Source organism: Scyliorhinus torazame, chromosome 19, assembly GCF_047496885.1.
Source record: "Scyliorhinus torazame isolate Kashiwa2021f chromosome 19, sScyTor2.1, whole genome shotgun sequence".
NCBI lineage: Eukaryota > Metazoa > Chordata > Chondrichthyes > Carcharhiniformes > Scyliorhinidae > Scyliorhinus > Scyliorhinus torazame.
This window is the reverse complement of record NC_092725.1, coordinates 15303841-15417026: the sequence shown is the minus strand read 5'-3', so window position 1 is coordinate 15417026 and position 113186 is coordinate 15303841. Positions and strand designations below refer to the sequence as shown.

Genomic DNA, 113186 nt, shown 5'->3' with positions numbered 1-113186 from the left:
TCGGAAATTTGATACTCTGGCATTTGCCCGGAGTTGAAGGTGAAAAACTACAAGAGGTCTTTTTTCCTCCCTGCTTCCGCAAAGTTCACGTCCTGCACTGTCGGGTAACTCTCGAGTCAACAGCACGCTGTCGTTGGGCCAATCAGTCATAACTAGCTGGTTACCGAGCACTTCAAGTCAGAGGGCACACCCAAACCTCAGGACACCCCAACCTAACCAACCTGCCCAGATTCTGGGCGACGCGCGCCGGGGCAAACCGCTCTCAATCGCTAGTTAGTCGACTGTAATTATTCAGTTATAACTAGCTACTCAACTCAGAAATATTCCAGCCATAAATTTAATCATTCAGTTAAAATCTGCCACTTACTAGTTTTTTTAAAAATAAATATTTTATTGAAAATTTTTGGTCAACCAACACAGTACATTGTGCATCCTTTACACAATATTATAACAACACAAATAACAATGACCTATTTTATAAACAGAAAATAAATAAATAATAAATAACAAAAATGAAAACTAACCCTAATTGGCAACTGCCTTGTCACAAGTAACACTCTCCAAAAATATAATTTAACAGTCGAATATATAATTATCTGTCACAACGACCTATACATACTATACAGTATATATTAACAACCCTGAGAGTCCTTCTGGTTCCTCCTCCCCCCCCCCCCCCCCCCCCCCCGCCGATCCTGGGCTGCTGCTGCTGCCTTCTTTTTTCCATTCCATCTATCTTTCTGCGAGGTATTCGACGAGCGGTTGCCACCGCCTGGTGAACCCTTGAGCCGACCCCCTTAGGACGAACTTAATCCGCTCTAGCTTTCTAAACCCTGCCATGTCATTTATCCAGGTCTCCACCCCCGGGGGCTTGGCTTCTTTCCACATTAGCAATATCCTGCGCCGGGCTACTAGGGACGCAAAGGCCAAAACATCGGCCTCGCTCGCCTCCTGCACTCCCGGCTCTTGTGCAACCCCAAATATAGCCAACCCCCAGCTTGGTTCGACCCGGACCCCCACTACTTTTGAAAGCACCTTTGTCAACCCCATCCAAAACCCCTGTAGTGCCGGGCATGACCAAAACATATGGGTATGATTTGCTGGGCTTCTCGAGCACCTCGCACACCTATCCTCTATCCCAAAAAATTTACTGAGCCGTGCTCCAGTCATATGCGCCCTGTGTAATACCTTAAACTGAATCAGGCTTAGCCTGGCACACGAGGACGACGAGTTTACCCTGCTTAGGGCATCTGCCCACAGCCCCTCCTCGATCTCCTCCCCCAGCTCTTCTTCCCATTTCCCTTTTAGTTCATCTACCATAGTCTCCCCTTCGTCCCTCATTTCCCGATATATGTCTGACACCTTACCATCCCCCACCCATGTCTTTGAGATCACTCTGTCCTGCACCTCTTGTGTCGGGAGCTGCGGGAATTCCCTCACCTGTTGCCTCGCAAAAGCCCTCAGTTGCATATACCTGAATGCATTCCCTTGGGGCAACCCATATTTCTCGGTCAGCGCTCCCAGACTCGCGAACTTCCCATCCACAAACAGATCTTTCAGTTGCGTTATTCCTGCTCTTTGCCACATTCCAAATCCCCCATCCATTCCCCCCGGGGCAAACCTATGGTTGTTTCTTATCGGGGACCCCCCCAAGGCTCCAGTCTTTCCCCTATGCCGTCTCCACTGTCCCCAAATCTTCAGTGTAGCCACCACCACCGGGCTTGTGGTGTAGTTCCTCGGTGAGAACGGCAATGGGGCTGTCACCATAGCCTGTAGGCTAGTCCCCCTACAGGACGCCCTCTCTAATCTCTTCCACGCCGCTCCCTCCTCCTCTCCCATCCACTTAGTCACCATTGAAATATTAGCGGCCCAATAATACTCACTTAGGCTCGGTAGTGCCAGCCCCCCCCTATCCCTGCTACGCTGTAAGAATCCCTTCCTCACTCTCGGGGTCTTCCCGGCCCACACAAAACCCATGATGCTCTTTTCAATCCTTTTAAAAAAAAAGGCCTTCGTGATCACCACCGGGAGGCACTGAAACACAAAAAGGAATCTCGGGAGGACCACCATCTTAACCGCCTGCACCCTCCCTGCCAGTGACAGGGATACCATATCCCATCTCTTGAAATCCTCCTCAATTTGTTCCACCAACCGCGTTAAATTTAACCTATGCAATGTGTCCCAATTCTTGGCTATCTGGATCCCCAGGTAACGAAAGTCCCTTGTTACCTTCCTCAACGGTAGGTCCTCTATTTCTCTACTCTGCTCTGCTCCCCTGGATGCACCACAAACAACTCACTTTTCCCCATGTTCAATTTATACCCTGAAAAATCCCCAAACTCCCCAAGTATCCGCATTATTTCTGGCATCCCCTCCGCCGGGTCCGCCACGTATAGTAGCAAATCGTCCGCATACAAAGATACCCGGTGTTCTTCTCCTCCTCTAAGTACTCCCCTCCACTTCTTGGAACCCCTCAACGCTATCGCCAGGGGCTCAATCGCCAGCGCAAACAATAATGGGGACAGAGGGCATCCCTGCCTTGTCCCTCTAGGGAGCCGAAAATATGCAGATCCCCGTCCATTCGTGACCACGCTCGCCATCGGGGCCCTATACAACAGCTGCACCCATCTAACATACCCCTCTCCAAAACCAAATCTCCTCAACACCTCCCACAAATAATCCCACTCCACTCTATCAAATGCTTTCTCGGCATCCATCGCCACTACTATCTCCGTTTCTCCCTCTGGTGGGGCCATCATCATTACCCCTAACAACCTCCGTATATTCGTGTTCAGCTGTCTCCCCTTCACAAACCCAGTTTGGTCCTCGTGGACCACCCCGGGACACATTCCTCTATTCTCATTGCCATTACCTTGGCCAGGATCTTGGCATCTACATTTAGGAGGGAAATAGGTCTATAGGACCCGCATTGTAGCGCGTCCTTTTCCTTCTTTAAGAGAAGCGATATCGTTGCTTTAGACATAGTCGGGGGCAGTTGTCCCCTTTCCTTTGCCTCATTAAAGGTCCTCGTCAATACCGGGGCGAGCAAGTCCACATATTTTCTATAGAATTCGACTGGGAATCCATCCGGTCCCGGGGCCTTTCCCGCCTGCATGCTCCTAATTCCTTTCACCGCTTCTTCTACCTCGATCTGTGCTCCCAGTCCCACCCTTTCCTGCTCTTCCACCTTGGGAAATTCCAGCCGATCCAAGAAGCCCATCATTCTCTCCCTCCCATCCGGGGGTTGAGCTTCATATAATTTTTTATAAAATGTCTTGAACACTCCATTCACTCTCTCCGCTCCCCGCTCCATCTCTCCTTCCTCATCCCTCACTCCCCCTATTTCCCTCGCTGCTCCCCTTTTCCTCAATTGGTGTGCCAGCAACCTGCTCGCCTTCTCCCCATATTCGTACTGTACACCCTGTGCCTTCCTCCATTGTGCCTCTGCAGTGCCCGTAGTCAGCAAGTCAAATTCTACATGCAGCCTTTGCCTTTCCCTGTACAGTCCCTCCTCCGGTGCTTCCGCATATTGTCTGTCCACCCTCAAAAGTTCTTGCAGCAACTGTTCCCGTTCCTTACTCTCCTGCTTCCCTTTATGTGCCCTTATTGATATCAGCTCCCCTCTAACCACCGCCTTCAACGCCTCCCAGACCACTCCCACCTGGACCTCCCCATTATCATTGAGTTCCAAGTACTTTTCAATGCACATCCCCTCCCATACCAGCTCCCCCCTCTCCCCAGCAGCAGCAACCCAGTAATTCCTCCCTCCCACCCCCCCCCGCTAGATCCCCCGCTAGCGTAATTACTCCCCCCATGTTGCTCCCAGAAGTCAGCAAACTCTGGCCGACCTCGGCTTCCCCCGTGACCTCGGCTCGCACCGTGCGACGCCCCCTCCTTCCTGCTTCTCTATTCCCGCCATGATTATCATAGCGCGGGAACCAAGCCCGCGCTTCTCCCTTGGCCCCACCCCCAATGGCCAACGCCCCATCTCCTCCACCTCCCCTCCTCCCCCCATCACCACCTGTGGAAGAGAGAAAAGTTACCACATCGCAGGATTAGTACATAAAACTCCTCTTTCCCCCCTTTTTAACCCCCCTCTTCGCCCCACCACTTTGTTCAAACGTTCTTTTTAATAACCCGCTCATTCCAGTTTTTCTTCCACAATAAAAGTCCACGCTTTATCCGCCGTCTCAAAGTAGTGGTGCCTCCCTCGATATGTGACCCACAGTCTTGCCGGTTGCAGCATTCCAAATTTTATCTTCTTTTTATGAAGCACCGCCTTGGCCCGATTAAAGCTCGCCCTCCTTCTCGCCACCTCCGCACTCCAGTCTTGATAAACGCGGATCACCGCGTTCTCCCATTTACTGCTCCGAGTTTTCTTTGCCCATCTAAGGACCATTTCTCTATCCTTAAAACGGAGGAATCTCACCACTATGGCTCTGGGAATTTCACCTGCTCTCGGTCCTCGCGCCATCACTCGGTATGCTCCCTCCACCTCCAACGGACCCGCCGGGGCCTCCGCTCCCATTAACGAGTGCAGCATCGTGCTCACATATGCCCAGACGTCCGCTCCCTCCGCACCTTCAGGAAGACCAAGAATCCTCAGGTTGTTCCTCCTTGCGTTGTTCTCCAGTGCCTCCAACCTTTCCATACATCGTTTCTGATGTGCCTCCTGCGTCTCCGTCTTCACCACCAGGCCCTGTATGTCGTCCTCATTCTCGGCTGCCTTTGCCTTCACGACCCGAAGCTCCCGCTCCTGGGTCTTTTGTTCCTCCTTTAGCCCTTCGATCGCCTGTAGTATCGGGGCCAACAGCTCTTTCTTCATTTCCTTTTTGAGCTCTTCCACACAGCATTTCAAGAACTCCTGTTGTTCAGGGCCCCATGTTAAACTGCCACCTTCCGACGCCATCTTGGTTTTTGCTTGCCTTCCTTGCCGCTGTTCTAAAGGATCCACTGCAATCCGGCCACTTTCTCCTCCTTTTTTCATCCGTATCCAGGGGGGATTCCCTTCTGGTTTACCGCACAGTGTTTTTAGCCGTCAAAATTGCCGTTGGGGCTCCTATCAAGAGCCCAAAGGTCCGTTTCACCGGGAGCTGCCGAAACGTGCGACTCAGCTGGTCATCGTCGCACCCGGAACCTGCCAGTTACTAGTTAATAATCGGTCAGTTTTATCCATCTTATTCAGCTATAACTCGCTAGTCAATGGAATATTTCAGTTATAACTAGTTAGTGATATTTCAGTTACAGTCACAATTATGCAGTTATAACTAGTTAGTGATATTTCAGTTACAGTCACAATTATGCAGTTATAACTAGTTAGCGATATTTCAGTTAGTCACAATTATTCAGTTATAACGAGTTCATAATATTTCAGTTGCAGCCACAATTATTGAGTTATAACTAGTTAGTGATATTTCAGTTACAGCCAATTATTCAATTATAACTAATTAGTCATATTTCAGTTAGAGCCACAATTGAGCTATAACTAGTTGATATTTCAGTTACACCCACAATTATTCAGTTATAACTAGTTAATAATTTTTCAGTTACCGCCACAATTATTCAGTACTAACTAGTTAATGATATTTCAGTTAGTCACAATTATTCAGTTATACTAGTTAGTAATATTTCAGTTACAGCCACAATTACTGAGTCAAAGCTAGTTAGTGATATTTCAGTTACAGACACAATTATTCTGTTGTAACTAGTTAATAACATTTCAGTTACAGCCATAATTATTGCGTTATAACTAGTTAGTGATATTTCAGTTACAGTCACAATTATTGAGTTACAACTAGTTAGTGATATATCAGTTGCAGTCACAATTATTCAGTTATAACTAGTTAGTAATATTTCAGTTATATTTAGTTAACGATATTTCAGTTACAGTCACAATTATTCAGTTATAACTAGTTAGTAATAATTCCGTTAAAATTACTTAGTAATATTTCAGTTACAGTCACAATTATTGAGTTATAACTAGTTAGTGATATTTCAGTTACAGCCACAATTATTGAGTCACAACTAGTTAGTGATATTTCAGTTAGTCACAATTATTCAGTTATAACTAGTTAGGAATATTTCAGTTATACGTAGTTAGCGATATTTCAGTTACAGCCACAATTATTCCATTAGAAATAGTTAGTGATATATCAGTTGCAGTCACAATTATTCAGTTATAACTAGTTAGTAATATTTCAGTTATATTTAGTTAATGATATTTCAGTTACAGTCACAATTATTCAGTTATAACTAGTTAGTAATAATTCCGTTAAAATTACTTAGTAATATTTCAGTTACAGTCACAATTATTGAGTTATAACTAGTTAGTGATATTTCAGTTACAGTCACAATTATTGAGTTACAACTAGTTAGTGATATTTCAGTTAGTCACAATTATTCAGTTATAACTAGTTAGGAATATTTCAGTTATACGTAGTTAGCGATATTTCAGTTACAGCCACAATTATTCCATTAGAAATAGTTAGTGATATATCAGTTGCAGTCACAATTATTCAGTTATAACTAGTTAGTAATATTTCAGTTATATTTAGTTAATGATATTTCAGTTACAGTCACAATTATTCAGTTATAACTAGTTAGTAATAATTCCGTTAAAATTACTTAGTAATATTTCAGTTACAGTCACAATTATTGAGTTATAACTAGTTAGTGATATTTCAGTTACAGCCACAATTATAGAGTTATAATTACTTCGTAATATTGCAGTTAGTCACAATTATTGAGTTATAACTAGTGATATTTCAGTTACAGCCACAATTATTCAGTTATAATTACTTAGTAATATTGCAGTTACAGTCACAATTATTGAGTTATAACTATGATGTGGAGATGCCGGCGTTGGACTGGGGTGAGCACAGTACGAAGTCTTACAACACCAGGTTAAAGTCCAACAGGTTTGTTTCTATGTCACTAGCTTTTGGAGCGCTGCTCCTTCCTCAGGTGAATGAAGAGGTCTGTTCCAGAAACACACATGCGCGATCTTCCTGGAGATCCTCTCCACTTTGAACCGGCAGTTTGCGGTGTCGTTGGTAGCCATGATGTGGAGATCATGGCTACCAACTATCTATATATGTCGGTATACATCTATCTATGTGTTTCTGGAACAGACCTCTTCATTCACCTGAGGAAGGAGCAGCGCTCCGAAAGATAGTGACATCGAAACAAACCTGTTGGACTTTAACCTGGTGTTGTAAGACTTCGTACTGAGTTATAACTAGTTAGTGATATTTTAGTTACAGCCACAATTATTGAGTTATAATTACTTAGTAATATTGCAGTTAGTCACAATTATTGAGTTATAACTAGTTAGTGATATTTCAGTGGCAGTCACAATTATTCAGTTATAACTAGCTAGTAATATTTAAGTTACAGTCACAATTATTCAGTTATAATTAGTGATATTTCAGTTACAGCCACAATTAATTATAACTAGTTTGTGATAGTTCATTAACAGCCACAATTATTCAGTTATAACTAGTTAATGATATTTCAGTTACAGTCACAATTATTCAGTTAGAAATAGTTAATTTCAGTTACATCCACAATTAGTTATAACTGGTTAGTTATATTTCAGTTATAGCCTCAATTATTGAGTTATAACTAGTTAGTGATATTTCAGTTATAAGTAGTTAGTGATATTTCAGTTATAACTAGTTAGTGTTTTTTCAGTTACAGCCACAATTATTCAGTTATAACTAATTAGTAATACTTCAGTTGACGCCATAATTAGTTATAACTAGTTAGTAATATTTCAGTTACAGCCACAATTAGTTATAACTAGTTTGTAATAGTTAAGTTACGTCCACAATTAGTTATGACTAGTTAGTGATATTTCAGTTACATCCACAGTTATGACTAGTTGGAGATATTTCAGTTACAGATATTACACATTGAGTGCTCACGTGATGATACTGCTACTAAAAAGTAGTGGGAGCGTGAGAGATCCTCGGCGGACATAGTTCAAGCGAGGGTTAACTTCCCCGCTAGCAAGTCAGGTGTTGTTTGATACTAGTCCCTGGTGGCCAGCCTTGGGGAAGCCAGCTAAATAAAGAGCAACATTATTGGCCAACTCTAACGGGACTCGATTAGTCACTCTGAGAGAACCCACAAACTTTGAATCCAATTGCGAGAAAGAGAAAGATCACAAGTGCATGTCCCATATTGACCAAATAACCCAATTTCGGAAGTGTGTACTAACCCGCATGCATACCTAACAGGTAGAGTAAGGTAAACTCGTTAGAATTGTGTACAACTATCGAGGGATTGGGAGCTGAAAATAGCTTAAGCCATACCCGCTGTTCAAATCGCCGCCTTATTCCCCTGTCCCAAATTAAAAGTAGAGAAAGAGACAAGAGAAGCAATGGCCACTAAAGCAATGGAAAGACTGATGAATCCACAGGAACCCGAGGTCACAGCGACCAACAGAGCAGAGCAATGCCCCATATGGGAGGAAGGGTTAAGGAAATACTTAAAGGGGAAAAGATGGCCCCTTTGTTTTTAAAAAAAAAACGCATTATATTCAAACTTGTACCAAAGTCGGTTACAGCAAATAAACACCCCGGGAAACATACTTCCCAACAATGAACGATACAGTTCGTACAGAATTTTCTCCTTTTTCACCCCCCCTCCCCATCACCCAAGCCCCCCACGGCGTCCAGCTCCTCAAACTCGGTCACAAATATCCCCCAGCTTTTCTCAAACTCCCCCCGCTGAGCCCCTTAACTCACACTTTATCTTCTCTAACTGCAGGAAGTCATACAGGTCACCCAACCATGCTGCTACCCCCGGTGGCAATGCCGACCGCCACTCCAGCAAAATTCACCGCCGTGCAATCAGAGAGGCGAAGGCCACGACATCGGCCTCCCTCCTCTCCATGAGCTCTGGCTTCTCGGAAACCCCAAATATCGCCACCGAAGGGTCCAGGTCCACTCCCTCCTCCACTACCCTGGCTAAGACCTCGAACACTCCCGCCCAGAACCTTCCCAATTTTTCACAACCCCAAAACATGTGCGCGTGATTCGCTGGCCCCCCGCCCACACCTCTCCCACTCGTCTGCTACCCCCTGAAAGAACCCACTCATTCTCGCCCGAGTCATATGCACCCTGTGCACCATCTCAAACTGTATCAGTCTCATCCTTGCACAGGAGGAGGTCCCGTTTACCCTTCGCAGGTATACTCACTCCATACTCCCCAATTGATCTCCATTCCCAACTCCGCTTCCCATTTCTCCTTGATCTTCACCACCCGCTCGCCTCCCTGCTCCCCCAGCCACTTATATATATCCCCAATTCTTCCCTCCTCTTCCACATCCGGAAGCAGCGGTCGCTCCAGCAGGGTGTATCCCGGTAACCGAGGGAACCCCTTCCAGACCTTTCGTGCAAAGTCCCTAACCTGTAGATACCTGAACTCACTCCCCCTCGGCAGCTCTACCCTCTCCCTTAGCTCCTCCAGACTGGCGAACCCTTCCTCCAAATACAAATCCCTCACCTTGACCAGCCCCACTTCCCTCCACCTCCTGTACACACTATCCATCCCCCCCGGCTCAAACCCATGATTATCGCACAGCGGAGTTAGCACCGACATCCCTTCCACCCTAAAATGCCTCCTCAGCTGATTCCATATCTTCACCGTGGCCTGCACCACTGGGCTCCCTGAATACCTACTCGGAGCCATTGGCAATGCTGCCGTCACCACAACCCTCAAACTAGACCCCTTACAAGATTCCTCCTCCATCCTAACCCACTCTACCCCTTCTCCTTCCCACCACCGCCGCACCTTGTCCACATTCGCCACCCAATAATAATGAAGCAGGTTCGGCAACAGCCCCCCCCCCCCCCCGTGCTGCCTCTGTAGCAGGGTCCTCCCCACCCTCGGCACCTACCCCGCCCATACAAAGTCAGAGGTGATCGTGTCCACTTTCCCAAAAAAAGGCCTTTGGTATAAAAATCAGGAGAGCCTGAAAGATAAACAAGAACCTCGGCAGAATATTCATTTTCACCACTTGGACCCTCCCCGCCAACGTTAAGTGCAGTGTATCCCACCTCTTAAGATCCTCCCTGGTCTCCTCCACCAGCTTCGTTAAGTTCCACTTATGGAGCCCCGTCCATTCTCTCGCTACCCGAATCCCCAAGTACCTAAACCTATCCCTCGCTACCGTAAATGGCATCCCCCCAAATTAGCCCGCTGTGCCAGCTCATTCACCGGGAAAACCTAGCTTTTCCCTACATTCAGCTTGTATCCCGAGAACCCTCCAAACCTCCCCAGCAGACCCATAATCCTTCCCATACTCTCCAATGGATCTGAAACATACACCAAGAGGTCATTGGCATAGAGCGACACTCGATGCTCCCTCTGTCCCCTCATTAGCCCCTGCCACTCTGCCGACCCCGAGAGCCATCGCCAATGGCTCTATGGCCAGCGCAAACAGCAGCGGCGACAGCGGGCACCCCTGCCTCGTACCCTGTGTAAGTCAAAGCTTCGTGAGCTCATATCATTCGTCCTCACCCTCGCCCTTGGCGCCACATACAGCAACAGCACCCATGCCACAAATCTCGGCCCAAACCCAAACCGTCCCAAAACTTCGAACAAGTACCGCCACTCCACCTGATCAAATGCTTTCTCCGCGTCCATGGACACCACCACCTCTGGTACCAGAGCTCTCGATGGATTCATCACCACATTCAACAGCCGTCGTATATTACCTGCGAGCTGCCTGCCCCTCACGAAGCCTGGTTGATCTTCTGCAACCACCCCCGGGACACAATCCTCCATCCTCCCCGCCAACAACACATCCGTGTTCAATAGTGATTTGGGTCTATACGACCCACATTCCACCGCGTCCTTCCCTTTTTGGGGGATTCGTGTGATTACTGCCTGCTTCATCGTCCCCGGCAACTCCCCCTTCTCCAGTGCTTCATTAAACACCCCCAACAGGTGCGCCAGGTCCGTCGTAAATTCCTCATTGAGTTCCGCCGGGTACCCATCTGGTCCAGGGGCCTTCCCCGACATTATTCAGCACCTCCCTCAGCCTCCTCCAACGCCTGCCTCTTTGCTTCCTCCACCTGGGGAAATTCCAGCTCGTCCAGAAACCACCCCATGTCCCCCTCCTCTCTTCCTGGGTCTGCCTCATAAAGCCCCTGGTAATACTCTCCAAATGACTCATATATCTTTCCTGGCTCTGACACCACATCCCCAGCCCCAGTCCGGATCGTCAATATCTCCCTGGACGCGGCCTGCCTCCGCAGCTGGTGCGCCAGCATGCAGCTCGCCTTCTCCCCATCCTCGTATTGCACCCCTCTTACCCTACGCAGTTGCCCTACCGCCCTCCCCGTTGTCAGCATGTCAAATTACCCCAGCAACTTTTTCCTCCTCGCCAAACCCTCCACGGTGAGCACCCTCGAATATTCCCTGTCCACCTCCACTATCTCGCTCACTAGACATAGAACATTACAGCGCAGTACAGGGCCTTCGGCCCTCGATGTTGCGCCGACCTGTGAAACCACTCCAAAGCCCATCTACACTATTCCCTTATCGTCCATATGTCTATCCAATGACCATTTGAATGCCCTTAGTGTTGGCGAGTCCACTACTGTTGCAGGCAGGGCATTCCACGCCCTTACTACTCGGAGTAAAGAACCTACCTCTGACATCTGTCTTATATCTATCTCCCCTCAATTTAAAGCTATGTCCCCTCGTGCTAGACATCACCATCTGAGGAAAAAGGTTCTCACTGTCCACCCTATCCAATCCTCTGATCATCTTGTATGCCTCAATTAAGACACCTCTTAACCTTCTTCTCTCTAACGAAAACAGCCTCAAGTCCCTCAGCCTTTCCTCATAAGATCTTCCCTCCATACCAGGCAACATTCTGGTAAATCTCCTCTGCACCCTTTCCAATGCTTCCACATCCTTCCTATAATGCGGCGACCAGAATTGCACGCAATACTTCAAATGCGGCCGCACCAGAGTTTTGTACAGCTGCAACATGACCTCACGGCTCCGAAACTCAATCCCTCTACCAATAAAAGCCAACACACCCTATGCCTTCTTAACAACCCTCTCAACCTGGGTGGCAACGTTCAGGGATCTATGTACAAGGACACCGAGATCTCTCTAAAACTGCCCAGCCACCTAGGTTCACAAGCAGCAGAACTCGCAGCCACAGCCAATGTAATTCAGCACCCCAACTCTTTTCCGACCCCCGCAGACATATACTCGTAACAGTTTAACACGTAACAGTTGAACAGAATTCCTGCCCCTGTGGGAATCTCCGGGTTTTGTTTCAGCCGATGGAAAACCCCTACCCTCTGCCCTGTTGTTGAAGCACATTCTCAAGACAGCCTCAGATCGCAGATACGGTATCGTTAAAGTAAGAAGCCATCATCACTCCTCCTCACCCGGTAATGTAAAGGCAGGCGCCTTAGCCAAGGCAGGATCACACCACGGTCACTTCTAGCAGACCCCCGAAAGCGAACCGATACACTCAGTCCAGGTTTCCCAGACCAATATTGAGGATCGATCTCAAGCCCAAAAAGCAGACGACACCCTCAAACAGGTTTTAGACGGCACCTTCCCAGCCCCCTATGATAAATGCAAGGACACACTGACTGCACAGGACGGCGTAGTTTTAAAAAACCGAATTGTGGTCCCCACCCAGGACAGAAACCAGCTCATGTACCAATTTCATGACGGACACGGGCATCAGGGGATAGACAATACCATTGCCCATTTAACACTTGTGTGTTGGTGGCCCGGTTTAAAAAGCGACGTAACCCATTATGTCGAGAATTGCCTTATCTGTGCGCAGAACAATCCCGAACGTCAAAGAAAGGACAATTACGTCACACCCGACCTGCGACTGGCCCTTGGAGAAATTTGCAAATAGATTACATTGGCCCCCTCCCCCCTTGCAGAAACGGTTTCAAGTACGTGCTGGTTGTAATCGACACCATTACCAAATGGGTAGAAGCATTTCCCTCACGGACAAACACAGCAAAGGCCCCCCGCTACGATTTTGACCCAACAGATATTCACACGCCGTGGTCTCCCCCGCAGCATTGAGTCAGGCCAATGAAATGAAATGAAAATCGCTTATTGTCACGAGTAGGCTTCAATGAAGTTACTGTGAAAAGCCCCTAGTCGCCACATTCCGGCACCCGTTCAGGGAGGCTGGTACGGGAATTGAACCGTGCTGCTGGCCTGCCTTGGTCTGCTTTAAAAGCCAGCGATTTAGCCCAGTGAGCTAAACCAGCCCCTAAACCAAGGTTCCCACTTCACCGGCAGATTCGTGCAAAATGTTTCAACAAATTTTGGGATCAGGCAGAAATTCCAGATAGCATCTCACCCCCAATCCAGTGGCATTGTCGAGTGAATGAATCGAACATTAAAAGCGACCATCAGGAAGATGGTGAAACAGAACACCACGTGGGACACAGTCCTCCCATTTGCTCTCATGTTTATTCTGAACATAGTTTCCAGTTCAACAGGTTTCACCCCCCCCCCCCCCCCCCCCGCACTCTCATGACCGGACGGCCCATGAAGGGTGTTGATTATTTATTAGGCCTCGATCTGGCAGCCCCACAGTAACCGTCCTCACCCACGAAAAAGCAGTCCAACAGGTTACAGGTAACATTAAAGCAGCACAACGCGCTGCAGCTGTCCGATTAGGCGCTAGACGGAAGCAGAGTAAGGCCGGCTTTGACAAAACCGTCCACCACGTAGAGTACACAGTCGGTCAGCAAGTAATGGTTTCACTTTACAACCCCAGTTCTTTCCTCTCCCCCAAATTTGCAGGACCCTACTCCATTTCCGACAAAGTGAGCCCCTCCGTGTACAAGATAACGTACCCCAACGGTAAAACTGGTTGGTTCCACATCAACCAACTCAAAGTCTATGGATCATAATGTAGCCACTGCCACCACATCTCTCTGGCAATAAGAGACAATTGCGCCCCGCCCATCAACAACCTAGTCCGACCCCTATGCCAACCCTCCCCCAGCCATGCCGGCATTTATCCCTTGCCCACGCCCACAGACCCGAACTGGTCTCCGCCCACAGGTACACACTTTCACCTTGAACTTCACTCCGCGACAGCGAGAGCCTCCCGGATTTGATTACTATCCCTGAACACTGGCGCGATCTCTCTGCCACCAGTCACCCCAGCTCCCAGAACCACTATTTAGATATCTCTGACCCCCCCTATGCGCCCTCCCCCAGCCACCGCCACAGCCCGACCATAGTAACTTGCCCTCCACTCCCACCGCCCCTACGCCTCACAACAAACAAGCCCCTCTTTGGCACCGCGACAACTTTTACAGACTGGTAAGGCACGACGATTCGGATTATCCGACGGCCCACGCGGCCAAGACACAGAAACGACAGACATGTGTGGGGCAACCGGGAGATGGCGATGATTCAGATACGGCACTGATCCCCGCCCTACCCGAGGACCCCAAATTAAGCTTGGGTAGTGGAGTAACGGCACTGACCCCCGCCCTACTCAGGGGAGTCCACCCATTCTTTTCCCGCAGCGGCCCACACAACTCATGTTCCCATCACTTCATACGCTCTGGAATGGTTCTCTACACTCTGCATGGCCTTTGGGAGGCCTTAGTTTCACCTTCTCTACTCTCCCTTTGGTTCCGTACGCTCACCCCTTCTTTCCTTTACCTCCCGCGACCCCCTGGTCGTTCCCCACCTGCTATTTACACGTACGACACAATTGGTTGCTGATCACTGCTGCTATACCCGAACTACCTCTGAGCCCTGGGGCGAAACTCTATAAAACTGGTCGCCCTGAAATTCAGCTGGTTAAGATTAGCCCCAACCGCCACTGGTTGCAAGTGAAGAAAAGACTGGCCGAAGAAATTGCCCGACCACTCCCCGCATCGACCACAAGCCGCGAGAGTCTCTGTACTTTAAACATTTGCATTTCTTGTCTCTCCAAAATGGTATCTCAAAAAAAAAAAAATGAGGGAGTCACACATGGTGACAATCGTAACGGGTAATTGGAGTAAGGAGAGAAAGACTAATAAAACGAGATATTAACCAAAGATAACAGATACAATGTGTAGCACCGTCAATATGACGCGAGGCAGGTTGAGGTAATGTCAATTGAAGGCTTTATTAAGCAGAACTTTATCCCCAGCAGCGCGGTTACAGAACGCAGCTGCTGAGGGAGATGGGGGGAAAAACTGGGTTCTTATACCAGCATTTCTGGGTGGAGTCCAGTAGGTGGCAGATCCTATCAGGACCTGGCATCCCTCCACCAATAGCCTGTCCTCACGTGGTGTACCGTATTACCCCTAATACAGACCACCACACAATGCATTCCCAGGATTACCCGGAAAACAGACAGCACATGATGAAGCAAGGATTGCTGGCATGCGTTTGGATCATCGCTGGACTTCTGCAACTTTTGTCACAAACCCCACACCGGCCCCGAACACTACCACACAACAGGCCACCGCCACCAGCCCGGACACTACACCACACATAAAGGTCAGACATCGAAACCCCCAACTGGTGCGAAAACATTGCCAAATGGAACCCCCTTTCATACAATGGCCCTTCTAGTAATTGCAATAATCTGCAGTGTCATTCAGACACTTCGAATCCGTAAATCCAAAAGCCTCCCACTACCCGATATATAGTCCAAGCCCCCTTCTTTGGAATTCAACAAAATTGAACTCATGTAACAATCGCTGCTAAAAATAAACCAGGTACCTCCTCAACGTTATTAGGATTAAGTATAAATGTGATGCTGCTGTTTTAAATTTTGTACTGTATATAAGTTCTTTGATATTCACCAGCAGCATGGGAGTAGCTTAGATAGTGTTCACTAGAGATCAACTGTGCGGATAAATTAAATGTTATAGTGACCTAAATTATAGTAACCGTTAGAGATGAATTAATTTAAGAATGCATTAATGGAATATTAGGTAAATGTCCCAAACCATAAGATATAGTAGAACCTTGCCTTGACCAAGGGTGACCCGTCCCCCAAGGATGAACAGGGATCAATCGTGTGATCCACCACGCTTCGCGTTCAGGATCAAGAGGACGGAATGTAGCCATCCAAGATGGCCACCTGCAAAGGACCATGGGAATTATGGCCATCCCAGGACCCAGACAGATACACAAGCCTGTGTGTATCTGAAACACAGATAACCAGACCTGATCGAAACCCCCGCCCGTTTGCATTTCTTTGCCCCATTTTCCCAGGACAATAGGACTCCAATCAAGCAACCGGTGCAGTCACAGACTGATCGGCGCCACTCCCCTTACTCAAAGCACAACTGCCAACGTCAATGACCGCTAAGGAACCGCCCAGCCACCAAGGCACCTGCCCCTTTATTGGCCGAAATCGAAGAGAGTGATCAGAGCCCTGTCGAACTATTGGGTCCAAGGTTAAGGAACGCCCCAAAGAGCGCCAAATCCCAGAGGGATAAAAGAGAGCGCAGTGATGTGTTCTGTCTCTTTTGGATCCGGCCTGTGCCAATCCAATCGTAGCAGGAACAGCCAGCTAAGTCCAAGACCAACGATCGCTACCTGAAGCAGAGACAGAGCCACTTCCTTCGAACCAGCCAAGTGAAATCCAGATAAAGGCCTTATCCATTTGCACAGTGCCGGTCGCCCTGAAGTTAAGTATAGGTTATTGCAGCTGATAGGTGTAGTTTAACTCGTAGTCGATATTGTGTTTGCATGTCGAGATAACTCTTGTGTGTGTAAATAAACCATCTTTTGAACTAACTAACTGGTTGTGTGGTCATTCGATTGATACAAGGGAAAGACTTGTGGTTCACTGAGATAATTAAATAGAGCAGCAAGGTCACTCAACCATTTCAGGGAGATAAGATCGAATAGCCACCCGTTACCAGATGGAGCACAGCCTTAACCTCCTCTACCCGGGCGCCCTTCTACTCCATTAGCTCTTTGTAAATATCCGAGACCCTCCTCCGACAGAAGCTTACCCTGCAGCACCGGAGGTAGCAATCCCGGGAAATCCCGAGCCTGCAGGTACCTAAACATTTAGGCAACTCAAATAATTCCTCCAGCCCCGCAGATTCTGTCTCCTGAAGCGATTCTCCCGCTTCTCTCTCTTGTCCTCTTTCGGGCCCTCCACCAGCATTCCCAACTCCGCTGTTAACAAGGCCACGAGAACCGCCGTGTTGCAACTGCCCTCCGTCCTCTGATCGATGCAGCAGATTCACCAGAGGAGTGTTACCTTCCCTGGGCACTGGCACACCGCCCCCACCCCGCAAAAAGACCCCCATACGGGTGGAGGACCAAGAAAATCCACCTCAAATCCTCCTAAAGGGCAAACGCCACTCAGGCAGTGACCCGGGGCCAGGATTCAAACCCGGGTCCTCGGCGCTGTAGGCAGCAGTGCTAACCACTGTGCCGCAGTTATAACAAGCTAAGCCGTAGACAATAATATTAGTTAGAGTCATAAATATCCCATTTTGCAACAACTAACTAGTTGGTAGACAGCAGTAGTTCGATTCCAGCTGTTATTCAGTTAGAACTAGCTAATCACCAGTCTGCAATACTTTGGTGATAGTGATAATTACTGTTCTAACTAGCATACAGTAATATTTAATTTATAGCCACCATTAATTAGGCAGAACTAGCCAGTAATGTTTCCACCATCAGTATTAACTAGCCGGTAAAATTTCAGTGACAGCCTTAATTTTTTTTAAACTAGCTCGTTATGGACACTAATATTTCAGTCACAGCTGTGATTGGCTGGTTATAACTAGTTAGCAGACAGTAGTACTAGTTACAGTCATAGATATTGAGTTTTTACTGGTCAGTTAGTCAGTAATGTTCCCGATGTTGCCTTAATTATTAATTTCTAACTAGCTAGTTGGCAGACAGTAATACTTTAGTTATAGCTATAGAGTGGCACAGTGGTTAGCACTGCTGCCTCACAGCTCCAGGGTCCCAGGTTCGATTCCCGGCTTGGGTCACTGTCTGTGCAGAGTCTGCACGTCCTCCCCGTGTCTGCGTGGGTTTCCTCCGGGTGCTCCAGTTTCCTCCCACAGTCCAAAGCTGGGCAGGTTAGGTGGATTGGCCAGGCTAAATCCCATAACAGCCTCCCCGAACAGGCGCCGGAATGTGGCGACTAGGGGCTTTTCACAGTAACTTCATTGAAGCATACTTGTGACAATAAGCGATTTTCATTTCATTCAAGATTAGCTACAGATAAAACCATTATAACCAACAAGTTACTATGGAGTAAGATTATAGTTAGTTATAACCTGCTAGTTAGCGTAAGATTGCAGTTCTAACTCGCTAGTAAGTGGGGAGTAAGGTGTCAGTTATAATCAGCTAGTTAGAGGGGAGTAAGATTACAGTTATAACCAGCTAGTTAGTGGAGACTAAGATTACAGTTCTAACCAGCTCGTAAGTGGGGAGTAAGGTGACAGTTATAACCAGCTGGTTAGTGGGGAGTAAGGTGAGATATAACCAGTTAGTTAGAGGGGAGTAAGATTACAGTTATAACCAGCTAGTTAGTGGGGAGTAAGATTACAGTTATAACCAGCCAGTTAGAGAGTACGTTTGCAGTTATAACCAGCTAGTTAGAGGGGAGTAAGATTACAGTTATAACCAGCTAGTTAGTGGGGAGTAAGACTACAGTTAAAACCAGCTAGTTAGAGAGTAAGATTACAGTTATAACCAGCTAGTTAGTGGGGAGTAAGACTACAGTTATAACCAGCTAGTTAGTGGGGAGTAAGGTTACAGCTAGTTAGAAGGGAGTAAGGTTCCAGCTAGTCAGTGGGGAGTAAGGTTACAGCTAGTTAGAGGGGAGTAAGGTTACAGCTAGTTAGAGGAGAGTAAGGTTACAGCTAGTTAGAGGAGAGTAAGGTTACAGCTAGTTAGTGGGGAGTAAGGTTACAGCTAGTTAGTGGGGAGTAAGGTTACAGCTAGTTAGAGGGGAGTAAGGTTCCAGCTAGTCAGTGGGGAGTAAGGTTACAGCTAGTTAGAGGGGAGTAAGGTTACAGCTAGTTAGAAGGGAGTAAGGTTACAGCTAGTTAGTGGGGAGTAAGGTTACAGCTAGTCAGTGGGTTAGCAGTGTTTCAGTTACTATTAGTGAGCAGTAACCAGTTAGCAGGTTGAGGTAGTTGCTGGTTAGCGACCCCCCCTCCCCACACTCACTCAGTGGGCAGCTCTCCCCGTGCGGCCAGTGCCGGCTCTGCAGCCTCTCTCCCTCCGGCCGCTCTCTCCCCGGTGACCGCTCCGTCCGGCCGCTCCCACCGACTGAGCGCCGGCGGATGTGGGAGTCCCCCCCCGGGCCCCACCCCCATCCCGCCGGCCCCGCCCCATTGGCTGGCCGCCGCTCCGGCCCCGCCCCCGCCGCACCCCATTGGTCCGGGCGGCGCTGACCTCAGCGGCCTTGGCTCCGCCCGTCGCTCCCGGCCCCGCCCCTCGCCACTTGATTGGAGGGCGGTCAGGAGCTCGCGGGGCTGTGTTCGCCTCTCCCATTCCCCCATTGGACCGGGTGAGTGGACGGCGGGGGAAGGGGGGAGAGGCGGCTGCGCGCTGGCGGCCGTTGGGGGATGGGGAGAAGCGCCTGCGCACTGCCGGCCGTTTGGGAGGGGGGGACGCGCCTGCGCGCTGCTGGACGGCCGTTAGCGGGACGGGGCCTAGTGACGGATTCAAAAAACAACGGATGCTGCGCACGCAGCCAGAAGGTGAACGACCAATAGGAATCATCCACAGGGAACCAATAGGAATCCGCCTTATCCCCAGGAATTCGCCTCTTATCCATAGGGAACCAATAGGAATCCGCCTCACATTCCGGGGAACCAATAGGAATCCGCCTCCCATTCCAGGGGAGCCAATAGGAATCCGCCTGTTATCGGTAGGGAACCAATAGGAATTCGCTTCTCATCCCAGGGAACGAATAGAAATCCGCCTCTCATCCACGGGGAACCAATAGGAGTCTGCCTCATCCACAGGGAACCAATAGGAATCCGCCCCTTATCCTCGGGGAACCAATAGGAATCCTCCTCTTATCCCCGGTGAACCAATAGGAATCCAACTCTTATCCCTGGAGAACCAATAGGAATCCGACTCTCATCCCCGGGGAACCAATGGGAATCCGACTCATCCCTGGGGAACCAATAGGACTCCGACTCTGATCCCTGGGGAACCAATAGGAATCCAACTCTCATCCCTGGAGAACCAATAGGAATCCGACTCTCATCCCTGGGGAACCAATAGGAATCCGACTCTCATCCCTGGGGAACCAATAGGAATCCGACTCTCATCCCTGGGGAACCAATAGGAATCCAACTCTCATCCCCGGGGATCCAATAGGAATCCGACTCTCATCCCTGGGGAACCAATGGAAATCCGACTCTCATCCCCGGGGAACCAATAGGAATCCGACTCTCATCCCCGGGGAACCAATGGGAATCCGACTCTCATCCCTGGGGAACCAATGGGAATCCGACTCTCATCCCCGGGGATCCAATAGGAATCCGACTCTCATCCCTGGGGAACCAATGGAAATCCGACTCTCATCCCCGGGGAACCAATAGGAATCCGACTCTCATCCCCGGGGAACCAATGGGAATCCGACTCTCATCCCTGGGGAACCAATGGGAATGCAAGTCTCGAGTGGCTAGGCAGAGAGTCTGAGTAAATCTGTATGGAGGAGGGTATAGATTATATACGTTACACAGGGTAGAGATGGGCATATAGATTATATACATTATACCTCGGAGGGAGTGTATAAATTATATACAGCGCACCGGGGAATGATATAGATTATATACATTCCCCCAGTGAGGGGGGAGCGTATAGATTATATACGTGAAGTCCCAGTGACAAGCAGCGGGAGTGTAGAATCCTGCTGCCAGTGAACGGCGCACCCCCAAGAAACACGTGGCTGGGCGGGGAGGGGGATAAACCAGCCCTATATACACAGGAAAGAGGGAGCATATAGATTATACACATTACATGGAAAGAGGGAGCATATACATTACATAGGTTACACAGGGGAGGGAAGCATATGGATTATACACCTTACGCCGGAGATATGGGCAGCACGGTAGCACAGTGGTTAGCACAGTGGTTAGTCTTGTAGCTTCACAGCTCCAGGGTCCCAGGTTCGATTCCCGGCTTGGGTCACTGTCTGTGCGGAGTCTGCACGTTCTCCCCGTGTCTGCGTGGGTTTCCTCCGGGTGCTCCGGTTTCCTCCCACAAGTCCCGCAAGACGTGCTGTCAGGTGAATTGGACATTCTGAATTCTCCCTCCGTGGCGCAAAACCGAGGGCCGAAGGGCCTGTACTGCGCTGCAATGTTCTATGAACCCGAAGAGGCGCCGGAGTGTGGCGACGAGGGGATTCTCACAGCAACTTTATTGCCACGTTAGTGTAAGCCGAGTTGCTTTGGTCTCCACACTCACGGACGGACGGACAGGCTCGCTTTGGAGGCAGTTCAGAGTCGGGTCCCCGGGGATGCTTCGCGGGAAGAAAGTGGGAGGTCTGTCTGACGAGGAGAGTTTAGGCAGGTTGGCCCCCCCCCCCCGCAGTTTAGAAGAGCGAGAGTTGATCTGATTGAAACGTCTCAGATTCCGGGGGGGGGGACCTCGACAGGGCGGACGTGAGAGGATGATGTCACGCCGCAGGGGGAATTTCGAACGAGGTCGCGGGGGGGGGGGGGGGGGGGGGAGCACAGTGTCAGAATAAGGGGGTCTCCCATTGGAGGCGACGATGAGGAGGGATTTCTCCTCTCAGAGAGGGGTTTGTGGAATTCTCTTTTCCCGCACCCCCCCTCTCGGAGAGCAGAGGGGTCGGCCACTCATTGTATATATTCGCGGCCGGGTTAGGCAGATGTCTGATTTTCGAGGGGAGGTGAGGCCGATGGGGGGGGAGAAAGAGAGGAGAATGGAGTGGCGGTTACAATCAGATCAGACAGGATCTTAGCGAATGGTGGGGTAGCAGGGTACAAGGGGTCGAATGGCCCACTCTTGCTCTTAATTCCGATGCTCTTACAGCGGTAATGCAGAGAGAGTGACTGAGTGAGGAAGAGTATCCCAAGATCCTCATCTGTCCCCTCACTCCACCCCTCCTCCCGACCCTCTCACAGTCACCCAGGGCAGGTCGTCATGGCCGAGGAGGAGGCAGGCCTTCTCTGCACCGAACGCTACAGCGCCCACCGCAGCAGACGCTACTTCCAGCTGCACGATGGGCAGCTCCTCCGAAGGTCGGAGCGAGGGACGGAGGCGACCCAGTCCGTGGCCGACGTCTTCACGGTGAGCCCCCGGGTTTGGGCGTGCGGCAGGGAGGTTTGCGGGGGTGGGGGGGGGTGGGGGGTGGGCATGGATGGCAAAGAGGGGCGGGCGGCAGGGACGGTGGAGGGGCAGAGAGTGGGTGTGCGGAACGCTAGAATGTGGGATCGGAGAGGCGGGACAGAGAGAGTGAGGGAGAGAGAGAGACATCGAGAGAGAGAGAGGAGATTGAGCTGGATGGAGAGAGTGAGACAGATGGAACGAGAGTGAGACAGACAGACAAAGATGGAGAAAGAGTGAGACAGAGAGAAACAGACAGAAAGAGAGAGGGAGAGACATAGATGAAGGGGAGAGAGAGAGCGAGAGGCAGAGAGAAAGGGGGAGACACAGAGAAAGAGAGCTGAGTGAGACAGAGACAGAGAGTGACTGAAAGAGCAACAGAAAGTGCGGGACAGAGGGAGAGAGAGAGACAGGGAGAAGACAGAGGGAGAGAGACAGAGGGAGTGACAGAGAGGGAGACAAGCGAAACAGAAGGAGAGAGACAGAGGGAGAGAGGGAGACAGATGGAGAGAGACAAAGAGTGTGAGAGCGTGAGAGAGTGGGACAGAGAAAAAGAGATAGAGACAGAGAGACAGCGATGTAGAGAGAGAGAGAGTGACGGATGGTGAGAGACAGAGGGAGAATGACAGAGAGTGAGAGACAGACACAGAGAGAGAGAGAGTGGGATGAAGAAAAAGAGAGATGGAGAGAGAGAGACAGCGACGGAGCGAGGGGTAGCACCGTGAGTGATGGGCTGAGTGGCTTTCTGCTGAAACTCTGATTGTGGGTGAGTTATGCTGTGTGAATGGTATCGTTGGAGATCATTCCTCTTCATCACCTTCGAATCGTCCAATCTGCAAACCCTACGCTGCAGAAGGAGGGCTTTCGAACTCCTCCGCCCCTGCCCCCACCCCTCTTCACCTTCGCATGCCAGGACCAGCATCCTCCAGGCGGCGGCCCTCTGGTTAACCCCCGCCACTGTGCCGCCGGACACACTCCCTCCTCAGAGCCTCGATTCCCAACCCCCCTTCCCGATTGCGAGGAAGCCGCGAATAAATCTTCCCCCTGACCCTTCTCCGCTGGCAGGATGACAGTCCCAGCTCCTCGGGTCCCTCCCACGTGAAGCCTTCCCCCATCACTCTCCTCAAGGATGTCCGCCCAGCCCATATCGTTCCTCGGCTCCCCGCTGCCACCACGTTGCGTCGGCAGCGAGTGCCGGATCATTGAAACTCGCCAGGGGAAAAAAAAGTTATTCCTCACGCTCCCGCCGCTCCCCCAACGTTCCCGAGGCACCGTTAACCCTGTGTCGCCCCGGGTCATCGTACCGTCGACCACTGGGAAGAGGTTTCCTATGCCCACCTTGCCAATCCTGTCACCATCTTGTCACAACTATGGCAGCTCTGCCCCCTCGATCTCCTTCAGTCCGAGGTGAACGACCGCGCCCCCCCCCCCCCCCGCCCAGCTTTTCCAACGCTAACCTACTGTGTCTGTCTTTCAGTCGGTGTTCCTGCCTCAAGGTTACCCAGACAGCGTGAGCGATGACTATGTGTCCTACCAAATCTGGGACACTGTGCAGGTCAGTGAGCACACCACAGCTCTAGTTAGAAAGTGTATCTAACACACTGTGACACTGTCCTAGAGGGGAAAAGGACAGTGCATCTAACACACTGTGGCACTGTCCCAGAGGGGGAAAGGACAGTGTATCTAACACACTGTGACACTGTCCTAGAGGGGAAAAGGACAGTGCATCTAACACACTGTGGCACTGTCCCAGAGGGGGAAAGGACAGTGTATCTAACACACTGTGACTCCCGGTCCCAGAGGGGGAAAGGACAGTGTATCTAACACACTGTGAGACCCGGTCCCAGAGGGGGAAAGGACAGTGTATCTAACACACTGTGGCACTGTCCCAGAGGCGGAAAGGACAGTGTATCTAACACACTGTGACACCTTCCCAGAGGGGGAAAGGACAGTGTATCTAACACACTGTGACACCTTCCCAGAGGGGGAAAGGACAGAGTATCTAACACACTGTGACACCCGGTCCCAGAGGGGGAAAGGACAGTGTATCTAACACACTGTGACACCCGGTCCCAGAGGGGGAAAGGACAGTGTATCTAACACACTGTGACACCCGGTCCCAGAGGGGGAAAGGACAGTGTATCTAACACACTGTGACACTGTCCCAGAGGGGGAAAGGACAGTGTATCTAACACACTGTGACACTGTCCCAGAGGGGGAAAGGACAGTGTATCTAACACACTGTGACACTGTCCCAGAGGGGGAAAGGACAGTGTATCTAACACACTGTGACACCCGGTCCCAGAGGGGGAAAGGACAGTGTATCTAACACACTGTGACACCCGGTCCCAGAGGGGGAAAGGACAGTGTATCTAACACACTGTGACACTGTCCCAGAGGGTGAAAGGACAGTGTATCTAACACACTGTGACACTGTCCCAGAGGGGGAAAGGACAGTGTATCTAACACACTGTGACACCCGGTCCCAGAGGGGGAAAGGACAGTGTATCTAACACACTGTGACACTGTCCCAGAGGGGGAAAGGACAGTGTATCTAACACACTATGATACTGTCTCAGAGGGGGAAAGGACAGTGTATCTAACACACTGTGACACCCGGTCCCAGAGGGGGAAGGACAGTGTATCTAACACACTGTGACACCCGGTCCCAGAGGGGGAAAGGACAGTGTATCTAACACACTGTGACACCCAGTCCCAGAGGGGGAAAGGACAGTGTATCTAACACACTGTGACACTGTCCCAGACGGGGAAAGGACAGTGTATCTAACACACTGTGACACCCGGTCCCAGAGGGGGAAAGGACAGTGTATCTAACACACTGTGACACCCAGTCCCAGAGGGGGAAAGGACAGTGTATCTAACACACTGTGACACTGTCCCAGACGGGGAAAGGACAGTGTATCTAACACACTATGATACTGTCCCAGAGGGGGAAAGGACAGTGTATCTAACACACTGTGACACCCGGTCCCAGAGGGGGAAGGACAGTGTATTTAACACACTGTGACACCGGGTCCCAGAGGGGGAAAGGACAGTGTATCTAACACACTGTGACAACCGGTCCCAGAGGGGGAAAGGACAGTGTATCTAACACACTGTGACACTGGCCCAGAGGGGGAAAGGACAGTGTATCTAACACACTGTGACATTGTCCCAGAGGGGGAAAGGACAGTGTATCTAACACACTGTGACACTGTCCCAGAGGGGGTAAGGACAGTGTATCTAACACACTGTGACACCCGGTCCCAGAGGGGGAAAGGACAGTGTATCTAACACACTGTGACACTGTCCCAGACGGGGAAAGGACAGTGTATCTAACACACTGTGACACCCGGTCCCAGAGGGGGAAAGGACAGTGTATCTAACACACTGTGACACTGTCCCAGAGGGGGAAAGGACAGTGTATCTAACACACTGTGAGACTGTCCCAGAGGGGGAAAGGACAGTGTATCTAACACACTGTGACACCCGGTCCCAGAGGGGGAAAGGAAAGTGTATCTAACACACTGTGACACCTGGTCCCAGAGGGGGAAAGGACAGTGTATCTAACACACTGTGACACTGTCCCAGAGGGGGAAAGGACAGTGTATCTAACACACTGTGACACCCGGTCCCAGAGGGGGAAAGGACAGTGTTTCTAACACACTGTGACACTGTCCCAGAGGGGGAAAGGACAGTGTATCTAACACACTGTGACACCGGGTCCCAGAGGGGGAAAGGACAGTGTATCTAACACACTGTGACACTGTCCCAGAGGGGGAAAGGACATTGTATCTAACACACTGTGACACTGTCCCAGAGGGGGAAAGGACAGTGTATCTAACACACTGTGACACTGTCCCAGAGGGGGAAAGGACAGTGTATCTAACACACTGTGACACTGTCCCAGAGGGGGAAAGGACAGTGTATCTAACACACTGTGACACTGTCCCAGAGGGGGGAAAGGACATTGTATCTAACACACTGTGACACCCGGTCCCAGAGGGGGAAAGGACAGTGTATCTAACACACTGTGACACTGTCCCAGAGGGGGAAAGGACAGTGTATCTAACACACTGTGACACTGTCCCAGAGGGGGAAAGGACATTGTATCTAACACACTGTGACACCCGGTCCCAGAGGGGGAAAGGACAGTGTATCTAACACACTGTGACACTGTCCCAGAGGGGGAAAGGACAGTGTATCTAACACACTGTGACACCCAGTCCCAGAGGGGGAAAGGACAGTGTATCTAACACACTGTGACACTGTCCCAGAGGGGGAAAGGACATTGTATCTAACACACTGTGACACCCGGTCCCAGAGGGGGAAAGGACAGTGTATCTAACACACTGTGACACTGTCCCAGAGGGGGAAAGGACAGTGTATCTAACACACTGTGACAATGTCCCAGAGGGGGAAAGGACAGTGTATCTAACACACTGTGACACTGTCCCAGAGGGGGAAAGGACAGTGTATCTAACACACTGTGACACTGTCCCAGAGGGGGAAAGGACAGTGTATCTAACACACTGTGACACCCGGTCCCAGAGGGGGAAAGGACAGTGTATCTACACACTGTGACACCCGGTCCCAGAGGGGGAAAGGACAGAGTATCTAACACACTGTGACACCCGGTCCCAAAGGGGGAAAGGACAGTGTATCTAACACACTGTGACACTGTCCCAGAGGGGGAAAGGACAGTGTATCTAACACACTGTGACACTGTCCCAGAGGGGGAAAGGACAGTGTATCTAACACACTGCGACACCCGGTCCCAGAGGGGGAAAGGACAGTGTATCTAACACACTGTGACACTGTCCCAGAGGGGGAAAGGACAGTGTATCTAACACACTGTGACACTGTCCCAGAGGGGGAAAGCACAGTGTATCTAACACACTGTGACACTGTCCCAGAGGGGGAAAGGACAGTGTATCTAACACACTGTGACACTGTCCCAGAGGGGGAAAGGACAGTGTATCCAACACACTGTGACACTGTCCCAGAGGGGGAAAGGACAGTGTATCTAACACACTGTGACACTGTCCCAGAGGGGGAAAGGACAGTGTATCTAACACACTGTGACACTGTCCCAGAGGGGGAAAGGACAGTGTATCTAACACACTGTGACACCCGGTCCCAGAGGGGGAAAGGACAGTGTATCTAACACACTGTGACACCTGGTCCCAGAGGGGGAAAGGACAGTGTATCTAACACACTGTGACACTGTCCCAGAGGGAAAAGGACAGTGTATCTAACACACTGTGACACCCGGTCCCAGAGGGGGAAAGGACAGTGTTTCTAACACACTGTGACACTGTCCCAGAGGGGGAAAGGACAGTGTATCTAACACACTGTGACACCGGGTCCCAGAGGGGGAAAGGACAGTGTATCTAACACACTGTGACACTGTCCCAGAGGGGGAAAGGACATTGTATCTAACACACTGTGACACTGTCCCAGAGGGGGAAAGGACAGTGTATCTAACACACTGTGACACTGTCCCAGAGGGGGAAAGGACAGTATATCTAACACACTGTGACACTGTCCCAGAGGGGGAAAGGACAGTGTATCTAACACACTGTGACACTGTCCCAGAGGGGGAAAGGACATTGTATCTAACACACTGTGACACCCGGTCCCAGAGGGGGAAAGGACAGTGTATCTAACACACTGTGACACTGTCCCAGAGGGGGAAAGGACAGTGTATCTAACACACTGTGACACTGTCCCAGAGGGGGAAAGGACATTGTATCTAACACACTGTGACACCCGGTCCCAGAGGGGGAAAGGACAGTGTATCTAACACACTGTGACACTGTCCTAGAGGGGGAAAGGACAGTGTATCTAACACACTGTGACACTGTCCCAGAGGGGGAAAGGACAGTGTATCTAACACACTGTGACACTGTCCCAGAGGGGGAAAGGACAGTGTATCTAACACACTGTGACAATGTCCCAGAGGGGGAAAGGACAGTGTATCTAACACACTGTGACACTGTCCCAGAGGGGGAAAGGACAGTGTATCTAACACACTGTGACACTGTCCCAGAGGGGGAAAGGACAGTGTATCTAACACACTGTGACAATCGGTCCCAGAGGGGGAAAGAACAGTGTATCTACACACTGTGAATCCCGGTCCCAGAGGGGGAAAGGACAGAGTATCTAACACACTGTGACACTGTCCCAGAGGGGGAAAGGACAGTGTATCTAACACACTGTGACACTGTCCCAGAGGGGGTAAGGACAGTGTATCTAACACACTGTGACACCCGGTCCCAGAGGGGGAAAGGACAGTGTATCTAACACACTGTGACACTGTCCCAGAGGGGGAAAGGACAGTGTATCTAACACACTGTGACACTGTCCCAGAGGGGGAAAGGACAGTGTATCTAACACACTGTGACACTGTCCCAGAGGGGGAAAGGACAGTGTATCTAACACACTGTGACACTGTCCCAGAGGGGGAAAGGACAGTGTATCTAACACACTGTGACACTGTCCCAGAGGGGGAAAGGACAGTGTATCTAACACACTGTGACACTGTCCCAGAGGGGGAAAGGACAGTGTATCTAACACACTGTGACACTGTCCCAGAGGGGGAAAGGACAGTGTATCTAACACACTGTGACACTGTCCCAGAGGGGGAAAGGACAGTGTATCTAACACACTGTGACACCCGGTCCCAGAGGGGGAAAGGACAGTGTATCTAACACACTGTGACACCTGGTCCCAGAGGGGGAAAGGACAGTGTATCTAACACACTGTGACACTGTCCCAGAGGGGGAAAGGACAGTGTATCTAACACACTGTGACACCCGGTTCCAGAGGGGGAAAGGACAGTGTTTCTAACACACTGTGACACTGTCCCAGAGGGGGAAAGGACAGTGTATCTAACACACTGTGACACCGGGTCCCAGAGGGGGAAAGGACAGTGTATCTAACACACTGTGACACTGTCCCAGAGGGGGAAAGGACATTGTATCTAACACACTGTGACACTGTCCCAGAGGGGGAAAGGACAGTGTATCTAACACACTGTGACACTGTCCCAGAGGGGGAAAGGACAGTGTATCTAACACACTGTGACACTGTCCCAGAGGGGGAAAGGACAGTGTATCTAACACACTGTGACACTGTCCCAGAGGGGGAAAGGACATTGTATCTAACACACTGTGACACCCGGTCCCAGAGGGGGAAAGGACAGTGTATCTAACACACTGTGACCCTGTCCCAGAGGGGGAAAGGACAGTGTATCTAACACACTGTGACACTGTCCCAGAGGGGGAAAGGACATTGTATCTAACACACTGTGACACCCGGTCCCAGAGGGGGAAAGGACAGTGTATCTAACACACTGTGACACTGTCCCAGAGGGGGAAAGGACAGTGTATCTAACACACTGTGACACCCAGTCCCAGAGGGGGAAAGGACAGTGTATCTAACACACTGTGACACTGTCCCAGAGGGGGAAAGGACAGTGTATCTAACACACTGTGACACTGTCCCAGAGGGGGAAAGGACAGTGTATCTAACACACTGTGACACTGTCCCAGAGGGGAAAAGGACAGTGTATCTAACACACTGTGACAATGTCCCAGAGGGGGAAAGGACAGTGTATCTAACACACTGTGACACTGTCCCAGAGGGGGAAAGGACAGTGTATCTAACACACTGTGACACTGTCCCAGAGGGGGAAAGGACAGTGTATCTAACACACTGTGACACTCGGTCCCAGAGGGGGAAAGAACAGTGTATCTACACACTGTGACACCCGGTCCCAGAGGGGGAAAGGACAGAGTATCTAACACACTGTGACACCCGGTCCCAAAGGGGGAAAGGACAGTGTATCTAACACACTGTGACACTGTCCCAGAGGGGGAAAGGACAGTGTATCTAACACACTGTGACACTGTCCCAGAGGGGGAAAGGACAGTGTATCTAACACACTGTGACACTGTCCCAGAGGGGGAAAGGACAGTGTATCTAACACACTGTGACACTGTCCCAGAGGGGGAAAGGACAGTGTATCTAACACACTGTGACACCCGGTCCCAGAGGGGGAAAGGACAGTGTATCTAACACACTGTGACACCTGGTCCCAGAGGGGGAAAGGACAGTGTATCTAACACACTGTGACACTGTCCCAGAGGGAAAAGGACAGTGTATCTAACACACTGTGACACCCGGTCCCAGAGGGGGAAAGGACAGTGTTTCTAACACACTGTGACACTGTCCCAGAGGGGGAAAGGACAGTGTATCTAACACACTGTGACACCGGGTCCCAGAGGGGGAAAGGACAGTGTATCTAACACACTGTGACACTGTCCCAGAGGGGGAAAGGACATTGTATCTAACACACTGTGACACTGTCCCAGAGGGGGAAAGGACAGTGTATCTAACACACTGTGACACTGTCCCAGAGGGGGAAAGGACAGTATATCTAACACACTGTGACACTGTCCCAGAGGGGGAAAGGACAGTGTATCTAACACACTGTGACACTGTCCCAGAGGGGGAAAGGACATTGTATCTAACACACTGTGACACCCGGTCCCAGAGGGGGAAAGGACAGTGTATCTAACACACTGTGACACTGTCCCAGAGGGGGAAAGGACAGTGTATCTAACACACTGTGACACTGTCCCAGAGGGGGAAAGGACATTGTATCTAACACACTGTGACACCCGGTCCCAGAGGGGGAAAGGACAGTGTATCTAACACACTGTGACACTGTCCTAGAGGGGGAAAGGACAGTGTATCTAACACACTGTGACACTGTCCCAGAGGGGGAAAGGACAGTGTATCTAACACACTGTGACACTGTCCCAGAGGGGGAAAGGACAGTGTATCTAACACACTGTGACAATGTCCCAGAGGGGGAAAGGACAGTGTATCTAACACACTGTGACACTGTCCCAGAGGGGGAAAGGACAGTGTATCTAACACACTGTGACACTGTCCCAGAGGGGGAAAGGACAGTGTATCTAACACACTGTGACAATCGGTCCCAGAGGGGGAAAGAACAGTGTATCTACACACTGTGAATCCCGGTCCCAGAGGGGGAAAGGACAGAGTATCTAACACACTGTGACACTGTCCCAGAGGGGGAAAGGACAGTGTATCTAACACACTGTGACACTGTCCCAGAGGGGGTAAGGACAGTGTATCTAACACACTGTGACACCCGGTCCCAGAGGGGGAAAGGACAGTGTATCTAACACACTGTGACACTGTCCCAGAGGGGGAAAGGACAGTGTATCTAACACACTGTGACACTGTCCCAGAGGGGGAAAGGACAGTGTATCTAACACACTGTGACACTGTCCCAGAGGGGGAAAGGACAGTGTATCTAACACACTGTGACACTGTCCCAGAGGGGGAAAGGACAGTGTATCTAACACACTGTGACACTGTCCCAGAGGGGGAAAGGACAGTGTATCTAACACACTGTGACACTGTCCCAGAGGGGGAAAGGACAGTGTATCTAACACACTGTGACACTGTCCCAGAGGGGGAAAGGACAGTGTATCTAACACACTGTGACACTGTCCCAGAGGGGGAAAGGACAGTGTATCTAACACACTGTGACACCCGGTCCCAGAGGGGGAAAGGACAGTGTATCTAACACACTGTGACACCTGGTCCCAGAGGGGGAAAGGACAGTGTATCTAACACACTGTGACACTGTCCCAGAGGGGGAAAGGACAGTGTATCTAACACACTGTGACACCCGGTTCCAGAGGGGGAAAGGACAGTGTTTCTAACACACTGTGACACTGTCCCAGAGGGGGAAAGGACAGTGTATCTAACACACTGTGACACCGGGTCCCAGAGGGGGAAAGGACAGTGTATCTAACACACTGTGACACTGTCCCAGAGGGGGAAAGGACATTGTATCTAACACACTGTGACACTGTCCCAGAGGGGGAAAGGACAGTGTATCTAACACACTGTGACACTGTCCCAGAGGGGGAAAGGACAGTGTATCTAACACACTGTGACACTGTCCCAGAGGGGGAAAGGACAGTGTATCTAACACACTGTGACACTGTCCCAGAGGGGGAAAGGACATTGTATCTAACACACTGTGACACCCGGTCCCAGAGGGGGAAAGGACAGTGTATCTAACACACTGTGACCCTGTCCCAGAGGGGGAAAGGACAGTGTATCTAACACACTGTGACACTGTCCCAGAGGGGGAAAGGACATTGTATCTAACACACTGTGACACCCGGTCCCAGAGGGGGAAAGGACAGTGTATCTAACACACTGTGACACTGTCCCAGAGGGGGAAAGGACAGTGTATCTAACACACTGTGACACCCAGTCCCAGAGGGGGAAAGGACAGTGTATCTAACACACTGTGACACTGTCCCAGAGGGGGAAAGGACAGTGTATCTAACACACTGTGACACTGTCCCAGAGGGGGAAAGGACAGTGTATCTAACACACTGTGACACTGTCCCAGAGGGGAAAAGGACAGTGTATCTAACACACTGTGACAATGTCCCAGAGGGGGAAAGGACAGTGTATCTAACACACTGTGACACTGTCCCAGAGGGGGAAAGGACAGTGTATCTAACACACTGTGACACTGTCCCAGAGGGGGAAAGGACAGTGTATCTAACACACTGTGACACTCGGTCCCAGAGGGGGAAAGAACAGTGTATCTACACACTGTGACACCCGGTCCCAGAGGGGGAAAGGACAGAGTATCTAACACACTGTGACACCCGGTCCCAAAGGGGGAAAGGACAGTGTATCTAACACACTGTGACACTGTCCCAGAGGGGGAAAGGACAGTGTATCTAACACACTGTGACACTGTCCCAGAGGGGGAAAGGACAGTGTATCTAACACACTGTGACACCCGGTCCCAGAGGGGGAAAGGACAGTGTATCTAACACACTGTGACACTGTCCCAGAGGGGGAAAGGACAGTGTATCTAACACACTGTGACACTGTCCCAGAGGGGGAAAGCACAGTGTATCTAACACACTGTGACACTGTCCCAGAGGGGGAAAGGACAGTGTATCTAACACACTGTGACACTGTCCCAGAGGGGGAAAGGACAGTGTATCTAACACACTGTGACACTGTCCCAGAGGGGGAAAGGACAGTGTATCTAACACACTGTGACACCCGGTCCCAGAGGGGGAAAGGACAGTGTATCTAACACACTGCGACACCCGGTCCCAGAGGGGGAAAGGACAGTGTATCTAACACACTGTGACACTGTCCCAGAGGGGGAAAGGACAGTGTATCTAACACACTGTGACACTGTTCCAGAGGGGGAAAGGACAGTGTATCTAACACACTGTGACACCCGGTCCCAGAGGGGGAAAGGACAGTGTATCTAACACACTGTGACACTGTCCCAGAGGGGGAAAGGACAGTGTATCTAACACACTGTGACACTGTCCCAGAGGGGGAAAGCACAGTGTATCTAACACACTGTGACACTGTCCCAGAGGGGGAAAGGACAGTGTATCTAACACACTGTGACACTGTCCCAGAGGGGGAAAGGACAGTGTATCTAACACACTGTGACACCCGGTCCCAGAGGGGGAAAGGACAGTGTATCTAACACACTGTGACACCCGGTCCCAGAGGGGGAAAGGACAGTGTATCTAACACACTGTGACACTGTCCCAGAGGGGAAAGGACAGTGTATCTAACACACTGTGACACCCGGTCCCAGAGGGGGAAAGGACAGTGTATCTAACACACTGTGACACTGTCCCAGAGGGGGAAAGGACAGTGTATCTAACACACTGTGACACCGGGACCCAGAGGGGGAAAGGACAGTGTATCTAACACACTGTGACACCCGGTCCCAGAGGGGGAAAGGACAGTGTATCTAACACACTGTGACACTGGCCCAGAGGGGGAAAGGACAGTGTATCTAACACACTGTGACACTGTCCCAGAGGGGGAAAGGACAGAGTATCTAACACACTGTGACACCCAGTCCCAGCGGGGGAAAGGACAGTGTATCTAACACACTGTGACACTGTCCCAGAGGGGGAAAGGACAGTGTATCTAACACACTGTGACACCCGGTCCCAGAGGGGGAAAGGACAGTGTATCTAACGCACTGTGACACTGTCCCAGAGGGGGAAAGGACAGTGTATCTAACACACTATGATACTGTCCCAGAGGGGGAAAGGACAGTGTATCTAACACACTGTGACACCCGGTCCCAGAGGGGGAAAGGACAGTGTATCTAACACACTGTGACACCCGGTCCCAGAGGGGGAAAGGACAGTGTATCTAACACACTGTGACACTGTCCCAGAGGGGGAAAGGACAGTGTATCTAACACACTGTGACACCCGGTCCCAGAGGGGGAAAGGACAGTGTATCTAACACACTGTGACACTGTCCCAGAGGGGGAAAGGACAGTGTATCTAACACACTGTGACACCGGGTCCCAGAGGGGGAAAGGACAGTGTATCTAACACACTGTGACACCCGGTCCCAGAGGGGGAAAGGACAGTGTATCTAACACACTGTGACACTGTCCCAGAGGGGAAAGGACAGTGTATCTAACACACTGTGACACCCGGTCCCAGAGGGGGAAAGGACAGTGTATCTAACACACTGTGACACTGTCCCAGAGGGGGAAAGGACAGTGTATCTAACACACTGTGACACCGGGACCCAGAGGGGGAAAGGACAGTGTATCTAACACACTGTGACACCCGGTCCCAGAGGGGGAAAGGACAGTGTATCTAACACACTGTGACACTGGCCCAGAGGGGGAAAGGACAGTGTATCTAACACACTGTGACACTGTCCCAGGGGGGGAAAGAACAGTGTATCTAACACACTGTGACACCGGGTCCCAGAGGGGGAAAGGACAGTGTATCTAACACACTGTGACACCCGGTCCCAGAGGGGGAAAGGACAGTGTATCTAACACTGTTACACTGGCCCAGAGGGGGAAAGGACAGTGTATCTAACACACTGTGACACTGTCCCAGAGGGGGAAAGGACAGAGTATCTAACACACTGTGACACCCGGTCCCAGAGGGGGAAAGGACAGTGTATCTAACACACTGTGACACTGTCCCAGAGGGGGAAAGGACAGTGTATCTAACACACTGTAACACTGTCCCAGAGGGGGAAGGAAAGTGTATCTAACACACTGTGACACTGTCCCAGAGGGGGAAAGGACAGTGTATCTAACACACTGTGACACCCGGTCCCAGAGGGGGAAAGGACAGTGTATCTAACACACTGTGACACCCGGTCCCAGAGGGGGAAAGGACAGTGTATCTAACACACTGTGACACTGTCCCAGAGGGGGAAAGGACAGTGTATCTAACACACTGTGACACCCGGTCCCAGAGGGGGAAAGGACAGTGTTTCTAACACACTGTGACACTGTCCCAGAGGGGGAAAGGACAGTGTATCTAACACACTGTGACACCGGGTCCCAGAGGGGGAAAGGACAGTGTATCTAACACACTGTGACACTGTCCCAGAGGGGGAAAGGACATTGTATCTAACACACTGTGACACTGTCCCAGAGGGGGAAAGGACAGTGTACCTAACACACTGTGACACTGTCCCAGAGGGGGAAAGGACAGTGTATCTAACACACTGTGACACTGTCCCAGAGGGGGAAAGGACAGTGTATCTAACACACTGTGACACTGTCCCAGAGGGGGAAAGGGCATTGTATCTAACACACTGTGACACCCGGTCCCAGAGGGGGAAAGGACAGTGTATCTAACACACTGTGACACTGTCCCAGAGGGGGAAAGGACAGTGTATCTAACACACTGTGACACTGTCCCAGAGGGGGAAAGGACAGTGTATCTAACACACTGTGACACTGTCCCAGAGGGGGAAAGGACAGTGTATCTAACACACTGTGACACTGTCCCAGAGGGGGAAAGGACAGTGTATCTAACACACTGTGACACTGTCCCAGAGGGGGAAAGGACAGTGTATCTAACACACTGTGACACTGTCCCAGAGAGGGAAAGGACAGTGTATCTAACACACTGCGACACCCGGTCCCAGAGGGGGAAAGGACAGTGTATCTAACACACTGTGACACCCGGTCCCAGAGAGGGAAAGGACAGTGTATCTAACTCACTGTGACACTGTCCCAGAGGGGAAAAGGACAGTGTATCTAACACACTGTGACACCCGGTCCCAGAGGGGGAAAGGACAGTGTATCTAACACACTGTGACACTGTCCCAGAGGGGGAAAGGACAGTGTATCTAACTCACTGTGACACTGTCCCAGAGGGGAAAAGGGCAGTGTATCTAACACACTGTGACACTGTCCCAGAGGGGAAAAGGACAGTGTATCTAACACACTGTGACACCCGGTCCCAGAGGGGGAAAGGACAGTGTATCTAACACACTGTGACACCCGGTCCCAGAGGGGGAAAGGACAGTGTATCTAACACACTGTGACACTGTCCCAGAGGGGGAAAGGACAGTGTATCTAACTCACTGTGACACTGTCCCAGAGGGGAAAAGGACAGTGTATCTAACACACTGTGACACCCGGTCCCAGAGGGGGAAAGGACAGTGTATCTAACACACTGTGACACTGTCCCAGAGGGAGAAAGAACAGTGTATCTAACACACTGTGACACTGTCCCAGAGGGAGAAAGGACAGTGTATCTAACTCACTGTGACACTGTCCCAGAGGGGAAAAGGACAGTGTATCTAACACACTGTGACACCCACATCCTGGTCTTACTTGACTCTGTTTTTGATGACAGGCGTTTGCCAGCAGTATAACTGGGACCCTCGCCACACAAGCCATTCTGAAGGGTGTCGGGGTCGGTGACACCACAGCCACTGTTACTGCCGCCTCCATAACCTGGATACTGAAAGGTATGTGCCACTTGTCAAACTCCCTCTCTGAGGGAGATGTCTGTACACTGACTGGTGTCTCTCAGTCCCCTCTCTCTCTCTCTCAGGGAGATATCTGTACACTGACTGGTGTCTCTCAGTCCCCTCTCTCTCAGGGAGATATCTGTACACTGACTGGTGTCTCTCAGTCCCCTCTCTCTCAGGGAGATATCTGTACACTGACTGGTGTCTCTCAGTCCTCTCTCTCTCAGGGAGATATCTGTACACTGACTGGTGTCTCTCAGTCCTCTCTCTCTCAGGGAGATATCTGTACACTGACTGGTGTCTCTCAGTCCCCTCTCTCTCAGGGAGATATCTGTACAGTGACTGGTGTCTCTCAGTCCCCTCTCTCTCTCAGGGAGATATCTGTACACTGACTGGTGTCTCTCAGTCCCCTCTCTCTCAGGGAGATATCTGTACACTGACTGGTGTCTCTCAGTCACCTCTCTCTCGGAGATATCTGTACACTGACTGGTGTCTCTCAGTCCCCTCTCTCTCAGGGAGATATCTGTACACTGACTGGTGTCTCTCAGTCCCCTCTCTCTCAGGGTGATATCTGTACACTGACTGGTGTCTCTCAGTCCCCTCTCTCTCAGGGAGATATCTGTACACTGACTGGTGTCTCTCAGTCCCCTCTCTCTCAGGGAGATATCTGTACACTGACTGGTGTCTCTCAGTCCCCTCTCTCTCAGGGAGATATCTGTACACTGACTGGTGTCTCTCAGTCCTCTCTCCCTCAGGGAGATATCTGTACACTGACTGGTGTCTCTCAGTCCCCTCTCTCTCTCAGGGAGATCTCTGTACACTGACTGGTGTCTCTCAGTCACCTCTCTCTCTCAGAGAGATATCTGTACACAGACTGGTGTCTCTCAGTCCCCTCTCTCTCTCTCAGGGACATATCTGTACACTGACTGGTGTCTCTCAGTCACCTCTCTCTCAGGGAGCTATCTGTACACTGACTGGTGTGTCTCAGTCCCCTCTCTCCCAGGGAGATATCTGTACACTGACTGGTGTCTCTCAGTCCCCTCTCTCTCAGGGAGATATCTGTACACTGACTGGTGTCTCTCAGTCCCCTCTCTCTCAGGGAGATATCTGTACACTGACTGGTGTCTCTCAGTCCCCTCTCTCTCTCAGGGAGATATCTGTACACTGACTGGTGTCTCTCAGTCCCCTCTCTCTCAGGGAGATATCTGTACACTGACTGGTGTCTCTCAGTCCCCTCTCTCTCAGGGAGATATCTGTACACTGACTGGTGTCTCTCAGTCCCCTCGATCTCAGGGAGATATCTGTACACTGACTGGTGTCTCTCAGTCCCCTCTCTCTCAGGGAGATATCTGTACACTGACTGGTGTCTCTCAGTCCCCTCTCTCTCAGGGAGATATCTGTACACTGACTGGTGTCTCTCAGTCCCCTCTCTCTCAGGGAGATATCTGTACACAGACTGGAGTCTCTCAGTCCCCCTCTCTCTCAGGGAGATATCTGTACACTGACTGGTGTCTCTCAGTCCCCTCTCTCTCAGGGAGATATCTGTACACTGACTGGTGTCTCTCAGTCCCCTCTCTCTCAGGGAGATATCTGTACACTGACTGGTGTCTCTCAGTCCCCCCTCTCTCTCTCAGGGAGATATCTGTACAGTGACTGGTGTCTCTCAGTCCCCTCTCTCTCAGGGAGATATCTGTACAGTGACTGGTGTCTCTCAGTCCGCTCTCTCTCAGGGAGATATCTGTACACTGACTGGTGTCTCTCAGTCCGCTCTCTCTCAGGGAGATATCTGTACACTGACTGGTGTCTTTCAGTCCTCTCTCTCTCTCAGGGAGATAACTGTACACTGACTGGTGTCTTTCAGTCCCCTCTCTCTCTCAGGGAGATATCTGTACACTGACTGGTGTCTCTCAGTCCCCTCTCTCTCTCAGGGAGATATCTGTACACTGACTGGTGTCTCTCAGTCCCCTCTCTCTCAGGGAGATATCTGTACACTGACTGGTGTCTCTCAGTCCTCTCTCTCTCAGGGAGATATCTGTGCACTGACTGGTGTCTCTCAGTCCCCTCTCTCTCTCTCAGGGAGATATCTGTGCACTGACTGGTGTCTCTCAGTCCCCTCTCTCTCTCTCAGGGAGATATCTGTACACTGACTGGTGTCTCTCAGTCCCCTCTCTCTCGGGGAGATATCTGTACACTGACTGGTGTCTCTCAGTCCCCTCTCTCTCAGGGAGATATCTGTACACTGACTGGTGTCTCTCAGTCCCCTCTCTCTCAGGGAGATATCTGTACACTGACTGGTGTCTCTCAGACCCCTCTCTCTCGGGGAGATATCTATACACTGTCTGGTGTCTCTCAGTCCCCCCTCTCTCTCTCAGGGAGATATCTGTACACTGACTGGTGTCTCTCAGTCCGCTCTCTCTCAGGGAGATATCTGTACACTGACTGGTGTCTCTCGGTCCCCTCTCTCTCTCAGGGAGATATCTGTAAACTGACTGGTGATTCTCAGTCCTCTCTCTCAGGGAGATATCTGTACACTGACTGGTGTCTCTCAGTTCCCTCTCTCTCAGGGAGGTATCTGTACACTGACTGTGTCTCTCAGTCCCCTCTCTCTCAGGGAGATATCTGTACACTGACTGGTGTCTCTCAGTCCCCTCTCTCTCAGGGAGATATCTGTACACTGACTGGTGTCTCTCAGTCCCCTCTCTCTCAGGGAGATATCTGTACACTGACTGGTGTCTCTCAGTCCCCTCTCTCTCAGGGAGATATCTGTACACTGACTGGTGTCTCTCAGTCCCCTCTCTCTCAGGGAGATATCTGTACACTGACTGTGTCTCTCAGTCCCCTCTCTCTCAGGGAGATATCTGTACACTGACTGGTGTCTCTTCGTCCCCTCTCTCTCAGGGAGATATCTGTACACTGATTGGTGTCTCTCAGTCCCCTCTCTCTCTCAGGGAGATATCTGTACACTGACTGGTGTCTCTCAGTCCCCTCTCTCTCAGGGAGCTATCTGTACACTGACTGGTGTCTCTCAGTCCTCTCTCTCTCTCAGGGAGATATCTGTACACTGACTGGTGTCTCTCAGTCCCCCCTCTCTCTCAGGTAGGTATCTGTACACTGACTGTGTCTCTCAGTCCCCTCTCGGAGATATCTGTACACTGACTGGTGTCTCTTAGTCCCCTCTCTCTCAGGGAGATATCTGTACACTGAATGGTGTCTCTCAGCCCCCTCTCTCTCAGGGAGGTATCTGTACACTGACTGGTGTCTCTCAGCCCCCTCTCTCTCAGGGAGATATCTGTACACTGACTGGTGTATCTCAGTCCCCTCTCTCTCTCAGGGAGATATCTGTACACTGACTGGTGTCTCTCAGTCTCTCTCTCTCTCAGGGAGATATCTGTACACTGACTGGTGTCTCTCAGTCCCCCCTCTCTCTCAGGGAGATATCTGTACACTGACTGGTGTCTCTCAGTCCCCTCTCTCTCTCAGGGAGATATCAGTACACTGACTGGTGTCTCTCAGTCCCCTCTCTCTCTCTCACAGGGAGATATCTGTACACTGACTGGTGTCTCTCAGTCCTCTCTCTCTCTCAGGGAGATATCTGTACACTGACTGGTGTCTCTCAGTCCCCTCTCTCTCAGGGATATATCTGTACACTGGCTGGTGTCTGTCAGTCCCCTCTCTCTCTCAGGGAGATATCTGTACACTGACTGGTGTCTCAGTCCCCTCTCTCTCAGGGAGATATCTGTACACTGACTGGTGTCTCTCAGTCCCCCTCTCTCTCAGGGAGATATCTGTACACTGACTGGTGTCTCTCAGTCCCCTCTCTCTCAGGGAGATATCTGTACACTGACTGGTGTCTCTCAGTCCCCTCTCTCTCGGGGAGATATCTGTACACTGACTGGTGTCTCTCAGTCCCCTCTCTCTCTCTCAGGGAGATATCTGTACAGTGACTGGTGTCTCTCAGTCCCCTCTCTCTCAGGGAGATATCTGTACAGTGACTGGTGTCTCTCAGTCCGCTCTCTCTCAGGGAGATATCTGTACACTGACTGGTGTCTCTCAGTCCGCTCTCTCTCAGGGAGATATCTGTACACTGACTGGTGTCTTTCAGTCCCCTCTCTCTCAGGGAGATATCTGTACACTGACTGGTGTCTCTCAGTCCCCTCTCTCTCAGGGAGATATCTGTACACAGACTGGAGTCTCTCAGTCCCCCTCTCTCTCAGGGAGATATCTGTACACTGACTGGTGTCTCTCAGTCCCCTCTCTCTCAGGGAGATATCTGTACACTGACTGGTGTCTCTCAGTCCCCTCTCTCTCGGGGAGATATCTGTACACTGACTGGTGTCTCTCAGTCCCCTCTCTCTCTCTCAGGGAGATATCTGTACAGTGACTGGTGTCTCTCAGTCCCCTCTCTCTCAGGGAGATATCTGTACAGTGACTGGTGTCTCTCAGTCCGCTCTCTCTCAGGGAGATATCTGTACACTGACTGGTGTCTCTCAGTCCGCTCTCTCTCAGGGAGATATCTGTACACTGACTGGTGTCTTTCAGTCCTCTCTCTCTCTCAGGGAGATAACTGTACACTGACTGGTGTCTTTCAGTCCCCTCTCTCTCTCAGGGAGATATCTGTACACTGACTGGTGTCTCTCAGTCCCCTCTCTCTCTCAGGGAGATATCTGTACACTGACTGGTGTCTCTCAGTCCCCTCTCTCTCAGGGAGATATCTGTACACTGACTGGTGTCTCTCAGTCCTCTCTCTCTCAGGGAGATATCTGTGCACTGACTGGTGTCTCTCAGTCCCCTCTCTCTCTCTCAGGGAGATATCTGTGCACTGACTGGTGTCTCTCAGTCCCCTCTCTCTCTCTCAGGGAGATATCTGTACACTGACTGGTGTCTCTCAGTCCCCTCTCTCTCGGGGAGATATCTGTACACTGACTGGTGTCTCTCAGTCCCCTCTCTCTCAGGGAGATATCTGTACACTGACTGGTGTCTCTCAGTCCCCTCTCTCTCAGGGAGATATCTGTACACTGACTGGTGTCTCTCAGACCCCTCTCTCTCTCAGGGAGATATCTGTACACTGACTGGTGTCTCTCAGTCCCCTCTCTCTCTCAGGGAGATATCTGTACACTGACTGGTGTCTCTCAGTCCCCTCTCTCTCAGGGAGATATCTGTACACTGACTGGTGTCTCTCAGTCCTCTCTCTCTCAGGGAGATATCTGTGCACTGACTGGTGTCTCTCAGTCCCCACTCTCTCTCTCAGGGAGATATCTGTGCACTGACTGGTGTCTCTCAGTCCCCTCTCTCTCTCTCAGGGAGATATCTGTACACTGACTGATGTCTCTCAGTCCCCTCTCTCTCGGGGAGATATCTGTACACTGACTGGTGTCTCTCAGTCCCCTCTCTCTCAGGGAGATATCTGTACACTGACTGGTGTCTCTCAGTCCCCTCTCTCTCGGGGAGATATCTATACACTGACTGGTGTCTCTCAGTCCCCCCTCTCTCTCTCAGGGAGATATCTGTACACTGACTGGTGTCTCTCAGTCCGCTCTCTCTCAGGGAGATATCTGTACACTGACTGGTGTCTCTCGGTCCCCTCTCTCTCTCAGGGAGATATCTGTAAACTGACTGGTGATTCTCAGTCCTCTCTCTCAGGGAGATATCTGTACACTGACTGGTGTCTCTCAGTTCCCTCTCTCTCAGGGAGGTATCTGTACACTGACTGTGTCTCTCAGTCCCCTCTCTCTCAGGGAGATATCTGTACACTGACTGGTGTCTCTCAGTCCCCTCTCTCTCAGGGAGATATCTGTACACTGACTGGTGTCTCTCAGTCCCCTCTCTCTCAGGGAGATATCTGTACACTGACTGGTGTCTCTCAGTCCCCTCTCTCTCAGGGAGATATCTGTACACTGACTGGTGTCTCTCAGTCCCCTCTCTCTCAGGGAGATATCTGTACACTGACTGTGTCTCTCAGTCCCCTCTCTCTCAGGGAGATATCTGTACACTGACTGGTGTCTCTTCGTCCCCTCTCTCTCAGGGAGATATCTGTACACTGATTGGTGTCTCTCAGTCCCCTCTCTCTCTCAGGGAGATATCTGTACACTGACTGGTGTCTCTCAGTCCCCTCTCTCTCAGGGAGCTATCTGTACACTGACTGGTGTCTCTCAGTCCTCTCTCTCTCTCAGGGAGATATCTGTACACTGACTGGTGTCTCTCAGTCCCCCCTCTCTCTCAGGTAGGTATCTGTACACTGACTGTGTCTCTCAGTCCCCTCTCGGAGATATCTGTACACTGACTGGTGTCTCTTAGTCCCCTCTCTCTCAGGGAGATATCTGTACACTGAATGGTGTCTCTCAGCCCCCTCTCTCTCAGGGAGGTATCTGTACACTGACTGGTGTCTCTCAGCCCCCTCTCTCTCAGGGAGATATCTGTACACTGACTGGTGTATCTCAGTCCCCTCTCTCTCTCAGGGAGATATCTGTACACTGACTGGTGTCTCTCAGTCTCTCTCTCTCTCAGGGAGATATCTGTACACTGACTGGTGTCTCTCAGTCCCCCCTCTCTCTCAGGGAGATATCTGTACACTGACTGGTGTCTCTCAGTCCCCTCTCTCTCTCAGGGAGATATCAGTACACTGACTGGTGTCTCTCAGTCCCCTCTCTCTCTCTCAGGGAGATATCTGTACACTGACTGGTGTCTCTCAGTCCTCTCTCTCTCTCAGGGAGATATCTGTACACTGACTGGTGTCTCTCAGTCCCCTCTCTCTCAGGGATATATCTGTACACTGACTGGTGTCTGTCAGTCCCCTCTCTCTCTCAGGGAGATATCTGTACACTGACTGGTGTCTCAGTCCCCTCTCTCTCAGGGAGATATCTGTACACTGACTGGTGTCTCTCAGTCCCCTCTCTCTCTCAGGGAGGTATCTGCACACTGACTGGTGTCTCTCAGTCCCCTCTCTCTCTCTCAGGGAGATATCTGTACACTGACTGGTGTCTCACAGTCCCCTCTCTCTCAGGGACATATCTGCACACTGACTGGTGTCTCTCAGTCCCCTCTCTCTCTCAGGGAGATATCTCTGCACAGACTGGTGTCTCCCAGTCCCCTCTCTCTCTCAGGGAGATATCTGTACACTGACTGGTGTCTCTCAGTCCCCTCTCTCTCAGGGAGGTATCTGTACACTGACTGTGTCTCTCAGTCCCCTCTCTCTCAGGGAGATATCTGTACACTGACTGGTGTCTCTCAGTCCCCTCTCTCTCAGGGAGATATCTGTACACTGACTGGTGTCTCTCAGTCCCCTCTCTCTCAGGGAGATATCTGTACACTGACTGGTGTCTCTCAGTCCCCTCTCTCTCAGGGAGATATCTGTACACTGACTGGTGTCTCTCAGTCCCCTCTCTCTCAGGGAGATATCTGTACACTGACTGTGTCTCTCAGTCCCCTCTCTCTCAGGGAGATATCTGTACACTGACTGGTGTCTCTTCGTCCCCTCTCTCTCAGGGAGATATCTGTACACTGATTGGTGTCTCTCAGTCCCCTCTCTCTCTCAGGGAGATATCTGTACACTGACTGGTGTCTCTCAGTCCCCTCTCTCTCAGGGAGCTATCTGTACACTGACTGGTGTCTCTCAGTCCTCTCTCTCTCTCAGGGAGATATCTGTACACTGACTGGTGTCTCTCAGTCCCCCCTCTCTCTCAGGTAGGTATCTGTACACTGACTGTGTCTCTCAGTCCCCTCTCGGAGATATCTGTACACTGACTGGTGTCTCTTAGTCCCCTCTCTCTCAGGGAGATATCTGTACACTGAATGGTGTCTCTCAGCCCCCTCTCTCTCAGGGAGGTATCTGTACACTGACTGGTGTCTCTCAGCCCCCTCTCTCTCAGGGAGATATCTGTACACTGACTGGTGTATCTCAGTCCCCTCTCTCTCTCAGGGAGATATCTGTACACTGACTGGTGTCTCTCAGTCTCTCTCTCTCTCAGGGAGATATCTGTACACTGACTGGTGTCTCTCAGTCCCCCCTCTCTCTCAGGGAGATATCTGTACACTGACTGGTGTCTCTCAGTCCCCTCTCTCTCTCAGGGAGATATCAGTACACTGACTGGTGTCTCTCAGTCCCCTCTCTCTCTCTCAGGGAGATATCTGTACACTGACTGGTGTCTCTCAGTCCTCTCTCTCTCTCAGGGAGATATCTGTACACTGACTGGTGTCTCTCAGTCCCCTCTCTCTCAGGGATATATCTGTACACTGACTGGTGTCTGTCAGTCCCCTCTCTCTCTCAGGGAGATATCTGTACACTGACTGGTGTCTCAGTCCCCTCTCTCTCAGGGAGATATCTGTACACTGACTGGTGTCTCTCAGTCCCCTCTCTCTCTCAGGGAGGTATCTGCACACTGACTGGTGTCTCTCAGTCCCCTCTCTCTCTCTCAGGGAGATATCTGTACACTGACTGGTGTCTCACAGTCCCCTCTCTCTCAGGGACATATCTGCACACTGACTGGTGTCTCTCAGTCCCCTCTCTCTCTCAGGTAGATATCTCTGCACAGACTGGTGTCTCCCAGTCCCCTCTCTCTCTCAGGGAGATATCTGTACACTGACTGGTGTCTCTCAGTCCCCTCTCTCTCTCAGGGAGATATCTGTACACTGACTGGTGTCTCTCAGTCCCCCCTCTCTCTCAGGGAGATATCTGTACACTGACTGGTGTCTCTCAGTCCCCTCTCTCTCTCTCAGGGAGATATCTGTACACTGACTGGTGTCTCTCAGTCCCCCCACTCTCTCAGGGAGATATCTGTACACTGACTGGTGTCTCTCAGTCCCCTCTCTCTCTCAGGGAGATATCTGTACACTGACTGGTGTCTCTCAGTCCCCTCTCTCTCAGGGAGATATCTGTACACTGACTGGTGTCTCTCAGTCCTCTCTCTCAGGGAGATATCTGTACACTGACTGGTGTCTCTCAGTCCTCTCTCTCTCAGGGAGATATCTGTACACTGACTGGTGTCTCTCAGTCCCCTCTCTCTCTCAGGGAGATATCTGTACACTGACTGGTGTCTCTCAGTCCCCTCTCTCTCAGGGAGATATCTGTACACTGACTGGTGTCTCTCAGTCACCTCTCTCTCAGGGAGATATTTGTACACTGACTGGTGTCTCTCAGTCCTCTCTCTCTCTCTCAGGGAGATATCTGTACAATGACTGGTGTCTCTCAGTCCCCTCTCTCTCTCAGGGAGATATCTGTACACTGACTGGTGTCTCTCAGTCCTCTCTCTCTCAGGGAGATATCTGTACACTGACTGGTGTCTCTCAGTCCCCTCTCTCTCAGGGAGATATCTGTACAGTGACTGGTGTCTCTCAGTCCCCTCTCTCTCTCAGGGAGATATCTGTACACTGACTGGTGTCTCTCAGTCCCCTCTCTCTCAGGGAGATATCTGTACACTGACTGGTGTCTCTCAGTCCCCTCTCTCTCAGGGAGATATCTGTACACTGACTGGTGTCTCTCAGTCCCCTCTCTCTCAGGGTGATATCTGTACACTGACTGGTGTCTCTCAGTCCCCTCTCTCTCAGGGAGATATCTGTACACTGACTGGTGTCTCTCAGTCCCCTCTCTCTCAGGGAGATATCTGTACACTGACTGGTGTCTCTCAGTCCCCTCTCTCTCAGGGAGATATCTGTACACTGACTGGTGTCTCTCAGTCCTCTCTCCCTCAGGGAGATATCTGTACACTGACTGGTGTCTCTCAGTCCCCTCTCTCTCTCAGGGAGATCTCTGTACACTGACTGGTGTCTCTCAGTCACCTCTCTCTCTCAGAGAGATATCTGTACACAGACTGGTGTCTCTCAGTCCCCTCTCTCTCTCAGGGAGATATCTGTACACTGACTGGTGTCTCTCAGTCACCTCTCTCTCAGGGAGCTATCTGTACACTGACTGGTGTGTCTCAGTCCCCTCTCTCCCAGGGAGATATCTGTACACTGACTGGTGTCTCTCAGTCCCCTCTCTCTCAGGGAGATATCTGTACACTGACTGGTGTCTCTCAGTCCCCTCTCTCTCAGGGAGATATCTGTACACTGACTGGTGTCTCTCAGTCCCCTCTCTCTCTCAGGGAGATATCTGCACACTGACTGGTGTCTCTCAGTCCCCTCTCTCTCAGGGAGATATCTGTACACTGACTGGTGTCTCTCAGTCCCCTCTCTCTCAGGGAGATATCTGTACACTGACTGGTGTCTCTCAGTCCCCTCGATCTCAGGGAGATATCTGTACACTGACTGGTGTCTCTCAGTCCCCTCTCTCTCAGGGAGATATCTGTACACTGACTGGTGTCTCTCAGTCCCCTCTCTCTCAGGGAGATATCTGTACACTGACTGGTGTCTCTCAGTCCCCTCTCTCTCAGGGAGATATCTGTACACAGACTGGAGTCTCTCAGTCCCCCTCTCTCTCAGGGAGATATCTGTACACTGACTGGTGTCTCTCAGTCCCCTCTCTCTCAGGGAGATATCTGTACACTGACTGGTGTCTCTCAGTCCCCTCTCTCTCGGGGAGATATCTGTACACTGACTGGTGTCTCTCAGTCCCCCCTCTCTCTCTCAGGGAGATATCTGTACAGTGACTGGTGTCTCTCAGTCCCCTCTCTCTCAGGGAGATATCTGTACAGTGACTGGTGTCTCTCAGTCCGCTCTCTCTCAGGGAGATATCTGTACACTGACTGGTGTCTCTCAGTCCGCTCTCTCTCAGGGAGATATCTGTACACTGACTGGTGTCTTTCAGTCCTCTCTCTCTCTCAGGGAGATATCTGTACACTGACTGGTGTCGCTCAGTCCCCTCTCTCTCTCAGGGAGATATCTGTACACTGACTGGTGTCTCTCAGTCCGCTCTCTCTCAGGGAGATATCTGTACACTGACTGGTGTCTTTCAGTCCTCTCTCTCTCTCAGGGAGATATCTGTACACTGACTGGTGTCTTTCAGTCCCCTCTCTCTCTCAGGGAGATATCTGTACACTGACTGGTGTCTCTCAGTCCCCTCTCTCTCTCAGGGCGATATCTGTACACTGACTGGTGTCTCTCAGTCCCCTCTCTCTCAGGGAGATATCTGTACACTGACTGGTGTCTCTCAGTCCTCTCTCTCTCAGGGAGATATCTGTGCACTGACTGGTGTCTCTCAGTCCCCTCTCTCTCTCTCTCAGGGAGATATCTGTGCACTGACTGGTGTCTCTCAGTCCCCTCTCTCTCTCTCAGGGAGATATCTGTACACTGACTGGTGTCTCTCAGTCCCCTCTCTCTCGGGGAGATATCTGTACACTGACTGGTGTCTCTCAGTCCCCTCTCTCTCAGGGAGATATCTGTACACTGACTGGTGTCTCTCAGTCCCCTCTCTCTCAGGGAGATATCTGTACACTGACTGGTGTCTCTCAGACCCCTCTCTCTCGGGGAGATATCTATACACTGACTGGTGTCTCTCAGTCCCCCCTCTCTCTCTCAGGGAGATATCTGTACACTGACTGGTGTCTCTCAGTCCCCTGTCTCTCAGGGAGATATCTGTACAGTGACTGGTGTCTCTCAGTCCGCTCTCTCTCAGGGAGATATCTGTGCACTGACTGGTGTCTCTCAGTCCCCTCTCTCTCTCTCAGGGAGATATCTGTACACTGACTGGTGTCTCTCAGTCCCCTCTCTCTCGGGGAGATATCTGTACACTGACTGGTGTCTCTCAGTCCCCTCTCTCTCAGGGAGATATCTGTACACTGACTGGTGTCTCTCAGTCCCCTCTCTCTCGGGGAGATATCTATACACTGACTGGTGTCTCTCAGTCCCCCCTCTCTCTCTCAGGGAGATATCTGTACACTGACTGGTGTCTCTCAGTCCGCTCTCTCTCAGGGAGATATCTGTACACTGACTGGTGTCTCTCGGTCCCCTCTCTCTCTCAGGGAGATATCTGTAAACTGACTGGTGATTCTCAGTCCTCTCTCTCAGGGAGATATCTGTACACTGACTGGTGTCTCTCAGTTCCCTCTCTCTCAGGGAGGTATCTGTACACTGACTGTGTCTCTCAGTCCCCTCTCTCTCAGGGAGATATCTGTACACTGACTGGTGTCTCTCAGTCCCCTCTCTCTCAGGGAGATATCTGTACACTGACTGGTGTCTCTCAGTCCCCTCTCTCTCAGGGAGATATCTGTACACTGACTGGTGTCTCTCAGTCCCCTCTCTCTCAGGGAGATATCTGTACACTGACTGGTGTCTCTCAGTCCCCTCTCTCTCAGGGAGATATCTGTACACTGACTGTGTCTCTCAGTCCCCTCTCTCTCAGGGAGATATCTGTACACTGACTGGTGTCTCTTCGTCCCCTCTCTCTCAGGGAGATATCTGTACACTGATTGGTGTCTCTCAGTCCCCTCTCTCTCTCAGGGAGATATCTGTACACTGACTGGTGTCTCTCAGTCCCCTCTCTCTCAGGGAGCTATCTGTACACTGACTGGTGTCTCTCAGTCCTCTCTCTCTCTCAGGGAGATATCTGTACACTGACTGGTGTCTCTCAGTCCCCCCTCTCTCTCAGGTAGGTATCTGTACACTGACTGTGTCTCTCAGTCCCCTCTCGGAGATATCTGTACACTGACTGGTGTCTCTTAGTCCCCTCTCTCTCAGGGAGATATCTGTACACTGAATGGTGTCTCTCAGCCCCCTCTCTCTCAGGGAGGTATCTGTACACTGACTGGTGTCTCTCAGCCCCCTCTCTCTCAGGGAGATATCTGTACACTGACTGGTGTATCTCAGTCCCCTCTCTCTCTCAGGGAGATATCTGTACACTGACTGGTGTCTCTCAGTCTCTCTCTCTCTCAGGGAGATATCTGTACACTGACTGGTGTCTCTCAGTCCCCCCTCTCTCTCAGGGAGATATCTGTACACTGACTGGTGTCTCTCAGTCCCCTCTCTCTCTCAGGGAGATATCAGTACACTGACTGGTGTCTCTCAGTCCCCTCTCTCTCTCTCAGGGAGATATCTGTACACTGACTGGTGTCTCTCAGTCCTCTCTCTCTCTCAGGGAGATATCTGTACACTGACTGGTGTCTCTCAGTCCCCTCTCTCTCAGGGATATATCTGTACACTGACTGGTGTCTGTCAGTCCCCTCTCTCTCTCAGGGAGATATCTGTACACTGACTGGTGTCTCAGTCCCCTCTCTCTCAGGGAGATATCTGTACACTGACTGGTGTCTCTCAGTCCCCTCTCTCTCTCAGGGAGGTATCTGCACACTGACTGGTGTCTCTCAGTCCCCTCTCTCTCTCTCAGGGAGATATCTGTACACTGACTGGTGTCTCACAGTCCCCTCTCTCTCAGGGACATATCTGCACACTGACTGGTGTCTCTCAGTCCCCTCTCTCTCTCAGGGAGATATCTCTGCACAGACTGGTGTCTCCCAGTCCCCTCTCTCTCTCAGGGAGATATCTGTACACTGACTGGTGTCTCTCAGTCCCCTCTCTCTCAGGGAGGTATCTGTACACTGACTGTGTCTCTCAGTCCCCTCTCTCTCAGGGAGATATCTGTACACTGACTGGTGTCTCTCAGTCCCCTCTCTCTCAGGGAGATATCTGTACACTGACTGGTGTCTCTCAGTCCCCTCTCTCTCAGGGAGATATCTGTACACTGACTGGTGTCTCTCAGTCCCCTCTCTCTCAGGGAGATATCTGTACACTGACTGGTGTCTCTCAGTCCCCTCTCTCTCAGGGAGATATCTGTACACTGACTGTGTCTCTCAGTCCCCTCTCTCTCAGGGAGATATCTGTACACTGACTGGTGTCTCTTCGTCCCCTCTCTCTCAGGGAGATATCTGTACACTGATTGGTGTCTCTCAGTCCCCTCTCTCTCTCAGGGAGATATCTGTACACTGACTGGTGTCTCTCAGTCCCCTCTCTCTCAGGGAGCTATCTGTACACTGACTGGTGTCTCTCAGTCCTCTCTCTCTCTCAGGGAGATATCTGTACACTGACTGGTGTCTCTCAGTCCCCCCTCTCTCTCAGGTAGGTATCTGTACACTGACTGTGTCTCTCAGTCCCCTCTCGGAGATATCTGTACACTGACTGGTGTCTCTTAGTCCCCTCTCTCTCAGGGAGATATCTGTACACTGAATGGTGTCTCTCAGCCCCCTCTCTCTCAGGGAGGTATCTGTACACTGACTGGTGTCTCTCAGCCCCCTCTCTCTCAGGGAGATATCTGTACACTGACTGGTGTATCTCAGTCCCCTCTCTCTCTCAGGGAGATATCTGTACACTGACTGGTGTCTCTCAGTCTCTCTCTCTCTCAGGGAGATATCTGTACACTGACTGGTGTCTCTCAGTCCCCCCTCTCTCTCAGGGAGATATCTGTACACTGACTGGTGTCTCTCAGTCCCCTCTCTCTCTCAGGGAGATATCAGTACACTGACTGGTGTCTCTCAGTCCCCTCTCTCTCTCTCAGGGAGATATCTGTACACTGACTGGTGTCTCTCAGTCCTCTCTCTCTCTCAGGGAGATATCTGTACACTGACTGGTGTCTCTCAGTCCCCTCTCTCTCAGGGATATATCTGTACACTGACTGGTGTCTGTCAGTCCCCTCTCTCTCTCAGGGAGATATCTGTACACTGACTGGTGTCTCAGTCCCCTCTCTCTCAGGGAGATATCTGTACACTGACTGGTGTCTCTCAGTCCCCTCTCTCTCTCAGGGAGGTATCTGCACACTGACTGGTGTCTCTCAGTCCCCTCTCTCTCTCTCAGGGAGATATCTGTACACTGACTGGTGTCTCACAGTCCCCTCTCTCTCAGGGACATATCTGCACACTGACTGGTGTCTCTCAGTCCCCTCTCTCTCTCAGGGAGATATCTCTGCACAGACTGGTGTCTCCCAGTCCCCTCTCTCTCTCAGGGAGATATCTGTACACTGACTGGTGTCTCTCAGTCCCCTCTCTCTCTCAGGGAGATATCTGTACACTGACTGGTGTCTCTCAGTCCCCCCTCTCTCTCAGGGAGATATCTGTACACTGACTGGTGTCTCTCAGTCCCCTCTCTCTCTCTCAGGGAGATATCTGTACACTGACTGGTGTCTCTTAGTCCCCCCACTCTCTCAGGGAGATATCTGTACACTGACTGGTGTCTCTCAGTCCCCTCTCTCTCTCAGGGAGATATCTGTACACTGACTGGTGTCTCTCAGTCCCCTCTCTCTCAGGGAGATATCTGTACACTGACTGGTGTCTCTCAGTCCTCTCTCTCAGGGAGATATCTGTACACTGACTGGTGTCTCTCAGTCCTCTCTCTCTCAGGGAGATATCTGTACACTGACTGGTGTCTCTCAGTCCCCTCTCTCTCTCAGGGAGATATCTGTACACTGACTGGTGTCTCTCAGTCCCCTCTCTCTCAGGGAGATATCTGTACACTGACTGGTGTCTCTCAGTCACCTCTCTCTCAGGGAGATATTTGTACACTGACTGGTGTCTCTCAGTCCTCTCTCTCTCTCTCAGGGAGATATCTGTACAATGACTGGTGTCTCTCAGTCCCCTCTCTCTCTCAGGGAGATATCTGTACACTGACTGGTGTCTCTCAGTCCTCTCTCTCTCAGGGAGATATCTGTACACTGACTGGTGTCTCTCAGTCCCCTCTCTCTCAGGGAGATATCTGTACAGTGACTGGTGTCTCTCAGTCCCCTCTCTCTCTCAGGGAGATATCTGTACACTGACTGGTGTCTCTCAGTCCCCTCTCTCTCAGGGAGATATCTGTACACTGACTGGTGTCTCTCAGTCCCCTCTCTCTCAGGGAGATATCTGTACACTGACTGGTGTCTCTCAGTCCCCTCTCTCTCAGGGTGATATCTGTACACTGACTGGTGTCTCTCAGTCCCCTCTCTCTCAGGGAGATATCTGTACACTGACTGGTGTCTCTCAGTCCCCTCTCTCTCAGGGAGATATCTGTACACTGACTGGTGTCTCTCAGTCCCCTCTCTCTCAGGGAGATATCTGTACACTGACTGGTGTCTCTCAGTCCTCTCTCCCTCAGGGAGATATCTGTACACTGACTGGTGTCTCTCAGTCCCCTCTCTCTCTCAGGGAGATCTCTGTACACTGACTGGTGTCTCTCAGTCACCTCTCTCTCTCAGAGAGATATCTGTACACAGACTGGTGTCTCTCAGTCCCCTCTCTCTCTCAGGGAGATATCTGTACACTGACTGGTGTCTCTCAGTCACCTCTCTCTCAGGGAGCTATCTGTACACTGACTGGTGTGTCTCAGTCCCCTCTCTCCCAGGGAGATATCTGTACACTGACTGGTGTCTCTCAGTCCCCTCTCTCTCAGGGAGATATCTGTACACTGACTGGTGTCTCTCAGTCCCCTCTCTCTCAGGGAGATATCTGTACACTGACTGGTGTCTCTCAGTCCCCTCTCTCTCTCAGGGAGATATCTGCACACTGACTGGTGTCTCTCAGTCCCCTCTCTCTCAGGGAGATATCTGTACACTGACTGGTGTCTCTCAGTCCCCTCTCTCTCAGGGAGATATCTGTACACTGACTGGTGTCTCTCAGTCCCCTCGATCTCAGGGAGATATCTGTACACTGACTGGTGTCTCTCAGTCCCCTCTCTCTCAGGGAGATATCTGTACACTGACTGGTGTCTCTCAGTCCCCTCTCTCTCAGGGAGATATCTGTACACTGACTGGTGTCTCTCAGTCCCCTCTCTCTCAGGGAGATATCTGTACACAGACTGGAGTCTCTCAGTCCCCCTCTCTCTCAGGGAGATATCTGTACACTGACTGGTGTCTCTCAGTCCCCTCTCTCTCAGGGAGATATCTGTACACTGACTGGTGTCTCTCAGTCCCCTCTCTCTCGGGGAGATATCTGTACACTGACTGGTGTCTCTCAGTCCCCCCTCTCTCTCTCAGGGAGATATCTGTACAGTGACTGGTGTCTCTCAGTCCCCTCTCTCTCAGGGAGATATCTGTACAGTGACTGGTGTCTCTCAGTCCGCTCTCTCTCAGGGAGATATCTGTACACTGACTGGTGTCTCTCAGTCCGCTCTCTCTCAGGGAGATATCTGTACACTGACTGGTGTCTTTCAGTCCTCTCTCTCTCTCAGGGAGATATCTGTACACTGACTGGTGTCTCTCAGTCCCCCCTCTCTCTCAGGGAGATATCTGTACACTGACTGGTGTCTCTCAGTCCCCTCTCTCTCTCTCAGGGAGATATCTGTACACTGACTGGTGTCTCTCAGTCCCCCCACTCTCTCAGGGAGATATCTGTACACTGACTGGTGTCTCTCAGTCCCCTCTCTCTCTCAGGGAGATATCTGTACACTGACTGGTGTCTCTCAGTCCCCTCTCTCTCAGGGAGATATCTGTACACTGACTGGTGTCTCTCAGTCCTCTCTCTCAGGGAGATATCTGTACACTGACTGGTGTCTCTCAGTCCTCTCTCTCTCAGGGAGATATCTGTACACTGACTGGTGTCTCTCAGTCCCCTCTCTCTCTCAGGGAGATATCTGTACACTGACTGGTGTCTCTCAGTCCCCTCTCTCTCAGGGAGATATCTGTACACTGACTGGTGTCTCTCAGTCACCTCTCTCTCAGGGAGATATTTGTACACTGACTGGTGTCTCTCAGTCCTCTCTCTCTCTCTCAGGGAGATATCTGTACAATGACTGGTGTCTCTCAGTCCCCTCTCTCTCTCAGGGAGATATCTGTACACTGACTGGTGTCTCTCAGTCCTCTCTCTCTCAGGGAGATATCTGTACACTGACTGGTGTCTCTCAGTCCCCTCTCTCTCAGGGAGATATCTGTACAGTGACTGGTGTCTCTCAGTCCCCTCTCTCTCTCAGGGAGATATCTGTACACTGACTGGTGTCTCTCAGTCCCCTCTCTCTCAGGGAGATATCTGTACACTGACTGGTGTCTCTCAGTCCCCTCTCTCTCAGGGAGATATCTGTACACTGACTGGTGTCTCTCAGTCCCCTCTCTCTCAGGGTGATATCTGTACACTGACTGGTGTCTCTCAGTCCCCTCTCTCTCAGGGAGATATCTGTACACTGACTGGTGTCTCTCAGTCCCCTCTCTCTCAGGGAGATATCTGTACACTGACTGGTGTCTCTCAGTCCCCTCTCTCTCAGGGAGATATCTGTACACTGACTGGTGTCTCTCAGTCCTCTCTCCCTCAGGGAGATATCTGTACACTGACTGGTGTCTCTCAGTCCCCTCTCTCTCTCAGGGAGATCTCTGTACACTGACTGGTGTCTCTCAGTCACCTCTCTCTCTCAGAGAGATATCTGTACACAGACTGGTGTCTCTCAGTCCCCTCTCTCTCTCAGGGAGATATCTGTACACTGACTGGTGTCTCTCAGTCACCTCTCTCTCAGGGAGCTATCTGTACACTGACTGGTGTGTCTCAGTCCCCTCTCTCCCAGGGAGATATCTGTACACTGACTGGTGTCTCTCAGTCCCCTCTCTCTCAGGGAGATATCTGTACACTGACTGGTGTCTCTCAGTCCCCTCTCTCTCAGGGAGATATCTGTACACTGACTGGTGTCTCTCAGTCCCCTCTCTCTCTCAGGGAGATATCTGCACACTGACTGGTGTCTCTCAGTCCCCTCTCTCTCAGGGAGATATCTGTACACTGACTGGTGTCTCTCAGTCCCCTCTCTCTCAGGGAGATATCTGTACACTGACTGGTGTCTCTCAGTCCCCTCGATCTCAGGGAGATATCTGTACACTGACTGGTGTCTCTCAGTCCCCTCTCTCTCAGGGAGATATCTGTACACTGACTGGTGTCTCTCAGTCCCCTCTCTCTCAGGGAGATATCTGTACACTGACTGGTGTCTCTCAGTCCCCTCTCTCTCAGGGAGATATCTGTACACAGACTGGAGTCTCTCAGTCCCCCTCTCTCTCAGGGAGATATCTGTACACTGACTGGTGTCTCTCAGTCCCCTCTCTCTCAGGGAGATATCTGTACACTGACTGGTGTCTCTCAGTCCCCTCTCTCTCGGGGAGATATCTGTACACTGACTGGTGTCTCTCAGTCCCCCCTCTCTCTCTCAGGGAGATATCTGTACAGTGACTGGTGTCTCTCAGTCCCCTCTCTCTCAGGGAGATATCTGTACAGTGACTGGTGTCTCTCAGTCCGCTCTCTCTCAGGGAGATATCTGTACACTGACTGGTGTCTCTCAGTCCGCTCTCTCTCAGGGAGATATCTGTACACTGACTGGTGTCTTTCAGTCCTCTCTCTCTCTCAGGGAGATATCTGTACACTGACTGGTGTCGCTCAGTCCCCTCTCTCTCTCAGGGAGATATCTGTACACTGACTGGTGTCTCTCAGTCCGCTCTCTCTCAGGGAGATATCTGTACACTGACTGGTGTCTTTCAGTCCTCTCTCTCTCTCAGGGAGATATCTGTACACTGACTGGTGTCTTTCAGTCCCCTCTCTCTCTCAGGGAGATATCTGTACACTGACTGGTGTCTCTCAGTCCCCTCTCTCTCTCAGGGCGATATCTGTACACTGACTGGTGTCTCTCAGTCCCCTCTCTCTCAGGGAGATATCTGTACACTGACTGGTGTCTCTCAGTCCTCTCTCTCTCAGGGAGATATCTGTGCACTGACTGGTGTCTCTCAGTCCCCTCTCTCTCTCTCTCAGGGAGATATCTGTGCACTGACTGGTGTCTCTCAGTCCCCTCTCTCTCTCTCAGGGAGATATCTGTACACTGACTGGTGTCTCTCAGTCCCCTCTCTCTCGGGGAGATATCTGTACACTGACTGGTGTCTCTCAGTCCCCTCTCTCTCAGGGAGATATCTGTACACTGACTGGTGTCTCTCAGTCCCCTCTCTCTCAGGGAGATATCTGTACACTGACTGGTGTCTCTCAGACCCCTCTCTCTCGGGGAGATATCTATACACTGACTGGTGTCTCTCAGTCCCCCCTCTCTCTCTCAGGGAGATATCTGTACACTGACTGGTGTCTCTCAGTCCCCTGTCTCTCAGGGAGATATCTGTACAGTGACTGGTGTCTCTCAGTCCGCTCTCTCTCAGGGAGATATCTGTGCACTGACTGGTGTCTCTCAGTCCCCTCTCTCTCTCTCAGGGAGATATCTGTACACTGACTGGTGTCTCTCAGTCCCCTCTCTCTCGGGGAGATATCTGTACACTGACTGGTGTCTCTCAGTCCCCTCTCTCTCAGGGAGATATCTGTACACTGACTGGTGTCTCTCAGTCCCCTCTCTCTCGGGGAGATATCTATACACTGACTGGTGTCTCTCAGTCCCCCCTCTCTCTCTCAGGGAGATATCTGTACACTGACTGGTGTCTCTCAGTCCGCTCTCTCTCAGGGAGATATCTGTACACTGACTGGTGTCTCTCGGTCCCCTCTCTCTCTCAGGGAGATATCTGTAAACTGACTGGTGATTCTCAGTCCTCTCTCTCAGGGAGATATCTGTACACTGACTGGTGTCTCTCAGTTCCCTCTCTCTCAGGGAGGTATCTGTACACTGACTGTGTCTCTCAGTCCCCTCTCTCTCAGGGAGATATCTGTACACTGACTGGTGTCTCTCAGTCCCCTCTCTCTCAGGGAGATATCTGTACACTGACTGGTGTCTCTCAGTCCCCTCTCTCTCAGGGAGATATCTGTACACTGACTGGTGTCTCTCAGTCCCCTCTCTCTCAGGGAGATATCTGTACACTGACTGGTGTCTCTCAGTCCCCTCTCTCTCAGGGAGATATCTGTACACTGACTGTGTCTCTCAGTCCCCTCTCTCTCAGGGAGATATCTGTACACTGACTGGTGTCTCTTCGTCCCCTCTCTCTCAGGGAGATATCTGTACACTGATTGGTGTCTCTCAGTCCCCTCTCTCTCTCAGGGAGATATCTGTACACTGACTGGTGTCTCTCAGTCCCCTCTCTCTCAGGGAGCTATCTGTACACTGACTGGTGTCTCTCAGTCCTCTCTCTCTCTCAGGGAGATATCTGTACACTGACTGGTGTCTCTCAGTCCCCCCTCTCTCTCAGGTAGGTATCTGTACACTGACTGTGTCTCTCAGTCCCCTCTCGGAGATATCTGTACACTGACTGGTGTCTCTTAGTCCCCTCTCTCTCAGGGAGATATCTGTACACTGAATGGTGTCTCTCAGCCCCCTCTCTCTCAGGGAGGTATCTGTACACTGACTGGTGTCTCTCAGCCCCCTCTCTCTCAGGGAGATATCTGTACACTGACTGGTGTATCTCAGTCCCCTCTCTCTCTCAGGGAGATATCTGTACACTGACTGGTGTCTCTCAGTCTCTCTCTCTCTCAGGGAGATATCTGTACACTGACTGGTGTCTCTCAGTCCCCCCTCTCTCTCAGGGAGATATCTGTACACTGACTGGTGTCTCTCAGTCCCCTCTCTCTCTCAGGGAGATATCAGTACACTGACTGGTGTCTCTCAGTCCCCTCTCTCTCTCTCAGGGAGATATCTGTACACTGACTGGTGTCTCTCAGTCCTCTCTCTCTCTCAGGGAGATATCTGTACACTGACTGGTGTCTCTCAGTCCCCTCTCTCTCAGGGATATATCTGTACACTGACTGGTGTCTGTCAGTCCCCTCTCTCTCTCAGGGAGATATCTGTACACTGACTGGTGTCTCAGTCCCCTCTCTCTCAGGGAGATATCTGTACACTGACTGGTGTCTCTCAGTCCCCTCTCTCTCTCAGGGAGGTATCTGCACACTGACTGGTGTCTCTCAGTCCCCTCTCTCTCTCTCAGGGAGATATCTGTACACTGACTGGTGTCTCACAGTCCCCTCTCTCTCAGGGACATATCTGCACACTGACTGGTGTCTCTCAGTCCCCTCTCTCTCTCAGGGAGATATCTCTGCACAGACTGGTGTCTCCCAGTCCCCTCTCTCTCTCAGGGAGATATCTGTACACTGACTGGTGTCTCTCAGTCCCCTCTCTCTCAGGGAGGTATCTGTACACTGACTGTGTCTCTCAGTCCCCTCTCTCTCAGGGAGATATCTGTACACTGACTGGTGTCTCTCAGTCCCCTCTCTCTCAGGGAGATATCTGTACACTGACTGGTGTCTCTCAGTCCCCTCTCTCTCAGGGAGATATCTGTACACTGACTGGTGTCTCTCAGTCCCCTCTCTCTCAGGGAGATATCTGTACACTGACTGGTGTCTCTCAGTCCCCTCTCTCTCAGGGAGATATCTGTACACTGACTGTGTCTCTCAGTCCCCTCTCTCTCAGGGAGATATCTGTACACTGACTGGTGTCTCTTCGTCCCCTCTCTCTCAGGGAGATATCTGTACACTGATTGGTGTCTCTCAGTCCCCTCTCTCTCTCAGGGAGATATCTGTACACTGACTGGTGTCTCTCAGTCCCCTCTCTCTCAGGGAGCTATCTGTACACTGACTGGTGTCTCTCAGTCCTCTCTCTCTCTCAGGGAGATATCTGTACACTGACTGGTGTCTCTCAGTCCCCCCTCTCTCTCAGGTAGGTATCTGTACACTGACTGTGTCTCTCAGTCCCCTCTCGGAGATATCTGTACACTGACTGGTGTCTCTTAGTCCCCTCTCTCTCAGGGAGATATCTGTACACTGAATGGTGTCTCTCAGCCCCCTCTCTCTCAGGGAGGTATCTGTACACTGACTGGTGTCTCTCAGCCCCCTCTCTCTCAGGGAGATATCTGTACACTGACTGGTGTATCTCAGTCCCCTCTCTCTCTCAGGGAGATATCTGTACACTGACTGGTGTCTCTCAGTCTCTCTCTCTCTCAGGGAGATATCTGTACACTGACTGGTGTCTCTCAGTCCCCCCTCTCTCTCAGGGAGATATCTGTACACTGACTGGTGTCTCTCAGTCCCCTCTCTCTCTCAGGGAGATATCAGTACACTGACTGGTGTCTCTCAGTCCCCTCTCTCTCTCTCAGGGAGATATCTGTACACTGACTGGTGTCTCTCAGTCCTCTCTCTCTCTCAGGGAGATATCTGTACACTGACTGGTGTCTCTCAGTCCCCTCTCTCTCAGGGATATATCTGTACACTGACTGGTGTCTGTCAGTCCCCTCTCTCTCTCAGGGAGATATCTGTACACTGACTGGTGTCTCAGTCCCCTCTCTCTCAGGGAGATATCTGTACACTGACTGGTGTCTCTCAGTCCCCTCTCTCTCTCAGGGAGGTATCTGCACACTGACTGGTGTCTCTCAGTCCCCTCTCTCTCTCTCAGGGAGATATCTGTACACTGACTGGTGTCTCACAGTCCCCTCTCTCTCAGGGACATATCTGCACACTGACTGGTGTCTCTCAGTCCCCTCTCTCTCTCAGGGAGATATCTCTGCACAGACTGGTGTCTCCCAGTCCCCTCTCTCTCTCAGGGAGATATCTGTACACTGACTGGTGTCTCTCAGTCCCCTCTCTCTCTCAGGGAGATATCTGTACACTGACTGGTGTCTCTCAGTCCCCCCTCTCTCTCAGGGAGATATCTGTACACTGACTGGTGTCTCTCAGTCCCCTCTCTCTCTCTCAGGGAGATATCTGTACACTGACTGGTGTCTCTTAGTCCCCCCACTCTCTCAGGGAGATATCTGTACACTGACTGGTGTCTCTCAGTCCCCTCTCTCTCTCAGGGAGATATCTGTACACTGACTGGTGTCTCTCAGTCCCCTCTCTCTCAGGGAGATATCTGTACACTGACTGGTGTCTCTCAGTCCTCTCTCTCAGGGAGATATCTGTACACTGACTGGTGTCTCTCAGTCCTCTCTCTCTCAGGGAGATATCTGTACACTGACTGGTGTCTCTCAGTCCCCTCTCTCTCTCAGGGAGATATCTGTACACTGACTGGTGTCTCTCAGTCCCCTCTCTCTCAGGGAGATATCTGTACACTGACTGGTGTCTCTCAGTCACCTCTCTCTCAGGGAGATATTTGTACACTGACTGGTGTCTCTCAGTCCTCTCTCTCTCTCTCAGGGAGATATCTGTACAATGACTGGTGTCTCTCAGTCCCCTCTCTCTCTCAGGGAGATATCTGTACACTGACTGGTGTCTCTCAGTCCTCTCTCTCTCAGGGAGATATCTGTACACTGACTGGTGTCTCTCAGTCCCCTCTCTCTCAGGGAGATATCTGTACAGTGACTGGTGTCTCTCAGTCCCCTCTCTCTCTCAGGGAGATATCTGTACACTGACTGGTGTCTCTCAGTCCCCTCTCTCTCAGGGAGATATCTGTACACTGACTGGTGTCTCTCAGTCCCCTCTCTCTCAGGGAGATATCTGTACACTGACTGGTGTCTCTCAGTCCCCTCTCTCTCAGGGTGATATCTGTACACTGACTGGTGTCTCTCAGTCCCCTCTCTCTCAGGGAGATATCTGTACACTGACTGGTGTCTCTCAGTCCCCTCTCTCTCAGGGAGATATCTGTACACTGACTGGTGTCTCTCAGTCCCCTCTCTCTCAGGGAGATATCTGTACACTGACTGGTGTCTCTCAGTCCTCTCTCCCTCAGGGAGATATCTGTACACTGACTGGTGTCTCTCAGTCCCCTCTCTCTCTCAGGGAGATCTCTGTACACTGACTGGTGTCTCTCAGTCACCTCTCTCTCTCAGAGAGATATCTGTACACAGACTGGTGTCTCTCAGTCCCCTCTCTCTCTCAGGGAGATATCTGTACACTGACTGGTGTCTCTCAGTCACCTCTCTCTCAGGGAGCTATCTGTACACTGACTGGTGTGTCTCAGTCCCCTCTCTCCCAGGGAGATATCTGTACACTGACTGGTGTCTCTCAGTCCCCTCTCTCTCAGGGAGATATCTGTACACTGACTGGTGTCTCTCAGTCCCCTCTCTCTCAGGGAGATATCTGTACACTGACTGGTGTCTCTCAGTCCCCTCTCTCTCTCAGGGAGATATCTGCACACTGACTGGTGTCTCTCAGTCCCCTCTCTCTCAGGGAGATATCTGTACACTGACTGGTGTCTCTCAGTCCCCTCTCTCTCAGGGAGATATCTGTACACTGACTGGTGTCTCTCAGTCCCCTCGATCTCAGGGAGATATCTGTACACTGACTGGTGTCTCTCAGTCCCCTCTCTCTCAGGGAGATATCTGTACACTGACTGGTGTCTCTCAGTCCCCTCTCTCTCAGGGAGATATCTGTACACTGACTGGTGTCTCTCAGTCCCCTCTCTCTCAGGGAGATATCTGTACACAGACTGGAGTCTCTCAGTCCCCCTCTCTCTCAGGGAGATATCTGTACACTGACTGGTGTCTCTCAGTCCCCTCTCTCTCAGGGAGATATCTGTACACTGACTGGTGTCTCTCAGTCCCCTCTCTCTCGGGGAGATATCTGTACACTGACTGGTGTCTCTCAGTCCCCCCTCTCTCTCTCAGGGAGATATCTGTACAGTGACTGGTGTCTCTCAGTCCCCTCTCTCTCAGGGAGATATCTGTACAGTGACTGGTGTCTCTCAGTCCGCTCTCTCTCAGGGAGATATCTGTACACTGACTGGTGTCTCTCAGTCCGCTCTCTCTCAGGGAGATATCTGTACACTGACTGGTGTCTTTCAGTCCTCTCTCTCTCTCAGGGAGATATCTGTACACTGACTGGTGTCGCTCAGTCCCCTCTCTCTCTCAGGGAGATATCTGTACACTGACTGGTGTCTCTCAGTCCGCTCTCTCTCAGGGAGATATCTGTACACTGACTGGTGTCTTTCAGTCCTCTCTCTCTCTCAGGGAGATATCTGTACACTGACTGGTGTCTTTCAGTCCCCTCTCTCTCTCAGGGAGATATCTGTACACTGACTGGTGTCTCTCAGTCCCCTCTCTCTCTCAGGGCGATATCTGTACACTGACTGGTGTCTCTCAGTCCCCTCTCTCTCAGGGAGATATCTGTACACTGACTGGTGTCTCTCAGTCCTCTCTCTCTCAGGGAGATATCTGTGCACTGACTGGTGTCTCTCAGTCCCCTCTCTCTCTCTCTCAGGGAGATATCTGTGCACTGACTGGTGTCTCTCAGTCCCCTCTCTCTCTCTCAGGGAGATATCTGTACACTGACTGGTGTCTCTCAGTCCCCTCTCTCTCGGGGAGATATCTGTACACTGACTGGTGTCTCTCAGTCCCCTCTCTCTCAGGGAGATATCTGTACACTGACTGGTGTCTCTCAGTCCCCTCTCTCTCAGGGAGATATCTGTACACTGACTGGTGTCTCTCAGACCCCTCTCTCTCGGGGAGATATCTATACACTGACTGGTGTCTCTCAGTCCCCCCTCTCTCTCTCAGGGAGATATCTGTACACTGACTGGTGTCTCTCAGTCCCCTGTCTCTCAGGGAGATATCTGTACAGTGACTGGTGTCTCTCAGTCCGCTCTCTCTCAGGGAGATATCTGTACACTGACTGGTGTCTCTCAGTCACCTCTCTCTCAGGGAGATATTTGTACACTGACTGGTGTCTCTCAGTCCTCTCTCTCTCTCTCAGGGAGATATCTGTACAATGACTGGTGTCTCTCAGTCCCCTCTCTCTCTCAGGGAGATATCTGTACACTGACTGGTGTCTCTCAGTCCTCTCTCTCTCAGGGAGATATCTGTACACTGACTGGTGTCTCTCAGTCCCCTCTCTCTCAGGGAGATATCTGTACAGTGACTGGTGTCTCTCAGTCCCCTCTCTCTCTCAGGGAGATATCTGTACACTGACTGGTGTCTCTCAGTCCCCTCTCTCTCAGGGAGATATCTGTACACTGACTGGTGTCTCTCAGTCCCCTCTCTCTCAGGGAGATATCTGTACACTGACTGGTGTCTCTCAGTCCCCTCTCTCTCAGGGTGATATCTGTACACTGACTGGTGTCTCTCAGTCCCCTCTCTCTCAGGGAGATATCTGTACACTGACTGGTGTCTCTCAGTCCCCTCTCTCTCAGGGAGATATCTGTACACTGACTGGTGTCTCTCAGTCCCCTCTCTCTCAGGGAGATATCTGTACACTGACTGGTGTCTCTCAGTCCTCTCTCCCTCAGGGAGATATCTGTACACTGACTGGTGTCTCTCAGTCCCCTCTCTCTCTCAGGGAGATCTCTGTACACTGACTGGTGTCTCTCAGTCACCTCTCTCTCTCAGAGAGATATCTGTACACAGACTGGTGTCTCTCAGTCCCCTCTCTCTCTCAGGGAGATATCTGTACACTGACTGGTGTCTCTCAGTCACCTCTCTCTCAGGGAGCTATCTGTACACTGACTGGTGTGTCTCAGTCCCCTCTCTCCCAGGGAGATATCTGTACACTGACTGGTGTCTCTCAGTCCCCTCTCTCTCAGGGAGATATCTGTACACTGACTGGTGTCTCTCAGTCCCCTCTCTCTCAGGGAGATATCTGTACACTGACTGGTGTCTCTCAGTCCCCTCTCTCTCTCAGGGAGATATCTGCACACTGACTGGTGTCTCTCAGTCCCCTCTCTCTCAGGGAGATATCTGTACACTGACTGGTGTCTCTCAGTCCCCTCTCTCTCAGGGAGATATCTGTACACTGACTGGTGTCTCTCAGTCCCCTCGATCTCAGGGAGATATCTGTACACTGACTGGTGTCTCTCAGTCCCCTCTCTCTCAGGGAGATATCTGTACACTGACTGGTGTCTCTCAGTCCCCTCTCTCTCAGGGAGATATCTGTACACTGACTGGTGTCTCTCAGTCCCCTCTCTCTCAGGGAGATATCTGTACACAGACTGGAGTCTCTCAGTCCCCCTCTCTCTCAGGGAGATATCTGTACACTGACTGGTGTCTCTCAGTCCCCTCTCTCTCAGGGAGATATCTGTACACTGACTGGTGTCTCTCAGTCCCCTCTCTCTCGGGGAGATATCTGTACACTGACTGGTGTCTCTCAGTCCCCCCTCTCTCTCTCAGGGAGATATCTGTACAGTGACTGGTGTCTCTCAGTCCCCTCTCTCTCAGGGAGATATCTGTACAGTGACTGGTGTCTCTCAGTCCGCTCTCTCTCAGGGAGATATCTGTACACTGACTGGTGTCTCTCAGTCCGCTCTCTCTCAGGGAGATATCTGTACACTGACTGGTGTCTTTCAGTCCTCTCTCTCTCTCAGGGAGATATCTGTACACTGACTGGTGTCGCTCAGTCCCCTCTCTCTCTCAGGGAGATATCTGTACACTGACTGGTGTCTCTCAGTCCGCTCTCTCTCAGGGAGATATCTGTACACTGACTGGTGTCTTTCAGTCCTCTCTCTCTCTCAGGGAGATATCTGTACACTGACTGGTGTCTTTCAGTCCCCTCTCTCTCTCAGGGAGATATCTGTACACTGACTGGTGTCTCTCAGTCCCCTCTCTCTCTCAGGGCGATATCTGTACACTGACTGGTGTCTCTCAGTCCCCTCTCTCTCAGGGAGATATCTGTACACTGACTGGTGTCTCTCAGTCCTCTCTCTCTCAGGGAGATATCTGTGCACTGACTGGTGTCTCTCAGTCCCCTCTCTCTCTCTCTCAGGGAGATATCTGTGCACTGACTGGTGTCTCTCAGTCCCCTCTCTCTCTCTCAGGGAGATATCTGTACACTGACTGGTGTCTCTCAGTCCCCTCTCTCTCGGGGAGATATCTGTACACTGACTGGTGTCTCTCAGTCCCCTCTCTCTCAGGGAGATATCTGTACACTGACTGGTGTCTCTCAGTCCCCTCTCTCTCAGGGAGATATCTGTACACTGACTGGTGTCTCTCAGACCCCTCTCTCTCGGGGAGATATCTATACACTGACTGGTGTCTCTCAGTCCCCCCTCTCTCTCTCAGGGAGATATCTGTACACTGACTGGTGTCTCTCAGTCCCCTGTCTCTCAGGGAGATATCTGTACAGTGACTGGTGTCTCTCAGTCCGCTCTCTCTCAGGGAGATATCTGTACACTGACTGGTGTCTCTCAGTCCCCTCTCTCTCTCAGGGAGATATCTGTAAACTGACTGGTGATTCTCAGTCCTCTCTCTCAGGGAGATATCTGTACACTGACTGGTGTCTCTCAGTTCCCTCTCTCTCAGGGAGGTATCTGTACACTGACTGTGTCTCTCAGTCCCCTCTCTCTCAGGGAGATATCTGTACACTGACTGGTGTCTCTCAGTCCCCTCTCTCTCAGGGAGATATCTGTACACTGACTGGTGTCTCTCAGTCCCCTCTCTCTCAGGGAGATATCTGTACACTGACTGGTGTCTCTCAGTCCCCTCTCTCTCAGGGAGATATCTGTACACTGACTGTGTCTCTCAGTCCCCTCTCTCTCAGGGAGATATCTGTACACTGACTGGTGTCTCTTAGTCCCCTCTCTCTCAGGGAGATATCTGTACACTGATTGGTGTCTCTCAGTCCCCTCTCTCTCTCAGGGAGATATCTGTACACTGACTGGTGTCTCTCAGTCCCCTCTCTCTCAGGGAGCTATCTGTACACTGACTGGTGTCTCTCAGTCCTCTCTCTCTCTCAGGGAGATATCTGTACACTGACTGGTGTCTCTCAGTCCCCCCTCTCTCTCAGGTAGGTATCTGTACACTGACTGTGTCTCTCAGTCCCCTCTCGGAGATATCTGTACACTGACTGGTGTCTCTTAGTCCCCTCTCTCTCAGGGAGATATCTGTACACTGAATGGTGTCTCTCAGCCCCCTCTCTCTCAGGGAGGTATCTGTACACTGACTGGTGTCTCTCAGCCCCCTCTCTCTCAGGGAGATATCTGTACACTGACTGGTGTATCTCAGTCCCCTCTCTCTCTCAGGGAGATATCTGTACACTGACTGGTGTCTCTCAGTCTCTCTCTCTCTCAGGGAGATATCTGTACACTGACTGGTGTCTCTCAGTCCCCCCTCTCTCTCAGGGAGATATCTGTACACTGACTGGTGTCTCTCAGTCCCCTCTCTCTCTCAGGGAGATATCTGCACACTGACTGGTGTCTCTCAGTCCCCTCTCTCTCTCTCAGGGAGATATCTGTACACTGACTGGTGTCTCACAGTCCCCTCTCTCTCAGGGACATATCTGCACACTGACTGGTGTCTCTCAGTCCCCTCTCTCTCTCAGGGAGATATCTCTGCACAGACTGGTGTCTCCCAGTCCCCTCTCTCTCTCAGGGAGATATCTGTACACTGACTGGTGTCTCTCAGTCCCCTCTCTCTCTCAGGGAGATCTCTGTACACTGACTGGTGTCTCTCAGTCCCCCCTCTCTCTCAGGGAGATATCTGTACACTGATTGGTGTCTCTCAGCCCCCTCTCTCTCTCTGGGAGATATCTGTACACTGACTGGTGTCTCTCAGTCACCTCTCTCTCTCAGAGAGATATCTGTACACCGACTGCTGTCTCTCAGTCCCCGCTCTCTCTCAGGGAGATATCTGTACACTGACTGGTGTCTCTCAGTCCCCTCTCTCTCAGGGAGATATCTGTACACTGACTGGTGTCTCTCAGTCCCCTCTCTCTCAGGGAGATATCTGTACACTGACTGGTGTGCCTCAGTCCCCTCTCTCTCTCAGGGAGATATCTGTACACTGACTGATGTCTCTCAGTCCCCTCTCTTGTCAAAGCTGGCGAGAACTTTGAATGGTGGGTAGATGGGGAATTGAGGGATACGGGGAGAAGGTGGGTAGGTGGGGGATTGAGGGATACGGGGAGAAGGTGGGTAGGTGGGGGATTGAGGGATACGGGGAGAAGGTGGGTAGGCGGGGGATTGAGGGAGATGGGGAGAAGGTGGGTAGGTGGGGGATTGAGGGATACGGGGAGAAGGTGGGGAGGTGGGGATTCAGGGATACGGGGAGAAGGTGGGTAGGTGGACTGAGGGATACGGAGAGAAGGTGGGTCGGTGGGGGTTTGAGGGATACGGGGAGAAGGTGGGTAGCTGGGGGATTGAGGGATACGGGGAGAAGATGGGTAGGTGGGGGATCGAGGGAGACGGGGAGAAGGTGGGTAGGCTGGGATTGTGGGATATGGGGAGGAGGTGGGTAGGTGGGGGATTGAGGGAGATGGGGAGAAGGTGGGTAGGCTGGGATTGTGGGATATGGGGAGGAGGTGGGTAGGTGGGGGATTGAGGGATACGGGGAAGAGGTGGGTAGGTGGGGGATTGAGGGATACGGGGAGAAGGTGGGTAGGTTGGGATTGAGGGATATGGGGAGGAGGTGGGTAGGTGGGGGATTGAGGGAGACGGGGAGAAGGTGGGTAGGCTGGGATTGAGGGATATGGGGAGGAGGTGGGTAGGCGGGGGATTGAGGGAGATGTGGAGAAGATGGGTAGGTGGGGGATTGAGGGATACGGGGAGGAGGTGGGTAGGTGGGGGATTGAGGGATACGGGGAGAAGGTGGGTAGGTGGGAGATTGAGGGCTACGGGGAGAAGGTGGGTTGGTGGGGGATTGAGGGATACGGGGAGAAGGTGGGTAGGTGGGGGATTGAGGGATACGGGGAGAAGGTGGGTAGGTGGGAGATTGAGGGCTACGGGGAGAAGGTGTGGAGGTGGGGGATTGAGGGATACGGGGAGAAGGTGGGTAGGTGGGGGATTGAGGGATACGGGGAGAAGGTGGGTAGGTGGGGAATTGAGGGATACGGGGAGAAGGTGTGGAGGTGGGGGATTGAGGGATACGGGGAGAAGGTGGGTAGGTGGGGATTGAGGGATACGGGGAGAAGGTGGGTAGGTGGGGAATTGAGGGATACGGGGAGAAGGTGGGTAGGTGGGGAATTGAGGGATACGGGGAGAAGGTGTGGAGGTGGGGGATTGAGGGATACGGGGAGATGGTGGGGGATTGAGGGATATGGGGAGGAGGTGGGTGGGTGGGGGATTGAGGGATATGGGGAGAAGGTGGGTGGGTGGGGGATTGGGGGATACGGAGAGAAGGTGGGTAGGTGGGGGATTGAGGGATACGGGGAGAAGGTGGGTAGGTGGGGAATTGAGGGATACGGGGAGAAGGTGGGTAGGTGGGGAATTGAGGGATACGGGGAGAAGGTGGGTAGGTGGGAGATTGTGGGCTACGGGGAGAAGGTGTGGAGGTGGGGGATTGAGGGATACGGGGAGAAGGTGGGTAGGTGGGGGATTGAGGGATACGGGGAGAAGGTGGGTAGGTGGGGAATTGAGGGATACGGGGAGAAGGTGTGGAGGTGGGGGATTGAGGGATACGGGGAGAAGGTGGGTAGGTGGGGATTGAGGGATACGGGGAGAAGGTGGGTAGGTGGGGAATTGAGGGATACGGGGGGTAGGTGGGGAATTGAGGGATACGGGGAGAAGGTGTGGAGGTGGGGGATTGAGGGATACGGGGAGAAGGTGGGGGATTGAGGGATATGGGGAGGAGGTGGGTGGGTGGGGGATTGAGGGATATGGGGAGAAGGTGGGTGGGTGGGGGATTGAGGGATACGGGGAGAAGGTGGGTAGGTGGGGGATTGAGGGATACGGGGAGAAGGTGGGTAGGTGGGGAATTGAGGGATACGGGGAGAACGTGTGGAGGTGGGGGATTGAGGGATACGGGGAGAAGGTGGGGGATTGAGGGATATGGGGAGGAGGGGGGGAGGTGGGGGATATAGGAATGAGAGAGTTTTTACAATATAACGTCCTGGCAATGACAACCTCAATTTGAGGGGCGAGGGCGGGGGTGGCGGGGTGGGTGGGTGGGGGGGGGGGGGGGGGGGGAGGTGCCCGGAGACTCCAGCCCAATGGGTATTAAGCCTGCGTTTGGTTTGAAATCGGTTGTGTGGTAAATTACGCTGACTGCCTGTAAACCTCTCCCCAGATGGAACAGGAATGGTGGGCCGCATTCTCTTTGCCTGGTCGAAGGGGTATGTATGTCTCCTTTACCACTGACAATCAACACTGTGTCCAGGGCAAGCAGTCCATGTCCAAATGCAGAGTTAGTGTCCTCCGCCCCAACCACCTTCAGCTGCTTCAACAATGACCTTCCCTCCATCATACGGTCAGACGTGGGGAGGTTTGCGGGTGACTGCACCATGTTCACCATTCGCCACTCCTCAGATAATGAACCGTCCGTGTCCAAATGCAGCAAGACCCGGACAATATCCAGGCTCGGGGCTGACAAGGGGCAAGTTAGATTCGCGCCACACAAGTGCCCGGCAATGACCATCTCCTCCAAGAGAGGATCTAAACACCGCCCCTTATTCAATGACATTCCCATCGCTGAATCTCCCACAATCAACATCCTGGGGGTTCCCATTGACCAGAAACTGGACCCAGCCACATAAACACTGCGGCTCCCAGAGCAGGTCAGAGGCTGGGAATCCTGCGGAGAGTAACTCACCTCCTGACCCCCCCCCCCCCCAAAGCCTGTCCACCATCTGATGTGTTGGGTGTTCTGGATCACATACAGGTCACCAACACTTGAAATAGTGCAACACTATTTTATTGAATCATTAACTGTTTAACATACTCAGACTGTGGGTTACTACGATACTAGCTTCAACTAAAGACCTCTGCCTTGTCCTAACCAGTCGATGCACTCAGCACATGGTGCATGTCTGTGTTGCAGGCTGTGAGCTCTGTCCTCCTAGCTAGCTGCTACTCGAATGAGCGGGAACTCTGATGCCCCCTGTCTTGAAGTGCGTGTGCTCTCTCTGGTGATTGGCTGCGGTGTTGTGTGTGTTGATTGGTCCCGCTGTGTGTCCATCAGTGTGTGTGTCTGCACCATGATGTACTGGTGTATATTATGACACCATCTACGAGGACACAAGTCAGGAGTGTGATGGGACACTCTCCACTTGCCTGGATGAGTGGCGGCTCCCAACACCGTCCCCCCCCGCCCCTCCCCCCAACCCCCCCACACACACACCATGCTGACTGGGAAATATATCGGCCGTTCCTTCACTGTCGCTGGGTCAGAATCCCGGAACTCCCTCCCTAACAGCACGGTAGGTGTACCTACACCACACGGGACTGCAGCGGCTCAAGATGGCGGCTCACCCACCACCTTCCTGAGGGGCAGTTCGGGATGGGGGATAAATGCTGGGCCTGGGCAGCGAAAACCACATCCCGTGAAATAACTTTTAAAGAGCAGAGCCTTCGTTATTTTGTGACCTCCTGTTCTCGCAGCGTGAGTTAGGCCGTGGGCCTCAAGTTAAACGTGACTCGCTCTCCCCATTATCCCTCTTCCCTGCTTTTGTTCCCACACAGGAGCACATTGGACTGCGACGCAAAGAAATGGAGGTGAGTTCAACGAACGTCACTCGGTGTTCCCGAGGAGGTCTGGTGACCACAAACTGGGAAAGCCACTTTTACACTGTATCCAGCCCCGTGCTGTAACTGTCCTGGGAGTGTTTGATGGGGACAGTGTAGAGGGAGCTTTACTCTGTATCTAACCCTGTGCTGTACCTGTCCTGGGAGTGTTTGATGGGGATGGTGTAGAGGGAGATTTACTCTGTATCGAACCCCGTGCTGTACCTGTCCTGGGAGTGTTTGATGGGGACAGTGTAGAGGGAGCTTTACTCTGTATCTAACCCCGTGCTGTACCTGTCCTGGGAGTGTTTGATGGGGACAGTGTAGAGGGAGCTTTACTCTGTATCTAACCCCGTGCTGTACCTGTCCTGGGAGTGTTTGATGGGGACAGTGTAGAGGGGGCTTTACTCTGTATCTAACCCCGTGCTGTACCTGTCCTGGGAGTGTTTGATGGGGACAGTGTAGAGGGAGCTTTACTCTGTATCTAACCCCGTGCTGTACTTGTCCTGGGAGTGTTTGATGCGGACAGTGAAGCGGGAGCTTTAGTCTGTATCTAACCCGTGCTGTACCTGTCCTGGGAGTGTTTGATGGGGACAGTGTAGAGGGAGCTTTACTCTGTATCTAACCCCGTGCTGTAGAGGGAGCTTTACTCTGTATCTAACCCCGTGCTGTACCTGTCCTGGGAGTGTTTGATGGGGACAGTGTAGAGGGAGCTTTACTCTGTATCTAACTCGGTGCTGTACCTGTCCTGGGAGTGTTTGATGGGGACAGTGTAGAGGGAGCTTTACTCTGTATCTAACCCCGTGCTGTAGAGGGAGCTTTACTCTGTATCTAACCCCGTGCTGTACCTGTCCTGGGAGTGTTGGAGACAGTGTAGAGGGAGCTTTACTCTGTATCTAACCCCGTGCTGTACCTGTCCTGGGAGTGTTTGATAGGGACAGTGTAGAGGGAGCTTTACTCTGTATCTAACCCCGTGCTGTACCTGTCCTGGGAGTGTTTGATGGGGACAGTGTACAGGGAGCTTTACTCTGTATTTAACCCTGTGCTGTACCTGTCCTGGGAGTGTTTGATGGGAACAGTGTAGAGGGAGTTTTACTCTGTATCTAACCCCGTGCTGTACCTGTCCTGTGAGTGTTTGATGGCAACAGTGTAGAGGGAGTTTTACTCTGTATCTAACCCCGTGCTGTACCTGTCCTGTGAGTGTTTGATGGGGACAGTGTCGAGGGAGCTTTACTCTGTATCTAACCCAGTGCTGTACCTGTCCTGGGAGTGTTTGATGGGGACATTGTAGAGGGAGCTTTACTCTGTATCTAACGCCATGCTGTACCTGTCCTGGGAGTGTTTGATGGGGACAGTGAAGCGGGAGCTTTACTCTGTATCTAACCCCGTGCTGTACCTGTCCTGGGAGTGTTTGATGGGGACAGTGTAGAGGGAGCTTTACTCTGTATCTAACCCCGTGCTGTACTTGTCCTGGGAGTGTTTGATGGGGACAGTGTAGAGGGAGCATTACTCTGTATCTAACCCCGTGCTGTACTTGTCCTGGGAGTGTTTGATGGGGACAGTGTAGAGGCAGCTTTACTCTGTATCTAACCCCGTGCTGTACCTGTCCTGGGAGTGTTTGATAGGGACAGTGTAGAGGGAGCTTTACTCTGTATCTAACCCCGTGCTGTACCTGTCCTGGGAGTGTTTGATGGGGACAGTGTAGAGGAAGCTTTACTCTGTATTTAACCCTGTGCTGTACCTGTCCTGGGAGTGTTTGATGGGGACAGTGTAGAGGGAGCTTTACTATGTACCTAACCCCGTGCTGTACCTGTCCTGGGAGTGTTTGATGGGGACAGTGTAGAGGGAGCTTTACTCTGTATCTATCCCCGTGCTGTACCTGTCCTGGGAGTGTTTTATGGGGACAGTGTAGAGGGAGCTTTACTCTGTATCTAACCCCGTGCTGTACCTGTCCTGGGAGTGTTTGATGGGGACAGTGTAGAGGGAGCTTTACTCTGTATCTAACCCCGTGCTGTACCTGTCCTGGGAGTGTTTGATGGGGACAGTGTACAGGGAGCTTTACTCTGTATTTAACCCTGTGCTGTACCTGTCCTGGGAGTGTTTGATGGGAACAGTGTAGAGGGAGTTTTACTCTGTATCTAACCCCGTGCTATACCTGTCCTGTGAGTGTTTGATGGGAACAGTGTAGAGGGAGTTTTACTCTGTATCTAACCCCGTGCTGTACCGGTCCTGTGAGTGTTTGATGGGGACAGTGTAGAGGGAGCTTTCCTCTGTATCTAACCCCGTGCTGTACCTGTCCTGGGAGTGTTTGATGGGGACAGTGTAGAGGGAGCTTTACTCTGTATCTAACGCCATGCTGTACCTGTCCTGGGAGTGTTTGATGGGGACAGTGTAGCGGGAGCTTTACTCTGTATCTAACCCCGTGCTGTACCTGTCCTGGGAGTGTTTGATGGGGACAGTGTAGAGGGAGCTTTACTCTGTATCTAACCCCGTGCTGTACTTGCCCTGGGAGTGTTTGATGGGGACAGTGTAGAGGGAGCTTTACTCTGTATCTAACCCCGTGCTGTACCTGTCCTGGGAGTGTTGGAGACAGTGTAGAGGCAGCTTTACTCTGTATCTAACCCCGTGCTGTACCTGTCCTGGGAGTGTTTGATAGGGACAGTGTAGAGGGAGCTTTACTCTGTATCTAACCCCGTGCTGTACCTGTCCTGGGAGTGTTTGATGGAGACAGTGTAGAGGGAGCTTTACCCTGTATCTAACCCCGTGCTGTACCTGTCCTGGGAGTGTTTGATGGGGACAGTGTAGAGGGAGCTTTACTCTGTATCTAACGCCATGCTGTACCTGTCCTGGGAGTGTTTGATGGGGACAGTGTAGCGGGAGCTTTACTCTGTATCTAACCCCGTGCTGTACCTGTCCTGTGAGTGTTTGATGGGGACAGTGTCGAGGGAGCTTTACTCTGTATCTAACCCAGTGGTGTACCTGTCCTGGGAGTGTTTGATGGGGACAGTGTAGAGGGAGCTTTACTCTGTATCTAACGCCATGCTGTACCTGTCCTGGGAGTGTTTGATGGGGACAGTGTAGCGGGAGCTTTACTCTGTATCTAACCACGTGCTGTACCTGTCCTGGGAGTGTTTGATGGGGACAGTGTAGAGGGAGCTTTACTCTGTATCTAACCCCGTGCTGTACTTGTCCTGGGAGTGTTTGATGGGGACAGTGTAGAGGGAGCATTACTCTGTATCTAACCCCGTGCTGTACCTGTCCTGGGAGTGTTTGATGGGGACAGTGTAGAGGGAGCTTTACTCTGTATCTAACCCCGTGCTGTACCTGTCCTGGGAGTGTTTGATAGGGACAGTGTAGAGGGAGCTTTACTCTGTATCTAACCCCGTGCTGTACCTGTCCTGGGAGTGTTTGATGGGGACAGTGTACAGGGAGCTTTACTCTGTATTTAACCCTGTGCTGTACCTGTCCTGGGAGTGTTTGATGGGAACAGTGTAGAGGGAGTTTTAATCTGTATCTAACCCCGTGCTGTACCTGTCCTGTGAGTGTTTGATGGGAACAGTGTAGAGGGAGTTTTACTCTGTATCTAACCCCGTGCTGTACCCGTCCTGTGAGTGTTTGATGGGGACAGTGTCGAGGGAGCTTTACTCTGTATCTAACCCAGTGCTGTACCTGTCCTGGGAGTGTTTGATGGGGACAGTGTAGAGGGAGCTTTACTCTGTATCTAACGCCATGCTGTACCTGTCCTGGGAGTGTTTGATGGGGACAGTGTAGCGGGAGCTTTACTCTGCATCTAACCCCGTGCTGTACCTGTCCTGGGAGTGTTTGATAGGGACAGTGTAGAGGGAGCTTTACTCTGTATCTAACCCCGTGCTGTACCTGCCCTGGGAGTGTTTGATGGGGACAGTGTAGAGGAAGCTTTACTCTGTATTTAACCCTGTGCTGTACCTGTCCTGGGAGTGTTTGATGGGGACAGTGTAGAGGGAGCTTTACTATGTACCTAACCCCGTGCTGTACCTGTCCTGGGAGTGTTTGATGGGGACAGTGTAGAGGGAGCTTTACTCTGTATCTAACCCCGTGCTGTACCTGTCCTGGGAGTGTTTTATGGGGACAGTGTAGAGGGAGCTTTACCCTGTATCTAACCCCGTGCTGTACCTGTCCTGGGAGTGTTTGATGGGGACAGTGTAGAGGGAGCTTTACTCTATATCTAACCCCGTGCTGTACCTGTCCTGGGAGTGTTTGATGGGGACAGTGTAGAGGGAGCTTTTCTCTGTATCTAACCCCGGGCTGTACCTGTCCTGGGAGTGTTTGATGGGGACAGTGTAGCGGGAGCTTTACTCTGTATCTAACCCCATGCTGTACCTGTCCTGGGAGTGTTTGATAGGGACAGTGTAGAGGGAGCTTTACTCTGTATTTAACCCTGTGCTGTACCTGTCCTGGGAGTGTTTGATGGGAACAGTGTAGAGGGAGTTTTACTCTGTATCTAACCCCGTGCTGTACCTGTCCTGTGAGTGTTTGATGGGAACAGTGTGGAGGGAGTTTTACTCTGTATCTAACCCCGTGCTGTACCGGTCCTGTGAGTGTTTGATGGGGACAGTGTAGAGGGAGTTTTACTCTGTATCTAACCCCGTGCTGTACCTGTCCTGTGAGTGTTTGATGGGAACAGTGTGGAGGGAGTTTTACTCTGTATCTAACCCCGTGCTGTACCGGTCCTGTGAGTGTTTGATGGGGACAGTGTAGAGGGAGCTTTCCTCTGTATCTAACCCCGTGCTGTACCTGTCCTGGGAGTGTTTGATGGGGACAGTGTAGAGGGAGCTTTACTCTGTATCTAACGCCATGCTGTACCTGTCCTGGGAGTGTTTGATGGGGACAGTGTAGCGGGAGCTTTCCTCTGTATCTAACCCCGTGCTGTACCTGTCCTGGGAGTGTTTGATGGGGACAGTGTAGAGGGAGCTTTACTCTGTATCTAACGCCATGCTGTACCTGTCCTGGGAGTGTTTGATGGGGACAGTGTAGTGGGAGCTTTACTCTGTATCTAACCCCGTGCTGTACCTGTCCTGTGAGTGTTTGATGGGGACAGTGTCGAGGGAGCTTTACTCTGTATCTAACCCAGTGGTGTACCTGTCCTGGGAGTGTTTGATGGGGACAGTGTAGAGGGAGCTTTACTCTGTATTTAACCCTGTGCTGTACCTGTCCTGGGAGTGTTTGATGGGAACAGTGTAGAGGGAGTTTTACTCTGTATCTAACCCCGTGCTGTACCTGTCCTGTGAGTGTTTGATGGGAACAGTGTGGAGGGAGTTTTACTCTGTATCTAACCCCGTGCTGTACCGGTCCTGTGAGTGTTTGATGGGGACAGTGTAGAGGGAGTTTTACTCTGTATCTAACCCCGTGCTGTACCTGTCCTGTGAGTGTTTGATGGGAACAGTGTGGAGGGAGTTTTACTCTGTATCTAACCCCGTGCTGTACCGGTCCTGTGAGTGTTTGATGGGGACAGTGTAGAGGGAGCTTTCCTCTGTATCTAACCCCGTGCTGTACCTGTCCTGGGAGTGTTTGATGGGGACAGTGTAGAGGGAGCTTTACTCTGTATCTAACGCCATGCTGTACCTGTCCTGGGAGTGTTTGATGGGGACAGTGTAGCGGGAGCTTTCCTCTGTATCTAACCCCGTGCTGTACCTGTCCTGGGAGTGTTTGATGGGGACAGTGTAGAGGGAGCTTTACTCTGTATCTAACGCCATGCTGTACCTGTCCTGGGAGTGTTTGATGGGGACAGTGTAGTGGGAGCTTTACTCTGTATCTAACCCCGTGCTGTACCTGTCCTGTGAGTGTTTGATGGGGACAGTGTCGAGGGAGCTTTACTCTGTATCTAACCCAGTGGTGTACCTGTCCTGGGAGTGTTTGATGGGGACAGTGTAGAGGGAGCTTTACTCTGTATCTAACGCCATGCTGTACCTGTCCTGGGAGTGTTTGATGGGGACAGTGTAGCGGGAGCTTTACTCTGTATCTAACCACGTGCTGTACCTGTCCTGGGAGTGTTTGATGGGGACAGTGTAGAGGGAGCTTTACTCTGTATCTAACCCCGTGCTGTACTTGTCCTGGGAGTGTTTGACGGGGACAGTGTAGAGGGAGCATTACTCTGTATCTAACCCCGTGCTGTACCTGTCCTGGGAGTGTTTGATGGGGACAGTGTAGAGGGAGCTTTACTCTGTATCTAACCCCGTGCTGTACCTGTCCTGGGAGTGTTTGATAGGGACAGTGTAGAGGGAGCTTTACTCTGTATCTAACCCCGTGCTGTACCTGTCCTGGGAGTGTTTGATGGGGACAGTGTACAGGGAGCTTTACTCTGTATTTAACCCTGTGCTGTACCTGTCCTGGGAGTGTTTGATGGGAACAGTGTAGAGGGAGTTTTAATCTGTATCTAACCCCGTGCTGTACCTGTCCTGTGAGTGTTTGATGTGAACAGTGTAGAGGGAGTTTTACTCTGTATCTAACCCCGTGCTGTACCCGTCCTGTGAGTGTTTGATGGGGACAGTGTCGAGGGAGTTTTACTCTGTATCTAACCCAGTGCTGTACCTGTCCTGGGAGTGTTTGATGGGGACAGTGTAGAGGGAGCTTTACTCTGTATCTAACGCCATGCTGTACCTGTCCTGGGAGTGTTTGATGGGGACAGTGTAGCGGGAGCTTTACTCTGTATCTAACCCCGTGCTGTACCTGTCCTGGGAGTGTTTGATGGGGACAGTGTAGAGGGAGCTTTACTCTGTATCTAACCCCGTGCTGTACTTGTCCTGGGAGTGTTTGATGGGGACAGTGTAGAGGGAGCATTACTCTGTATCTAACCCCGTGCTGTACTTGTCCTGGGAGTGTTTGATGGGGACAGTGTAGAGGCAGCTTTACTCTGCATCTAACCCCGTGCTGTACCTGTCCTGGGAGTGTTTGATAGGGACAGTGTAGAGGGAGCTTTACTCTGTATCTAACCCCGTGCTGTACCTGTCCTGGGAGTGTTTGATGGGGACAGTGTAGAGGAAGCTTTACTCTGTATTTAACCCTGTGCTGTACCTGTCCTGGGAGTGTTTGATGGGGACAGTGTAGAGGGAGCTTTACTATGTACCTAACCCCGTGCTGTACCTGTCCTGGGAGTGTTTGATGGGGACAGTGTAGAGGGAGCTTTACTCTGTATCTAACCCCGTGCTGTACCTGTCCTGGGAGTGTTTTATGGGGACAGTGTAGAGGGAGCTTTACCCTGTATCTAACCCCGTGCTGTACCTGTCCTGGGAGTGTTTGATGGGGACAGTGTAGAGGGAGCTTTACTCTATATCTAACCCCGTGCTGTACCTGTCCTGGGAGTGTTTGATGGGGACAGTGTAGAGGGAGCTTTTCTCTGTATCTAACCCCGGGCTGTACCTGTCCTGGGAGTGTTTGATGGGGACAGTGTAGCGGGAGCTTTACTCTGTATCTAACCCCATGCTGTACCTGTCCTGGGAGTGTTTGATAGGGACAGTGTAGAGGGAGCTTTACTCTGTATTTAACCCTGTGCTGTACCTGTCCTGGGAGTGTTTGATGGGAACAGTGTAGAGGGAGTTTTACTCTGTATCTAACCCCGTGCTGTACCTGTCCTGTGAGTGTTTGATGGGAACAGTGTGGAGGGAGTTTTACTCTGTATCTAACCCCGTGCTGTACCGGTCCTGTGAGTGTTTGATGGGGACAGTGTAGAGGGAGTTTTACTCTGTATCTAACCCCGTGCTGTACCTGTCCTGTGAGTGTTTGATGGGAACAGTGTGGAGGGAGTTTTACTCTGTATCTAACCCCGTGCTGTACCGGTCCTGTGAGTGTTTGATGGGGACAGTGTAGAGGGAGCTTTCCTCTGTATCTAACCCCGTGCTGTACCTGTCCTGGGAGTGTTTGATGGGGACAGTGTAGAGGGAGCTTTACTCTGTATCTAACGCCATGCTGTACCTGTCCTGGGAGTGTTTGATGGGGACAGTGTAGCGGGAGCTTTACTCTGTATCTAACCCCGTGCTGTACCTGTCCTGGGAGTGTTTGATGGGGACAGTGTAGAGGGAGCTTTACTCTGTATCTAGCCCCGTGCTGTACTTGTCCTGGGAGTGTTTGATGTGGACAGTGTAGAGGGAGCTTTACTCTGTATCTAACCCCGTGCTGTACCTGTCCTGGGAGTGTTGGAGACAGTGTAGAGGCAGCTTTACTCTGTATCTAACCCCGTGCTGTACCTGTCCTGGGAGTGTTTGATACGGACAGTGTCGAGGGAGCTTTACTCTGTATCTAACCCCGTGCTGTACCTGTCCTGGGAGTGTTTGATGGGGACAGTGTAGAGGGAGCTTTACCCTGTATCTAACCCCGTGCTGTACCTGTCCTGGGAGTGTTTGATGGGGACAGTGTAGAGGGAGCTTTACTCTGTATCTAACGCCATGCTGTACCTGTCCTGGGAGTGTTTGATGGGGACAGTGTAGCGGGAGCTTTACTCTGTATCTAACCCCGTGCTGTACCTGTCCTGGGAGTGTTTGATGGGGACAGTGTAGAGGGAGCTTTACTCTGTATCTAACCCCGTGCTGTACTTGTCCTGGGAGTGTTTGATGGGGACAGTGTAGAGGGAGCTTTACTCTGTATCTAACCCCGTGCTGTACCTGTCCTGGGAGTGTTTGATGGGGACAGTGTAGAGGGAGCTTTACTCTATATCTAACCCCGTGCTGTACCTGTCCTGGGAGTGTTTGATGGGGACAGTGTAGAGGGAGCTTTACTCTGTATCTAAAACCGTGCTGTACCTGTCCTGGGAGTGTTTGATGGGGACAGTGTAGAGGGAGCTTTACTCTATATCTAACCCCGTGCTGTACCTGTCCTGGGAGTGTTTGATGGGGACAGTGTAGAGGGAGCTTTACTCTGTATCTAACCCCGTGCTGTACCTGTCCTGGGAGTGTTTGATGGGGACAGTGTAGAGGGAGCTTTACTCTGTATCTAACCCCGTGCTGTACCTGTCCTGGGAGTGTTTGATGGGGACAGTGTAGAGGGAGCTTTACTCTGTATTTAACCCTGTGCTGTACCTGTCCTGGGAGTGTTTGATGGGGACAGTGTAGAGGGAGCTTTACTATGTACCTAACCCCGTGCTGTACCTATCCTGGGAGTGTTTGAATGGGACAGTGTAGAGGGAGCTTTACTCTGTATCTAACCCCGTGCTGTACCTGTCCTGGGAGTGTTTTATGGGGACAGTGTAGAGGGAGCTTTACCCTGTATCTAACCCCGTGCTGTACCTGTCCTGGGAGTGTTTGATGGGGACAGTGTAGAGGGAGCTTTACTCTATATCTAACCCCGTGCTGTACCTGTCCTGGGAGTGTTTGATGGGGACATTGTAGCGGGAGCTTTACTCTGTATCTAACCCCGTGCTGTACCTGTCGTGGGAGTGTTTGATGGGGACAGTGTAGAGGGAGCTTTACTCTGTATCTAAAACCGTGCTGTACCTGTCCTGGGAGTGTTTGATGGGGACAGTGTAGAGGGAGCTTTGCTCTGTATGTAACCCCATGCTGTACCTGTCCTGGGAGTGTTTGATGGGGGCAGTGTAGAGGGAGCTTTACTCTGTATCTAACCCCGTGCTGTACCTCTCCTGAGAGTGTTTGATGGGGACAGTGTAGAGGGAGCTTTACTCTGTATCTAACCCCGTGCTGTACCTGTCCTGGGAGTGTTTGATGGGGACAGTGTAGAGGGAGCTTTACTCTATATCTAACCCCGTGCTGTACCTGTCCTGGGAGTGTTTGATGGGGACAGTGTAGAGGGAGCTTTACTCTGTATCTAAAACCGTGCTGTACCTGTCCTGGGAGTGTTTGATGGGGACAGTGTAGAGGGAGCTTTACTCTATATCTAACCCCGTGCTGTACCTGTCCTGGGAGTGTTTGATGGGGACAGTGTAGAGGGAGCTTTACTCTGTATCTAACCCCGTGCTGTACCTGTCCTGGGAGTGTTTGATGGGGACAGTGTAGAGGGAGCTTTACTCTGTATCTAACCCCCGTGCTGTACCTGTCCTGGGAGTGTTTGATGGGGACAGTGTAGAGGGAGCTTTACTCTGTATCTAACCCCCGTGCTGTACCTGTCCTGGGAGTGTTTGATGGGGACAGTGTAGTGGGTGCTTTACTCTGTATCTAACCCCGTGCTGTAGCTGTCCTGGGAGTGTTTGATGGGGACAGTGTAGCGGGAGATTTACTCTGTATCTAACCCCGTGCTGTACCTGTCCTGGGAGTGTTTGATGGGGACAGTGTAGAGGGAGCTTTACTCTGTATCAAACCCCGTGCTGTACCTGTCCTGGGAGTGTTTGATGGAGACAGTGTAGAGGGAGCTTTACTCTGTATCTAACCCCGTGCTGTACCTGTCCTGGGAGTGTTTGATGGGGACAGTGTAGAGGGAGATTTACTCTGTATCTAACCCCATGCTGCACCTGTCCTGGGAGTGTTTGATGGGGACAGTGTAGAGGGAGATTTACTCTGTATCTAACCCTGTGCTGTACCTGTCCTGGGAGTGTTTGATGGAGAGAGTGCAGAGGGAGCTTTACTCTGTATCTAACCCCGTGCTGTGTCTGTCCTGGGAGTGTTTGATGGGGAGAGTGTAGAGGGAGATTTACTCTGTATCTAACCCCGTGCTGTACCTATCCTGGGAGTGTTTGATGGGGACAGTGTAGAGTGAGCTTTACTCTGTATCTAACCCCGTGCTGTACCTGTCCTGGGAGTGTTTGATGGGGACAGTGTAGAGGGAGATTTACTCTGTATCTAACCCCGTGCTGTACCTGTCCTGGGAGTGTTTGATGGGGACAGTGTAGAGGGAGCTTTACTCTGTATCTAACCCCGTGCTGTACCTGTCCTGGGAGTGTTTGATGGGGACAGTGTAGAGGGAGCTTTACTCTGTATCTAACCCCGTGCTGTACCTGTCCTGGGAGTGTTTGATGGGGACAGTGTAGAGGGAGCTTTACTCTATATCTAACCCCGTGCTGTACCTGTCCTGGGCGTGTTTGATGGGGACAGTGTAGAGGGAGCTTTACTCTGTATCTAAAACCGTGCTGTACCTGTCCTGGGAGTGTTTGATGGGGACAGTGTAGAGGGAGCTTTACTCTATATCTAACCCCGTGCTGTACCTGTCCTGGGAGTGTTTGATGGGGACAGTGTAGAGGGAGCTTTACTCTGTATCTAACCCCGTGCTGTACCTGTCCTGGGAGTGTTTGATGGGGACAGTGTAGAGGGAGCTTTACTCTGTATCTAACCCCCGTGCTGTACCTGTCCTGGGAGTGTTTGATGGGGACAGTGTAGAGGGAGCTTTACTCTGTATCTAACCGCCGTGCTGTACCTGTCCTGGGAGTGTTTGATGGGGACAGTGTAGAGGGAGCTTTACTCTGTATCTAACCCCGTGCTGTACCTGTCCTGGGAGTGTTTGATGGGGACAGTGTAGAGGGAGCTTTACTCTGTATTTAACCCTGTGCTGTACCTGTCCTGGGAGTGTTTGATGGGGACAGTGTAGAGGGAGCTTTACTATGTACCTAACCCCGTGCTGTACCTATCCTGGGAGTGTTTGAATGGGACAGTGTAGAGGGAGCTTTACTCTGTATCTAACCCCGTGCTGTACCTGTCCTGGGAGTGTTTTATGGGGACAGTGTAGAGGGAGCTTTACCCTGTATCTAACCCCGTGCTGTACCTGTCCTGGGAGTGTTTGATGGGGACAGTGTAGAGGGAGCTTTACTCTATATCTAACCCCGTGCTGTACCTGTCCTGGGAGTGTTTGATGGGGACAGTGTAGCGGGAGCTTTACTCTGTATCTAACCCCGTGCTGTACCTGTCCTGGGAGTGTTTGATGGGGACAGTGTAGAGGGAGCTTTACTCTGTATCTAAAACCGTGCTGTACCTGTCCTGGGAGTGTTTGATGGGGACAGTGTAGAGGGAGCTTTGCTCTGTATGTAACCCCATGCTGTACCTGTCCTGGGAGTGTTTGATGGGGGCAGTGTAGAGGGAGCTTTACTCTGTATCTAACCCCGTGCTGTACTTGTCCTGGGAGTGTTTGATGGGGACAGTGTAGAGGGAGCATTACTCTGTATCTAACCCCGTGCTGTACCTGTCCTGGGAGTGTTTGATGGGGACAGTGTAGAGGGAGCTTTACTCTGTATCTAACCCCGTGCTGTACCTGTCCTGGGAGTGTTTGATAGGGACAGTGTAGAGGGAGCTTTACTCTGTATCTAACCCCGTGCTGTACCTGTCCTGGGAGTGTTTGATGGGGACAGTGTACAGGGAGCTTTACTCTGTATTTAACCCTGTGCTGTACCTGTCCTGGGAGTGTTTGATGGGAACAGTGTAGAGGGAGTTTTAATCTGTATCTAACCCCGTGCTGTACCTGTCCTGTGAGTGTTTGATGGGAACAGTGTAGAGGGAGTTTTACTCTGTATCTAACCCCGTGCTGTACCCGTCCTGTGAGTGTTTGATGGGGACAGTGTCGAGGGAGCTTTACTCTGTATCTAACCCAGTGCTGTACCTGTCCTGGGAGTGTTTGATGGGGACAGTGTAGAGGGAGCTTTACTCTGTATCTAACGCCATGCTGTACCTGTCCTGGGAGTGTTTGATGGGGACAGTGTAGCGGGAGCTTTACTCTGTATCTAACCCCGTGCTGTACCTGTCCTGGGAGTGTTTGATGGGGACAGTGTAGAGGGAGCTTTACTCTGTATCTAACCCCGTGCTGTACTTGTCCTGGGAGTGTTTGATGGGGACAGTGTAGAGGGAGCATTACTCTGTATCTAACCCCGTGCTGTACTTGTCCTGGGAGTGTTTGATGGGGACAGTGTAGAGGCAGCTTTACTCTGCATCTAACCCCGTGCTGTACCTGTCCTGGGAGTGTTTGATAGGGACAGTGTAGAGGGAGCTTTACTCTGTATCTAACCCCGTGCTGTACCTGTCCTGGGAGTGTTTGATGGGGACAGTGTAGAGGAAGCTTTACTCTGTATTTAACCCTGTGCTGTACCTGTCCTGGGAGTGTTTGATGGGGACAGTGTAGAGGGAGCTTTACTATGTACCTAACCCCGTGCTGTACCTGTCCTGGGAGTGTTTGATGGGGACAGTGTAGAGGGAGCTTTACTCTGTATCTAATCCCGTGCTGTACCTGTCCTGGGAGTGTTTTATGGGGACAGTGTAGAGGGAGCTTTACCCTGTATCTAACCCCGTGCTGTACCTGTCCTGGGAGTGTTTGATGGGGACAGTGTAGAGGGAGCTTTACTCTATATCTAACCCCGTGCTGTACCTGTCCTGGGAGTGTTTGATGGGGACAGTGTAGAGGGAGCTTTTCTCTGTATCTAACCCCGGGCTGTACCTGTCCTGGGAGTGTTTGATGGGGACAGTGTAGCGGGAGCTTTACTCTGTATCTAACCCCATGCTGTACCTGTCCTGGGAGTGTTTGATAGGGACAGTGTAGAGGGAGCTTTACTCTGTATTTAACCCTGTGCTGTACCTGTCCTGGGAGTGTTTGATGGGAACAGTGTAGAGGGAGTTTTACTCTGTATCTAACCCCGTGCTGTACCTGTCCTGTGAGTGTTTGATGGGAACAGTGTGGAGGGAGTTTTACTCTGTATCTAACCCCGTGCTGTACCGGTCCTGTGAGTGTTTGATGGGGACAGTGTAGAGGGAGTTTTACTCTGTATCTAACCCCGTGCTGTACCTGTCCTGTGAGTGTTTGATGGGAACAGTGTGGAGGGAGTTTTACTCTGTATCTAACCCCGTGCTGTACCGGTCCTGTGAGTGTTTGTTGGGGACAGTGTAGAGGGAGCTTTCCTCTGTATCTAACCCCGTGCTGTACCTGTCCTGGGAGTGTTTGATGGGGACAGTGTAGAGGGAGCTTTACTCTGTATCTAACGCCATGCTGTACCTGTCCTGGGAGTGTTTGATGGGGACAGTGTAGCGGGAGCTTTACTCTGTATCTAACCCCGTGCTGTACCTGTCCTGGGAGTGTTTGATGGGGACAGTGTAGAGGGAGCTTTACTCTGTATCTAGCCCCGTGCTGTACTTGTCCTGGGAGTGTTTGATGGGGACAGTGTAGAGGGAGCTTTACTCTGTATCTAACCCCGTGCTGTACCTGTCCTGGGAGTGTTGGAGACAGTGTAGAGGCAGCTTTACTCTGTATCTAACCCCGTGCTGTACCTGTCCTGGGAGTGTTTGATAGGGACAGTGTCGAGGGAGCTTTACTCTGTATCTAACCCCGTGCTGTACCTGTCCTGGGAGTGTTTGATGGGGACAGTGTAGAGGGAGCTTTACCCTGTATCTAACCCCGTGCTGTACCTGTCCTGGGAGTGTTTGATGGGGACAGTGTAGAGGGAGCTTTACTCTGTATCTAACGCCATGCTGTACCTGTCCTGGGAGTGTTTGATGGGGACAGTGTAGCGGGAGCTTTACTCTGTATCTAACCCCGTGCTGTACCTGTCCTGGGAGTGTTTGATGGGGACAGTGTAGAGGGAGCTTTACTCTGTATCTAACCCCGTGCTGTACTTGTCCTGGGAGTGTTTGATGGGGACAGTGTAGAGGGAGCTTTACTCTGTATCTAACCCCGTGCTGTACCTGTCCTGGGAGTGTTTGATGGGGACAGTGTAGAGGGAGCTTTACTCTATATCTAACCCCGTGCTGTACCTGTCCTGGGAGTGTTTGATGGGGACAGTGTAGAGGGAGCTTTACTCTGTATCTAAAACCGTGCTGTACCTGTCCTGGGAGTGTTTGATGGGGACAGTGTAGAGGGAGCTTTACTCTATATCTAACCCCGTGCTGTACCTGTCCTGGGAGTGTTTGATGGGGACAGTGTAGAGGGAGCTTTACTCTGTATCTAACCCCGTGCTGTACCTGTCCTGGGAGTGTTTGATGGGGACAGTGTAGAGGGAGCTTTACTCTGTATCTAACCCCCGTGCTGTACCTGTCCTGGGAGTGTTTGATGGGGACAGTGTAGAGGGAGCTTTACTCTGTATCTAACCCCCGTGCTGTACCTGTCCTGGGAGTGTTTGATGGGGACAGTGTAGAGGGAGCTTTACTCTGTATCTAACCCCGTGCTGTACCTGTCCTGGGAGTGTTTGATGGGGACAGTGTAGAGGGAGCTTTACTCTGTATTTAACCCTGTGCTGTACCTGTCCTGGGAGTGTTTGATGGGGACAGTGTAGAGGGAGCTTTACTATGTACCTAACCCCGTGCTGTACCTATCCTGGGAGTGTTTGAATGGGACAGTGTAGAGGGAGCTTTACTCTGTATCTAACCCCGTGCTGTACCTGTCCTGGGAGTGTTTTATGGGGACAGTGTAGAGGGAGCTTTACCCTGTATCTAACCCCGTGCTGTACCTGTCCTGGGAGTGTTTGATGGGGACAGTGTAGAGGGAGCTTTACTCTATATCTAACCCCGTGCTGTACCTGTCCTGGGAGTGTTTGATGGGGACAGTGTAGCGGGAGCTTTACTCTGTATCTAACCCCGTGCTGTACCTGTCCTGGGAGTGTTTGATGGGGACAGTGTAGAGGGAGCTTTACTCTGTATCTAAAACCGTGCTGTACCTGTCCTGGGAGTGTTTGATGGGGACAGTGTAGAGGGAGCTTTACTCTATATCTAACCCCGTGCTGTACCTGTCCTGGGAGTGTTTGATGGGGACAGTGTAGAGGGAGCTTTACTCTGTATCTAACCCCGTGCTGTACCTGTCCTGGGAGTGTTTGATGGGGACAGTGTAGAGGGAGCTTTAGTCTGTATCTAACCCCCGTGCTGTACCTGTCCTGGGAGTGTTTGATGGGGACAGTGTAGAGGGAGCTTTACTCTGTATCTAACCGCCGTGCTGTACCTGTCCTCGGAGTGTTTGATGGGGACAGTGTAGAGGGAGCTTTACTCTGTATCTAACCCCGTGCTGTACCTGTCCTGGGAGTGTTTGATGGGGACAGTGTAGAGGGAGCTTTACTCTGTATTTAACCCTGTGCTGTACCTGTCCTGGGAGTGTTTGATGGGGACAGTGTAGAGGGAGCTTTACTATGTACCTAACCCCGTGCTGTACCTATCCTGGGAGTGTTTGAATGGGACAGTGTAGAGGGAGCTTTACTCTGTATCTAACCCCGTGCTGTACCTGTCCTGGGAGTGTTTTATGGGGACAGTGTAGAGGGAGCTTTACCCTGTATCTAACCCCGTGCTGTACCTGTCCTGGGAGTGTTTGATGGGGACAGTGTAGAGGGAGCTTTACTCTATATCTAACCCCGTGCTGTACCTGTCCTGGGAGTGTTTGATGGGGACAGTGTAGCGGGAGCTTTACTCTGTATCTAACCCCGTGCTGTACCTGTCCTGGGAGTGTTTGATGGGGACAGTGTAGAGGGAGCTTTACTCTGTATCTAAAACCGTGCTGTACCTGTCCTGGGAGTGTTTGATGGGGACAGTGTAGAGGGAGCTTTGCTCTGTATGTAACCCCATGCTGTACCTGTCCTGGGAGTGTTTGATGGGGGCAGTGTAGAGGGAGCTTTACTCTGTATCTAACCCCGTGCTGTACTTGTCCTGGGAGTGTTTGATGGGGACAGTGTAGAGGGAGCATTACTCTGTATCTAACCCCGTGCTGTACCTGTCCTGGGAGTGTTTGATGGGGACAGTGTAGAGGGAGCTTTACTCTGTATCTAACCCCGTGCTGTACCTGTCCTGGGAGTGTTTGATAGGGACAGTGTAGAGGGAGCTTTACTCTGTATCTAACCCCGTGCTGTACCTGTCCTGGGAGTGTTTGATGGGGACAGTGTACAGGGAGCTTTACTCTGTATTTAACCCTGTGCTGTACCTGTCCTGGGAGTGTTTGATGGGAACAGTGTAGAGGGAGTTTTAATCTGTATCTAACCCCGTGCTGTACCTGTCCTGTGAGTGTTTGATGGGAACAGTGTAGAGGGAGTTTTACTCTGTATCTAACCCCGTGCTGTACCCGTCCTGTGAGTGTTTGATGGGGACAGTGTCGAGGGAGCTTTACTCTGTATCTAACCCAGTGCTGTACCTGTCCTGGGAGTGTTTGATGGGGACAGTGTAGAGGGAGCTTTACTCTGTATCTAACGCCATGCTGTACCTGTCCTGGGAGTGTTTGATGGGGACAGTGTAGCGGGAGCTTTACTCTGTATCTAACCCCGTGCTGTACCTGTCCTGGGAGTGTTTGATGGGGACAGTGTAGAGGGAGCTTTACTCTGTATCTAACCCCGTGCTGTACTTGTCCTGGGAGTGTTTGATGGGGACAGTGTAGAGGGAGCATTACTCTGTATCTAACCCCGTGCTGTACTTGTCCTGGGAGTGTTTGATGGGGACAGTGTAGAGGCAGCTTTACTCTGCATCTAACCCCGTGCTGTACCTGTCCTGGGAGTGTTTGATAGGGACAGTGTAGAGGGAGCTTTACTCTGTATCTAACCCCGTGCTGTACCTGTCCTGGGAGTGTTTGATGGGGACAGTGTAGAGGAAGCTTTACTCTGTATTTAACCCTGTGCTGTACCTGTCCTGGGAGTGTTTGATGGGGACAGTGTAGAGGGAGCTTTACTATGTACCTAACCCCGTGCTGTACCTGTCCTGGGAGTGTTTGATGGGGACAGTGTAGAGGGAGCTTTACTCTGTATCTAACCCCGTGCTGTACCTGTCCTGGGAGTGTTTTATGGGGACAGTGTAGAGGGAGCTTTACCCTGTATCTAACCCCGTGCTGTACCTGTCCTGGGAGTGTTTGATGGGGACAGTGTAGAGGGAGCTTTACTCTATATCTAACCCCGTGCTGTACCTGTCCTGGGAGTGTTTGATGGGGACAGTGTAGAGGGAGCTTTTCTCTGTATCTAACCCCGGGCTGTACCTGTCCTGGGAGTGTTTGATGGGGACAGTGTAGCGGGAGCTTTACTCTGTATCTAACCCCATGCTGTACCTGTCCTGGGAGTGTTTGATAGGGACAGTGTAGAGGGAGCTTTACTCTGTATTTAACCCTGTGCTGTACCTGTCCTGGGAGTGTTTGATGGGAACAGTGTAGAGGGAGTTTTACTCTGTATCTAACCCCGTGCTGTACCTGTCCTGTGAGTGTTTGATGGGAACAGTGTGGAGGGAGTTTTACTCTGTATCTAACCCCGTGCTGTACCGGTCCTGTGAGTGTTTGATGGGGACAGTGTAGAGGGAGTTTTACTCTGTATCTAACCCCGTGCTGTACCTGTCCTGTGAGTGTTTGATGGGAACAGTGTGGAGGGAGTTTTACTCTGTATCTAACCCCGTGCTGTACCGGTCCTGTGAGTGTTTGATGGGGACAGTGTAGAGGGAGCTTTCCTCTGTATCTAACCCCGTGCTGTACCTGTCCTGGGAGTGTTTGATGGGGACAGTGTAGAGGGAGCTTTACTCTGTATCTAACGCCATGCTGTACCTGTCCTGGGAGTGTTTGATGGGGACAGTGTAGCGGGAGCTTTACTCTGTATCTAACCCCGTGCTGTACCTGTCCTGGGAGTGTTTGATGGGGACAGTGTAGAGGGAGCTTTACTCTGTATCTAGCCCCGTGCTGTACTTGTCCTGGGAGTGTTTGATGGGGACAGTGTAGAGGGAGCTTTACTCTGTATCTAACCCCGTGCTGTACCTGTCCTGGGAGTGTTGGAGACAGTGTAGAGGCAGCTTTACTCTGTATCTAACCCCGTGCTGTACCTGTCCTGGGAGTGTTTGATAGGGACAGTGTCGAGGGAGCTTTACTCTGTATCTAACCCCGTGCTGTACCTGTCCTGGGAGTGTTTGATGGGGACAGTGTAGAGGGAGCTTTACCCTGTATCTAACCCCGTGCTGTACCTGTCCTGGGAGTGTTTGATGGGGACAGTGTAGAGGGAGCTTTACTCTGTATCTAACGCCATGCTGTACCTGTCCTGGGAGTGTTTGATGGGGACAGTGTAGCGGGAGCTTTACTCTGTATCTAACCCCGTGCTGTACCTGTCCTGGGAGTGTTTGATGGGGACAGTGTAGAGGGAGCTTTACTCTGTATCTAACCCCGTGCTGTACTTGTCCTGGGAGTGTTTGATGGGGACAGTGTAGAGGGAGCTTTACTCTGTATCTAACCCCGTGCTGTACCTGTCCTGGGAGTGTTTGATGGGGACAGTGTAGAGGGAGCTTTACTCTATATCTAACCCCGTGCTGTACCTGTCCTGGGAGTGTTTGATGGGGACAGTGTAGAGGGAGCTTTACTCTGTATCTAAAACCGTGCTGTACCTGTCCTGGGAGTGTTTGATGGGGACAGTGTAGAGGGAGCTTTACTCTATATCTAACCCCGTGCTGTACCTGTCCTGGGAGTGTTTGATGGGGACAGTGTAGAGGGAGCTTTACTCTGAATCTAACCCCGTGCTGTACCTGTCCTGGGAGTGTTTGATGGGGACAGTGTAGAGGGAGCTTTACTCTGTATCTAACCCCCGTGCTGTACCTGTCCTGGGAGTGTTTGATGGGGACAGTGTAGAGGGAGCTTTACTCTGTATCTAACCCCCGTGCTGTACCTGTCCTGGGAGTGTTTGATGGGGACAGTGTAGAGGGAGCTTTACTCTGTATCTAACCCCGTGCTGTACCTGTCCTGGGAGTGTTTGATGGGGACAGTGTAGAGGGAGCTTTACTCTGTATTTAACCCTGTGCTGTACCTGTCCTGGGAGTGTTTGATGGGGACAGTGTAGAGGGAGCTTTACTATGTACCTAACCCCGTGCTGTACCTATCCTGGGAGTGTTTGAATGGGACAGTGTAGAGGGAGCTTTACTCTGTATCTAACCCCGTGCTGTACCTGTCCTGGGAGTGTTTTATGGGGACAGTGTAGAGGGAGCTTTACCCTGTATCTAACCCCGTGCTGTACCTGTCCTGGGAGTGTTTGATGGGGACAGTGTAGAGGGAGCTTTACTCTATATCTAACCCCGTGCTGTACCTGTCCTGGGAGTGTTTGATGGGGACAGTGTAGCGGGAGCTTTACTCTGTATCTAACCCCGTGCTGTACCTGTCCTGGGAGTGTTTGATGGGGACAGTGTAGAGGGAGCTTTACTCTGTATCTAAAACCGTGCTGTACCTGTCCTGGGAGTGTTTGATGGGGACAGTGTAGAGGGAGCTTTGCTCTGTATGTAACCCCATGCTGTACCTGTCCTGGGAGTGTTTGATGGGGGCAGTGTAGAGGGAGCTTTACTCTGTATCTAACCCCGTGCTGTACCTCTCCTGAGAGTGTTTGATGGGGACAGTGTAGAGGGAGCTTTACTCTGTATCTAACCCCGTGCTGTACCTGTCCTGGGAGTGTTTGATGGGGACAGTGTAGAGGGAGCTTTACTCTATATCTAACCCCGTGCTGTACCTGTCCTGGGAGTGTTTGATGGGGACAGTGTAGAGGGAGCTTTACTCTGTATCTAAAACCGTGCTGTACCTGTCCTGGGAGTGTTTGATGGGGACAGTGTAGAGGGAGCTTTACTCTATATCTAACCCCGTGCTGTACCTGTCCTGGGAGTGTTTGATGGGGACAGTGTAGAGGGAGCTTTACTCTGTATCTAACCCCGTGCTGTACCTGTCCTGGGAGTGTTTGATGGGGACAGTGTAGAGGGAGCTTTACTCTGTATCTAACCCCCGTGCTGTACCTGTCCTGGGAGTGTTTGATGGGGACAGTGTAGAGGGAGCTTTACTCTGTATCTAACCCCCGTGCTGTACCTGTCCTGGGAGTGTTTGATGGGGACAGTGTAGTGGGTGCTTTACTCTGTATCTAACCCCGTGCTGTACCTGTCCTGGGAGTGTTTGATGGGGACAGTGTAGCGGGAGATTTACTCTGTATCTAACCCCGTGCTGTACCTGTCCTGGGAGTGTTTGAGTTTGATGGGGACAGTGTAGAGGGAGCTTTACTCTGTATCTAACCCCGTGCTGTACCTGTCCTGGGAGTGTTTGATGGGGACAGTGTAGAGGGAGCTTTACTCTATATCTAACCCCGTGCTGTACCTGTCCTGGGAGTGTTTGATGGGGACAGTGTAGAGGGAGCTTTACTCTGTATCTAAAACCGTGCTGTACCTGTCCTGGGAGTGTTTGATGGGGACAGTGTAGAGGGAGCTTTACTCTATATCTAACCCCGTGCTGTACCTGTCCTGGGAGTGTTTGATGCGGACAGTGTAGAGGGAGCTTTACTCTGTATCTAACCCCGTGCTGTACCTGTCCTGGGAGTGTTTGATGGGGACAGTGTAGAGGGAGCTTTACTCTGTATCTAACCCCCGTGCTGTACCTGTCCTGGGAGTGTTTGATGGGGACAGTGTAGAGGGAGCTTTACTCTGTATCTAACCCCCGTGCTGTACCTGTCCTGGGAGTGTTTGATGGGGACAGTGTAGAGGGAGCTTTACTCTGTATCTAACCCCGTGCTGTACCTGTCCTGGGAGTGTTTGATGGGGACAGTGTAGAGGGAGCTTTACTCTGTATTTAACCCTGTGCTGTACCTGTCCTGGGAGTGTTTGATGGGGACAGTGTAGAGGGAGCTTTACTATGTACCTAACCCCGTGCTGTACCTATCCTGGGAGTGTTTGAATGGGACAGTGTAGAGGGAGCTTTACTCTGTATCTAACCCCGTGCTGTACCTGTCCTGGGAGTGTTTTATGGGGACAGTGTAGAGGGAGCTTTACTCTATATCTAACCCCGTGCTGTACCTGTCCTGGGAGTGTTTGATGGGGACAGTGTAGAGGGAGCTTTACTCTGTATCTAACCCCGTGCTGTACCTGTCCTGGGAGTGTTTGATGGGGACAGTGTAGAGGGAGCTTTACTCTGTATCTAACCCCCGTGCTGTACCTGTCCTGGGAGTGTTTGATGGGGACAGTGTAGAGGGAGCTTTACTCTGTATCTAACCCCCGTGCTGTACCTGTCCTGGGAGTGTTTGATGGGGACAGTGTAGAGGGAGCTTTACTCTGTATCTAACCCCGTGCTGTACCTGTCCTGGGAGTGTTTGATGGGGACAGTGTAGAGGGAGCTTTACTCTGTATTTAACCCTGTGCTGTACCTGTCCTGGGAGTGTTTGATGGGGACAGTGTAGAGGGAGCTTTACTATGTACCTAACCCCGTGCTGTACCTATCCTGGGAGTGTTTGATGGGGACAGTGTAGAGGGAGCTTTACTCTGTATCTAACCCCGTGCTGTACCTGTCCTGGGAGTGTTTGATGGGGACAGTGTAGAGGGAGCTTTACCCTGTATCTAACCCCGTGCTGTACCTGTCCTGGGAGTGTTTGATGGGGACAGTGTAGAGGGAGCTTTACTCTATATCTAACCCCGTGCTGTACCTGTCCTGGGAGTGTTTGATGGGGACAGTGTAGCGGGAGCTTTACTCTGTATCTAACCCCGTGCTGTACCTGTCCTGGGAGTGTTTGATGGGGACAGTGTAGAGGGAGCTTTACTCTGTATCTAAAACCGTGCTGTACCTGTCCTGGGAGTGTTTGATGGGGACAGTGTAGAGGGAGCTTTGCTCTGTATGTAACCCCATGCTGTACCTGTCCTGGGAGTGTTTGATGGGGGCAGTGTAGAGGGAGCTTTACTCTGTATCTAACCCCGTGCTGTACCTCTCCTGAGAGTGTTTGATGGGGACAGTGTAGAGGGAGCTTTACTCTGTATCTAACCCCGTGCTGTACCTGTCCTGGGAGTGTTTGATGGGGACAGTGTAGAGGGAGCTTTACTCTATATCTAACCCCGTGCTGTACCTGTCCTGGGAGTGTTTGATGGGGACAGTGTAGAGGGAGCTTTACTCTGTATCTAACCCCGTGCTGTACCTGTCCTGGGAGTGTTTGATGGGGACAGTGTAGAGGGAGCTTTACTCTGTATCTAACCCTGTGCTGTACCTGTCCTGGGAGTGTTTGATGGAGAGAGTGCAGAGGGAGCTTTACTCTGTATCTAACCCCGTGCTGTGTCTGTCCTGGGAGTGTTTGATGGGGAGAGTGTAGAGGGAGATTTACTCTGTATCTAACCCCGTGCTGTACCTGTCCTGGGAGTGTTTGATGGGGAGAGTGTAGAGGGAGATTTACTCTGTATCTAACCCCGTGCTGTGTCTGTCCTGGGAGTGTTTGATGGGGACAGTGTAGAGGGAGCTTTACTCTGTATCTAACCCCGTGCTGTACCTGTCCTGGGAGTGTTTGATGGGCAGGGTGATCTCTCTGTTCCGAGCGGCCTGGTTGAATACTGTGTCTGATTGCAGGTTGTTTGCTGATGTGTTGAACGATGTGGCGATCTTCATGGAGATTGTAGCCCCTGCCTTTCCGCCCGCCTTCACCCTCATTGTCTGTGTCTCGGGAGTGTTCAAGGTGGGTCCCTATCGCCGAATGAGTTGAACATTGCACACCCGTGGGTCGATTTCCATTCCCATTCCCTATGGTTTAGACTGAAAGGACTTGTGGGTAAGGTGGGGTCGCACTGTGCACAGAGGATCCTACGCCAATCCTCTTGTCTCTCTGAGCAGCCCCACATGGGGCAGCGATAGTCTGTATCTGAGAAACTCCACCCGCGGGAGTGGGGGGGTGGGTGGCGGCAGTCAGTGACCCTCACTGAGAGAGGAAATGACGCGTGCTCAATGGTCCTCCCCATCCGGGCAATGCCACAGGATAATGATCTCCACCAACTGGGCCTTGCCACTGGAAATCCGGGAGCCTTTGCGGGTGGACAGGGAGCGTGTTAAATCTCACGCTGAGCAATGGCACGGGCGGTCGATTGGCCCTCCCACCAGCAGCAATGCCAGGGAAGGTCTGCTAGGCCTCGCACTGTGAGCATTGCCATGGGAGGTCTGCCAGGCCTCGCACTGTGAGCATTGCCATGGGAGGTCCTCACGCAGGACGCTGTGCCTCGGGGGTCGGGGTGGCATTGGTGGTGGGTGCGGTTGGCATGGTCCCGGAGTCCTTCAGGACGAGGAAGTTAAGTCACAGATTCTCCCGGTTCCTCCCAGCCACCCAGAGCCAAGTGGTGTCCCGTGCTGTGATTCCCTGACACCTCCCCAGTCCCACAGCACACACCCGACTCTGACAGCCACCGGAGTTCCCGGCCTCCACTCACCGCCCCCGCTTTCTCTCTTCCAGTCTATCGTCGGGGTGGCCGGCGGAGCGACGCGCGCCGCCCTCACCATGCACCAGGCCAGGCGCGACAACATGGCCGACGTCTCGGCCAAGGATGGCAGCCAGGTATTGCCCCTTTCCCCCCCCTCCCCTCCCCATTCCCCTCCTCTCATTCCCCCACTCCGCTCCCCCAGCGAGGTAGGTGCCCTCCGCGTTCGTAAGTCTTTTAACGGGGGGGGGGGTCACAGAGTCGTACAGCACAGAAAAGGCCCTTCGGCCTAACCATTCTAGTCCCATTTCCCAGCACTTGTCCCAGAGCCGTGTCTGCCCTGGGATCGCAAGCGCACCTCTAAATACTTCTGGAATGTTCTGAGTGTCTCTGCCTCCACCCCCCCTTTCAGGCAGCGAGTGCCAGACTCCCACCCCCCCCTCTGGGCGAAAGGTTTTTCCTCGCACCCCCTCTAAACCTCCTGCCCCTCACCTTAAATCTCTGCCCCCTGATCACTGACCCCCCCACCCAGGGGAAACGCTTCTTCCTGACTATCTACGCTCCTCATAATTTTATACATCTCAATCCTGTCCCCCCCTCAGTCTCCTCTGCTCCAAGGAAAACATCCCCAGTCTGTCCAATCTCTCCTCATAGCTCAAACTCTCCAACCCAGGCAGCATCCTGGTAAGCCTCCTCGGCACCCTTTCCAGTGGCTATCACATCCCTTCTGTAATGTGGATTCCAGAACTGCCACAATACTCTAGCTGCGGCCTAACGTTTTATACAGTTCCAGCATAACCACCCTGCTCTTAAACTCTATGCCTTGGCTAATAAAGGCAAGTTTACCATATGCCTTCTTAACCACTGTGTCCACCTGCTCTGCTACCTTAAGGCAGTGTTCTTCAATCTTTTTTCCGGGGACCCATTTTTACCAACTGGCCAACCTTCGGAACCCAACCCGGCCGACCTTCGCGACCCACGCCAGCCGACCTTCGCGACCCACGCCGGCCGACCTTCGCGACCCACGCCGGCCGACCTTCGCGACCCAACCCGGCCGACCTTCGCGACCCACGCCGGCCGACCTTCGCGACCCAACCCGGCCGACCTTCGCGACCCACGCCGGCCGCCCTTCGTGACCCACGCCAGCCGACCTTCGCGACCCAACCCGGCCGACCTTCGGGACCCACGCCGGCCGACCTTCGCGACCCACCGCGGCCGACCTTCGGGACCCACGCCAGCCGACCTTCGCGACCCACGCCAGCCGACCTTCGCGACCCACGCCGGCCGACCTTCGCGAAGCAACCCGGCCGACCTTCGGGACCCACGCCAGCCGACCTTCGCGACCCACGCCAGCCGACCTTCGCGACCCACGCCGGCCGATCTGAGCGACCCACGCCGGCCGACCTTCGCGACCCAACCTGGCCGACCTTCGCGACCCACGCCGGCCGACCTTCGCGACCCACGCCGGCCGACCTTCGCGACCCACGCCAGCCGACCTTTGCGACCCATGCCGGCCGACCTTCGCGACCCACGCCGGCCGACCTTCGCGACCCACGCCGGCCGACCTTCGCGACCCACGCCAGCCGACCTTCGCGACCCACGCTGGCCGACCTTCGCGACCCACTATTTTCTCCTCCCCTGTTTGCTGCTGATAAAAATGGAGGAAATGGTTTTGGGTCCCTTTGGCCCTCGTACACGCTCCTCCAATGGAACCTGTTGGATGAAGGTGAAGCCTTCCGGTGTCGGAAAGTCTGGAGTCTCCATCTGTCCAAAGTTCAGCATTTTTTTTCCTGTAAAATGTTATCAAATAAACCTCCCCCCGAACTTGTAAAACAAAAAGCTGCAACCGGTTAAAAAAGAACCGGCCGCACTGCGCGTGCGCGCCGATGGTCAGGCACGCGTGCGCAGTGCGGCTGCATCTTATTTACATGTTTGCGGCCATTTTGAAGGCCGCTTGCAGCCGGCTGCTGTGCGCAGATTTGGCCTTGCGGGTGTGTTGTGATGGTGTCGGAACATCAGATATGTTATGTGATAGGTTTTTGGTGCAGGAAGCCTGGGTTAGTGCGTTTGACCGCTGCAGACGTGTTTGTAAAGAATTCTGCTTTGAAAGGTTTTGGGAGACAGAGGTGCAATTAAAGCATCGTAAAAGCTTGGGCTAGTGCAGTTTTGCTTGGATTAACGGGGTTCCCTGTGGAGTAGTTAATTAGATACATTGGGCGGGATTCTCCCGGAGCCGGCGGGGCGGGGGGGTCCCGGCGGGACAGAGTGGCGTGAACCAGTCTGGCGTCGGGGCGCCCCAAAGGTGCGGAATCCTCCCGGAGCCGGCTTGCGGGAAAGGGCCTCCGCCGTCCGGTGCGAGCCTGCGCATGCGCGGGAGCGCCAGCGCATGCTGGCGTCAACCCCGCGCATGCGCAGAGGGATTCGCTTCCGCACCGGGAATGCCGGCGACCACAGCCTCCGGTGCGGAAAAATAAGAGTGCCCCCACGGCACAGGCCCGCCCGCGGATCAGTGGGCCCCGACCGCGGGCCAGGCCACCGTGGGGGCACCCCCCCGCGACCCCCCCAGCCCGCCCGCGCCGCCAGGTCCTGCTGGTAAGGGAACTACTCTAATTTACACCGGCAACAAACGGGCGGGGAATTAGGTCAGCCCCGGGGCCCATTGAGTCGCGCCAGACCCCGCCATCCTCCCACCCGGCGGGGGGTCGGAGAATCCCGCCCATTGTGTTTCAGCTTGGTATGGTGAGGTAACTAATGGGAGGAGCTAGGGGATCAGGCACGTTAGCAGAGATTGTTCAGTGGGTTCCTGGAAGTCAAACCGTGAAGACAGCTTCTGAAGACTTCAGCTGGAGTTCCTGCATTGTTCTGCCAGGATTCTGGTCTGTCTCTGAAAACAGGTCTCAAAGAACATCTCTGAAGCAAGTTTGCCTGAGTGCTCACTGTATTTACAAGTGGATTGAGAGCTGAGATGGTTGTTGTTTAGTGGGAGTAAAGATAGCAGTTAAGGGTTGTTGTGTCACGGTATTGATTAGCATCATTTAAGGGGTCATTGTCAGCTATTTTCCTGTGTGAAGTTAAAGATATTTTAATGCTGTGTGAGTAATAACGTTTGTTTTCATCTACCACATCCCCATTTATTTGTGAAGTCACTGCTGGAGCGAGGAATCCTCTCCTCACAGTCTGACAACATTAAAATAATATATTGGGAATTCTGCCCAATATCCTGGCTACTGCTGGGGTCTAGTCCGAGATTGTAATAGGGTGTGTGTGTGTGTGTGTGTAGGGGCTGGTGTGGCACAGTGGGCTAAGACAGCTGGCTTGTAATGCAGAACAAGGCCACAGTCCGGGTTCAATTCCCGTACCGGCCTCCCCGAACAGGCGCCGGAATGTGGCGACTGGGGGCTTTTCACAGTAACTTCATTTGAAGCCTACTTGTGACAATAAGCGTTTTTTACTATTACACACGCGTGTGTGTGTGTATGTGTGTGAGTGTGTCTGAGTGTGTGCGTGTGTTTGTCTGAGTGTGTGTGTGTCTGAGAGTGTGTCTGAGTGTGTGTGTCTGAGTGTGTGTGTGTCTGAGTGTGTGTCTGAGTGTGTGTGTCTGAGTGTGTGTGTGTCTGAGTGTGTGTGTGTGTGTGCCTGAGAGTGTGTGTCTGAGTGTGTGTGTCTGAGTGTGTGTGTGTGTGTCTGAGTGTGTGTGTCTGAGTGTGTGTGTCTGAGTGTGTGTGTCTGAGTGTGTGTGCCTGAGTGTGTGTGTGTGTGCCTGAGTGTGTGTCTGAGTGTGTGTGTCTGAGTGTGTGTGTCTGAGTGTGTGTGTCTGAGTGTGTGTGTCTGAGTGTGTGTGTCTGAGTGTGTGTGTGTCTGAGTGTGTGTGTGTCTGAGTGTGTGTGTGTCTGAGTGTGTGTCTGAGTGTGTGTGTCTGAGTGTGTGTGTCTGAGTGTGTGTCTGAGTGTGTGTGCGTGTGTGTCTGAGTGTGTGTGTCTGAGTGTGTATGTCTGAGTGTGTGTGTGTCTGAGTGTGTGTGTCTGAGTGTGTGTGTCCTGTACGTACGTGTGTGTGTTTGCGCGTGTGCCTGTCTGAGTGTGTGTGCGTGTGACTGAGTGTGTGTCTGAGTGTGTGTGCCTGAGTGTGTGTGTGTGTCTGAGTGTGTGTGTGAGTGTGTCTGAGTGTGTCTGAGTGTGTGTGTCTGAGTGTGTCTGAGTGTGTGTGTCTGAGTGTGTGTGTGTCTGAGTGTGTGTGTCTGAGTGTGTGTGTGTCTAAGTGTGCGTGTGCCTGAGTGTGTGTGTCTGAGTGTGTGTGTCTGAGTGTGTGTGTCTGAGTGTGTGTGTGTCTGCGTGTGTGTCTGAGTGTGTGTGTGTCTGAGTGTGTGTGTGTCTGTGTGTGCGTGTGTGTGTCTGAGTGTGTGTGTGTGTGTCTGAGAGTGTGTCTGAGTGTGTGTGTCTGAGTGTGTGTGCGTGTGTGTGTCTGAGTGTGTGTGTGTGTCTGAGTGTGTGTGTCTGAGTGTGTGTGTCTGAGTGTGCGTGTGTGTGTGTCTGAGTGTGTGTGTGTGTGTGTGTGTGTCTGAGTGTGTGTGTCTGAGTGTGTGTGTCTGAGTGTGTGTGTCTGAGTGTGTGTGTGTCTGAGTGTGTGTGTGTCTGAGTGTGTGTGCGTGTGTGTGTCTGAGTGTGTGTGTGTCTGAGAGTGTGTCTGAGTGTGTGTGTCTAAGTGTGTGTGTGTCTGAGTGTGTGTGTCTGAGTGTGTGCCTGAGTGTGTGTGTCTGAGTGTGTGTGTCTGAGTGTGTGTCTGAGTGTGTGTGTCTGAGTGTGTGTGTCTGAGTGTGTGTGTCTGAGTGTGTGTGTGTCTAAGTGTGTGTGTGTCTGAGTGTGTGTCTGAGTGTGTTTGTGTCTGAGTGTGTGTGTCTGAGTGTGTGTGTCTGAGTGTGTGTGTGTGTGTGTCTGAGTGTGTGTCTGAGTGTGTGTGTGTGTGTCTGAGTGTGTGTGTCTGAGTGTGTGTGTCTGAGTGTGTGTGTGTGAGTGTGTGTGTGTCTGAGTGTGTGTGTGTCTAAGTGTGTGTGTGTCTGAGTGTGTGTCTGAGTGTGTGTGTCTGAGTGTGTGTGTGTCTGAGTGTGTGTGTGTCTGAGTGTGTGTGTCTGAGTGTGTGTGTCTGAGTGTGTGTGTGTCTGAGTGTGATTGTGTGTGTGCCTGAGTGTGTGTGTCTGAGTGTGTGTGTCTGAGTGTGTGTGTCTGAGTGTGTGTGTCTGAGTGTTTGTGTGTGTGCCTGAGTGTGTGTCTGAGTGTGTGTGTCTGAGTATGTGTGTGTCTGAGTATGTGTGTGTCTGAGTGTGTGTGTGTCTGAGTGTGTGTGTGTCTGAGTGTGTGTGTCTGAGTGTGTGTGTGTCTGAGTGTGTGTGTGTCTGAGTGTGTGTGTCTGAGTGTGTGTGTGTCTGAGTGTGCGTGTGTCTGAGTGTGTGTGTCTGAGTGTGTGTCTGAGTGTGTGTCTGAGTGTGTGTGTCTGAGTGTGTGTGCGTGTGCGTCTGAGTGTGTGTGTCTGAGTGTGTGTGTGTCTGAGTGTGTGTGTGTCTGAGTGTGTGTGTGTCTGAGTGTGTGTGTCCTGTACGTACGTGTGTGTGTTTGCGCGTGTGCCTGTCTGAGTGTGTGTGCGTGTGTCTGAGTGTGTGTGTGTGTGTGTGTCTGAGTGTGTGTGTCTGAGTATGTCTGAGTGTGCCTGAGTGTGTGTGTGTGTGTCTGAGTGTGTGTGTGAGTGTGTCTGAGTGTGTCTGAGTGTGTGTGTCTGAGTGTGTGTGTCTGAGTGTGTGTGTGTCTGAGTGTGTGTGTCTGAGTGTGTGTGTGTCTAAGTGTGTGTGTGCCTGAGTGTGTGTGTCTGAGTGTGTGTGTCTGAGTGTGTGTGTCTGAGTGTGTGTGTGTCTGCATGTGTGTCTGAGTGTGTGTGTGTCTGAGTGTGTGTGTCTGAGTGTGTGTGTCTGAGTGTGTGTGTGTCTGTGTGTGCATGTGTGTGTCTGAGTGTGTGTGTGTGTCTGAGAGTGTGTCTGAGTGTGTGTGTCTGAGTGTGTGTGTGTGTGTCTGAGTGTGTGTGTCTGAGTGTGTGTGTCTGAGTGTGCGTGTGTGTGTGTCTGAGTGTGTGTGTGTGTGTGTGTGTCTGAGTGTGTGTGTCTGAGTGTGTGTGTCTGAGTGTGTGTGTGTCTGAGTGTGTGCGTGTGTGTGTCTGAGTGTGTGTGTGTCTGAGAGTGTGTCTGAGTGTGTGTGTCTAAGTGTGTGTGTGCCTGAGTGTGTGCCTGAGTGTGTGTGTGTGTCTGAGTGTGTGCCTGAGTGTGTGTGCCTGAGTGTGTGTGTCTGAGTGTGTGTCTGAGTGTGTGTCTGAGTGTGTGTGTCTGAGTGTGTGTGTCTGAGTGTGTGTGTCTGAGTGTGTGTGTGTCTAAGTGTGTGTGTGTCTGAGTGTGTGTGTCTGAGTGTGTGTGTCTGAGTGTGTGTGTGTGTGTCTGAGTGTGTGTCTGAGTGTGTGTGCGTCTGAGTGTGTGTGTGTCTGAGTGTGTGTCTGAGTGTGTGTCTGAGTGTGTGTGTGTCTGAGTGTGTGTGTCTGAGTGTGTGTGTCTGAGTGTGTGTGTCTGAGTGTGTGTGTGTCTGAGTGTGATTGTGTGTGTGCCTGAGTGTGTGTGTCTGAGTGTGTGTGTGTGTGTGTCTGAGTGTGTGTGTCTGAGTGTGTGTGTCTGAGTGTGTGTGTCTGAGTGTGTGTGTGTGTGCCTGAGTGTGTGCCTGAGTGTGTGTCTGAGTGTGTGTGTCTGAGTGTGTGTGTGTCTGAGTGTGTGTGTGTCTGAGTGTGTGTGTCTGAGTGTGTGTGTGTCTGAGTGTGTGTCTGAGTGTGTGTGTCTGAGTGTGTGTGTCTGAGTGTGTGTGTGTCTGAGTGTGTGTGTGTCTGGGTGTGCGTGTGTCTGAGTGTGTGTGTCTGAGTGTGTGTCTGAGTGTGTGTCTGAGTGTGTGTCTGAGTGTGTGTGTCTGAGTGTGTGTGCGTGTGCGTCTGAGTGTGTGTGTCTGAGTGTGTGTGTGTCTGAGTGTGTGTGTGTCTGAGTGTGTGTGTCTGAGTGTGTGTGACCTGTACGTACGTGTGTGTGTTTGCGCGTGTGCCTGTCTGAGTGTGTGTGCGTGTGTCTGAGTGTGTGTGCATGAGTGTGTGTGTGTGTGTGTCTGAGTGTGTGTGTCTGAGTGTGTGTGTCTGAGTGTGTCTGAGTGTGTGTGTCTGAGTGTGTGTGTGTCTGAGTGTGTGTGTCTGAGTGTGTGTGTGTCTAAGTGTGTGTGTGCCTGAGTGTGTGTGTCTGAGTGTGTGTGTCTGAGTGTGTGTGTCTGAGTGTGTGTGTGTCTGCGTGTGTGTCTGAGTGTGTGTGTGTCTGAGTGTGTGTCTGAGTGTGTGTGTGTCTGAGTGTGTGTGTGTCTGAATGTGTGTCTGAGTGTGTGTGTCTGAGTGTGTGTGCGTGTGTGTGTCTGAGTGTGTGTGTGTGTGTCTGAGTGTGTGTGTGAGTGTCTGAGTGTGTGTGTCTGAGTGTGTGTGTCTGAGTGTGTGTGTGTCTGAGTGTGTGTGTGTCTGAGTGTGTGTCTGAGTGTGTGTGTGTCTGAGTGTGTGTCTGAGTGTGTGTGTGTCTGAGTGTGTGTGTGTCTGAATGTGTGTCTGAGTATGTGTGTCTGAGTGTGTGTGTGTGTGAGAGTGTGTGTGTCTGAGTGTGTGTGTCTGAGTGTGTGTGTCTGAGTGTGTGTCTGAGTGTGTGTGTGTCTGAGTGTGCGTGTCTGAGTGTGTGTGTGTCTGAGTGTGTGTGTCTGAGTGTGTGTGTCTGAGTGTGTGTGTCTGAGTGTGTGTGTGTGAGAGAGAGTGTGTGTGTGAGAGAGTGTGTGTGTGAGAGAGAGTGTGTCTGAGTGTGTGTGTGTGTGTCTGAGTGTGTGTGTCTGAGTGTGTGTGTGTGTCTGAGTGTGTGTGTCTGAGTGTGTGTGTGTGTGTGCCTGAGTGTGTGTGTGTCTGAGTGTATGTGCGTGTGTGTGTCTGAGTGTGTGTCTGAGTGTGTGTGCGTGTGTGTCTGAGTGTGTGCGTGTGTGTGTCTGAGTGTGTGTCTGAGTGTGTGTGTGTCTGAGTGTGTGTGTGTCTGAGTGTGTGTCTGAGTGTGTGTCTGAGTGTGTGTGCGTGTGTGTCTGAGTGTGTGTGTGTGCCTGAGTGTGTGTGTGTGTCTGAGGGTGTGTGTCTGAGTGTGTGTGTCTGAGAGTGTGTGTCTGAGTGTGTGTGTCTGAGTGTGTGTGTGTCTGAGTGTGTGTGTGTGTGCCTGAGTGTGTGTGTGTCTGAGTGTGTGTGCGTGTGTGTGCGTGTGTGTGTCTGAGTGTGTGTGTCTGAGTGTGTGTGTCTGAGTGTTGTGTGTCTGAGTGTGTGTCTGAGTGTGTGTGTCTGAGTGTGTGTGTGTGTCTGAGTGTGTGTGTCTGAGTGTGTGTGTCTGAGTGTGTGTGTCTGAGTGTGTGTGTCTGAGTGTGTGTCTGAGTGTGTGTGCGTGTGTGTGTCTGAGTGTGTGTGTGTGTCTGAGTGTGTGTGTGTGTCTGAGGGTGTGTCTGAGGGTGTGTCTGAGTGTGTGTGTGTCTGCGTGTGTGTCTGAGTGTGTGTGTGTCTGAGTGTGTGTGTCTGAGTGTGTGTGTGTCTGTGTGTGCGTGTGTGTGTCTGAGTGTGTGTGTGTCTGAGAGTGTGTCTGAGTGTGTGTGTCTGAGTGTGTGTGCGTGTGTGTGTCTGAGTGTGTGTGTGTGTCTGAGTGTGTGTGTGTGTGTCCTGAGTGTGTGTGTGTGTGTCTGAGTGTCTGAGTGTGTGTGTCTGAGTGTGTGTGTCTGAGTGTGTGTGTCTGAGTGTGTGTGTGTCTGAGTGTGTGTCTGAGTGTGTGTGTCTGAGTGTGTGTGTGTCTGAGTGTGTGTCTGAGTGTGTGTGTCTGAATGTGTGTGTGTGTGAGAGTGTGTGTGTGTGAGAGTGTGTGTGTCTGAGTGTGTGTGTGTCTGAGTGTGTGTGTGTCTGAGTGTGTGTCTGAGTGTGTGTGTGTCTGAGTGTGCGTGTCTGAGTGTGTGTGTGTCTTGAGTGTGTGTGTCTGAGTGTGTGTGTCTGAGTGTGTGTGTCTGAGTGTGTGTGTCTGAGTGTGTGTGAGAGAGAGTGTGTGTGTGAGAGAGTGTGTGTGTGAGAGAGAGTGTGTCTGAGTGTGTGTGTGTGTGTCTGAGTGTGTGTGTCTGAGTGTGTGTGTGTGTGTCTGAGTGTGTGTGTGTCTGAGTGTGTGTGTCTGAGTGTGTGTGTGTGTGTGCCTGAGTGTGTGTGTGTCTGAGTGTATGTGCGTGTGTGTGTCTGAGTGTGTGTCTGAGTGTGTGTGCGTGTGTGTCTGAGTGTGTGTGCGTGTGTGTCTGAGTGTGTGCGTGTGTGTGTCTGAGTGTATGTGTCTGAGTGTGTGTGTGTCTGAGTGTGTGTGTGTCTGAGTGTGTGTCTGAGTGTGTGTCTGAGTGTGTGTGTCTGAGTGTGTGTGTGTGTGCCTGAGTGTGTGTGTGTCTGAGTGTGTGTGCGTGCGTGTGTCTGAGTGTGTGTCTGAGTGTGTGTGTGTCTGAGTGTGTGTGTGTCTGAGTGTGCGTGTGTGTGCCTGAGTGTGTGTATGTGTCTGAGTGTGTGTGCGTTGTGTGTGTCCTGAGTGTGTGTCTGAGTGTGTGTCTGAGTGTGTGTCTGAGTGTGTGTGTGTCTGAGTGTGTGTGTCTGAGTGTGTGTGTCTGAGTGTGTGTGTGTCTGAGTGTGTGTGTCTGAGTGTGTGTGTCTGAGGTGTGTGTCTGAGTGTGTGTGTCTGAGTGTGTGTGTCTGAGTGTGTGTCTGAGTGTGTGTGTCTGAGTGTGTGTGTCTGAGTGTGTGTGTGTCTGAGTGTGTGTGTCTGAGTGTGTGTGTGTCTGAGTGTGTGCGTGTGTGTCTGAGTGTTGTGTGCGTGGTGTGTGTGTCTGAGTGAGTGTGTGCGTGTCGAGTGTCTGGTGTACAGAGTGCTGTCTGAGTGTGTGTGTGTGTCTGAGGTGTGTGTCTGAGTGGTGTGTCTGAGGGTGTGTCTGAGGGTGTGTCTGAGTGTGTGTGCGTGTGTGTGTGTCTGAGTGTGTGTCTGAGTGTGTTGTGTCTGAGTGTGTGTGTGTGTCTGAGTGTGTGTCTGAGTGTGTGTCTGAGTGTGTGTGTCTGAGTGTGTGTGTCTGAGTGTGTGTGTGTGTCTGAGTGTGTGTCTGAGTGTATGCGTGCGTGTGTTTCGTGCGTGTGTGGTGGTGGGATGGGCACGTGTGTGTTCGTACGTGATTGCACACCCATGCACGGAGAGGGTAGGTGATCGGATTCCCACCGCGTGTTGATGTGGTCGCCACAGTGTGCGTGTGTCTCTCTCTCTCGTCTCTCCTCTCTCTCTCTCTCCGTCTTGTCTCTCTCTCCGTCTCCCTCTCTCTCTCTGTCCGTCTCCCTCTCTCTCTCTCTCCGTCTCCCTCTCTCTCTCTCTCCGTCTCCCTCTTTCTCTCTCTCCGTCTCCCTCTCTCTCTCTCTCTCCGCAGGAGACCGCTGGTCAATCTTGCCGGGACTGCTGGTCAGCCTCATCCTCACCCCCCTGGTTGCTGCGAACATCATGTACGTAAACCACGCCGGATCCCGGGGGGGGGGGGGGGGGGGGGGGGGGGGGGGGGGGGGGGGGGGCGGGTATCCGACACTCGGAGGTCTGGAGCGGGATGGGTGGGGGTGGGAAGAACAGAGGAGGAATCCGGTGTGAAGGGGGAAAATCGTTTGGACATCTCGGGAAGGTAGAATCATAGAATCATAGAAGTTTACAGCATGGAAACAGGCCCTTCGGCCCAACCAGTCCATGCCGCCCAGTTTTTACCATTAAGCTAGTCCCAGTTGCCCGCACTAGGCCCATAACCCTCTATACCCATCTTACCCATGTAACCATCTAAATGCTTTTTGAAAGACACAATTGTACCCGCCTCTACTACTACCTCTGGCAGCCCATTCCAGACACTCACTACCCTCTGAGTGAAGAAATTGCCCCTCTGGGCCCTTCTGAATCTCTCCCCTCTCACCTTAAACCTATGCCCTCTAGTTTTAGACTCCCCTACCTTTGGGAAAAGATGTTGACTATCTACCTTATCTATGCCCCTCATTATTTTATAGACCTCTATAAGATCACCCCTAAGCCTCCTACGCTCCAGGGAAAAAAGTCCCAGTCTATCCAGCCTCTCCTTATAACTCAAACCATCAAGTCCCGGCAACATCCTAGTAAATCTTTTCTGCACTCTTTCTAGTGTAAGTTGGCTCCGCGGTGGGGGGCGGGTGGGGGGCGGGATTGAGAGGTGGCGATTCCTGCGCCAGTCTGCATGTCGGAGTGAGAAACTGGGTTGACCGAGAACGGTTAATGGGTCTGGGGGTGGTTGCGGGGAGGAGGGCCGCATGGGGAGACACGTGGGAGATGGGAACTGGAAGATGAAAATTCGGAGCGCTCCCGAATCGGGGGAGGGGGTTTTGGGCAGGATCTGAGGCTCGGGATACATCGGAATTCCTGATATGTCATTCGAAGTATCTCGAGGGAGGAATGGGAATTTTCATCCGGGAGGAGAGGAGGGAGGAGACTTGAGCGTCAAACGGGGCTGGGATTTTCCCGGATATTCCGGAGGGGGCGGGCGGGAATTTTGCAGGGGCGACCGCCTGGGAAGGGGCGTGCGGAAGGGGTGGGCAGGACAAGTCTCCGACGCTACTGACCCCAGTCTCACCACTCCTGCTCCCACAGCCTCACCTACCTGCTGTACACCCTCTTCACTCTGCTTCACCTGTACGCCAACCTCCGAGCAGTGAGAGCTGTCGTCATGGACACCCTGAACCAGTCCCGCCTCAGGCTGCTGGTGACCGACTTCCTCCGGACAGGCCGGGTGCCTCTGCCCAGCAGCATCAACCCCCGAGAGCCTGTCCTTCCGGGTCAGTACTGAGGGAGCGCCGCACTGTCGGAGGGTCAGTACTGAGGGAGCGCCGCAATGTCGGAGGGTCAGTACTGAGGGAGCGCCGCAATGTCGGAGGGTCAGTACTGAGGGAGTGCCGCACTGTCAGAGGGTCAGTACTGAGGGAGTGCCGCAATGTCGGAGGGTCAGTACTGAGGGAGCGCCGCAATGTCGGAGGGTCAGTACTGAGGGAGTGCCGCACTGTCAGAGGGTCAGTACTGAGGGAGCGCCGCACTGTCGGAGGGTCAGTACTGAGGGAGTGCCGCACTGTCAGAGTGTCAGTACTGAGGGAGCGCCGCACTGTCAGAGGTTCAGTACTGAGGGAGCGCCACACTGTTAGAGGGTCAGTACTGAGGGAGCGCCGCACTGTCAGAGGGTCATTACTGAGGGAGCGCCACACTGTTAGAGGGTCAGTACTGAGGGAGCGCCGCACTGTCAGAGGGTCAGTACTGAGGGAGCACCGCACTGTCGGAGGGTCAGTACTCAGGGAATGCCGCACTGTCGGAGGGTCAGTACTGAGGGAGTGCCGCACTGTCAGAGGGTCAGTACTGAGGGAGTGCCGCACTGTCAGAGGGTCAGTACTGAGGGAGTGCCGCACTGTCAGAGGGTCAGTACTGAGGGAGCACCGCACTGTCGGAGGGTCAGTACAGAGGGAGTGCTGCACTGTCAGAGGGTCAGTACTGAGGGAGCGCCGCACTGTCAGAGGGTCAGTACTGAGGGACCGTCGCACTGTCAGAGGGTCAGTACTGAGGGAGTGCCGCACTGTCAAAAGGTCAGTACTGAGGGAGCGCCGCACTGTCAGAGGGTCAGTACTGAGGGAGTGCCGCACTGTCAGAGGGTCAGTGCTGAGGGAGTGCTGCATTGTCAGAGGGTCAGTACTGAGGGAGTGCTGCACTGTCGGAGGGTCAGTACTGAGGGAGTGCCGCACTGTCAGAGGGTCAGTACTGAGGGACCGTCGCACTGTCAGAGTGTCAGTACTGAGGGAGTGCCGCACTGCCAGAGGGTCAGAACTGAGGGAGTGCCGCACTGTCAGAGGGTCAGTACTGAGGGAGGGCCGCACTGTCAGAGGGTCAGTGCTGAGGGAGTGCCGCATTGTCAGAGGGTCAGAACTGAGGGAGTGCTGCACTGTCAGAGGGTCAGTACTGAGGGAGTGCCGCACTGTCAGAGGGTCAGCACTGAGGGAGTGCTGCACTGTCAGAGGGTCAGTACTGAGGGAGTGCCGCACTGTCGGAGGGTCAGTACTGAGGGAGTGCCGCACTGTCAGAGGGTCAGTACTGAGGGAGTGCCGTACTGTCAGAGGGTCAGTACTGAGGGAGTGCCGCACTGTCAGAGGGTCAGTACTGAGGGAGCTCCGCTCTGTCAGAGGGTCAGTACTGAGGGAGCGCCGCACTGTCAGAGGGTCAGTACTGAGGGAGCGCCGCACTGTCAGAGGGTCAGTACTGAGGGAGCTCCGCTCTGTCAGAGGGTCAGTACTGAGGGAGCGCCGCACTGTCAGAGGGTCAGTACTGAGGGAGTGCCGCACTGTCAGAGGGTCAGTACTGAGGGAGTGCCGCACTGTCAGAGGGTCAGTACTGAGGGAGTGCCGCACTGTCAGAGGGTCAGTACTGAGGGAGTGCCGCACTGTCAGAGGGTCAGTACTTAGGGAGTGCCGCACTGTCAGAGGGTCAGTACTGAGGGAGTGCCGCACTGTCAGAGGGTCAGTACTGAGGGAGTGCCGCACTGTCAGAGGGTCAGTACTGAGGGAGCGCCGCACTGTCAGAGGGTCAGTGCTGAGGGAGTGCCGCACTGTCAGAGGGTCAGTACTGAGGGAGCACCGCACTGTCAGAGGGTCAGTACTGAGGGAGCGCCGCACTGTCAGAGTGTCAGTACTGAGGGAGTGCCGCACTGTCAGAAGGTCAGTGCTGAGGGAGTGCTGCACTGTCGGAGGGTCAGTACTGAGGGAGCTCCGCACTGTCAGAGGGTCAGTACTGAGGGAGTGCCGCACTGTCAGAGGGTCAGTACTGAGGGAGTGCTGCACTGTCAGAGCGTCAGGACTGAGGGAGTGCCGCACTGTCGGAGGGTCAGTACTGAGGGAGTGCCGCACTGTCAGAGGGTCAGTGCTGAGGGAGTGCCGCACTGTCAGAGGGTCAGTACTGAGGGAGCTCCGCACTGTCAGAGGGTCAGTACTGAGGGAGCGCCGCACTGTCAGAGGGTCAGTACTGAGGGAGTGCCGCACTGTCAGAGGGTCAGTGCTGAGGGAGTGCCGCACTGTCGGAGGGTCAGTACTGAGGGAGCTCCGCACTGTCAGAGGGTCAGTACTGAGGGAGCGCCGCACTGTCAGAGGGTCAGTACTGAGGGAGTGCTGCGCTGTCAGAGGGTCAGTACTGAGGGAGCGCCGCACTGTCAGAGGGTCAGTACTGAGGGAGCGCTGCACTGTCAGAGGGTCAGTACTGAGGGAGCGCCGCACTGTCAGAGGGTCAGTACTGAGGGAGTGCCGCACTGTCAGAGGGTCAGTACTGAGGGAGCGCCGGACTGTCAGAGGGTCAGTACTGAGGGAGTGCCGCACTGTCAGTGGGTCAGTACTGAGGGAGCGCCGCACTGTCAGAGGGTCAGTACTGAGGGAGCGCCGCACTGTCAGAGGGTCAGTACTGAGGGAGTGCCGCACTGTCAGAGGGTCAGTACTGAGGGAGCGCCGGACTGTCAGAGGGTCAGTACTGAGGGAGTGCCGCACTGTCAGAGGGTCAGTAGTGAGGGAGCGCCGCACTGTCAGAGGGCCAGTGTTAAATCTGAGGGGCCTGTCTACACTATTAGGGAGATGTAAATTCTCGTGTGGCTGGGATTGGTGCGGGAGGAACAATCTTGTGTTGTGGGTTAAGCACTGTCTCATACCGTGGATGCACAATTAACCCCTCGTCTCTGTCACAGAGTTCCAGCGGAAGCTGACCATCAGACTGGGAACATCACTCAACTCAGTCTTACACAGGTGATTAGAACAACACAGTCACAGGCGCACTTTTGGACTGCATTTATATATAACCCATCACCTCTTAACTCATTCATTAGATTCCAGTCTGTAACTCACTCCCGGGTCTCTGTTATTCTACATATAAACCACACCGAACCCCTCGATTAGATTCCAGTATGTAACTCACTCCCGGGTATCTGTGATTCTATATATAAACCACCCTGAACCCCTCGATTAGATTCCAGTCTGTAACTCACTCCCGGGTATCTGTTATTCTATATATAAACCACCCTGAACCCCTCGATTAGATTCCAGTCTGTAACTCACTCCCGGGTATCTGTTATTCTATATATAAACCACCCTGAACCCCTCGATTAGATTCCAGTCTGTAACTCACTCCCGGGTATCTGTTATTCTATATATAAACCACCCCGAACCCCTCGATTAGATTCCAGTCTGTAACTCACTCCCGGGAATCTGTTATTCTATATATAAACCACCCCGAACCCCTCGATTAGATTCCAGTCTGTAACTCACTCCCGGGTATCTGTTATTCTATATATAAACCACCCCGAACCCCTCGATTAGATTCCAGTCTCTAACATACTCCTGGGTATCTGTTATTCTATATATAAACCATCCCAAACCCCTCGATTAGATTCCAGTCTGTAACTCACTCCCGGGTCTCTGTTATTCTATATATAAACCACCCCGAACCCCTCGATTAGATTCCAGTCTGTAACTCACTCCCGGGTATCTGTTATTCTATATATAAACCACCCCGAACCCCTCGATTAGATTCCAGTCTCTAACATACTCCCGGGTATCTGTTATTCTATATATAAACCATCCCGAACCCCTCGATTAGATTCCAGTCTCTAACATACTCCCGGGTATCTGTTATTCTATATATAAACCATCCCGAACCCCTTGATTAGATTCCAGTCTGTAACTCATTCCCGGGTATCTGTTATTCTATATATAAACCACCCCGAACCCCTCGATTAGATTCCAGTCTGTAACACACTCCCGGGTATCTTTATTCTATATATAAACCACCCTGAACCCCTCGATTAGATTCCAGTCTGTAACTCACTCCCGCATATCTGTTATTCTATATATAAACCATCCCGAACCCCTCGATGAGATTCCAGTCTGTTTCTCACTCCCGGGTATCTGTTATTCTATATATAAACCATCCCGAACCCCTCGATTAGATTCCAGTCTGTAACACTCTACTGGGTATCAGATATTCTATATATAAACCACCCTGAATCCCTCGATTAGATTCCAGTCTGTAAGTCACTCCCGGGTATCTGTTATTCTATATATAAACCACCGCGAACCCCTCGATTAGATTCCAGTCTGTAACTCACTCCCGGGTGTCTGTTACTCTATATATAAACCACCCCGAACCCCTCGATTAGATTCCAGTCTGTAACTCACTCCCGGGTATCTGTTATTCTATATATAAACCCCCTGAACCCCACGATTAGATTCCAGTCTGTAACTCACTCCCGGGTATCTGTTATTCTATATATAAACCACCCCGAACCCCTCGATTAGATTCCAGTCCGTAACTCACTCCCGGGTATCTGTTATTCTATATATAAACCACCCCGAACCCCTCGATTAGATTCCAGTCTGTAACTCACTTCCGGGTATCTGTTATTCTATATATAAACCACCCTGAATCCCTCGATCAGATTCCAGTCTCTAACTCACTCCCGGGTATCTGTTATTCTATATATAAACTACCCGGAACCCCTCGATTAGATTCCAGTCTCTAACTTACTCCCGGGTATCTGTTATTCTATATATAAACCACCCCGAACCGCTCGATTAGATTCCAGTCTGTAACTCACTCCCGGGTATCTGTTATTCTATATATAAACCACCCGGAACCCCTCGATTAGATTCCAGTCTGTAACTCACACCCGGGTATCTGTTATTCTATACATAAACCACCCCGAACCCCTCGATTAGATTCCAGTCTGTAACTCACTACCGGGTATCTGTTATCCTGGATATAAACCTCCCCGAACCCCTCGATTAGATTCCAGTCCGTAACTCACTCCCGGGTATCTGTTGTTCTATATATAAACCACCCCGAACCACTCGATTAGATTCCAGTCTGTAACTCACTCCCGGGTATCTGTTATTCTATATATAAACTACCCTGAACCCCTTGATAAGATTCCAGTCTGTAACTCACTCCCGGGTGTCTGTTATTCTATATATAAACCACCCCGAACACCTCGATTAGATTCCAGTCTGTAACTCACTCCCGGGTGTCTGTTATCCTATATATAAATCACCCGGAACCCCTCGATTAGATTCCAGTCTGTAACTCACTCCCGGGTATCTGTTATCCTGGATGTAAACCACGCCGAACCCCTCGATTAGATTCCAGTCTGTAACATTGACAGAAATCTTTGGATCCTCGCTGTCTTCAGGGGATGTCCCGGAGGACTGGAGAATAGCCAATGTTGTTCCTCTGTTTAAGAAGGGTGGCAGGGATAATCCCGGGAACTACAGGCCGGTGAGCCTTACTTCAGTGGTAGGGAAATTACTGGAGAGAATTATTCGAGACAGGATCTACTCCCATTTGGAAGCAAATGGACGTATTAGTGAGAGGCAGCACGGTTTTGTGAAGGGGAGGTCGTGTCTCACTAACTTGATAGAGTTTTTCGAGGAGGTCACTAAGATGATTGATGCAGGTAGGGCAGTAGATGTTGTCTATATGGACTTCAGTAAGGCCTTTGACAAGGTCCCTCATGGTAGACTAGTACAAAAGGTGAAGTCACACGGGATCAGGGGTGAACTGGCAAGGTGGATACAGAACTGGCTAGGCCATAGAAGGCAGAGGGCAGCAATGGAGGGATGCTTTTCTAATTGGAGGGCTGTGACCAGTGGTGTTCCACAGGGATCAGTGCTGGGACCTTTGCTCTTTGTAGTATATATAAATGATTTGGAGGAAAATGTAACTGGTCTGATTAGTAAGTTTGCAGACGACACAAAGGTTGGTGGAATTGC

General features: G+C 51.9%; 1 protein-coding gene across 1 annotated transcript; it reads left to right on the top strand.

Annotated features, from left to right (window-relative positions):
- The first annotated feature begins 19435 nt into the window (after positions 1–19435).
- LOC140396630 (RUS family member 1-like) lies at positions 19436–110172 on the top strand. Its single transcript, XM_072485424.1, has 12 exons — positions 19436–19525; positions 22122–22287; positions 23801–23878; positions 37077–37191; positions 69815–69860; positions 71206–71238; positions 94393–94498; positions 95264–95503; positions 97264–97285; positions 105776–105848; positions 107002–107186; positions 110111–110172. The coding sequence occupies exons 2-12, from the start codon at positions 22141–22143 to the stop codon at positions 110170–110172; spliced, it is 1107 nt and encodes a 368-aa protein (XP_072341525.1). The 5' UTR covers positions 19436–19525; positions 22122–22140.
- Positions 110173–113186: the final 3014 nt, after the last annotated feature.

Bases quoted from the DNA above. Each gene is read 5' to 3' on its own strand.
- LOC140396630 (XM_072485424.1), top strand. From the start codon at position 22,141: ATGGCCGAGGAGGAGGCAGGCCTTCTCTGCACCGAACGCTACAGCGCC. The intron at 22,288-23,800 runs GTGAGCCCCCGG...TCTGTCTTTCAG, and splicing joins CCGTGGCCGACGTCTTCACG to TCGGTGTTCCTGCCTCAAGG. The intron at 37,192-69,814 runs GTATGTGCCACT...ACCTCTCCCCAG, and splicing joins CATAACCTGGATACTGAAAG to ATGGAACAGGAATGGTGGGC.